Source organism: Monodelphis domestica, chromosome 4, assembly GCF_027887165.1.
Source record: "Monodelphis domestica isolate mMonDom1 chromosome 4, mMonDom1.pri, whole genome shotgun sequence".
Classification (NCBI taxonomy): domain Eukaryota; kingdom Metazoa; phylum Chordata; class Mammalia; order Didelphimorphia; family Didelphidae; genus Monodelphis; species Monodelphis domestica.
Genome location: NC_077230.1, coordinates 168,597,037 through 168,724,434, shown reverse-complemented (window position 1 = coordinate 168,724,434; position 127,398 = coordinate 168,597,037). Strand labels below are relative to the sequence as shown.

General features: G+C 35.3%; 1 protein-coding gene across 1 annotated transcript; it reads left to right on the top strand.

Moving 5' to 3' along the window:
* The first annotated feature begins 23,090 nt into the window (after positions 1 to 23,090).
* FAP (fibroblast activation protein alpha) lies at positions 23,091 to 113,840 on the top strand. The gene is made up of 26 exons (XM_007494270.3): positions 23,091 to 23,761; positions 24,081 to 24,165; positions 42,784 to 42,879; positions 44,619 to 44,713; positions 44,840 to 44,914; positions 46,902 to 46,954; positions 54,959 to 55,031; positions 55,816 to 55,936; positions 57,661 to 57,815; positions 61,589 to 61,692; positions 64,633 to 64,768; positions 66,281 to 66,325; positions 74,588 to 74,692; positions 74,791 to 74,861; positions 77,784 to 77,837; positions 80,649 to 80,773; positions 84,239 to 84,286; positions 89,472 to 89,570; positions 90,236 to 90,305; positions 91,667 to 91,861; positions 101,476 to 101,530; positions 107,840 to 107,939; positions 109,054 to 109,118; positions 110,414 to 110,486; positions 110,756 to 110,829; positions 113,405 to 113,840. The coding sequence occupies exons 1-26, from the start codon at positions 23,756 to 23,758 to the stop codon at positions 113,504 to 113,506; spliced, it is 2,280 nt and encodes a 759-aa protein (XP_007494332.1). The 5' UTR covers positions 23,091 to 23,755; the 3' UTR covers positions 113,507 to 113,840.
* The last annotated feature ends 13,558 nt before the right edge of the window (positions 113,841 to 127,398 follow it).

Below are 127,398 nucleotides of genomic sequence, written 5' to 3'. Positions count from 1 at the left end.
TCACTTCTCTACTCAAAAATCTTGCTTTTCCATGAGAGGGTGTCCCTCAATTGGGGAATGGCTGAACAAATTGTGGTATCTGTTGGTGATGGAATACTATTGTGCTGTAAGGAGTAATGAACTGGAGGAATTCCATTTGAATTGGAAGGACCTCTTAGTGAAATGAGCAGAACCAAGAGAACATTATTTTTTTTCAGTTCTCTTTTTTTTTTTTACATTTTATTTGGTCAATTTCAAACATTATTCTGTGGTTACAAAAATCATATTCTATTCCTCCCTCCCCTCCCCTCGCCCTTCCCGTTGCCAATGCACAATTACCCTGGGTATTACATGTGTCCTTGATCAGAACCTATTTCCATGCTGTTGATGTTTGCACTAGGATGTTCCTTTAGGGTCTATATCCCCAATCATATACCCCTTGACCCATGTACTCAGAGAACATTATACACAGACTGATACATTGTGGGATGATGAAATGTGATGGACTTTGCTACTAGTATCAATCAAAGATCCAGGACAATTCTGAGGGACTTAAGAGAAAGAACACTATCCACATTTATAGAAAGAACTATAGGAATAGGAATCCAGAAGGAAACATGTAATTCATCACTTGTTTATATAGGTATGTGATTTGAGGATTTGGTTTTAAATAATTGCTCTTTTACAAAAATGAATAATGTGGAAATAAGTTTGAGTGTATATGCATATAGTACTTTTTTCTTTTAAAGCAATTTAATTCTATCTACTAAAAATAAATAATCTGCATTATTAGAAAGAATTCCCTAGCTGGAAAAAATGATGGACACAAATACTATTGGTAAAGCAGGCTTATTTTTCAAAGATTTTCATTCATAATTATTTTGACACTTGCCAAGGAAGCCCTGAACTCATTCATTAACAAGGTTACATAAGTCATTTGGGAGATATAAACTTCCCCAAATGAACATTCTTTGAAAGCATTCATCTCTTTAGAAAACCAGTGTTCTGTCTTCCTTTGTACTTACTTTCCGCTTTTTGTCCCATCTGCCTTTGACTATGTATACATGAAAGAAACAGATCACTGAATTGTTATTCTACACATTTTGACCATCTTAATAAAAAAAGGCAAATTATTACATGATATATTTAGTTTCAAGCACTGAAACATATTGAAGATGGTTGAAATGAATGGATTAGTCACATCACTGTCTGCTTTTTTTCTGAAGTGGATTGATGCAGCTTTATTTTCATCACTATTATTCAATAATCAGAACTACCTATTCTGCCCATCATCTGAAGTCTTCTTTTATGATATCAGAGCTGGATCATGCAGCCAGCCCTGCATTTCTGAAATTAATTGACTATGTTTAGTTTTATAAAATTATAGGTTGTTACTATTATTCTAAAAAGTGTACATCTTTTTCTAAAAATGCAGTCTGATCCATTCTTCAAATCACTTATTAATTTTATTACATAAAGCCAGACTGAGAAAAAAGTGTTTTCTTCTGAGTAAGAAAATCCACAAGAGGAAGACCCCAAATAAACAAAAAATGGGTGAAAATTTTTAAAAATTATTGTTTTATTTTTACTTCTATATAGATTTCTTTTGTCATAAGGTTTTTTGTTTTAGCTTAGTGTTAGAGCCAGAAGACTCATTTTATGAATGAAGAAACTGAGTCTCAGGAAGTTAAGTGACTTGTTCTTTTTGTATTATGGTTGCTGGTGGTTGTGTTTCATTCAATAAATACCACAAATAATAAAAGTTAAACCTTTTGTCTTCATATTTACCTACTCTAGAAATCAGCTAATTAGTTCTTGACTTTCCCATGCAGGACAGGAAAGAAGGCTACCCTGCATTTTGAATCCATCTTCATGGTTTTTGTGCACATATTCATAGAAAATCAGTTAGAAAGTCCCTGAAAAAATGATAGAGCTGCAAACCTAAAATTATAAGCTTGGATATATTTCTACACTATAGGAATTGGTTTCAATGAAAAGACCCAGAAACTTTTCCACCTAATTCCTAAGAGATATAAAAGCCCTTCTCCTGGGTATACCACAGTTTAGGTTTAGAGACATGCATGATAGTCTGGAGAGCCAGAGGGCATTCCCAGTGATTTTAGATGAGGAGTCCACCATGCCTCCAAAATAGGAATCTGGCATCTGGGATGATATACAGCTTCTTGGACCTACTCTAAATTATACTTACTGCAGATGGAGCTGCTGGTTAAAACCTGTTTTGTTTATCATTATAATAAATCTAGATTATCTCCATAAATGTAAGTGCTTTTCTGCAGCTCTTAATTCAAACTTGATCCTTGATTAATATATCCATTGAGTTAAAATATAGGGCTATTAAGAAAGAAAGACTATAGGGTTTTTTTTCAAAATAATTGTATTCTTTGATTCAATAACTCCATTATTGCAATCAGAGCCTGCAAATACTTTTTAACTCATTGTCCAAAAATTTTCAGAAAAACATCATATATGATTACAACAATCTGGAAGCAATCTAATGTCCAACAATAAAAGAATGGTTAACTATATTATAGTTGCAGTGCTATAATTCCATCAAAACTGTTAAATAGAAAGAATACGAAAAAATCCAAGAATACAAAATAAATAAAATAAAATAAAATGTGGAATCTGGAGAATCAAATACATGAGAATTATGGTCCTATAAACTATAAAGCTATTAAAAATAAAAGATACAGAATCTTAACAGTAATTTAGTTCATTGTTTTGTTTTTTGCTAGTAAGTTTTTAAATAAAACAACTTTAAAATGAAAAAAAGCATTGAAGAGAAAATAATAGCACAAAAATAAAGACTAACTTCATGAGAATTCACAATTTTCAAATCTTCATCTATCTCAATGTATAAACTCTGTACTCCACATAGGAAATGACTCAGAGGCATATGACCAATTCACTAACAATATGATAATTTGGAAACAGGATACAAAACCACAAAACCCTTAAAAATGTATTTTGATAGCCAGATCATTTCATGGTCTGCATCCAGACAGCCAGCAAAACTTATAATAGAAAAATTTATAAATTTTGCAAACCAAAAAGCTGAATCCTCTGCCTAAATTATTTTCTCTCACCATTGCCTGTTAATCAGTCTTATTATTAATGTATTCAAAACAGAAAATACTAATGTTAAATATATATATGTGCTATAATAATAGTTACTGGCATTATACAATGCTTTAAATTTTATAAAGTGCTTTATAAAACAACACTGAGAAAGTAGGAGCTATTATTATTCCTAATTTACAGACAGGCTAGATAACCAAGGAACATACCCAGAGTCACTTAAGTAAGTGTTTGAGGCTATACTTGAACTTAAGTCTTCCCAATTCCAGGTCCAGCATTCTATCCACTGTCCTACTTAGCTACCATCTCATGGAATATCTAAATTTCAAAATATAAAGAATTCATGTGCTTTCTAAGAAGTATCAAAAAAGATATATAAGGAACAGCAAGTTAAATGGACCCACTAGTCTCACAGAGATAGTGTCTTTCAAAGAGTCAACTGACCTGAACACCAGAGCAACTCATTCATCAATGATACCACGTCCTTCAGAGATGAAGACTCTCCAGAAAAGACTTCAGTTTAATGAGTCAGTTCACTTGAGTATCATAGCAACTCATCCATTGTTGATACCATGCCCTCAATGAAATGTCTAAAGACCCTCCATAAAAACCTGCCATTCTAGAATTGTGAGTTATCAATACTTGTCACTTGCCTCCTTGTCACTTATACCTTAAGAAGGTCCTTTCTTCCTCTCTTCTGGACTCCATGTATTTGTGGGAGATTGTGCCACTGGTTTAAGGGGAAGTGCTTTGTACCTGCAAGATCTTTCCAGTCATTTCCAGAAATTCTTTTACTAAAAAACTGAGTCTACTGGATTTGGGAATGAGATTCTAAAGGGGAAATTCATCAGAGGTGGGCTTGTGGGCTACTGTTTAGGAAAATAAGACATTTATGTAGGTGAATCCTAAAATAAATACAAAAACTATGAGCAGCTATTCCTCTGGGGCCCAGGGAATGTTTATCTAGATAGATATAAATATATATATATATATATACATATATATATATATCTCAAGCATTTAAAGTTCTTTATATATATTTAAAGCTACATATTATATATATGAAATTCTTTATAAATATTTATATGTATATGTTGAGTGTTTAAAGTTCTGTAAAGTGTTATTATTCAACAGGATTGTTCTCTGGTTATTTTGTGCTTCTTTCCTTCCTTCAGATGCCTTGTTGAGAAAGAATGGTAGATAATCTTAAATAGATAAAGACCAGATGGGAAGCCTAAATGGCATACTAGAAAGTTTAGAGAATATCTGACAGTTAATAAGAAGCCTTGTAGGTTCTGAGGAAAAGAGCTATATGAGGAAAGAAATATTCACAAGAGAATAATTTGGCAGGAGTTTACAGGATGGATTAAAGGGAGGGAGAAATTGAAGAAACTGTCCTAATGGAGGCCATTGTGGTAATTTACAAATGGGCTAGCCTAGAAGGGCAGAAGGGAACATGTATCAAAGACACAAAAAATGAAAGATGAGTGTGACAATAAAAAGAGATGGGAAATAAAACTCCACTGTGTAAAGTTGGTGACTATAAAGAACACAAATATAGCATGATTAGAAGTGGGAAAAAGTAGTTTTGTGCTAAATATTATTAATAATTCAATATAATTATGTTTTAGCTATCTAGTATGAACTATTATTAAAGGCACCTGGTGGTATAATGGATAGAGAGCTGGGCCTGAAGTCAGGGAAGTCATGACTTCATATCTAGCCTTCAGACATTTATCAGCTGTGTGACACTGGGTAAGTCACTTAACCTCACTTTGCCTCAGTTTTTTCAACTATAAAATGAAGATAAAAGAAATGTTTATAAAAAGCACTTAGGACATTACTTGGCACATAGTTGGTTCTATATGAATGCTTATTTTCTCCCCTGTTTTCCTTTAGCAATCAGCTATTTTTTTTTCATTTTCCATACATTGATGAATTATACCTAGCATTCTCTTACCCCCATGATTCAGGTTAGAGTAGATCAGAATCCCTTTTGATTTGTGGAGTTTTATAAAGCAAAACTTGTTGCCCTCCAGGTGGATTTACATCTCTCCCTAATTCCCAAAAGCAATTACTAGAATACACTGTGGATACTTCCTCCATCCTTCCCTACCAGCCCTCAGTCAAGAGGGTTCAACTAACTATATGAGTGAGCTAACTGGTATTTTCCTAACTCAGGAACAAACCAAGAGATATGCTTGTTTCTGTTCTAGAGAGGTCAGGAAATACACTACACATGGAATAATGGGATTTCAAAGGTTTCAGATCACAAAACTCCCTTATTCTGGGGCCCTTTCAATTTCTTCCCTGTGACAGAGGTTGGCACTAGAGAAAAAGGGCCAGGCTGAAGAGTGTGTGAAATTGATCACCTCAATGGGAGGGGCCCCAGGAGTTTGGAATCTGGAGGAGGAGAAGACTCTGACTGGAGGAGAGAGCAGTGAGGCCCTCAGTCAGGAGAGGTGGATAAAGACTTTCTCCTGAGGGTAACCCACTTTTCCTGCTGGTGACTGGAAATCTTCCCCCCCCCCCCCAACACTTCCTAACTGAAGGGACTTTTTGAAGAGAAACCTGAACAGACTTTACCTCAGCTCCTGTTGCCCAGGGGTGAGTCAACCTGACTTTCTCTCAGGGGGCTCAGGATGCCAAGGCCTAACTTCCCCCCAGACTCGAGGAGGGAGGGGAAAAGGTTTAGATAGAGACAGGGACCCCTTTCCCCACTTTCCTTTTCCCATTTCTTCCCTGCCCGTTATTCCTTTTGTATTACCTGATTGAGTTAACATTAAACATTATCTGTTCCCCAAGCTGAGTGTGAGTGAACAGATCAAGGGGAGACCCTTTGCTCTCAAGTAGTGGAGGGGGGACAAGAGAGACAAGAGTGAATTGGGGAGAGCAGCTTTAGCTAAGGAGGGAAGGCAGAAGGGGGAAAATCTTCCAACCCCCTCTCCTCTCTCTGAACCAATCCTAAACATCAGCTGTCTCCCCTGAACCCCAATTTGAGATGGGGGTCTCCTCTCTTTGACCTTCTCAATATTGAAAGTCTTAATATTTTTTAATGCAGACCTGCCTTTAGTTTGTGGTATGAGGTAATAGTACCTTTGTCAGACTGTAAGATTATCCAACCCATTTCATCTTTCAGTACGGACATAGAGAAAATTCAATCCAAGAACCAGTTCCAATTTTCCAACTCTGAGTTAATTGACTAACTATAAATGACAAATCTCCCTTAATCTTTTGGCCATGCTTACATCTATGTCTGATACAAAGATTAGTGCTTGGATTTTAAAGTACCTATTTCCCAGCCAAAGCAACTCTATAAGCAGTGTTAGAAGTAGGAAATGGAGAGCAAAAAATGTTGTGCACTGTTTCTTTAAAGTTACAATACTTTTAAAATAAGAATTTGTTTCCCATAAACTACTGAAAAATTCTTTCTCCCTTTTCCCCTTCTTATTTTATTTTTTGCTCAATTACAAGGAGAAAAATTTAACAATAATTTTAAAAAATAAAATTCTCTCCCTCCCTTCCTGCCTCTTTGAGAAGGAAAATAATTTGACATAGATTATATATGTGCAGTCATGCAAAACACATTTCCATATTAGCCTTGTTGCGAAAGAAAATACATATCAAAAAAACAAAGACTAATAAAAAAGTGAAAAGAATATGCTTCAATCTGTATTCAGACTCCATCAGTTCTTTCTCTGGAAGTGGATAGTATTTTTCCTCATAAGTACTTCACAATTTTTCTAGATCATAATGTTGCTGAGAATAATTATATCTTTCACAGCTGATCATCCTTACAATATTGCTGTTACTGTGTTACAATGTTCACCTGGTTCTGCTCATTTTAATTAGAATTAGTTCATATAAGTCTTTCCTCTATAAGTTTTTTTCTGAAACCATCCTGTTTGTCATTTCTTATAACACAATAGTATTCCATCACAATCACATACCACAACATGCTAAGACATTATTCAATTGATGGACGTCCCTTCAATTTCAAATTCTTTGCCACCACAAAAAGAACTGCTATAATACTTTTGTACATATTGATCGTTTTTTCCTTTTCTGTGATTTCTTTGGGATATAGATCTATGGACCTAGTTATAGTATTGCTGAGTCAAAGGGTATACACTTTTTAATAATTTTATATGTGTACATATATATATATATATACACATATGTATATATATAGTTTTATAGCTCTTTGTGCATAGTTGCAAATTGATCTCCAGAATATTTGGATCAGTTCACAGCTTCATCAGCAGTGAATTAGTGTCCTAATTTTTCCATGTCCCCATCCAACATTTGTCATTTCTCTTTTTTATCAATTTAATAGATATGAAGTGGTACCTCAGAGTTGTTTTAATTTGCATTTCTCTAATCATAGTGATTTAAAGTATTTTTTATATGACTATAGATAGCTTTGATTTTTTTGGTTCTAAAAACTGCCTCTTCATATCCTTTAACCATTTATCATTTGGGAAGTGACTCATATTCTTAAATTTGACTCAGTTCTTTGAGAAATGATGCTTTCAACAGAGAAACTTGTTGCAATCCCTGCCCCCCTGCCCATCTTTCCTGCTTTCTTGCTTGGCTGCATTGATTTTGTTTGTGTAAAACTTTTTAAGTTTAATATAATCAAAATTATCCAGTTTCTATCAAATAATGCTTTCTAGCAATTGATTAGTCATAAATTCTTTCCTTATCCATAGATGTGACAGGTAAAATTTTCCATGTTCTTAAAATTTGCTTGAGCATATCAACCTTTATGTCTAAATCATGTACCCATGTACCCATTTTGACCCTATCTTAGCATATGGTGTAAAATGCTGGTCTACACCTCATTTCTGCCAAACTGCTGAGGTAGAGGCATGGAAAGAGGGGAACTTGTAATCCAAGATGCAAGAAACAAGCTGGGGACCTGACCTGCCTGTCAATCAAGGAGAAGGTTCCAAAAGGAATGTTTCCAGGAGGAGAAGGCAGTTGATACTGGCTGGGCTTTGGGGCTCTCTGACCAAGGGAGAAACCTCTGATCTCTCTGAGATTTAACTGACAAAGAGTTGGAGGAAAGCCAGGCTGAAGGAGAGACTTTTCTTGGTGGCTGACTGAGGGAGAAGAAGCCCTGAACTAATTTGTTAGTCATGTCCCAGGTTGAAGGACCCTTGGGGAGGGGGGGCTTCTGGAGTTAAGTTGAAAGACCTTGGTGGCTTTGTGAAGAAGAAAGAAGATTTTAACTGTTGTCCTCCATCTCTGACTGTCACTCTGTCACAGTTGTGACTTGCCAAGACCTCATAATCTTCATTTTAGATTAGGGACACCCTCATTCCTCTTACCTCAGTTTCCCATCCTGTTTCCCAATAAACCCCCTGACTTGAAAAGGAAAAGAAAAGAATAACTTTATAGTTCACTCATCAGGGAGGGAAGAAGCCAAAAGCTTCAAGAAGAACTGGGAGGTGAGGGAGACAGGGAAAGGGTTGGAGAAGGGAGGGAGTGAAGGGAGGAGGAGGTTAGGAAATATATTGATCGTCATCAGTAGGGATCAGTAGGCAAACCCCAGAGCATGCCCCAGTATCTATCTAGAGCAATCCCCGGTGGCAGTATTCCCATGTGGCAGTCTCTCTCTCTATCTCTGTAGCAAGTATCCCATACCAGAAGCTGCTCTCTAGTCACAAGCCAGAGCATCCAGTCACTGCAACAACAAGTAATAGTGTCACACAGATTTACCTTTCTATTTCACTGCTTTCCAGTTTTCTTTGCAATTTTTGCCAAATAGTGAGTTCTTCCAAAAGCTTTAATCTTTGGGTTTATCAAACACTAGATTATTATAGTCATTTACTACTGTGTTTTATATACTAAATCCATTCAACTAGCCTACCCCTCTGTTTCTTAGCCAGTACTATATTTTTTGATGATTACGACTTTATAAGACAGTTTGAGATCTTGTACTGGTAGGCTGCCTTTCTTCACATTTTTTCCCTTTGATTCCCTTGATATTCTTGAACTCCTGTTTTTCCAAATGAATTTTGTATTTTTTCTTTAACTCTGGAAATAACATTTTAGGAGTTGATTGCTATGGCAATGAATAAGTAAATTAATTTAGGTAGAATTGTCATTTTTATTATATTTGACTTGGGCTAACCATGAACAATTAATTAACATTGTTCCCATTGTTTAGATCTGATTTTATTTGTGTGAAAAGTGTTTTGAATTGTATTTATATAGTTTCTGGATTTTTCTTGGCAGGTAAACTCAAACGTAAATTGTCTGTAGTTATTTTAAATGGAATTTCTCTTTCTACCTCTTCTTGTTGGACTTTGTATATATAGAAATACTGATATGTGGGTTTATTTTTATATCCTGAAACTTTACTTGACATTGCTAATTATTTCAACTAGATTTTTAGCTGATTCTCTAAGAACATCATTACATTGTCTTCAAAGAACAATAGTTTTGTTTCCTTATTGCCTATTTTATCCCTTTCATTTTTTTCTCCAATTGATATATCTAGCATTTTAGTACAATATTGAATAATAGTGGTGTTAGTGGGAATCCTTGCTTCACCCCCTGATCTTATTGGGAAGGCTTCTAGATTATCTCTGATATGGATAATTCTTTTTTTTTAATTTATTTATTTAATTAATTCATTTAGAATATTTTTCCATGGTTATATGATTCATGTTCTTCCCCTCCTCTTTTCCTTTCCCCCTCCCATAGCCAACAAGCATTCCACTGGGTTTTACATGTGATACAGATAATTCTTGCTGATGATTTTATATAGATACTACTTATCATTTTAAGGAAAACTCTATTTACATCAATGCTATCTAGTGTTCTTAATAGGAACAAGTGTATTTTGTAAAAAATCTTTTTCTGTATCTATTGAAATAATCATATGATTTTATTGTTTTTGTTATTGATATGGTCAGTCATGATTATAGTTTTCCCAATACTGAACCAGACCTGAATTCTTGGAATAATTCTCATCTGGTAAAAATGAATGATTTTGTGATTTATTTCTATAATCTCCTTGCAAGTATTTTACTTAAAAATTTTACATCAATATTCATTAGGGAAATTCCTGGTTGAGGCATCAGAACCATATTTTTGTCATGAAAGGAATTTGGTAGATCTCCTTCTTTGCTTATTTTTCCAAATTCTACATATAGAATTTGAATTAATTGTTCTTTAAATGTTTCTTAGAATTTACTTGTGAATCCATCTGGTACTGGCGATTTTTCTTAGGGAGCTCATTTATAGCTCATTCAATTTTTTTTTCTAAGATAGATTTGTTTAAGTTTTCTATTTCCTCTTCTGTTAATCTAGGCAATTTTTATTTTTCCAAATATTCATCTATTTCACTTAGATTGTTAGATTCATTGGCATAAAACTGGGAAAAAGAGATAACTGCTTTAATTTCATCTTAATTTCCATTTTTGATACTGGTATTTTGGTTTTCTTCTTTTCTTAAACTAAATAAATGATTTATCTATTTCATTTTTTAAAATATTTTATTTATTAGTTCAATAATTCTTTTACTTTCAGTTTTATTAACTTCTCCTTTGATTTTCAAGATTTCCTAATTGGTGTTTAATTGGGAATTTTGAATTTGTTATTCTAGTTTTATAGTTACATACCTAATTCAATGACCTGTTCTTCCTCTATTTTATTGATGTAAACATTTAGATACATACATTTCTCCAGAACTATTTCTGTGACTGCATCCTGTAAATTTTGGTTTGTTGTATCTGTTGTCACTCTTTAATGAAAATTTTTATTGCTTCTATGATTTGTTCTTTGATCACTCATTCTTTAGGATCAGATTATTTAGTTTCCAATTAAATGTTTTGAAAATCCTTACCTCCTGTCTTAGAATCAATACTGTGTATTGGTTCCAAGGTAGAAGAGTGGTAAGGGATAAGCAATGGGGGTTAAGTGGCTTGCCCATGGTCACATGGTTAGGATATGTCTAATGTCAAATTTGAACCCAGGACCTTCCATTTCTAGGCCTTGCTCTCAATCCATTGAGTCACCTAGTCACTCCCTCCAAATGATTTTTAATCTATGTTCCCACTTCTCTCTCTTGAATGTAATTTTTACTACATTATGGTCTGAAAGGATGCAGTTAATATTTCTGCTTTTCTGCACTTGGTTGTAGATTTTTATGCCCTAATACATGGTCACTTTTGTGAAAGTACCATGTACATCTTAGAAGAAGATATACTCTTCTATTTCCATTCAATTTTCTCCAGAAATCTATCATATCTAACTTTTCTAAAAATATAATCATTTCCTTAACTTCTTTCTTGCTCATTTTAAATATCCAAGGCCCAATCACCACCCTGGTATGATAGACCTTTTCTGTTCACCTCCTAAATTGTCTTTGGGATAGAAACCTATTTTACCCCAACTTTTTGCTGTTTATATTACTCCAGAATTCAACTTGAGGCATTATTTCTGAATTGTTTGGAGATTAATTTGGGAGAAGTCAGGTGAGTTCTTGCCTCTTCTCCACCAGTTTAGCTCTGCCCTTGCACTAATTCTTTTTCAGAGAAATACGTCTGAGAAATGCCCAAGCACTCTTTCAAGCCTTCACTTCCTACTCCACACTGTCCTTCTTTTCTTTTTTTCCCCCCAGCCTTTCACACAATATCATCCATTGCTTATTCCTGTAGGAAACATTGAATCTCTGTCTGAGAATGCTTCTTATTTAAGTTTGGTAAGCCTATCTTTATATCTCAAATGTCATGCTTTTATAGTTTTACCTTTCAGACAATGTTCTAATGGGTATGAAATATTTTTTCTTTTAGAAAATCTCTGGCATATAAATATAAATGAGTGGACTGGAGAACATCACAATATGACTTTTTTCCTTCATAAATGTGTCTTGGCATCTACCTCTTTGGACCAGACATTTCCAGAACCCAGTAAAAGATAGGTGGGAAAAATACCAATTTAGGTTCTTTATATTTTAACTCAGAAGAAAGTATTATGGAAAATAAATATTTACCTACAATAATAAATTAGAAAGCATGATTATGACACTTTTGAATGAGTAGTTTTATATCTATTGATATAGATGGAACCATTGAAAATTTTCAGAAGCCTGTGCTACTGGGTAGGCTTGTATCAAATTAAACAGAGTAAAGTCATCAGAACAAGGAAAATAATGGAAATTATAACTACAACAATGTAAAGTATTTACAATACGCCTCGAATCAGCAAACACTATACTTAACTCTGTAGCAGGGGTCCCCAAACTTTTTACACAGGGGGCCAGTTCACTGTCCCTCAGACCCTTGGAGGGCCAGACTATAAAAACCTAACCCTAATCCAAACCCTAACCCTCACTGGGCAGCAGTATACACAGTGTGGAATCCCCTCCCCCAGAACGCAGCTCACCATGCTGACGTCTTCCATTGTGCAGCCACATAATTCTTTGCAAGGCCCTTGTTCTAAGATGCCATTTAAAGGATTATGTCACCGGAAGTAGTACTGTATGTGAGCGATGAGGGGCTTTGCAGCGCTGCCACATAACAGTGTTCCTCTCACTGATCCACCAATGAAGAGGTGCCCCTTCCAGAACTGCAATGGGGGCCTGATACATGGCCTCAGGGGACCACATGTGGCCCATGGACCGTAATTTGGGGACCCTGCTCTAGAGACACAAAACGAAAGCAAGGATGGTCCCTGACCTCAAGAAACATATTCTAATGGGGAAATCTGATGCATAAAGGAATGGTAGTCAAGGTGAGGCACTCTGATAGGAAGTTACAAAGGAGAGTGAGAGACAGTGGATTAACATGCTCCATCCAGCAACAGTGGTGGAAGTGACTTGATCAAGGTTCATGGGCTGTGGTTCCATGAACAATCTTGACCCCAGAGAAGAGCTGAGGAAATGTGCTGTCCTGTTTTCTCTTGCATGGTGTGCATATTGGGTGAGATGCATTACATGCATCTGAGAAATCATGAATATAGAATGTGCCTACTGTCAGATTTGGTCAACCATGTTTTTTGGATATTTCTAAGTATTTTTATATGTTGCTTGGCAAATATAAGTACCTCATAAATACTTATTGACTGATTATTAAAATGAAAGACTCACATTGGGGTTAGAGGAGATGGAAATGATATGGCAGTATTGCTGTTATTAATGTACCTGAAAATGATAGAATATAAAAACAAGACATTAATAAAATCTTTAAAAAGAGAAAAGATTTTGTTGCTAAGTAAACAAAAGAATAATAGTTACAGCAATGTAATGTATTAGTACAGATGTTTGAGTGCTATTCAGAAAAAGAGCCTTCTATATTCCATAGAGGCCCAATGTAAGGATTAAAGAGCAGAGAAGTTAGCATAAAAACAAATATTTCAAGTGGGAGCACAGTAGGCATTGTCTGATGTCACAATTAAATTGTGTAATTTTATTCATTGCCATTTGAAAGTCAATTCCTAAAATAGATGCATAACATCTATAAGAAAATCCTAACCCAACCATTTTAGTCCAAATAGTTTTGACACAACAATTCCATAAAAAGACAGAAGCTAGAGCAGCTATATAAAACAGTGGTTAGAGTGCCAGGCTCAGAATTGGGAGGACCTGGGTTCAAACTTGACATGAGATCCTTCCTAACTTTTTTATCCTGGGCAAGTCACTTAACCCCAATTGTGGAGGCCTTGCCTCTCTTCTGTATTAGAATTTATACAAAGACAGAAGATAAGGGTTTAAAAAAAAAGCAGGGATAGCAAATATTCCTTGTGATTTCTAGGATCTACTATATGATTACTTTGGTAAATCGAAACAAAGCTTTTATATTATTTTATGAAGAGAGGACTGGGAACTCTGAACATTCTGTTATTATTTTAAAACCCTTACCTACTGTCTTGGAACCAATACTGTGTATTTGTTCCGAGGCAGAAGAGTGGTAAGGGCTAGGCAATGGGGGTTAAGTGACTTGCCCAGGGTCACACAGCTGGGAAATGTCTGAGGCCAGATTTGAACCTAGGACCTCCCATCTCTAGGCCTGGCTCTCAATCCATTGAGCTACTCAGTTGCCCCCTGAATTAATTATTAATCTAATTAATATTGAATGAATGGTGTTATAATTACAATTAAAAGCTCATGAAATATAACATCGAGAGGAAATAGATATAAGGTAAAGCTAATCCTTGCTTTATTAATCCATAAAACTGATACTTCTCATAATATACCTGGTAAAATTAATTCTTAGGGGGAAATGAATAGTTGTAGTTAGGTTTCATTATTAATTCTTAAGTTAAAAAATAAACTACAGCATAATTTGAAAGATGTTCTCAACGATTAGCACAGGAATTAAATTAGAATTATTAGAGAATGATTTAATTTTGGTTTTAATGTAAGTATCCCTCAGCACAGGAAACCTTCCTTAAGGACTTTCCATCTTGGGCAAATAATGGACATCTTGCAGGGTCTGCATCCTGCATGATTCTCCCTCCAATTGTTTTTTGTGTAATATCAGTACTTCATTTCCCTGACCTTTTGTCCATAAATAAAGCATTCCAAATTTCTTTTCTCCCATTTTTTTCTATCTGCAAAATTATAGATCCCCAAAGTATTCTATGAGAAAGATCAAACTACCCAAAGTATGCTAGCAAATTTCTTCCCAATTCTTCTTTGTCTCACACTTAATAAAATAACGGAGGGTCATATAAAGTGTTTTCCATCGTAGTTGCATTCATGTGTCACTCTGATGGCTCTTCTTGGCTTATAGGTCACTACAGATTCACCACGTCTGTACTAGCACAACACGAATTCTTAGGAGGCCTAAAAGATGAAATCTGTCAGACTTGATACTAGGAAATTATTTGTCTGATGACTTCCCAAGATAGATATGTAATTATTATTTCCTTTGACCACAGCAACTCATTAGAATTATCTAAGAGGGCATGGAGAGGTTTTGATCTGTGCTAATGGAGGGAGCATACAGGCTGATGAAATGGATCTTTTGACATATCCAATGCATGTCCCATTTCCTCAGCTTTTTTATTGCTCATGACCTGTTCCTCCATCACAACTACACACAGAAATGGCATGCCCTTGATCTTGCTATCACCCACAAGTGCTCCACAATCATGTTCATGAACTTAGAAATCCCTCTATCTGATCACAATCTGTCATTCTATTTCTTCCTCTGCCTTGTACTGAGGTTCTTCATCTTCATATGACCTCCAATCCCTCTATTGCTCATTTCTTTTCCAGGCTATCACCCCCACACTGGCTACTGTGCTTGCTTCCCTTAACCTGACATCTTAGTGAGCTAGTTCAACTCTCCACTGTCCTCTCAAATCTCACAGTCTGATTGAAGATCCTGCTCTTCTAAAACCCATGTTTGAATTAGCCTCACAAGATTGCTGAATGAAGCTGAAAAAGAATCACAAAACCATGTCGACTGGATGCCAGGCTTGAAACTTTGGATGTTATTTATGATTCTTCCCTCACTCTCATCCCCTACCCCATATTTCCCAATCATTTGTCAAGTCCTGTCATTTCTATCTTTGTAACATCTTTCTTCCTCTGACATCGCCACCACCCTGGTAAACATATGCCTGGATTACTACAGTTGTTTGTTGGTTGGTCTCTGTGCCTCAATTCTCTTTCCACTCCAATCCATCCTCGACTCAACTAGCCATCTCACCCTCCCTCCATTCAAAAAGCTCCAATGGCTCCCTGTAACCTCCAAAATCAAATATAACAATTCTCTGTTTGGTTTTTAAAGCCCTAGATAATCAGAAGCCTTTACAATATTAAATATTACTCCCATCCTCATACTCTGTTTTCCACTGATAGTGATCTTATTCTTTTCCCTCACCCATGAAAATCTGTCTGTCTTCACAAAGCATTTCTCCAGCCTGCCCCCCATGCCTAGAAAGCTCTCCCTCCTGGCTTCTCTAGCTTCCTAAAGATCTCAACTGGAGTCTCAATTTCTACAAAAGACCTTTCCTCAGTCTTCTTCATCTTAAGGCTTTCTCTCTGAGCCCATTACCATTTTATATATCTTACATTTATTAATTAGATATATATATATATCGATTGTATATACTTGTTTACATGTTATTTTCACCACATTAGTAGACTTGCAAGCTTCTTGAGATAAGGAACTGTTTTTTGCCTTTCTTTGTTTATCCAGCACTTAATGCAGAGCCTGGCACATAGTAGGCCCTTAATAAATGTTAATAGACTGGACTGACTGACCTCATGAAATGGTAGCAGTCAGGGGCCCTTAATAATGAATAATTCTGTATTTTGGATGATTGAAGGAATCTTAGAAATCATTTAGGCAGTGTGGGAGAGATTAGGTTTGGATCAACACCTCACACCCTACACCAAGATAAATTCAAAATGGGTGAATGACTTGAACATAGAGAAGGAAACTATAAGTAAATTAGGCGAACACAGAATAGTAATACATGTCAGACCTTTGGGAAGGGAAAGACTTTAAAACCAAGCAAGACTTAGAAAGAGTCACAAAATGTAAAATAAATAATTTCGACTACATCAAATTAAAAAGCTTTTGTACAAACAAAACCAATGTAATTAAAATCAGAAGGGAAACAACAAATTGGGAAGCAATCTTCATAAAAACCTCTGACGAAGGTTTAATTACTCAAATTTACAAAGAGCTAAATCAATTGTACAAAAAATCAAGCCAATCTCCAATTGATAAATGGGCAAGGGACATGGATAGGCAGTTTTCAGATAAAGAAATCAAAACTATTAATAAGGACATGAAATGTGTTCTAAATCTGTTATAATCAGAGAGATGCAAATAAAAACAACTCTGAGGTATCACCTCACACCTAGCAGATTGGCTAGCATGATAGCAAAGGAAAGTAATGAATGCTGGAGGGGATGTGGCAAAGTGGGGACACTAATGCATTGCTGGTGGAATTGTGAACTGATCCAACCATTCTGGAGGGCAATTTGGAACTATGCCCAAAGGGTGCTAAAAGACTGTCTGCCCTTTGGTCCAGCCATAGCACTGCTGGGTTTGTACCCCAAAGAAATAATAAGGAAAAAGACTTGTACAAGAATATTCATAGCAGCACTCTGTGGTGGCCAAAAATTGGAAAATGAGGGGATGCCCTTCAAATGGGGAATGGCTGAACAAATTGTGGTATATGTTGGTGATGGAATACTATTGTGCTAAAAGGAATAATAAAATAGAGGAATTCCATGGAGAGTGGAATAACCTCCAAGAAGTGATGCAGAGCGAGAGGAGCAGAACCAGGAAAACATTGTACACAGAGACTGATACACTGTGGTACAATTGAATGTAATGGACTTCTCCATTAGTGGCAATGCAATGACCCTGGACAATCTGCAGGGATCTAAAAAACACTATCCACAAGCAGAGGATAAACTGTGGGAGTAAAAACACCAAAGATAAGAAACTGCTTGACTACAGGGGTTGAGGGGACATGACAGAGGAGAGACTCTAAACGAACACTCTAATGCAAATACCAACAACATGGAAATGGGTTCGAATGAAGAACACATGTGAAACCCAGTAGAATCGCGCATCAGCTATGGGTGGGAGGTGGGGAGGAAAAGAAAATGATCTTTGTCTCCAATTAATAATGTTTTGAAATGACCAAATAAAATATTGTTTAAAAAAAAGAAATCATTTAGGTCAATCCTATTATTATAATTAAAGTTTCTATAGTCAGACCACATTATCTCTAATCCCAGTTTGCTAGTGAAATTCATATTCATCTTAAAGAACTTTATCAAGGTAGAAAATATAGATAATAAGTCTGAAAACAAATACAATTTAAGCACTTTTACTCCAGCTCACTAGTATTTAGTCATGCCAAGCAGCTTTTATTCTTAAGTTTTACTATATGGGATATACAATATATTTAATATATGAACTATATAATATATGAAAAGTCACTACATTTCATGAGCTTTTCAGGATGCAACACTAGAGAGAATCACATTATTCTATTAATGTTTCTTCCTTAATCTACTTTGCTAATGAAATAAGTTCCTGGGCCTGTATGAGTCATAAGAAAGTAGAAAATAATTTTCACTGCAATAAAACATCATAAATTTAATTATGCAGTTTATTAGAAGACTAGGTATTAATTATAAATCAGGAGGGTTTTATTGCATATTTTTCTTTCATATGTTCTACTTGTCAAATTCAGAATCAAATCAGATTGAGTCATAAAATGGTAGAGATCAATATGAATTCAACCATTTTCATATATCTCTGGTAGCCCCTCTGTCCATGATTATATATGAATGACACATGTCATTGCCTTCCACTCTCTGGTTACCTGGGATCTACTCTAAAAGCAGCTAGGTCATATAGTGGATAGAGTACCTGGAGTTTGGAAGTCCTGAGTTCAAATCTGGACTGAAAGACTAATTGTATAACCCTGAGCAAGTCACATAACTTCTGTTTGACTCATTTTCCTCAACTGTAAAATAAGGATAATAATGATATTTACCTTACAAGGTTGTTGTGAGAATTGAGTACACTAAAATTTGTAAAGCACTTGGTACAATATCTGGTACAGTCAATAAATGTTTGTTCCTCTCTCTCTCTCTCTCTCTCTCTCTCTCTCTCTCTCTCTCTCTCTCTCTCTCTCTCTCTCTCTCTCTCTCTCTCTCTCCTTCTCCCTCTCTTCTCCCTCTGTCTTTCTATCTCTTTCTGTCTCTCTCTGTCTCTCTTCTCTCTGTCTCAGAGTTTCTCTCTTTCTTTCTTCGCTCTCTCTCTCTCCCTCCTTCTCCCTCTGTCTTTCTCTCTGTCTCTGTCTCTTTTTCTGTCTTTCTCTCTGTCTCTCTTCTCTCTCTGTCCTTCTGTCTCAGACTCTCTCTCTCTCTCTCTCTCTCTCTCTTTTTCTCTCTCCATATATATATATATGCAATTTATTTGCACATATTACATACATATGTGTATGTATATATAAGCAGATTGTATCCTCCATTAAAATGTAAGTTCCTTGAGCACAGAGACTATTTTTTTCTTTTTCTTTGTAACTTCAACACATATCACAATGCCTGGAATATAATAGGTATTTAATAAATGTTTATCAACTTATTGTTGATTGATTGGAGAAGTGGTAAATTGAGTGAGGTGATAAAGGAGAGTAAGTGCACAGGAGTATAATGCTTCTTTTTAAAATGAGGTACATGGGCCATAGGAAGAGCGATGTATCTCCTCTGTGTCTACATAAAGACAGGCTTACTTGGGGATTTAGTTCTAATGTGGTTTTTGCTTTAAATGCACTCTGAGAGGCCACCTGACATGAGACTTCTCTTTCCTTTGCTAATGACATAAGTTCCTGGGCCTAACTTGTCAGTGTTGGCTTCCACCCTAGAAACACCCAAGGGATGACTGACTCCAACCACTGCTTCAGAACAAAATAATGAAGTAATGGTCTGGCTTTGACTAATCACCGGGATTGAACTACTATTGTTAGACAATGATAGATCATTTTAGTCATAATTTAACATATTCACAAATGTTTCTTTCTGCGTGGTACAGGGAGTGTTTAATTAGAACTTTCCACTTTGGACACATGATGAATGACCAATCAGTCTTGGCCCCTCCATGATCCTCCCCTTCTCTTGGATATGCTCGCCTGCTTTGGCATCTAGAACTCTATTCTTTCTATTGCCTTTGCAAGATCATCATCTATCTTTTTCTTCTCTAAACACAGGTGATTCCAAAGCTCTGACTTGGAGCCTTGCTTCTCTGCATATTCCACTCCTTGGCAATCTCACTTGGTCATAGTCCTGTCTATTAAGTAACCAAACCTAATCTCTTTTGGACCCCAATCCCGTGTCTCCATCTGCCTGTTGAACACCTCCACCTGGATGTCCTGTTAGCATCTCAAATTCAAAATGTCTAAAATGGAACTTATCATGTTCCCACTAAACATGTAGCTTCTCCAAACTTCCCTATTTCTGTTGAAAGCATTAACACCCTCCCAGTCATCCACATTTTTGGTTGCCAAGTTATACTTGATTCCCTCACTTCCTTATCAGTTGCCAAGTCAAGCTGGTTCTACCTCCACAAATCTCTTGTATTTTTCCCTTTCTCTCTACTTATATCACACTACCCTAGTTTAGGTCCCCATTATCTCTTGCCTGGATATATTACAAATTTCCCAAGTGGTATCCTTGCTTTCAGCCTTTCTTCCCTACCATCCATCTTTCTAAGGCACAGATCTGACCTCTTTGAAAAATAATCAATGGCTCCCCTTTGTACAAGGAGAAAACATAAACATTTCAATTCAGCACTCAAAGCAGTACTTCACAACCTGCCTCTAAATACATTTCTAATCCTATTACAAATTCTTCCTTTTCATGCCTTCTGTGTTCCAAATGCACCGGCCTACTAGCTGCTTCCTAAACCTGACATGCCATTCTGGGTTTCAATGTGGTCATGAAACCATCCCAAAGCTCAGAATTCAGCTTGTCTTCCCCAGGCTCCTCACCTTATCTATGACTTTCAGAATCCTTATTTTATTCAAGGCCCAATTTGGGTGTTAGACCTTGGTGTTCCTTTTTCCTTATCATTCTGGCCCAAGGTTGTCAGTATCCTCTCCCTGTCCCAATCATCTTGTATTAATTTATCTGTGTATTTGTTGTAATAACAATAGCAAAATATTATATAGAGCTTTTAGTTTTGAAGAAAAGCACTTCCCATATATATATATATATATATATATATTATTTGATCATATTGTAGACAACTCTGTGAAGTAGGTGCTTATAATTGTACCCATTTTACAGTTGAAAAAACTAAATCTGGAGGGAGTTAAGTGACTTGCCCAAAATCACCTAGCTTTCTGACATTGGATTTAAACTCAAATCTTCCTGAATACAGGTCTAGTTTGCTATCTCCTATGTTATGTTCCCTTATTAGAATGTAAGCTCTTTGAGAGTGGGACCTGCATAGCTTTTGTCTATGTAGCTTCAGTGTCTCACACACGATAAGTGCTTGTTTACTTGAACTGATAATAAAGAATGAAGGATTTTGACTTTGATTTTCATTTGGAACTTGGATCCCATAAGTCTAAAGAATACATAACCTGCTAATGAAGGTTATGTATTCATTAAACTCGTTTTTAAATAGTCTTGTAGGCTTCTATGATAACCATTGTTTGGGCATATTTAATAATTATCACTAAAGTGAATCCCTCTGCTAAAGTTCTCTATTGTCACTTCATCAGTGTTGAGGCAACCCTGGGTTCTTGAAAGTTAAGCCAGCCCCGCACAAGCTCTGCCAGGTCCCACTAAGCTGCAAAGGCTACTTTAGGTCTGGCAACACCCAGTATATTTGATGTCTGAAGAACAGGCTAACTACATTCAGGCAGGCTCAACACTGGGTTAATAACAAGATGACAGATTTTTTTCAGCAATCATAATGTTGAAAACCTAGTCTAAGTCCCACAATTGTTAGGGTCTGTCTGGAATGTATGTATTTTGGATTTTATTTTCCTTGTATATATTGTTTCCTCACTCCCTAGAAGGCAAGTGCTGTTTTACTTTTTCTTCAGATCTCTAACATGTGGTACATAGTAGGCACTTAAATGTTTGGTAAATGAAGGAATGACCTACCTGTTAAATTGTGAAGAAATTGAAATCCGCTTCCGTGAAGGGAGTATACATACTAACAAAAGCACACTTTTAACTTACTGGAATAGGAGTAAAATGTACAGATTTTTCTAGAATATACGAAAATATAAAGCAGGCTTAATGTCAGTTTTATTTTTATCAAAACTTACTGGTTTTCCTTTAAACAGATTTAACAAGGAGGTATATGTAGAAGTCACCATTTGAATCATATAAATGGCTCTACATTTTAGCCAGTCTAAGCTATCAAGTTAAACAGACACACACACACACACACACACACACACACACACACACACACACACACACCCCTCAAAATTCTCACCTTCATAGTTTTCCTCTATGCTACTGGTATGGACTTAAATTAGTTTGTACTTCATCCCAGAACACTGTCTTTCTCGTGAGAGAGCCTGACACCTGAAGTTTTTTGTTGTTGTCACCCACTTGGCACTGTAGCAAAATTCATCTGTAACCCAGACCAGTCACCGGCCAATGAAATTTCTCATTCCCAAAGCTAATAATATTCCTTTTAATTACCCTCTAATTGTTTATTAAAGAGGAGCTGTTCTGCAGAGATTTTCTCTCCAAAGCACAAAACCGTGTTAAGCTTGTTGCATGCAGCTCACTAGAGTGGAATTGCTGGTTTGAACGGGCAGAAGAATGAACAGAACTGCCCAGAACATTATCTCTGAACAAGTCCCAAACTAAGAGGAATTATCCCAAGCAGAACCACAAGTGAACAGTTTGCCTGAAGGTCAAGGACAGGTTAGTAGCTTTTGCCTTAAGATGTCAAAAATGGAGGATGCCCCTTGGGTAACTGGGAGGGTCTATCTGGTCAACAATAGGACCCTTATTGATTTCTCTGGGGCCAGAAAGGTTGATCTCATTTACTGGCCATCTGCAAATGGAATGGAGATGTCTTCCAGAATCCTGTGGTGGTTATGTCTTTGTGCTAGTAAGTGCCTAATGACTCATTTTCCTCAGCAGCAGTTTTCATAATACTGGAATTCAGTGAGGTGTGTCTGGGGAAAGTCTGAGTGTGAACGCTCTCATGTCAGTTTCCCAGTCCCTGCTGGAGGAAAATCCAGCTGGTACCCAGACCAGTAGGCTAAAATAAATAGCAAACAATAACACTGACTGGCCCACTTTAACATACTGTCCATATTCTTGAGTTCCTCATTCCAGAACCAACTAGAAAGTCCATTTTATTTCAGGAGGAAAATTTTGCATTACTGTTACATTTGTAACAGTCATTCCCACTGTGCTCATGGGTATTTGGTGAATTATTTATGTGTCTTAGTTTTTACAATATGTTCATACATATCTAACTCATAAGCATATCAGTCTTTATTCTTTAACTTAATTCAGACATTTGATTTTTAAAGAACTTCTATATTTAACAAAATTGCATGTGAAGTTATATGGACAAAAGAATTACACCCAGAGAAATAGTTATTTTTCTAAGGATTTCTTAAGCTCCCCAGAGAGTCGGAACAGACGAGGAAAATTTTATTTCTTATTTAGTCCTATATACCTTCACTGTTGATCTGTTGTTAAAAACTGGGCAGTTAGTACATATTTGGAGAAAACGATGATTTACTTTTAATCCTTCATTTAGTTTCAAATAAAGTTATTCTAAACCCAGTGGTTTTCCAAAGCTTACTGCAAGTGATTTCCAGAGGGAAATGAAACATAAAACTGGACATGTATTTAAAAAAAAACAAAACAAAAAAACAAAACTATATGTCAACGTAAGCAGATGTTGGTGTACAATTTATAAGGATGGGGAAGCTATAAAGCCTCCCTGGAGCCACCCACAGGTCATTTTAAGGCCAAGAATGCCCCCAAAATCTGTTTCTAATTTTACAGAAATCCTTTGAAATTTGGCACAGCATTCAAAAGTACGCGGAAAAAAAAAGAAAAAAATCCCTGGTCTTGGGTTTGGCCTCCAACTGCGAAAACAGACTGCTTCTTTTTAACTGCTCTCATAGATCCAGTGACCCACACTCCGAAGAGAGGATTTTCTTTCTTTCAGAAACATCTGGAAAAATGAAGGTTAGTATATGGAAAGTAAATGTCTTTTAGAGAAAAAGTGTTGGATCTATTGTTAGGAAATTTTTCTGTTTAGAAGGTGAGACTCTTGTTCATTAGTATTTACTTCCTGGAGGGGGCTGGGGATAGGAAATTGTACTAAATATAATGCAGAAACATAGTTTCAGAGTTGGAGAGGTTCCAGCAATTACAGTCAGATCCGTGAAAGAAGACAATCAAATGCTTTGTGGGGTGGGAACAGGAGGATTTAGGTGCAAATACAATTTTGCCGTTTCAACATTTGAGTAGACCCTGAGAATATAACTAACTTTCTTTTATGTAGCTCTGGCTCAAAATTGTCCTTGGAGTCGTCACTTGTGTTCTACTTGCCCTGCTTGTGGTCTGTATTGTTTTACGTCCACCAAGAGGTAAGATCTTCCCATGGGTTACTCTGTCTGTCTTGCCAGAATGTCCAGAAACTTGTAATGTTGACACCCATGTTTCCAAATGGTTTAAACATTGCCTGAAGCTTAATTTGTCAAAGGTAGCTATTAGTATTCCTATGGCTTTAAAAAAATCATAAAATGGCATTAGTATTCCAGATTAGAGACTTATTAAACCAATGAAAATCCCCATTTGGAGATTCAAGGTGAAATTTTAACACCCTCAGCCCCACCAAATCTCTCACTATCACTCATCCCTTGTGCATATACTTTGGCTATTCTAAATGACATGGATTGAATAGATTCACAGATAATTTCTATACTTTCTCAGCCTTCTTGTCAGGCTTACTTTGAAAACAAAAAGTTATGGGACTGAAAATCTCAGGAAAAACTGTGTATAGTATAGAGAAAATCAAAGTATTCATTTAAAGAGTTAGAAGAATTGATTGAATAGCCCAGGAATACCTAAGTATTGGCGTTCTCACTGAAAGGTATAAACTTGGACCCAGATCAGAGAAAGAGTCGGTTCTTACATTCAGATTTAGACAACAGAATACTAGAATCTAAAATTGAGTGTGTATACAGTAACAAGCAATCACAGTGGGCAGGCAGAAAAGAAAAGTGTCACCAGAATAGCTTAGATTCAAATTTCATTTAGTTTTTCACTAGAAAACAAATATTTTCCCCTTATCCTATGGGGTGGCTTGAATTTTAAATTAAATGTCCAGATAAGAATAACCTATGAATTTGGTGGCATAGTTTCTTGATGTGAATCTTTTTGAAAAGAAAGCCTTGCCTTCTAAGCAACAGGAAAAAATAATACTAAAACGCCCCAGACTCCGATGTTTGGAAAATATGTGGATAATGCATTGTATTGGCAAAGAGATCCCTTCAGCTGGAAGTAAATTGATAGCCATAGGGACATCAAATGGAAACAGTATGATTCTTCAAGTTAAGAAAACACACAGCCTGAATGCTTCAAGAATTTCAAGGACTACAATGAAAATGGGCCTCAGAAAATACATTCCTTGCAAATATGCAAAACTTCCCCAGAATTTTCACAGATTTAGAAAGGGGATAGGATTTAACAGAGGGTGAAAGCAGTATTCAGAATGTCGTTATTAAAAATAGTTTCTTGCCTTCGATGCTTTTCATCACTTCTTGCTGCTATCTGGTCTCAAAGGAATGCTCACAGGCTGTTGAGGGGTCCCGTTGGCACTGAGTTACACAGGGAAAATAAAACGGATCAGGATTTCACCTGAATGGTTTTGTGGCCACATTACAAGTGCCCCTGCAGTGGTCAGTGGTAGCTCAGAACTGGTTTTTACCCCTCTGAGGGAAAATCTGGTTAGAATTAGCACCTGATTTTGAGTCACTCAAGAGGACATGAAAATGACCACTTCCACTTTTTCCCGCATAACAAATGAATATTGGGGGGCAAAGAAGAGCACATCTTGTTCTAACTCCATTCCAGGCATGTACATTTATACCTACATGCCTGCAGACCTACAACTCACGCCTACAAAAGAGAATTTAACCACCAATTTTTTTTAACCAAACTCGTGACTTTATTAGAAGAGGGAGCTCCCAATGAAGAAACATCCGCAGCAGAAGCAGATGGGAGCCTTCTTTGAAACTTAGTCTTAGAAAGTTGCCCAGAGCCCTAAGAAATTATGTGAATTGCCTAACGTCACCCAAGCCAATGAGTCAGAAGCAAGACTTGGTGGTCTCTGATCCTCCTCACTGAAGCTATTCTTGTTCCTATGCTATTTGAAATTTGCTATTATCAGAGGTGGCTAGTGGCTCAGTGAAGACAGCAGTGGGCCTGTGAATCAAGAAGACCTAAGTTCAAATAGGACTTCAGATACTAGCTGTATGACCAAGAGTAAGTCATTTAACCGTAGTTTTTTCAGATATAAAAAATGGATAATAATAGCATCTATATCTGGGATTACTGTGAGGATTAAATGAGGGAAGATTTATAAAAGCACTGAGCACAATGCCTGGCACAGTGATTGCACAGCCATTTATGATGTATCCCATTTGGTATTTTCTTGGCAAAGCTACTGGAGTGGTTTGTCATTTTCTTCTCTAGCTCATTTCACAGATGAGGAAACTGAGGCAAAAAGGATTAGGGAGGGGGGGCAGCTGCATAGTTCAGTAGATGGAGAGCCAGGCCTAGAGATTGGGGTTCCTAGGTTCAAATCTGATCTCAGACACTTCCCAGCTGTGTGACCCTGGGCAAGTCACTTAACCCCCATTGCCTAGCCCTTATCTCTCTTGTCCCTTGGAGCCAATACACAGTATTGACCAAGATGGAAGGTAAAGATTTTAAAAAAAAAGGATTAGGTGACTTATCTAGGATAATATAGCTAGTAAGTGTCTGAGGCTGCATTTGAACTCAGGTCTTCCTGACTTCAGGCCTGGTGCTCTATCTAGCACACCACTTAGCTATGTACCTGGCACACAGTAGGTGCTCTATAAATGCCTTTTCTCTTTCCTACTGTCAAGCACTATAGACATGCATAATAATTCTAGTTCAAGACTGTTCATCTACTCTTAGTGTTTGAGAAAGATGAGGCTCACCCTAAATGGAAGAAATTTTCCCCGGCTCTGGTATTTCTGTATTTTAGTCAGCTCTTAGCCTATTCATATTTCAGATTGCATTTGAACCCAGAAAGAAACTTAACAAAGAATAAAGTCGTTAGCAGTCAAAGACAGAAGCTGGTGTGTTTGTTCAGATCACCACTCAGTGTATAGCATCCAGCTAAGCCTGGCATCCTAATACTGAAGCACACTTGGCCAGGTTTTTCTCTTCCATCCTGAAAGTTCAGTATGTATGGTTTGTTACTGACAAATCAGAGATCAATACAACCAAATTAAAAAGTTCACTTAAACCCTAGGGGAAATGATTATCCTTTAAGAGAGACTAAAAGTCAAATCTCAGTATAAAAGTGTTCTACTTTTGGATTTAGGTCTGTAGACGACAACCCATGGTTAATCTTAGTAGCCCAGAGGACACAGGTCAAAAGCTGAAAGGGAAATTCATTGGCAGGCTAGTCCAATGGCTAATGCTCCTTTTAAAGATGGGGAAACTGAGTCTCAAGAAAATCATTAAGTGGGATCCGATAAGTAGTAAGTACCAGAGTTCTACACACTCCACAATTCTTCTTGCCATTACATACCCATAACACTGCATTTCTCTGACTTTGGCCATCTTGCCTAAAATGTTCTGCCTGTTCTGCTTAGAACACAACCAAGGAGGGAGGCTGGGATTTGGTTTAGCTTGTTTGAATGGAATAGCCCCTTACTGTTGTTCAGTCACCCTACTCTTTGTGATCCCATTTGGGGTTTTTGTGGCAAAGATACTGGAGGGGTTTGCCATTTCCTTTTCCATATGGGGAAACTGAGGAAAACAGGGTTAAGTGATTTGCCCAGGGTCTCAGAGAAGTCATGTCTGAAGCCAGATTAGAACTCATGAAGATAAATCTTCCTGATTCCCAACCCAGTGCCCTATCTATTGCATCACTTAGCTGCCCCCACAGTACTAACTCCACCAATAGAAGCCCCCATTGTCATTAAATTCATGTTTCCTGTTATTTCAAGATGGTTTTTTGTTTTGTTTTGTTTTTCACTCTTATGAAATTGTTCCCACCATATTACGTTGGAGCTTAAAATATGCCCTCAAATATCCTTAAAGGAAACAATATTTTTGCATGCATACAATTTAACTAGAAAATAACTGTTATAAAAATTCTACATTTGTTGTTATTTCTTCATCTAATTATGCATCTCTTGTTATTCTACAATGTTCTGGGATAATTCTGAAGGATTTCTGACAAAGAATGCCTTTCACCTCCAGAGAAAGAACTGTTGGAGTCAGATGCAGATCAAAACATAATCTCTTTCACATTAGTTTATTTATGGTTTTCTTTTGGGGTTTTGGCTTTATATGAGTGTTCTCTTACAACAATGACCAATGTGGAAGTATGTTTTGCATGATACTGTAACCCAGATCAAATTGCTTACCATCTCCAAAAAGATAGAGGGAAGGGAGGAAAACAATTTGGATCTTATAATTTCAGAAAAACAAATGGTAAAAATTGTTTTTACATGTAACTGGGGAAAAGGTATCTTTGAATAAAAATTTTTATTAAATAAAATCAATGGATCATAGATTTAGAGCTAGAAGAAATGATGAAAGAAGCCAGGGAATCCAATGTTCTTTTTTGATGAGGAAACTAACATATAGAAAAAGAAATTCATTTGCCCAAAATTACACAAGTAGCAGAGTGAAGATTCAAACCTTGATATCCCGAAATACTAATCCAGGGCTGATAATACAGACAACTTCTTAAATTGTTAGGCAGTTAATAGATCTTAACTCATAGGTAATCTGCATTCAAAGCAGGTAGTCAAAAGGAGTTCAGTAATACTCAAAGTGAAGAATTGATTCAGAGGAAATTGTAAACACTTTATGAAGTCCAGGGAAGGAGATCTAAGTTGTTTAAAATTTTTAAGTTTGGAAAAATTAAAAGGAGTGTGACATAATCAGTTAATTACTTTTCCAAATTATCTTTAAAGAAAATGTTTGGCTGACTAAATGTAATTTCATATAAATGAATTTTGTCTAGGAACTGATTAGCAGAGGTTGCTCTTCGTTTTCAAAAAGAACCAATGACATCATGGGGTGATGACTTGTGTGTGAATTAAATTTAAGAGAGGACAATAAGTATGGCAGTACTTGGGAAAATGTAAATAAAGAGCTGTAGAGACAGCAAAAAGTAAGGAGTAAAACATGATAAAAGCAGTGAGTCTTTTGGGATTATATTTCTTAAAGCTGTGCTTCCTTGGGAGATTTATTCAAAGAGTGCAAGAACTAAGCATTTATTACCTCCTTTACAATAAACCCGGAGACTCTGAAATAGGACCACATCTTAGGCAATAAAGTATGATGGAAAGAACAAAGAGTTCAAATCTCCCCACTCTGATACTTACTCCTGCAATACCCTAGGCAAATCATATAACATCTCTAGGTCTCAGTTTCCTCTTCTGTAAAATGAAAAAGTTGGAGTAGATGACCTCTCTGAGGTCCCTTCTGTTGCTATAATTCCTTTTCTAGAATCACAGAAGTGCTAACTTTGTAAATGACTACACGTCAGGATGGGGTCAACATGCACAAACAGATGTTTTGTTACTTTTATGGAGGCAACAGATATGTGCCATTTATGTGCCCTATTCTGTGTCACTTTGTAAACAAGATAAGGATTTTCATTTCTGGGCAGTTATGTAGGCAGAGGGACAGAGAGAAGTGATGAATCAGATATTATGGGCTCACCTAACTATATTGCCCCATGTTGTTGACAAATACATTTAAAAGGACAGCAGATGCATTATAACATCATATCCTTTTAACATTTTGCCCTCAACTGTTGGGTCCAGATTAATATAATAAGATCAATAGAATTCCAAATAAGTATGATCACAAAGTTTTAAAAAGGGGTTGAAAATAGGAAGATGAAAGCATCATTAACTTGCTTGTGAATCATTTTTGTGAATTGTAATTTCTTGGATTCATAATTGAAACAATTTTCTGCTTTGCACTCACATAAAAGTCAGAAAATTGCAAATAATTAAAATACAGTTAATTAGTGTTTAAGTGGCTTATGAGTAACTACACCAAATATGGGCCAACAAATTGAGTATAAGGACACTGTCAGGAATTAAGTGTTAATCAAGTAAGTGCTAGATATATTTAGAAGAAGGATATGTTTTTAAAATTCATTTCAACTTCTGCTCAACTATTGGAGATCACAAAGGATGGCTGCCAAAAGTATGGTTTTAGCAAAAGATTACATTTTAATATTGAAATATTAGGAAAGAAGTAAAAATTCATTCATATTTATTGAACGCCTACTACGTACTTTGATATTATTAATGACTATAAAAGAAACATAAGACAGTCTTCCCAATAAATGTATTTACACTATTATTAGGAGACAGTTCTTATATAGGTGAAAAAATTAGGGAACATGAAATATGGATACTTTGGGAGAAAACAACGTTCTCAGTTGTTTTCCTTGCTATGAGTTTTCACTTAAATCTACACCGATACTTAACCAATTTCTTTCCATAACTCTACACTCCAACCTTTGAGATATGTAGCAGAAAGCATGCTGAACTTGAGAGTCAGGAGAGACCTGAGTTCTGACATTTATTAGCAACATGACCACAAACTAGTTATTTAACATCTCTAAACTTCAGTCTCTTCACATATAAAATGGAGATATTACTTGTCCTTTACAAATCATATCCTGGCCAGAATTAATGTATTTTTCTCAGATAGTAGCTGCAAATAAAAACAGTGGCAATGGGTTTGGGGAGGATTAGGAGGGAAAGTAAATCAAATTCAATCAACCAAATATTAACTTTGAAATTTAATTTTGAAAAGTTATCAGTTATCTTATCTCAAAGGATGTTTTGAGGAACAAATGAGTTAATGTATGTGTAAGTGCTTTGCAAGTCTTAAAGTGTTACATGTCAGCTATTATTACTCAGAGGAATTATGCCTGAGGACTACTGCTCTACTAACTCATAATCCCAGAAAGCCAGGGTCTGAACAAGATAATTAGTTTCCATGTTGCATAAGGGATGTGATTGGCAGGAGTCCAAACTGCCATTCCTGGACCAAACACCTGACAACATTCCACATTCCACAGCATTTGAAAGTATCGATCTAACCAGAATTGTGCAGCTTGTTTTGTAACCCAGTAAATGTAGCATTCGCTTTTTCAATTAGTCCCTTAAATTTTAAGAAGAGAAATTACTTCCAAATCCTAAACTATGATACTTCTGGCGGTAAAACCCACGCTTCACTTCCCCCCAGGCCCTTTGCCTTGAGCTGACTTTATTCCCCATCAGTCTCTCTAAAGCTCCTTCTCTATCACACCAACAAACCAAGGAATTAGCTTGCAAAGATCTTAATCTAGCTGCCATTACCTCTCTTTTAAAAAACTTTTAAAATCTTTTTTTTTCAGTTTCCAATTTTCTCCCCCCCTCACCCACATAGAAAGCAAGAAAAACAAAGCCATTGCTATCCAAAACAGATCTCTTAGTCATATTCAAAAAAGAAAAAAAAGAAAAAATATTTGCTTCAATCTGCACTGAGGCTATTGCTTCTCTGTCTGGTGATGGATAGCATGTTTCATAATGAGACCTTTGGAATTGTGGTAGGTCAACATTTTGATCAGTTACTAAGTCTTTCCAAGTTGATTAGCTTTATTATTTTATTGTTACTATGAAGATTATTTTTTCCTTCAGAAACTGTCCCCTTCATCATTTCTTATATAGCATATTAAAATTTCCATCACGTTCACATACCATCACTTATTTAGCCATCCCTTAATTGATAATCATCCCTTCAATTTCCTATTCTTTTCCATTACAAAAAGAGTTGCTATTAATATTTTTGTCTTTATTGATCCTTTCCCTTTTCCTTTGATGTCTTTGGGGTACAGACTTCTGCCAGTATCTTCTATTTATACTCAGTTTACTCAGACCACTTTATATCCTCTATACCACTCCTATATAGCCCCTAAAATAATAATATAACCTTTGGTACAGTGGAGAAATCCTTGGAAGAATTTGAGAATCTGGGTTCAAATCTACCTCTACCTCTTATGATTACATGACACCTTGGGAAAAGTGACTTCTGTCCTAGAAAGTTATCTCCCCTCTACAGTAGTTTAGTTTTCTCACCAATAAAAAGGGGAGTTTGAACTATATGATTTCAAACTATAGGATATTGAACTAGGGATTTCATGATCCTAAGTAATAAGATCTAGTTACTATGTTGTAGAAACTTTTCCAGTTAATCTCATCCTTCACTACATGCGCTGTGGTGGTGATACTATGGCATGTATGCCAGAGGGGGCACTCAGAGACCTTTCTGTGAGCATTGTAATAGTTAAAGTAATTGTAAAGGATTGAAGAGATACAGGGAATAAGGAAGTTTTGTAACAGGAACTGGAGGAGTTACAGGAACAGAGGGAATATGGATGCTGGTGAGGTAAAAGGAGAAAGATACCCCCCCTGCTGAGAGGAAATCTTTGAAAAATGGGGTTCCCGAGAAATGGGCCAACTATGATAGCCTGAGGGCATGTCTTCTTTATTGATTGATACTGAAGATACGCCAGAGCAGGTAAGCAGGGACCCCACTGAGGGACAAGCCTCCCCCCCACCTTCTGACCAAGGTTGCCCAGCAGGGATCCAATAAGGACTGTTAATAGTTGAATAGTTGTTCTTGGGTTCTGCTCCCTCTATTTCCACCTGAAATGATAGTCCTCTTATCTGACTGCAGTTTTATTAAATAAAGATGAAATTTAATAACAAGTTTGGATTGGAAAGATATCAGGGAAGAGGGAATCGGGATTTCCCTAGATTGAGTTTAAGTCTCTCTCAGCTTTTGAGCTGAGGTCAGGCCTCAGGCTGGTGGAGGGTTTCTTTTATTCCTGTCTAAGCTAATCTGTACTAGCTTTCTTAAACTCAAAGTCTTTAGCAGTAGAGCAGCAAGAGGAAGAAAAGGTTCTGATTTTCAGAGCTGATTGGGCCTGTCTCTTTGGACTGATGCCCCTAAAGACCAGACTTACTTACTTACAAACTGCTCCCCTTAAATCCTTTTGCTCTATGACAATGATCATAGGAATCATGGTAGAGCACACAATTGGGAAAATCAGGAATAGAGGTACTTCTTTCCCGAGACAGGGAGAGAGCACTCCTTCCAGTCCAAAGGCCAGGAAAGAGAGTCCTCGAGACCACCTGTCACTCTCCAAGTTCCCCTCTCCCCACCAACTGTCATTCTTGTCAATATCTTCTCTCTAGCATTCCAACTGCTGTTTGTTCCACCTGAGTGGCAGAAAGTCCAAACTTGCTTCAGTTTTCCTTTCCACAGCATGTGCACCATTGCCCCAGCACAGAGTTTGCCAGGGTTCATTACTAGAAAGCCAGAGGGATGTAGGGCCAGGATGCAACCTTTACCATTTCCACACATGCCTGAGGACATCACCCACCCCTCTAAAAGGTTCATCATCACTGCTAGGGGAATGATAGCCTTTCCTTTCTGGATAATTCCCTTTGTTTTCTCAATACTTGTTCCACAGTCAAAATGTTACCTCAGCCTGAACTCAATTAATTTGACTCATCAAAGCATAGGATTGAGAGCTTGAAAAAATATCTAGAAATAATCTAAGTCAAACTCCTCTTTTTGAAGTTGGGGAAAATGAGGCTCAGAGAGGTGGTTATAGGAGAAGAGCTGGTATTCTGTACAAACTATCTATTTCCAAACCTGGTGCTCTTTTCCATCCTCTACATCATTCTCAGTGGCTGCCATCTTCAAGGGAGATCATAGCTTGGTTAACCTCAGACACCATTTGCAGCCTCCTTCAGTCAGCTAGCTATTCAACAGTTAAAATATCTTATTGTTTTTCTCTGTATCAAAGCCAAAAATTAAAAACTGACTCTGCCTCTGCTCATCTTCAAAAATCTCATTTGCTTTTCATAGTCACATATTTAATACTTTCTCTATTTTCTCCATCTCCCTAGTAATTCCCCAAGCCAATCAATGGATACCATAGGGATCCATGCCTCACAGGCACTGGAGTTCTTATTCTCCTAATGATCATTTGTGTCATAGGCCCATTCATCCATGGAAATGTATTACGACCTTAGCTTAGCCTTAAAAAAGATGTTCTACCTTACTGTTCTCAAATGACCTAGTTTATTTTACTCTAGAATAGTTATTTGAGTTCTCCCTTGATCAAATATATTGGTCTAAGCTTCCATCTCCCTGTTATTCATCCTTCTTCCAGCATGGGGGCTCCTCCTGAGTTACCTTTTTCACCTTTAAGACTATGCCCCATTTTCCATTCCTCCCACCAGATTTCACATTTCTGGTTTTCCTGCAGACTGAATGATATCCCTTGAACTTAATGATGAAGAGGTTCCCCCGCCTTTTGTTCTTCTATGACCATCTCTTCATTATTGTTCTAGCTATATATTTACAAGGAGACAACTAGCTGGCTCAGTGGAGAGAGAGCTAGGACTAGAGTCAGGAAGTCCAGAGTTCAAATTTTGCCTTAAATACTTACTACCTATATGATCCTGGGAAAGTTACTTAACCTCTGTTTGCTGTAATCTACTGTAGAAGGAAATGACAAACCATTCCAGCATTTTTGCCAAGAAAACTGCTTGCACAATATGGCCCATGCAGTCATGAAGAGTTGGAAACAACTGAAAACCAACATATATTGATAACCTCTGGTGATCTATTCTCTCCAGGTTTAGTATTTTTTAAAAATTTGACAGTACCAATGAAAAGAACATCTACACCATGTTCTAATCCTCAGCATGGATTAGCAGAGAGGATGATATCAAATCTATTCTCAACTGAGGTATCTAGGAGGTGTAATGGTTATGGTGATAAACTTTTGAGGTAGGAAAAATTGAATTTAATTGTGGCTCATACTTTCTGGCTATGTAGCCCTAGGCAAATCAAACTTCTCTTTTGTAAAATAAAATGGTTGGGCTTGATGGTCCCTAAGATCTCACCTAGCTTCAACTCTATGGTCATTTCTTTTTTTTTTTTATAAAAACCCTTACCTTCCGTCTTGGAGTCAATACTGTGTATTGGCTCCAAGGCAGAAGAGTGGTAAGGGCTAGGCAATGGGGGTCAAGTGACTTGCCCAGGGTCACACAGCTAGGAAGTGGCTGAGGTCAGATTTGAACCTAGGACCTCCCATCTCTAGGCCTGGCTCTCAATCCACTGAGCTACCCAGCTGCCCCCTCTATGGTCATTTCTTTTGCCTCCTCAGGACCAAAATTTAACCACCAAATTCTAGATCAAAAGACAACAAAAGAAAGCACAGAAAGCACCAAAGTTTTACTTTTTTTGTGAAAACAGTAATATTCTCTGTGGGATGAAACACATTTTTCATCTGATCCCATAGTCTTTTATTTTTCTTATGTAAATTGTCACATTCTAATTTTTTATATTAATCTGTTTAAGTATTTTTATCATTCTGACAGATTTTAAGGTCCATACAAAAAGAGATCATGTTTAATTTAGTTTTCTATCAAGTCTAGTACCTATTAATGTATGCTTTGTGTTTAATAATTATTTCTAGATATTTAATAAATAGTTATTTTTGAATAAAAGCATTCAGGTGATTTTCATAAAAGGATAATAGTTTTAAAACTAGAAGAGACATCGAAGATCACTTAGTCCAACTTTTCTGATGAGGCAACTGAAGCCTAAAGAGATTAATTTAACTTGCCTAAGCAACTTGGGTTGGAAGGGACAGAGTCAACATTTAAATAACAAATCTCTGACCCAAATCCAGCACTTTTATCACTGTTCCACCCCATTGCCTATCAAACATTTCCATTAGCCTTGAGGAAGCATTTATTAAAGCCTAATCATACACAAACTCTACTAATTATACAAAGTTCCACAGTCACTACTTTTGCTCCTGAAAATTGGTAATCTGAGAGTCTAAACTGATATACCACACATTTAAAAAACATAGTTACATAAAAACACTAAGAGGCATGGAAAAACACTTAGATAAATTTAACAATATATCAATTAAGAATCAGTGCAGAGAGCAAGAACAAATATGGAAGGAAAAAATGGAAGAAAGCAGAACATTTTTCTCCTCAGAATCCTTTATTTACTCTAGACTACACATGTCAAGTTGGTTGTTGATACCATTTCTTTGACCGCATTAATGCAGAAAAAGCTGTCAAGTTCAATAAAAATAAATGCTAATTCAAAGGTGAAAATTTGTGTCAAGGTAAATATTGGATATGCCTCTATGGGATATTTTCATAAAGATTTTTATGAAAGTCGATTCTGCTTGTCGGGTGACATTTTAGAAAACTATTAACCATATAAAGGAGGGAAAGAAGAGCTTTAAATATATTAAGCATTTTATTTTCCCTCAAGAGAATGTGAACTCCTTGAGAGGAGGGACAGTTTATTTTAGTTCTTCATTCCCTGCCTTACAAAGGTGATTTTACACATAGCAGGCCCTGAATAAATATTTACTGAATTGGATTCAGTTAAACTAAGAGGAATTCTAAGTTTGTCACAAAAAAAATTCCTTGGGAAAAAAAACCCACAACAAAACACATTCATAAACCTTTGCCAAAGATACAGTGGAAAAAGCCTTGATACTGAATCAGAGGACATTCTGTCAAATCTTTCCTCTGATTCGTTCCTTAATTTCTCTAGGCCTTATCTATAATAAAAGCAGCCGTTGGGATTTAAGATACCTTCTAGGTCTATTATCCTAAAAGATAATCAGTTCTAGATCTATTATTCCAAAAGAAAATAGGTTAAATAATCGCTACATGGATCTTCCTTTCTATACCTGTATATTTCTCTACTCAAATCCAAAGGTAGGCCTAATACACATATTATACCCTTCTATTCTCATTCTTTTAACCTTTACACATCTCCTATACATCAATGGCAAACTGAGACAGCTAGGTTGGCCAGTGTACTGAACTTGGGGGAAACTGAGTTAAAATTCTTTCTAATATACTGAATAGCTGTATGACCCTGGTTGAGTGAGTTAACCTCTCAGCTTCATTTTCCTTGTAAACTATGGATAATAATAATAATATCTGTTCCATAACATTTATAAAGCACATTGCAAATCTTCTAGCCCTATATACATTTCAGCTAGTATTAACAAATTGCAATATTAAGAATTTGACTTGCATGTCAAGTATAAAGTGTCAAACTAAAATTCTTTCCCTTCAAGGAAGATTGATTATATTGTGGTCCCTTTGGCTCCACCTCCTTCCTCATGCCTCTGTGGGTACTGTAAACCATTGTATACCAATATAGCACCATGCTATAGGGTCTGGAGGAGACACTCACCAAGTCATGTCAATTTAACAAGCATTTACTGAGAGCTTTAGTATATACTAAGCATTGTATTAAGTGCTGCAAATACACATATAAGCAAGAAAAAAGTCATTACCTCCCAGGAACTTAAATTCTAATGGGGGAAAACAAAAGGGAACTTAAAAGGATGAGGAGGATGGTAAATCTTCCCAAGCAGAAGCTAATAGTAAAGAAAATCTAATGGAGAAGAGCCAGTGGTACAATGAGAAGAATGAAGACATGGTGGACCTGGGACTCCTTAAATTGGAGTTTCTGGGAGAAATCAATCATTCAGGGCAGAGAACTTCCAATGTGGGTAGTCTAGTGTAAGAGGGAGCTTTCAGGGTGACGCATTATTTATGACATGAGAGAGAAAGTTCCATGGAGATGAGTTAGCAGTGCATTTTTTAGAGGAATGATGACAGTCCATCTCTTCTACTATCCCTTCTCTCCCACCTACTAACACTGGTATGAAAAGTTCTTAGCACATGTTTTCTATGAAACCACTAAGAGGATTAATAAGACTATTAATTGCTTTACAGATATTTTCTGAGTCATAATAAAATATATGCTAAATATTCCATGAAGATCAATAACAATTGCAACTTCTATGTACCCATAAAAATAAATTACTAGTAGAACATACACTCATGTATTATTGTCCTGGGCATGTAAGAGAAAGGCTAGCTTCTAATTTAGAGCTTTAGAAAAACTTCTAAGAAAAATTATACTTTGGGACCGTGAGATCCTCAAAAGAATTATTTGTTTATTATTAATGAGATGATAGAGAAAATCTAGAAAGATTATTTACGACACTATGTTAAAATAAATATTTGAAAAGTTTTTGTACATATAAAACTAATGTAGCCAAGATTAGACAGAAAGTAATATTGGGAAAAATTTCTAGAGACAGTTTCTCAGATAGAGGTCCCATATCTAAAATATGTAGAGAACTTTATCAAATATATAAGAATATGAGCCACTCCTCAACTGATAAATGGTCAAAAGATATGAACAGACAGTTTTTGGATAAAGAATTCAAATCTCTACATAGCCATTTAAAATGCTCTGCATCATTATTGATTAGAGAAATACAAATCAAAACAATCCTGAGGTATTATCTCACACCTGACAAAATGACTGACAAATGATAAAGGGGCAAAATGACAAGGGTTGGAAGAGATGTGGAAAAATGGGGATACTAATACACTGTTGGTAGAACTGCAAATGGAACCAACCATTTTAGAGAACAATAAGCAATCATGCCAAAAGTTATAAAACCGTGTATACTTTTTGACCCAGCAATGCCACTATTAGGTTTTTTTCTTAAGTTGACAAGGAAAAAAGAAAAGAATCTATATATTCCAAAATATTTATAACAACTCTCTTTGTGGAAATGGAAACTGAAGGGATGACTATTAGCCATATGATTGTGATGGAATACTACCATCTGTAAGAAATGACAAATAGGTTAATTTTAGTAAAACATGGAAAAATCTTCATGAAATTATGAAGAGTGAAACAAGTAAAACCAAGAGAACAGCAACAGAAATATCATTTGAAGAATGAATTGTGTATGTCCACTCCAGAGAAAGAACTGATAAATAGAAATAAGTAAGATGATTTGCATATACATATATATATATATCTTTTTGTCAAATAATGCCTTCCCTAATGGGGGAGGGGAGAGAGGAAGTTAACTGGGTACTTAAATGTAATAAACAAATGATTTTTTAAAAATAATGGGTGATATTTAGCATTAATACTAATTGTGATTGTGCTAATAGTTTTAATACTTCAGTTATAAAGATGGATTGGTAACTCACATTCCAAATAAAAAGTTTTCTTCTGCCTCAATATCTGAATACTTCAATGATTTATGGATTTATTTGTGTAGGTTCACCTTCTGTGTGAAAGTGAACCATTGTGCAGCATAATAGGTAGAGTTATTTTCAAGAAAACCCTTACTTTTTGTCTTAGAATTGATACCAATTGTGGGTTCCAAGGCTGAAGAGTGCTAGGCAATTGGGATTCAGTGATTTGCTCAGAGCCATGTAGCTAGAACATCTCCAAGGCCACATTTGAACCCAGGACCTCACATCTCCAGACCTGGCTCTCTATCCATTGAGCCACCTAACTGGCCCAAAAAGAGATTTTATTTCCTGATGGTCAACTGGCAGATGACAAAGCTCTGCAAACCTAGGCAACTAGGTGGCTGCGCTTAAGAGTGACCCTTAACCAGATTTGCAAATTCTAACTCTTCTTTCCTAGACTTGTTACGAGGACCAACGAATGTTTAGGAAAACCTACCTAGCCCCTCTGGTGAGAGGGCTTGTTGTGCCTTTTTAGGACTGTTCACCCACCTTTGGTGTCCACCTGTCACTCAATGCTCCCCTGTGGCTCCAAGAAGCTGTAGCTATGAAACCCTCTTGGCAGCTGGTCTAAACCAGGCTGAGGGTAACTGACAGGCTTCAAAGTCCTCAGTGACATAGGGGGATGTCTACCTCAAGCATATGAAGACTTTCCCCAGCAAAATGGGCAGATGTGAACAATTTGTTTTCATGGCTATGAAGGTGGCAGAAGAAGGCTCTGTGGATCACTTCGAGCTTGGTCAGACATCAAAGAGGCCAATGTCATCCACTGCATCCTGGGTCATCACCAGTTTCTTGACTTTTGCCATTGGAATTTGAAGACCCTGGAAGAAAAAACATGGCAAACAACTTTGTGCAATTCTGCCTCATTTAAAACCAACCCATATTTGTTGTCTTCTAAACAAAGGGATGAACAGCATCTTGTGCACAACATGTGCCTCCGTATTGCCCTTTGATCACCTGTAACTGACTTTTTGAAAGATATGATACTCCAAGATTTTCAGTCAGACAGTTTTATCATACGAATACTTGATTTAAAAGGATGGGGGGTCTGATTCTGAGGAGGTTGCCTTAGTGACATTAAAGCATTGAACAATTTATGATATACAATCTTGGACACAATCCATTCTGTAATTAAAATATGATCAATGTAAACCTTTTTTTTTGGTTTTGGTTAACTTGCTAATTTATATGAAATATCTTGATATTATCTATAGTATGGTGAAGGATTAAAATTAATTTTTACAAATTGCTTTGAAAAGTGAGATTACAAGTAAGTAAAATAAGTTGTAAATATATTTATGAAGATATAAAGCTCATTATATAAGATTATAGCTATAAACCCAGGAATAGATTTAGATCTACAAAAGAAGTTAGGTCTAAAATAAAGCTCTAAGACTATCTTTACATGATGGATGAAAATTTAGAAGAAAAATGAAATTTTTAGTTGATCATTTATACACATACACACACACACATATCCATACTTCCACGCATCAAAATGATTTGACTGAATTTTTCTACTTTCATCCATATGTTTCAGCATTTCAGCATTGAGTAGACATAGCTCAAGTGTATTTCAAGAAGAAAATAATTTTGACTGCAAATTGTGTTGTGCTTTTTCCTCACTCATTACATTAAGAGCAGATTGCTATTTGTTTGTGGAATTTCTAAGAAAAATTGGATGAGGCAAATATGGAAAGTTTTTCCTAATGCTATTGTTTTCAGTAAAATGGTTTACTGTCACTTGAATAGGGTTTATAAAACAAATGGTATGGGTACCATCTATAACAGTTCAATTAACAGAGAAGCTTTTGCAGTATGTGATCATGAAATAAATTCAATCTTAATTAGAATGGAGAGGACATGTGACAAAGCAAATTATAGGAAATTTTTCTAAGAGGAAAAAAATGTAATGTTATTGAGGATCCACTTCCTGATTGTAAAAAGAGCTAACAACCCTTATCTCATTCTAGCGTGATATCACTTTCTTAGCATAACATTAATAGCTGCACAGATTAATGGAACAAAAATACTTTGGTGTTAACTGGTTAAATGGTTGAAGTAATCAACAGTGTATCACTATCCAACCAGTAATTTTGTCCTGATAAGGACACAAACCCTTGTAAAATGAGGAAAATTGATGCTATGGCTACCAAGGTTCATTTTAACCCTAAAGCTATGGTTCTATCACTCCATAGGCTCTTTGATACAGAGATTCTAATTAAGAGTCAGAATTCTCATGTGTTAGAACTGAAAGGAGCCTTAGAGATCATTTAATTCAAGAAGATCATTTCATTAATGAAACCACTGAGGACCAAAGAGGCAGTTGACTTTTTAGTTAAAACAACACTTAGCTAATTAGCAACAAAGCCATCAATAAGCTGAGAATATATAAAGTTTCCTTTACTCTGGTCAATATTATGTAAACTATATGTAAAAGATATATATGCATATATATGTCATATGAAACAAAATAAATACATATACCATTATATAACAATGTCATATAATTCATTAAATATAAGTAAAATAAATATCATATAATATATAATAAAATAAGTCATACATGCAAAGACATTTGAATGCAAAGTTAGAAGACTTCATATCCCCATTTCACTCTCCACTTGCATATTTTAGAACTGCGATTTGTGTGAGATGGGGAGAGAATAAAAACAAAAGGAAAGAGGAAAGGGAAAAATCCAGCTCTTTGGGGTAAGATTAGTAGTTACACTTCTAGAATGCCTTTCTTTTTCAGAACTCAAAAAGTGCTGTGGAATCTAGCTGTGTTCAAATCCCACTTCTTCCACTTACTCCTTGCCTGACCTTGGAGAGTCAGAAACTCTCTGGTCCTTAGTTTCCTCAAATACAAAAATTTGGTTGGATTCTATGATTTCTGTGGTCCCTTCCAAATCTAAATCTAAGAATTTATGCACCTATAAAGATGTACTATTTCTATTACTATTGCTAAAAATTATAACATTATTTTTAAAAATAAAAATGTGATTTAAGAGAATTCAGGCTTGGAATTAAATATAATTTTATAATCTGATCAACATAATGAATAACCATAATTCTAAAAGATAAATGATGGAAAAGGTTTCTCATCTCCTGCAACAGAGATGGTGGACCTATATGAAATAATAAAGCATGTTTTGGGGAGATAGCCACTATGGGAATTTGTTTTGCATGACTGTCTATATTTGTTATGATATTTTTGTTTTTCTTTTATTTCTTTCAATGGAGGAAGGGGAGGTGGCATTCAGATAAAATATTTTTTTGCTTATTGAAAAAAATTAATTTAAAAAAGAAATATATTCCTGCATGGTTATAGTTTAACCTTGAGCTGGCATGTGAGTTTCTTAGAGTAAAATCTTCTCTATTTTGAAAAATATGGGTAATCCATATCTATTTAAAAAGGTAAAATACTGTTCTTTGTGGTTTATCATTCTCTTGCTTTCTCTTTTTTTTGAGGAGGAGGATCTCTTCTACTTATAGAGGTATGCATATGATATACACATATGTATATATATGCCATACAAACACAAATATGAATATATATTTATTTATCTAGTCCAACATTCCTTTGAGGAGGGAGAATCTCATTGATTTGGCCAGTTGACATATTACAAGTGCATCTTATTTCCATTAACTTATGGAAGAATACCGAGAAAATGTTGGAGAAAGAACAAGATAAATGGAGATGATGATAGTTTCTTTATTGGTGTTTATTGATCTGTTCATTAATACCATATTCATTTTCATGTTTTTTTTTTTCTAAAGTCCACCACTCAGAAGGAAGTACAAGAGCTCTCACATTAAAGGATGTTTTGAATGGAACTTTTCATTACAAAACATTTTTTCCAAATTGGATTTCAGGCAAGTTGATTGTCTTCTTTGTATTTCTGTTCTTAACAGGTATTCCATACCTAAGTTCTCCAGGTACCAAAACATCTTTAAATGTCTAAGGTCATATCATAGTGAAAACAAAGGCAATTTGTCTTTTTATCCCTTAGACTTCACATAGTAACCTGTTTGACACATTTCTAATAAAAATTTTCAATTAATATTTATTAAGCACCTATTCTCTGTAAGATGCTGGGAAACAGATGTAAAATTTGAAGAAGCCTTAGAAGTCATATTATTTTGTATTATAACTATCCTTGCATGACTCACATCCTTGTAAGAGTCATTGTTAGCTCCATGAGTGCAGAGAAAATTTGTTATATTTTAAAAGTGCTTTTAGAGTGCTTTGTGTATAATGGGTGCTTAATAATGTTTATCGTATTAAATTGAATTACATTCTAAATTTAAAAAACTGAATACTTTTTCTCAAAACATGAAAATCCAATAAAAACATAAGTATAGATGTGAGTGAGGTTTATACAACCCAATCAGAGTCTGAAACAAATTTCCATAAAGATGTCTAGAATTTGGCCATACATGATAAAATAATGAGAATATAACATTAGAATTAATTTTGAGAATGACTGATATGACCTGCTTTTCTAGTCCAGAATTCTGGTAATCTGGGTTTCCAGAGAGGGGTAGAGGTAGAACATGAGGAGGAGAACAGAATGCCATTAGATGGTTTTGATTCTAGAAGAGTTAAGTGTTTTTGTTAATAAGCTTACTTACGCATGTGTGTGTATGTGTGTGTGTTGAGAAGAGTTGGTGGGCAGAACACAACAGAACCAACAATAAACTAAATACTTATAATATTAGACATTTTCAATATGTTAGTTTTGCTATAAGTCGGTTTACAAACTTTGAAAAGGTCAGAAAATCAGCAGCACTGAGTGATTTTTTAGACCAATCATAATTTATTTTTCCATCTGAATGCCACAAAGAATAGAGATGTAGAGTTGGCATAGTCAAAGAAGTGCCCAGTATCCACTGAAGGAAAATGTTTTGTGCTATCCTAAGTACTTTCACCACTTAAAGAAATACAATAGTGAAAGTTAATGAGGATCTACTTTAATTAATAATGGAAATAAAGTGAATGGATGACAGTCTTTCAGTCACTAAATAGTGTGGAAATGGAATGAGTAATATAACTTGAGTCCAAAGTTAAAAGGATTGCCATTGCATTTATTTTCAGAAATGTAGGGTTGCCCTTAAAGTAAATTGTTAAGAACCACATTTACCAATATCCTTCTGATATATGTGCTTTGGGATTAAGGTTGGTCATTGCAATTTCAAAACATTCATTTTGGATTATTTTGTTTTGTTTCTTTCCTAAAAATGAATTTTTTAATGCTAAGTTGAATTAAGCAATGTACCTATGTATCTAATGCTGCTAAGATTCCTAATCTCTGTTGCATAAGGATATCTTGTTAATACTTTGACATTTCAAAAATAAAAAGCTCTAACTGAAGCAGTTTGGTACTAATTATAATGTGCATACTTGTATCCTAATAGAAGGTTAGAGCTAGAAGGACATATAATCCAACTCTTCCACTTTTACAGATGAGAAAACTGAGAGCCAAACACTTGTGTAAGATCCTAACATGAGTTAGTCCTGGAACCTCAGCAATTTGATTCCCCATGAAATTTTCATTTTCTTAAAAGTAAGGTAATTGTAGTATTACATCATCCTTCTCCCTTCTTGTTTAAAGGACATGAATACCTCCGAAAATCTTCAGATGATAACATTATATTGTATAACATTGAAACGGGAGAAACATCTATCATCTTGAGTAATACCACCATGGTAAAGTAGCACATACATATATACTTTTCAATAATATTATTTAATGGTGTTCAAATTATTCAAATGCAAAGTAATTAATCTTGGCTTATTTTTATTATTTTCTAATCAACACCTTCAAAACTTCAGAAGAGTGTGAATGCTTCAAATTATGGGTTATCATCTGATCGGCAGTTTGCATATCTAGAAAGTGATTATTCAAAGGTAATCTCTTATTATATCTGTCTACTTTGGCTGCCTCTCTCAAACTCATTATTTGACAAACTCTAGAAACAATACTGTCCAATCACTAGGTGTGTACAAGCAAGGAGAAAAGACTGGGGAAACCATTCTACATGAAATTAGTCTTCCTGAGTTTCTCTTCACCTTCATATTTCCCAGTACCTCATTAGGGACTCTTTAGGAAAGGAAGAGAAGACATAATTGAGTTTTCCAGGTCATTTTTGACTTCTCATCATATCTCAGTTCATTGAAATCAGGTAGCTTCTTAGAAATACAAGTGGTATTCAATTCTCTCTAGGCAAAGGCATTTTTAATCGATGGGGAGAATTAGGTAAAATCAAATTTGACACTTGAATACGACATTATAAATTCTAATTTATTTCAAAGGAAAAACATTCACCCAACCATATAAGTACTTTAGATAATCCCTGAATCCTGAAAAATATGTAAACTATCATTTAGAACTCTAATGTTTGTTATTTTTGTAATATCAGACAAGTCACTTCACCTAGATCTTAGTATCTTCATCTATAAAATGAAGGTGTTGAATCAGATGACTTCTGCAGTCCCTTCCAGTACAAGACTTATCACCCTATAACTAGTAAAATTTGAATCTCGCCCTCCACTGTATCATGAACTTAAGGAAGAAAATTTATGCAGAGATGGAAAATCTTAAAAGAGAAATTGACTTGTCCAATTTCACATAGTCACTATTCCAGCCAGAACTAAATCTCAGTTCTTTCAAACTTTCAATTCAGAATTCTATTCAGAACTAGATTCCATCAGCTCTTTTTTTTCCTGAAATGAGATGGAAAATAGCCCATCATTATTCCTTTTATACTATAACACGGAATTTGGAGAAAAGATCATAGTAACTCATTGTCAAACTAGGTTTTTGATTTGTAGCACTTAGGTTAAAGTATCTTTGGTCTCTAGAATCAATTTTTCCTTTACTCTCAGAGATTCAGAATCCTATTGTCAATCCTACTTTATCATGTCCATTTAATATAAAGAGTGAAAAGTCATTCTTGCCCATCCTCATTATCCAGCCAGTTATTAATCTCCTAGATAGATGCTGAGTGACTGTTTTTTGGTAAAAAAAAAATTTTTTGAGAATCTCTTGAAAAGAATAACACCCTTCATTTCTACCTAGTACACATGCTATTGAAACATAGGAAACAAAACACACACAGATATGTTATTTCCCATGAGAGTTGTTTGCTAAACATATTTAAGTATTACTCTGAAAAAATTTGTGTACAAGCCAATATCTCATAAAATAACCACATATATTGGACGAAATGTAACTCTGAATCTTTATTTCAAATTTCTTCTCCCTTTTCTTCATAGTATTATACTTCTGAGTATAATCTCAGTGATCTCAGGTTTGTTTGAGGGTGGGCCCAGGCACACAGTCTCTGACAAGGAGATTTGTATTTTAACTGATTCACATAATATATTTTTTACTTCCAGGTATGGATTATAATGTTATGTATAAATATTATACTGAAGTTCAATTATGTTTTAATCTAATGAATACAAATAATGTAACTTAGGACAGCTTATTCAATAAATACTTATTTTTAAAAAATAAATGAATAAAACTCCCTCAGTCTATTCCTTAATGAAATGGACAGCTCAATACTGAGGTGGGAAATGTTATGGAACTTTTGACTTCATCAAAATTGAGTAGGAAAGTCCAAGCTAGTGTCAGGTAAAAACATAACTCCACATTTTGAGTACTTTTTATGGGATTAGGACTTTGGAGGGTGCCAAGAATCACAAAAGTCTAGGAATAAAAAAGGGGGGGAATGTAAAGATCATTAGTGCTGTGTTATTATTGTGCTCAATCCTGTACTTTCTACATGAAAATGTTACTTTCATAATCCTAAATTTTACAAGGTTCATTGGGGTTCGCATAATAATTATTTTCATTCTAATTTTTTTGCCTCTTTATTCAATCTGACAGCTTTGGAGATACTCCTACACAGCAACATATCATATTTTTGACCTTATAAATGGGTAAGACTTGTTGTTTATTTATACCCACATATAACATTGAAATATGACATGATATGATAGAATATAACATAATAAAATATAATAAAGTATAATTCAATGTATTAGAGTGGAACGAGACAGAGTAAGTTTACTAATGAGAGCTAACTTGTAGAGACTTCTATTGGAAATTCTAATTTTAAAATAGAACTTCCTTATTTTGTTGTTTTTCTTAGAGGCAGATCAATGTTAATTTTCATTAAGAAAGAAAAGAAAATAGATCCATTTTGTCATATTTGTCAGTTTTCCACTATTCATGCTAATCAAATATTGTGAAGCCTGAATATCAAGATGTTGGACTTCCATCTTGTATTTAAATTTCCCCTAACATTAAACAAGCCCCTTAACTTTCTTGGCTATTTCTCAAGTTTCTCCTCTATGAAGTGAGCTTTGGGAGAACATTCATCTCCATTCCAGCCCTAAAATTTTGTGGAGTTGGATTCTATAATTTCTGCCCATTTTAACACCTTCATGATCTTCTAATCTCATGTTTTAAATTTTTTTTTCTCTTCTCTTTGTCTTCAGTCTTCTCATTTTCATTGTTCTTTGATTTAATTTCAAATTTAACTCTTGTGAAGGATAAATCACAATGTACAAGACATTATCAGCAGCTGGAGAATGAATGAGTTTACAGTATCAATTATTCATTCAGTAAAATTCATTAAGTGACATATCCATCTCATATTGGAAGCCGACCAACATAAAATACATTCTTATCACTAAGCAATGTAGAAACAGAATAAGAGTAATATAAACTAGAGTTTAAAGTTTAAAGGATTTCATTGCTTTATAAAGCAATTTGAGAGATTTGAAGGAGAAATTCAGCCTGAAGTTACAAAGAGAAATTCAGACAGATACTTGGAGGCTACCTGGAGGAGCACCGAAATTGGGTCTTCATTAATAATTTTTTTCAATTCAAACAAACTATTCTAAAACTGGACTGTATTTAGGAGAACCATTGGTATTTAACTGGAAAATTCCAATTCAAAATACATCTTCTAATAAGAAATGATTTACTGATTATTATTCAAGAATAAAATCATTCAAGAATAAAGTCATTCTAGGGAAAAAGATATGCCTCCACAGTTTCATAATAAATCTGACTATTTTTAAATTTATTTAAATTTATTTTTTTAAACCCTTACCTTCCATCTTGGAGTCAATACTGTGTATTGGCTCCAGGGCAGAAGAGTGGTGAGGGCTAGGCAATGGGGGTCAAGTGATTTGCTCAGGGTCACACAGCTGGAAAGTGTCTGAGGACAGATTTGAACCTAGGACCTCCTATCTCTAGAACTGGCTCTCAACATGATATGTTTCCCTGCTTTTAAGACATTGAAAATCACAGAGTTAGAAGAGACCTTCTTATAACTAGCTGCCTATAGGAAGCAGGATAAAGCAGAGTGGACATATCAGTGAGCTAGTTTGGAGTCCAAAGACCTGGGTAAAAGACCCAGGTTGATTACTTTACCAACTAGCCATGTGTCTTTAGGCAAAGCACTTTTAAATCTCTCAATTTTAGTTTCCTCATCTATAAAATGGGAATAATATGTATACTACCTGATAGATATGTCCTGAAATTCAATAAAATGAGATTATTCATAAAAATTGTTTCATAATAAGAAACCAATATGTTCATCTGTGCTATTAATAAAAGCACAAAACCAATCTTTAAGTTTTATTGATTTTTTTATCATTTACCTTTCCCATTATATCTTTCAATCTATTTTCCATTGAGTCACCCTCTTTAATAAATACAAAATAAGATAAAATAAACCAGTTCAGCAAACTAAAACCATCAAGTCCAACATCATATGTATTATTCCATAACCATAGTCCTTTATCTCACTCAGGAAGTTGTGGTATGTTCTTGGCCAGGCTTGCATTATAATTCCATGATATTCAATTTCAATTGTTTTACTATATTGTTGTTTTCATCATTGTAGCTGTTGCATATATATAAGGCAGGGGAGTCCACTCTCACCCCAATTAATTGCAGAAAGCCCAGATATCAGACTTTAATCAATAGAAACTAAAACATGTGTAAATAAGTTGAGTAAAGACTGATGACAACTTGGAGGAAATACCTTGCAATTTCAAGAGGAAGATTAAGTGATATTTCTGGGACTACATAAAAACAAGAAGAGACTACAAATTCAGAAACTGAAAAGTCCAAACTCCTGAAAGGGAATCACTCTTGGGGCTCTCCTACCCCCTTCCCATTTACTATTTCCACCAATGAATTAACCTATGAGGTCCCACTGTATCCAGCTCAAACTGGAGAAGCACATGTTGTTGGCAAATGGAAGATCTTCCGAGAAAAGTCAACTGAAAATCTAGAGGCAGAATTAAATAGATTCTGACCTTATAAATTTTTAAAGGTTGGAAGACTTGGAAGTCTGGTCAGCTTTGGTAGCCTGACGACCAGGAACAATTCTTTGAGGAGTTCTCCTGTCTAGAATCCCTCCTAGGTGAATTCCCACTAACTTTCCATGATGTAATGAATTGGACCCAACAAATCCTTGTATAATTCTTGTAGCAGACATTCAAAGCCTTCATTAACTAGGTCCTGTGCATAGATGAGGAGCCTCAAGATGCTAAAAGGGCACTTACTCTCAAAGTCCAGCTAAGTGCTCCTTTTATGGGGTATAGGACTTGACAAGGACTCCAGGAAAGGAGAAAAGATGTCAGTTACCCCTCTGGCAAAAATTCCCAATATTTGCAGCTCACTACCCTTTTAGTAGAAGGGATTTGCTGTTCAAGGGGAGAATCAACTTCCAGTGTAGAGTATTTTCCTTAGACCCACATAGTAAGTACTCTAGCTTTACTAAGATACACATAGTTAGTAAATAACCTTTCTAAAATCTAATTAAATGAAGATAATGATCATTGGGAAGAACAGATAAGAAGAGTTTGTGAGCAACAGGATGAGATATGCTGATCCCTCAGGGTTATGCTTAGAAAACTGAGGGGAGAAGTTGTCAGTCAGCTCGGAGGACCCAGTTCCCCAAATTAAGTGGGAGTCTGAATTTTCCCTAGTTTTGATTGTTTTTGCATCAGTTCATTAAAAAGTTTTCCTATATTTCTCTGCATGCATTAAATTAAATGTTTCTTATAGCAAAGAGATATTCTATTTCATTTCTTTTTTTCCCATAACCTGTTTATTCATTACAATCAATTACACATCTAAATTGAAAAACTTTTTTTAAAACTTCAGTATTTTCCTGATGGTGCTACATGACTATGATTCATGGAACATCACAAGAAATAGAAATAGTCAGAACTGCAGAGATCTATGGTAGACATAAATAGAATTCAAAGGATCCTATCAAAATGACTTAATAGTTGACACGTGGCATAAATGGTATCATCCAGTAAATCCATGATCTTCTGAAGAAGGTCAGTTGTAGGAGGCAGCTGGGTGGCTCAGTGGATTGAGATCCAGACCTAGAGACAGGAGGTCCTGGATTCAAATCTGCCCTCAGAAACTTCCCAGCTGTGTGACTGGGCAAGACACTTTTAATCCCCATTGCCTAACCCTTACCACTCAATATTAATTTTAAGACAGAATCTAAAAGTTAAAAAAAAATTTTAAGACCAGTTGTATGAAAAGAGAAGGAAAAGAGATACCTTAAGTATTGTAATGGTATATACACAGTAGGATAAGGAAAGTTACTTGATCTTTGATTTCATTAGAATAGTGAACTCCTACATAAGGAAACTCTTCTATTATAAATCAGTACCCTTTTGCAATGTGTATTCCTAGGCATTTGTCCCCAAATATAAAGTTAAATAACATTGATGACGGTCTCCAGTATAATGAGTGGATACTTAATGGGAAGACATAGCTAAGAATCTCGTGTGAAGAACAGGGAGGTAAGGGTTGCTATCAACCTCATTAGAGGGAGTACCCATAGCTGTGAAATATTGATCCATTTAAGTATTGCAATAGTATTGTTCACCTATTTTTAGAGATCCTGAAAATAATCACAATGATCTAATGCCTTAACGATGAGGATTTATTTTTACCACATAATCTAAATCTCATTGGCTATTATTTACTCATTTTATCTCTTTGTATGTGTATAGTCATTTATATAATATGTATATTTGAAGACTCATTAAGCTGCTCTGAAATCTCCTTATCTTAGCAATAAATAAATCAATACATTCTATGTAGGAAATCCTATGATAAGAACTGGAAGGGGGGAACAAATAACATCTGAGAATTTACAATATGTCACATGACAAAAAATAAACAGCCTCTCTCAAAGAGGTCTTTTCAAACTTTGAGTCATTCTCACTGTTGCCTCTGTATCATATCTAAATTTTCCACATTGTGCTTTACTAATAGAATTAAAAATTAAATTCATATTTCAAGTAAATAGAAGGAAGATTGGTCCATGGTTCCGGCACGCCATAAATCTCAGTATCATGCTTAATTTTTAACTACTTAATAGTAAATTCAGTCAAAATTATTTCTCCTCAAAACCAAATTAATGGATCATCTTGACATCTTTAATTAAAATCTAATTAATATGTGAGTGACTCAAATAATCCTGGAAAAACAAAGATGACTCAATTCATCTAACATAGGAAAGGAATCATGAAATGATGTCCATTATCCTAAAATAATACAAATAAAAGACATCATAAATGAATCTTTACTGAGCTCAAAAGATGTCATCCCCAATTGGAAGAGACCTGAGAGTTTAAATATCAACATTTTCAAAAAGGTCTATGTGTATAATTGTATAGACTACCCTTCAATGTTTGGAAAAATAAGGAAGTGCCATAAAATTTCATAAAAGACTAATGAGCAGGCCCTTAAAAGATGTGGAAAGTGAGCAAAGTCTGTCTTCAGGACCCAATTGTCTGCCTTATTATACACAGTACTCCTAGTCAACATTCTCCTCTCATAAATATCCATGATACTCATGTTGAACTTTCCATCTTATGGAAAGGCTTTAGCCTTTCCTAATGCATTGTTGATGGAGATATGAGGTTGTTTAACTGTTCTGAAAAGTAATTTGGAATTATGTGAAGAAGGTGGCTAAAATGTCATGTTTTTATATTCTCACTTTAATATTTATTTTTTCCTCAATTACATAAAAAATGTTTAACCTTTATTTTTGGAAAATTTCAACCAAATTCTCACCATCCTTCCCTGCCTCTCTCTTTCCTCTGGGTGGCAAGCATTCTGATGTAGATTTTACATGTGCAATAGTGTAAAATGTCTTTCCATATTACTCCTTTTGTGAAAGAGGACTCAAATAAAATAAGAAATTTATTTTGAAGAAATAAAGTGAAATACAGTATGTTTCAGTCTGCATTCCGACTCCATCAGTTCTTCCTCTGAGGCAGATGGCATTTTTCATCATGAGTCCTTGAGGATTTTCTTGGATCATTGTTTTGCTAGGAATAGCTAAGTCATTCATAAATATTCATCATATAATATTTCTGTTACTGTGTACAATGTTCTCCTGGTTCTGCTCACTTCACTTTGCATCAATTAATTTGGTCTTTCCAGGCTTTTCTGAAGTCATGCTTCTCATAATTTCTTATAGCACACTGGTATTCCATTACAATCATATACCACAACTTTTTCAGTCATTCCCAAATTGATGGACATCTCCTCAGTTTCCAATTCTTTGCCACCGCAAAAAGAGCAACTATAAATAAAACACTCATAATTTTTTTTACCTAGAGGTTCCACTGCTAGGCATATAATCCTAAAGAATTCAATGAGAAATCATATACCATGATATTTATAACAGGACCTTATATGTACCAAAGATGTAGAAACAAAGTCTGTGTTCATTAGTTATCGGTCATGAATGTAATGGAATCCTAATAGAAATTACAAATTCTGAGAAGTAAGGGAAAATTTACATGAATTGATATAAAGTGATGCAAGACTGGGAAACTAATAAACATGACTACAAATAATGTAAATGAGACGATCAACAATAAAACAATTGAAATAGAACATAGTCAAATTGTAATAACCATGAGAAATAGGAGAAGGCACCTCCCCTATTTTGCAGAAGTGGAAGGGACTATTTGGTATGGAATACTGCATATAATCTAAAATTTTTGATAGATTGGTTAGTTTTTCTGATTATTGTTCTTTCATTCTGAAAAAGTTTTTCATTATAAGGAAATTCTAGAAAATGTAGGTGATATTCAAACTCCCTACAATGCACAATAAGTGCAATGTCACCACAAATACCAGCTTTCCTTCAATGCTCCTTGGATCCCTGCTCCCAGGTCACTCTCTCAACATACCAATGGACCAAGATTTCCCCATATTCACATAAGCCTGGTAAATGATACCTGTCTACCTCCTGAGTTTCTGGGACACAACTATATCATTCCTTTAACCTTCTCCCTAAAGAAGCAAAAAAATCATACTTTGTGAAAAACAAAAAGTATCAAAAATTGAGGGTGGTTCAGTGGAGAGAGAGCCAGGCCTAGAGAAGAGAAGTTCTGGGTTCAAGCCTGACTTGAAACACTTTCTAGCTATATGACCCTGAACAAGTCACTTAACCAACTTTGCCTAGCCTCCCTGTTCAGTCTCAGAACCAATACATGGTATTGATTCTAAGATAGAAGGTAAAAGATTTTTTTAAGTCAGATTTTATTTTTTTTAAGTATTTTCTCCATTCCTAAGGAAGCCCAAGTTTTATACAAATTAATCTAATAAACAAATTCAACCTATGGTGTTAATGACAGCTAGTGGATTGCTCTTTTTTAGATAATATTTTCATTTTTTAATTAATATTTGCATTTTCATTAAGTTTTTCAGATTCTTAATTCAAAGGGAATGAGCTAATTGAGATCTTCAGGTACAATAATAGGATTAGTTTGGTGAGGAGAGTAGAGGTTGAAGTAGAGGTTGACATGACGGGCCATGTTATTGGTGAAGGGAAATCACAGTGAGGATGCTCCTTCTACTGGACAAATGAACACCAGTTATGCAATCAATTGTCCTAGAGACTTTCCTGGAACTCAGATAGGCTATATAAATTGGCCAAAGTCACACAGCTAGCATATAGCAGAAGAGGAACTTTTAGATTCTTCATAAGGATAGTTTTCTATCCATTACTTGACTCTGCCTCTGAGCCTGGCAAAATTCTACTTTGGCTCCCCATCAGACTAGCCCAAATGCACCCATTGCTACTATATTCATGAATGATAAATGGAAAGAATTATGATAACCAGCAGACATCTCCCTGTTTTCTCACTCATTAAGTGAACTTTTCTTTTGAGAAGCAAAGCTTCTCTGGAGAAGTTCCAATAAAAACCAGTGAACTTGTATTCCCCAAATAGCATCATGACTTCAATCCTGAAATTGAGTTTTTTTGGTTCATAAAATGAAAGTTTCCCTTGGGTGGAGGCCTTTGTAATATGAAGGCACTTTGCCAAAAATGAAAACTGGTTTTCAATTTAGCCAGAAATCAACTGTTCTTTTTTTTATTGATTTAAGGCAAACTCTTGCACACATTTTCAAATAGCACGTATGTTTTTTTAACAATGTGAATTGCATCTTAGCTCAAAGAAATTAGAATCATGAAGAGGAATTTTTGTTCCATTATTATTTTACAAATCTTAGTCACGTACAGACATACATCACCCCTGAAATTATTTCCAAATGTCTTTTGTTAAATGTCCTTTATTTCTGTCTGAAAAAGTGGTTTACACTATTTTATAGAAAGTCAGAACCTTAAAAGGACCTTATAAGCCATCAAGTCCAGTCACCATATTTTATAGGTGGTATTGCTGAGGTCCCAAAATGTAAAAAGATATGCTCAAAATCACCTAGCTAATTAGAGTCAAAGCAAGAACTTTGGTCCAGAACTTGTGACTTCATCAAGTTTACATTTAGTTTTTTTCTCATTTTGGTTTGCTCTATTTTTATAAATAAATATATTATTCATTGGCTAATAAATGTGTTTATTTTCTCTCTAGAGATTTTACAAGAGAAAATGAACTTCCTCATCCAATTCAGTATTTATGTTGGTCACCTGTTGGAAGTAAATTGGTTAGTAATTGCCGATTATACAAAATAATTTTTACTGTTTGATCCAGTAAAAATATATAGCTTAAGTTGGTATTTATTTAATTTACTCCCCAGGGAAAAAATACATTTCAGCATTTACTGGATACCTACTATGTGCAAGATACACTATTGGACACTAAGTAAAAAGACAAAAAAATCAATAGGCTCTAACCTCAAGAAAGATATTATGTTCTCTCAGATAATATTAATTTATAATTTCTTTTGTTTTTTAAGAACAGTTTTTTCAAGATATTTTTCAAGATAAATTAAAGTTCACCTGAAATGTTAATAAAACCTCAGGCTCATGATTACACATTCAAAAACTTCATCTTTTGAAAAATGAGTTTTTAAAAGATATATCAATAAAAGTTTTTCATCACTTTCTTACATTAAATGCAGAAATCAGTAGACCCAACCATGTCGAGAATGTTTAATCAGACATTTTGTAGATTATTCATGCATAGATATCTTTATATCATACTTTAATAGGAAAAAAGTATTTTTACAATTCTCAGAATTGTTAGCTAATGAGAGAACATAATATAATATTAAGGGTTTGAAATAAACTTTTTCCACAAAAAATTATAGTTTAACCCATTGGGAAATACCTTAGGGAGGGTCTACATTAAGTTAATATTTCCTATGTGAATTCCTTTGCATATAAACCAATAGGAACAGTTTAAGAAATTATACATTTTAGGGAAAAAAAGCCAATTTCATTTTTTCTTGCAGTTATACTTAATAATAAACTCATATTCTTCTCTAGGCATATGTCTACCAAAACAATATCTATTTGAAACAAACCCCAAGAGACCCACCTATTCAAATAACATCTACTGGGAAAGAAAACCAGATTTTTAATGGAATTCCTGATTGGGTCTATGAAGGTAAGCTAGTGTAAATATTGTGGTGGTTTTTGTTTTACCTCTTATTTTAAAATAAATATTTTATTTTAAATTTTAAAATAAGGTCAGTAGGACTGGGTTGGTTCTTGACTAAGTTGGCATCAGGTAATATACGGAATCAGAGGTAATTAGTTTACACGTGGTAAGAGAGGCAATCTGGCATGATGACTTAGAGGGCAACGTTGGAATGATCTGAGGTTCAAGTCCCTCTGCTGACTTGGAAGACATTTGACCTGTCTTTGGCTCCAAGCAATTCTCTAAAACTATAAATTGCAAAGAAGTTGCTGATCCACAAGGAAGAGAGGATTTCCTCATTGGGAGTTTCCTACACCAATGTAATCAAAGGTCCAGGTCAAAACTCAGACTTTTAGATCTTTGAGCCTATGCTAGATTTCCTACTCTTAACATCAAAGCAGAAAGTCACTTTTATTACTATCATCAACATAGGAGGAGATTATTTACATTACAAAGTGAATTTGGTTTATACATTTTTCAAGTGTTTATATTGAGAAAACATTTCCTGTTTCCTCCAAAAATGGAAAGGAGCAAACCTCTTTTTGCATCAGTTTTCTCATGTATAAAATAGCCATAATAACATCAACAGTACTTACTTTCCAAAGAGGTCATGAGGATCTTGCAAAAGCATAAGAAGCATTTTGCAATTCTTAAAAGTACTGTGTGAATGACAACTACTTCTATAACTGAAATATTATCATTATTATTATCTGTCTAGATCAATCAAGCAACCAATCAATAAACATTTATTAAGTGCCTACTATGTGGCAGGGATTGTGTTAAGTACTGCATCCTTAAGTGGAAATCTGTACTTGGTCCTCATACGTTCTGCCCTCACTTCCAGGATAAATGCTTCCAAAAGAGGCATTTACATCAAGAAAATTGTCATGAAATCTGAGTTTCGAATCATAGAATTAGAGTATCTCAAGTTTGAAAGAGTCTTGTAGAAATATAATGAAGACCAGCTCTTTCCTGTGTAAGAAATCCATCTAAAACTATTGCTGTTGAAAGAAAGCTTACAAAGCAATTCCACAACCTCCATTGGGAGCCCATTCTTACCACTTTCACTGAGGCCTCACATTCCAGTGTAAGCCTGTTTCCCTCCGTTCTGGCTTCAGGAGAACTGTTAAAACTAGGAACTGTGCCCACGGAGATGTCATTGCTGCTGAAGTTGATTTGCTATTAATAAAGAGAAAGTTTCTGGTTTTGGTATGGCATAATAGAGTAGCATCTCTGACATTTATTAGCCAAGTGACTTTGGATAAGATAACAAGCTCTCTGAGCCCCTGCCATCTCATATTTTTAAATGAGCATAAATAATACCTATAGTAGCTACTTCATAGTGTGGTTGTGAGGCTCAAACCAGATAATGAAAGCAAGGCATTTTGGAACCTTTAAAGCACTATATAATAGTCATCTAAAATAATCAATATTATTATCTGATTATTAATTATTTTATAGATTATTAATTGATACTTATTGACCATAATTGGATTAAAGTTTCGACACGGAATGCAAGAATAAAATATTCTAGTTTGCCACAAGTATTTTTGAAATTACTGAACCTGTTTTATGTAGTATGTCATTCTGATAAGAGAATCTTTTAGTCAACAAAGAACTTTGAAATTGTCTGTGATTATTTTGAAAAGTAAATTATAATGGTAATTAATATAGAGGTACTTATTTTTCAGAGGAAATGCTTGCTATAAAATATGCTCTCTGGTGGTCTCCAAATGGAAGGTTTTTAGCATATGCAGAATTTAATGATACAGATATACCAGTTATTGCATATTCTTATTATGGTGATGAACAGTATCCTAGAACAATAAATATTCCTTATCCAAAGGTATGTGGAATGCTTTTCTTCCTTTGGTGTAAACATGAACAATAATAACCATGAAACAGAGGTGGGATCAACACGTTTGGAAAACCGTTTGTCCTTATATGCTATAAAAGCAATGGTGTGTTCTTTGTTTAAACGTCTATTATTTTGGACATCTGGGTGTGCTACATGAGGTTGTCTTTACAACATGCATCTTGGGAAAGCATATGGTCTAAGTTATTGAGGGGAAACAGCTATATTTCATTTTGGTCCTTTTCAACTCTCAAGCTCATAATGCAAAGTCCCATTTTTTTTCACCTCTTCTTCAAGTGTCTTACAAATGTGAATTGGAGAGGGAAGCATAACTGCTGAGCTTCATTGATTCTTCTCAGGCAGGCACTAGCTAAACTCTCTAGCTAGAGGGACATATGTGCTGCCTGATACAGTGCTACAGACCCTAGGAGCATCAGTTTCTTCATCTTTGAAGTGTGTGTTGGGGATTGGAGAAAGTAGAGAGAGCTAAATAATCTCAGAGTTTTTCCATCTTAAAACTTCTCTGATTCAATTATTCTTGTTTTGATGGCCCATATCCCTATCCTCTGAGAAGAATATTCAGTAGAGAGTCTAATAGACCCATATATAACTGGGAATTTTTGAGCTCAGGACAACCACTATTAACCAAACCTAAGGAAAGAGCCATGAAAGACACCTTCAGTTGAGGGGGCACATATCACAGGGTAAGAATTCAGAGACACTGGGACACTGGTGGGAGATAAGTGGATTGAGAGAAAGGGAAGTAATTTTTCTTAAAGATAATTTTTAAATTTAAATTTGAAATTTAAAAATTAAAAGTAAAAAAAGTAAATTTCCTTAAAGGGTAGCTGGGTGGTGCAGTGCAGACATCTTCCTGAATTCAAATCTGGCCTCAGATACTTACTAGCTGTGTGATCCCAGGCAAATAAATTAATCTTGTTTGCCTCAATTTCCTCATTTATAAAATGAGCTGGAGAAGGAAATGCCAAACCACACCAGTATCTTTGCCAAAGAAAACCTCAAATGAGGACATGAAGATGACTGAACAAGAAAAATTTCCTTGACTGCAGATCTGACCACATGACTCCCCTAGTTATTAACTCTGATGCCTCCACGAAACCTGTAGGATCAAATAGAAACTCCTTCATTTAGCTTTTTATGACTTATACCACCTAAACTAACATGCTCTTTCCAGGTTCTTTGACCATTTCTCCCCTTTATTTACTGTCTGTTCCAGTCAAAGTGGTCTTATCTCTGTTCCTCATGCTCAACTTTCCAGTTCTTATCTGGGTGCCTTTGCAGCGTCTGTCCTCCATGTCTGGAATATTCTCCCATCTGACTTCTGACTTATACAATCTCTCATCTTCTGGATTAATCCTTTTCCAATTCCCTAATGCCTAGTGCCCAGCTTCCCAAAGTACCTTGTATTTAATAGCTTTGGATTTATTAACTTTGTTTTTATATGTGTACTTGTTGTCTCTTCCATTAGAAAGTAAACTCAGTGTCAATATGGATGACACCTAGCTTAGTGCTAATCACAGTCTCATCCCATCTTGTTTGCTAATTTTTATTATAGATCTAGAACTGAAAAGGATTGTAGAGGTCAGGTGGTCTGATTCTCCTCATTTGATACATGAGCAAACTAAAGGCCATAAAGTTTAAGTGAATTGCCCAAGATCACACAGGTGGTAAGTGGAAGAGCTTTGATCTGAATTCAAGTCCAGTGATGCCAGTTTGGGCACTGTTCCAGACACTGTGCTATGCTGTTTTCCTATGGGTTGATTGTTTCTACACTACTGAAGTACTACAAATGCTGACAATGGCCTTTAAATTTGGCAGCCTGGACAAAGCCCTCGGTACACTACCTTCATGCTGAAGACCTGAGCTCCTCAGAGACTTCATATTTTTCTTTTACAAGGAATCTAAAAAAGGGAATTCAAAATGCAATTTCTCATTGGACATAAAGCTTAACTATGTACTTGAGCGAGTGGCACTTACTACATAAGACTACATGAAAACACCGCCACCATGGGGTCAAATGCCCTACTCTGGACTGTCCTGGATTTAAAAATATTTTTAATTAAAAAATTTAGGCTACAATGTACCTGAGTGAAAACAGTAGCAAAAATAATTTTTAGAAAATCTTTTCTCCCTGAATCTTATGTGGATTTGTTCTGAGCAAGTAATTGAAACATAATGAAGTTGAAGAGGTGCTAATAGTTTTGTGAAATGATGTCAGCTAGGAACTGTGTGCCTAGATTGGGGAGTGTCTGAGAGTAGGTGTAGAGATCCAGGATGGGAGGCTGGAAACTAATGGTGCCTTCAGGGGATGGAATATGGAAGCACATGTGGCTTCGGGTGACATCAGGAAGGGTTGAAAAAGCTGAGACAGCAGGAGCAGATCAGGGAAGCTGAGTTCTGCCAAGAAAAAAGGAGGGACTGAAGTCGAAGAAAAAATTGGGACTCAAATAAGGACCTGGTTTCCCTGTGGGTGAAGAGTTCTGAGAGAAGTTCAAATTCAGAAGTGAAGCAGGGGAAAGGGTGGACTTGTAAAAAAGGTTGACTTGATCCAAAGGATTGAGGGGTGGAAAGATTTAGCCGACCTGGTCCTGAATCCTAAATCCTGAAACAGGCTGAGCAATGTTTGAAACCAATTCAAGCCAAATTGTATAATGTGAGACTTTATATTTGAAGTTTATTGGATTCAAATATGTTTTTTCCCTCCAAGATTCCCTCTAACTATGGTAGAATAATTTGAAGACTTGAAAAAATGTCTGTGTATGAAGAGTAGTGGGCACTGTTAGGGAAGGACACAGCAGGAGGGGTAAAAGGAAAAATTTGTGTATCCTGGGGCTATCCCATTTTCTTTTGCTGAAATTATTATACTTTGAATTTTATTTAGGAGGAGTTCACACTTCTTTTTTGGGAAGCTGGAGCCTAGGCTCTGTAAGCCTGTGCTAACATATTAAAAGTAGAAGACAATCAAATTACCATTACCACAATTTTCTTTTCAATCTACCAACATTTATTAAGCATTTACCATGTGCCAGGCACTAGACTAGACACTAAGGATACCAAGACAAAGCAGTTCCTATCCTCAATGAGTTTACCTTCTCTTGAAGAAAAGCATCTATATGTAAGCATATGCCTCTCAAAAGCACATACGAAATAAAATCTTCCTGAATATTTTGTTTGGAGGCAAATCTCCCCAACTCCAAAGAACTGTAGCAACAGTGGAACCAACCAGATAGTCTTCTGTCTGATAACTGGCCTGAGCTGAATTTCATCACACAAACTGTGTCCTTATTCCTGTCTCTCCCGTACAAAACTTCCATCTTTCTCCTCAGTCCTTGAGGATAAATACTCTCTTTTACAAGTAAATATAAATAATAATAGTCAGTGTGAAATAGAATCTCTGGTAGGAAGCGATCTTCTATAGCAATACACAAAGAGAATCTTCCTTCCTTATTTTCCCCCAAAATGGAGTTTAAGCATGAAAGTATCCAAAAACCAAAGTTAAGCACCCCAAGTGTCATCTCTGTATACACTTTTTGGATTATAACATTCCTCATAGGCCTACAAATAAAATGTAAATGAAGTGTGTTGGGCAGGGGGTTTGGGAGTGGGGTAAGAAGGTAGAGTTATAATGATGATATTCTAACAATGGCATGTTTCACTTTTGCTATTCTATTGTAACATTCCTGGTATCCTTAAACACTAGTGAAAACTATAATTTTATAAACTGTAATTTGTTGTCTTGGCAGGCTGGAGCTAAAAATCCTCTTGTTAGGATATTTATTATTGATACCACTTACCCTGGATATGTAGGTCCCAGAGAAGTACCAGTTCCAGCTATGATTTCATCGAGGTACTGTATTCTTGGATTCCTCTTACTTTTATTGAAATTATCGAACTTTGCATTTTGTTGAGAGTTTCATTCCTCATTTTTGAAAGTCATAATCTATGGTTTGTCATCTATTTTAATGCATGTAGGAGATAACCAAATCTCTATAACCATAAGCATCTTTTCAAACAATCAGTCAATGATGTTTATTTAACGCTTATGATGTACTAGGAACTGTCCCATGCCTAACACAGTTTCAATTCTACAAGTAGAGGATACAACACAAACATATATATGTGTGTATATATATATATATGTATATGCGTGTGTGTATAATTATACTTTTTATTTTATTTAGGATACATAGTATATGCATACACACATATTATACAAAAGAAGTTACAAAATGTTCCCATGGCACAACTCTGAATTAATCCCCTTTCCCCAAACTTATACTTGTTGGTTGGGTTAGGGAGGAAGAACAATTCCAAGTTCATGGGTTTCCCTTCAAAAACTATAGTTCAGGAGCCCCTAATGGTATGTTTATTATTAGTAGTCAGTCATAGGACAGCTAAAATGTAAACATTTGCTTATTGACATTCCACGAACAGTAGTAACAAAACATTCTATCCCCAAACTTAAGAGTTTGTTCGTCCACAGCTACACACAGCATTAGTGGGAAGAGTGTACACATACAAAATTATACTGGCTTAGAGTTTCAGACATGAGGAAAACACAAGACCTCAGCCACTGATACCTTTGATACTGCAGAGCCCCTATATTTTTATTTTCTTTTGGTTCTCTTCATACAATTCCCCTTTGAGTAAAAAATTTCTAATGAATGGGATACTCATTTAGGCTCCTTTGGTCTGCTCCTTACTCTGGACACAGTGTCTCCTGTTGGGTGAGTAGGTTCTTCTCAAGATAGAGGGGGACCCGTCCCCCATCCCACTCTGAACAGCTGAATTCTTCTTTCATAAATGGCAATCTCTCTTTACTTTTTTTAACCTTTACTTTCTGTCTTAGAATCAATATCCAGCATTGGTTCCAAGACTGAAGAACAATAAGGACTAGGCAATGGGGGTTGACTTGCCCAGGATCCTATAGCCAAGAAGTATCTGAGAACATATTTGAACCCAGGACCTTGTGTCTCCAGGCTTGGGTCTCTATCCACTGAGTCCCCTAACTGCCCCAGCTGGCTCTTTTCTTGAAGACAAGGGCTCACAGTTCTCATATCTGTCTTTTGCTTGAACTGACTGCTGCTAGATTTCCTGGAGAGCAGATTTTGCTTTTTTAAAGGGTTACAAGAGCTGTGGCTGAATCTTTAGCCACCCAATGTGCTCTATTTGAATCATTTGAAGAGCTAATATCTTTATTTAAGACCTTACTACCTAAATTATCTCTGATTATGTGCTCCTAAAAACTAGCAAGGGCTTAGGGGAAATAAAATTCATCAGCGGTTATCAGATCCACTTTCCTCTCAATCCCTATCATTCCACACTACATAAATATTTTGTGAGAGACAGTATAAAATAGTGGGTAGAAGGTTGGTATTGGAATCAAGAGATCATGTTCAAACTTTACCTCAGACCCATACTAATTAGATGGCAGTCAGGAGGTTCATAGATAGAGTGCTGGACCTTGAATCAGAAAGAACTGAGTTTAAAACTTTCAAGATACTAATTGGATAAAATAAGATAATATTTGTAAATTGCTTTGCAAGCCTAAAAGTATTATATATGTTAGAAATTATTATTTATTATGTGACCATAGGCAAATCCCTTAACTTCTAATTGCTACAAGCAACTATCCAAAAATATAACTTTCAGAAAACTTGATAATCTATGTCAGTGGGCATAATTTTTATCCCAGGAATTCTCCACAGGCAGGAAATTACAGGTCTAAATAAAAAGAAATAAATAAAAAGACTGTGTACTTATATGATGATGCCATATAAAATAGTCCTTAATTGCTAATTATTTATTAATTAGCCACAGGTCATCAAACATAACCATCTTATAGAACAAATCAAAAGATCACTAAATTAAGAGATAAGATACCAGGATTCCAGGCCTGGTTCTGCCACAAACCAGTTACATGATCTTGAGCAAATCAAAAATTCTGTTAGCCTCAGTTTATTCATCTATAAAATAACAATTATACTAGATGATTTCTATGATCCTTCTGTTTCCATTATTTTATGATTCTTCATATTAGTTTTCTCTATCATTATATCTAAACACAATGCAGTTGTAGTATAGTTATTCAACTCAAAACAATTGAAAAGTAAAATTTGAAAATTTCAAATTGAAACATTTGAAAAAACTCAAAAGATGAGAAAACTGAAAAGATCTATAACTGAAAGAGAAGTTAGAGGTCATTGGTATAATCTTCTTCTTTTACAGGTGAGTTGAAAAAAAGGACTTTAAGGGAAAACTGACTTTCCCAAACTACATAAGCAGTAAATTGTGTGTGGAAAGAGTCAGTCATTTTTCAGTTGAGCCTGAATTTTTGTGACCCTATTTGAAGCCTTCTTGGCAATGGTTTGTTATTTCTTCCTTCAGCTCATTTTACAGATGAGGAAACTGAGGCAAACAGAGTAAAGTGATTTGCTCAGGGTCACACAGCTATTAATTGTCTGAGGCCAAATTTGAACTCAGTAAGATGCATCTAACTTCAAGCTTCAACCCAGGTGATCATGTAGTAAATGCCAAGTAAGAATTTGATTTCAAGTCCTCTTACTGGAGAGCTATTTCTCTTTCTAATTTCCCATAATAACTCTAAGATTCCTTTTATCTTTAAGTTTATGATCCTTTGATCTCCTTATGTCCAATAAATATTCCTTAACATTGTCTTTTTCAAATAGCTATACCAAAAATAATTATTATATCATCCAACGATTATAACTGTGGTATCATAGTCTGTACCAATTAAGGGTAACTATCCATTTTGTTTTATTTACAGTGACTATTATTTTAGTTGGATCACATGGGTAACAGATGAACGTGTATGTTTGCAATGGCTAAAACGGGTACAGAATGTTTCTGTGTTGTCTATATGTGACTTCGGAGAATATACACAAAATTGGGACTGTCCAAAGGTATCAGAATTATTGTTGTATTTTCTTCAAATGGATATGCAAAACCAGAGATTTCTATAGCTAATGTTTATTATAAGATTAATTTTAATGCTATGATTACTTGACTGTAAAAAACTCTTGGTTTATAGATTCACTGTTTTCTGAAATAATATATAACACAAGTACATAGCTATACCTATTTTAACTTCTATATATTAAGCTAAAATTGAATGTATATACATATATAAATAGAATTTAGAAAGGTAATGAATGAAAGCACAATATATATTTGGACAATAAGGAATCTGAAACTGAATTAGGGATGTGAATGAAATTTTAGACAAGAAGATTGGAAGAATAAAAGACAAAGTAAATTAGGGTTAGGTAAGAAAGATGCAGAGAATCCTCTTTGACAAATACATGACAATGAAAAAGAAGATTGGAGAGGAGATGACATGAAATGGTTTATAAGTTTGAAGAGAAATAACTTACAAAATAACAAAGTAAAAATGATCAATAAACTGAATTATTTTATCAGAAGACATTAAATTACAGGTAAATTTCAGCCAGTTGACAAAAAATCTTAAACATTAATTTACTTTTCCATTTTATATTCTTTCTATTACTAAAGTATATTTACTATATGACATTATTTCACTAGAATGAAAGCCTTAAGCCTATGTACCAATACCTAGTGTTGTGTGTGCCTCCTGATCTATGTAGAAATGCTCTACTTTTACCATCCTACCCCGTAGAATCTATAGTCTTTGAGTGTTTCCTGAATCAAGACTTTCTGTGACTTTTGCCTATCATATGGCTGTTATGTGCCACAAGCAGAAACTGAACTCATCTTCTGATTCCAGTGCTAGTCCTCTTGCCCTTTGTCCTTATTCCTTCTTGTCCTTTATCCACTGCACCATATTGCCTCTTTCAAACACATGTACTAAAAATGTAAAAACATAAGATATAGTCTTTAAATAGAAATTTTGATGTATATAGTTCAAGGAATCTTTCATTTGAAGAAATGTTTCATTAGGCCAAGTGGAATCAACTTTTACAAAATAAGAAAAAAAGTCAACTTTTGAATCAAAGTAAATAATGTAATTTCAGATAGAAAACAGTGCATATTTGTCCTGGGAAAAGTTATCAAAAACAATGTAAAATATTTTCAGTTCCTCCAAAAGTCAAAATAACTCAAGTAAAAAAATAATCATTTATTTTGTCTGCAAGATACTTTAATATTTTTCCCTTAAGTTTTCTAGAAGCTTTTTTAACTTACTCTTAAGTGAGATGCAAAATAGAAAGACATAACATTTAGTTAAGTAAGACCTAACATTTCAAATCTAAGTGTGCCCCAAAAGATTATTTTTAATTGTTCAATTGGACCATCCCCAAATTCTTATTGGAAGTAAGTTGCCCAGTACAGTGCCTTACACATGGTCAATGAAACTGATTTACTTTCCTTTTTTAAGAATGTTCAATCTGGTGATCTTCCTCATAATGAAATCTTTTATGTCTTCTTTTATTATTCAGATCCGGCAGCACATAGAAGAAAGCAGAACCGGATGGGCTGGTGGAGTATGGTTTTGCTCTTTACCTTAATATTTTCATGAAATTTGACAGATACTCAGCTATCAAAGGAATTTTTGAAATGTATCCAAACTGGCACTACTTGTTGTCATAGACACATTTAAAGGTAAAAAGCACAAAGGAAGTGATTCCTTAAGTAATTTTGTGCCAGATAATTTGAAAAGTACATTTTTAGGGTCTATATTTTGGGGACTGTATTAAAAATAACAAAGCTACCTCATGCCCTAAGCTTAATTCCTTCACCTGGACATGCAATTCTAAACTCTTCTTCCTGGACCCACCTAAATTTTTTTTTAAACAGATAGAAATCAACAGAAATGAAACATTGTGAAATCCCTGGTATTCATCAGACATCTGAGATGTTTTTTTTAAAAAATAGTTTTGAGTTAACAATAAGATATAAATGAGCAAATAGGATTTTTATGTATGTGGTTGGATAGGCTTTATAGATCATAATTCTTTATTGAGAAAGTCTTTAAAATAGTTCTTTCTGTATTAAATTCCTTGTAACCTGGATTGAAAATGATTTTTGTAATGAAGCCCACAAGGAAGGTAGGCATTCTAATATTCATGACTGCTGAAAATTACCTTTTGTATTTATTGTGATCTTTTTAGTCTAGATTCTTTGGGTAGTTTTAGCCCTGTATCTAAGCAGATCCTGGGGAGGAAATTCTATTAGGATCGTCTCAATTGAATCCCATTGGAACTCACCTATACTTGATAAGCAGTACAAGATAGGTTTGGAGATCCCTAAAAAGCAGGACAAAGATGCTATTTGTCCCCACTGAAGTAGGCTTATATTTGTATAATATCTGCATGGGAAGGCTCCTTATCTACCATGTGCACATGTTATGCTCAAATAAAGGAAACTCAACACCCTTATCAGATTAACCGGAGATACATAGATAATGAAGAATTCTACAAATCATTCATAGGTTAAAATGCTTTGTGCAAATGGAAATTTATAATAGACTTAAATTAGAAACAGAGATCTTCCAAAATTAATTGAAAAGTCATTTTCCTAAACATTCAGATTCAAATTTTCCTGTTATTTTACTATTATAAAAGAGTACATCCATATTTATTTGTTCAATTTGTTTATATATTATAAATGATATTTACTAAATTTACACTGCCTGGCAATGAATCCATAGCAAAGTTATTCAGAAAAAAGGAGATTCCATGGGGTTAGCTAGACGGCTCAGTGAATTGAGAGCCAGGTCTAGAGATGAGAGCCCTGGGTTCAAATTCTGACTTCAAACACTTCCAAGCTATGAGACACTGGTCAAATTATTTAACCCTTCTTCCTTGAAGCCAAAATACAGTATTGACTCTAAGACAGAAGGTAAAGCTGTAAAACAAAAAAGAAAAAGGAGATAGCTTTTTGGAATTCATACTTGGATACATTATTACACAAACTCTTGGCTTTAGTCAGAGGATCTGCCTTCAAATCCTGTCTCTGATGTTTACTATTTGTGTGAGATAACACAAGTCACTTATCCTGCCTGGGTTTCAGTTTCCTTATCTGTAAAATGAGTCAGATGGACTAGCTGGACTTTGGATCCCCTCTCTTTTGTTCCTAATGTAACTTTAGGGTGACTTCTGTCTTTGAACCCACAGTGCCAAGCACAATGTTTCACATACTCTTGTGCTTGTCAAATAAAATAGAAAGCACTCAGTATGAGTGACCTTCTCTAAGAGCCTTTAAATACTTGATCAGTCTCAAATGGACTTCCTAAATTTAACAAATGTAAAAAATATACTTCTTAAGTAATCCTGTCAGAAACTCAGAATAAAAGAGTGTCATTCTATTAAAGAGAACAGAGAATAGTGCTATTTTGTATAACATTCTCATTTTTAAAATCTGTCATATGAAGAATGAGTGAAGAAAGAGTTGTCCTGATTGTTGGTTTACTATACACTTGAAATTTTCTTTTCATTTTATTACTTCTATGATTAAGTATATGAATTGTGCCTGTGGATTAGAATAATGAGGTCACAGTATTTAGAGTTGGGGGGGGGGGGACTCTTAAAAATAATCTAGCTCAATCCTCTCATTTTACAGATAATGTGACCTTTTAAAAAAATTGTAGTTTATACATATAAATGAGTGCTGTCCCCTTCAAAGCTTAAAAGGCTGGGAATTCTTGTTACAATTGTATTTGTTGCTAAAAATATTTTGGAACCCCCCTTCTAGAATGTTCTATGTTACATGCATCCAAATTTAAAGTAAGAGTATATCTTGTGTATTTACATCCGGACAATACCTTGCATAATATTGTAGTGCCTTGGACATATTAATTTTATTGAAAGAATGATTAAATTACTAATTTGCCATCAGATATGAAAAGGCAGTGGGATTAATGGAAAGAGGATTGGATTTGGAATTAAGAAAGACTTGAGTTTAAGCTTCCAGGGTAAACCACTTACTTTATTTCAATATCAATTTCTTCTTTTATAAAATGGAGATACTCATCTCAGTAGATCAACCCCCAAAGCATTATCACAAGACTTAACTGAGATAAAGTATGTAAAGGGCTGTTTAGATGGCTACTATTCTTCTTCTGAATATCTTCAGTGGTAACAAATTTCATTCTTTGAGTATGAATTTAATTCTTGGAAACAGCCCTAAGTCATTCTGAGTCAAATCTGGGAAAGATGGTAAATTAAATTAATGCTGAGTAATATAGTATTTTGCCTCCACTCCCAGCCCTGAACCTAATAGTCTGAAAATAAAACAGCCAGCTTGAGGATGATCTACTGACCAGTAGAAATAGTAGGTCAGTCTTTCTAAGAGTGGAAATTATTGCAGAAAATTATTGCAGAAAGTTCATGTGTGCCAGATCCTGTGTCTTACAAAAGCAAGTCCCTAGTTTCTTCCATGTGGGTACCTCCATTTTAAGTGATCTGGAAATGTACCAAACCCTTGTTATACCAAAAATATCTTGAAAAATGGCAAGATTGTTCAAATATGTGTATCCCAAGAAGTCTACTCCAAAGGAGAGATGATTCATTTGAATATACAATTCTTTAGTTTTTCTAAGTTCCCTTTTATGTCATTAGCTCATATTTGTCCCTATTCATAGATCAAAAGGAAGAAAACTAGTGATTACTTATATAAGAAAATTTGAAATATCTTTTTAAGTTTTTGATAATGTTTTTCTTTTTTATATATTTCATTTTTCCAATTACATGTAAAAACAATTTTTAACATTCCTTTATTATAACTTTGTATTCCAAATTCTGTCTCTTCCTTTCTCCCTTCTCCCCTAATTGAGAAGGCAAACAATTTGATACAGGTTATATATGTGTAGTCATGAGCGAAACACATTTCCACATTGGTCATGCTGTAAAAGAAAACAAAGACAAAAATGAAAAATTAAGTAAAAAATAATATGCTTCATAGATCAACAATTTAAGACCATTTATATTTTTAATTCCAAATTCTCATCTTCTTTACCCACTAAGAAGGTAAGAAATGTGATACTTATTATATATACATATGAAATTGTGAAAGCATATTTCTGCATTATCTATTTTCTGAGAGGAAAACAAAGAAAAATAAAGAGGGAAAAAGTGCTTCAACATATCATCTGAATCAGTTCTCTGTCTGGAGGTAGACAGCACTTTTTTTCCTGAATCTTTTCGAGGTATAGTGGCTCACTATATTGATCACAGTTATTAAATCTTTCACAATTGATTATATTTACAATCTTGCTATTATGGTATATGTTGTTCTCCTGGTTCTGCTCACTTCATTTTGGTTTAGTTTACATATATATAAGTAGGTTTTAAATTGGAATTAAGGAACTTTTATAGATTTCAGAAACTTATATTTATTGTTTTAAATAAACATGCAAAGGATCATAGATTTAGACCTGGAGGATCCCTTATAAGTTACCTAGTCTCATACTTTCATTTTATTGAAAACTGAGTTCTAGAAAGAACTTGTCTAGAGAAACATAGAGAATCAGAATAAGCATTCTGACTCAAAATCTAGTATTGATTTTTCTTCCATTATATTGAAAAAGGTACATATATGTCTGTATATGTGTATATTATACTTTCCATATTGCAACTTTCCCCATCACACTTTTGATATATGATGGACACTATAGGCACAAGGAATTAAATGGTAATTATTTGGTAGTTTTGCAGAAACCACAGATAACACATGAAGCCCAGCTGATGACACAGAAGAAGTTTAGAAGTTCATATTTAATCCATAATTTATAATAAGCTACTCTAAACATGCAATAAAAGAAAATTTAAAAAGTCAGATTTCTTTTCTGGTATGAAGGGACAGCCAAAAACCTTTATGCGTGTTTTCCAAACCATAAGGGTACTGAGCCCCTAACCACCACAATGAAGAAGGGATAGCGGTACTATATTTCATAACAATAATCTATTTTCTATTAAATATTTTAATGATCTTAGCTGATATGTCTTTAGGATGCAGCATAAAATTTTAGCATTGGAATGAATTTTAGAGGTGATTGAATATAAAGCCATCATTTTACATGTTATTTTACATTTGAGAGGTGAGAAAATGCCTCAGAGATATTCTTATAGATATATGGTCAGATAGCTATCATAAAATTAAAAACTGAAACTATCTCTTGGTTCTTCTTGAAGGAGCTTTCCACTAATAATAATGATGATGATAATGATAATGATAGCTAGCATTTATGTGGCACTTTAAGGTTGGCAAAGCATTTTTCGAATATTACCTAGTTTTATCTTTACAACTGCTCTAAGACATAGGTACTATTATATTTTACAGAGTAGGAAACTGAGAGAAATAAAGGTTAATGGATTTTCCCAGGTCACACAACTATATTAAGGGTCTGAGTTTGCATTTGAACTCAGATCCTTGGCTCCACTCTGCCATAGAACACTATGTTGTTCAAGATCCCTACTGGTTATTAAAATACCAGTTAATTCAGAGTAGAAGTATCAAACTTATCAACTTATCAAATAAAAGTCTTCTTAGTGTTGTGCTGGAAGCACAAACTCTAACAGCAAAAAACTATTTTATTGCTTTTTTCAATTTTTCAATAGGTTGTTTTATTGTTAGGAGGCAACAGCCTAAAAAAGAGTAGGAGGCTAGGAAAGTTATCTAGAACGGCAACCCTCAACTTTAGAGATGAGTAAGGACTTAAAACATAATGTTTAGATCAGTGAATTATTTTAGGTAATTTAAGCAAAATGCTACCCATCTTATACTTCCAGGAAAGCCTCAAGGTTCAAGCAAAGTTTGTTTCCAAGCTCCTAGATTTGAATGGGCATAGACTGAGGTTAGTCATTAATTAGGTTGAAAGCATCAAGATTTTTATATCTCCTGTTTCTTTCTTTCATTTCTGTCACCTGTAATGCCATGTGTAAGCACTCCTGCTTAGCAAGTAATAAATAAAGGGTCATAAACTTTTACATCCAGATGCACAAGTTATCAAGAAATTTGACCATGACAAATGACTCCATTGAAGGGGGCTGTGTCATCATTTGCTTTGTGTAAGATCTTGATCTGGGTGCTTATCTAGGACACAGGTGTGACTCACTGGGTAGCCACCTTTAATGCAAAACGCATTATGGGCTCCTGCTCTCCAAATGTGAACTCGGAAATATTTCACACTCTCTTTACTGCACCTGAGTTACCTGCTTGGCTAAAATATTGTTTACATAGATGTGTGCACTGGAAAGAGTGAAGAAGATAACACAATCTTTGCTTAACATAAATGCTTTTCTTGTTTTCCTGATTCTTAATTCTTGGCACCAAGCTTTAGGTCATTTTGCATCTGTAGCATTACAAAGTTAGAACAGTACTTATTTTTTGTACCTCCTCAGAGAAATAACTAACTACAAAAAGAACTTTTTCATCATTTTTACCTTCAAAAATCCTGAAATATTTTGAGACCATTTAATATTCAAGTCAAGGGTTTTTTCCTCATTGCTCTCTTTTTCTTTCTTTTTTTTAAGTTTTTGGTCACTCTCTGGAAATAAAAGAGAGGGGTTATATTTGGAAATAAGGGTAATGTAAAAAAGATAGCAATGAATTTTTTAAAAGATTTAGAAGTAAACCATTGGTCTTGATTTTGAAGATGGGGCCAATTTGGAAAGAACCTCTGTTCTTGAAATTGGGGAGTTTCTGTTAGTGGTTACTGATTATAATAAAGTCATAAATAATTTCCTTGATTTGTCTCAGTAGGGAATACATACTGCAAATGAAGAATGACTGTATTAAACAACCTCAATCACATAATGATATGCACAAAACTTCAATACCAGACATTTCTCAGAATATTAAGTAATCTGAACATCATAGGATCCTAGATTTACAGATGGAAAAGGTCTTAAAAGTCACTTCCTTCAACTTTCTAGATGAGCATACTTGAGATTCAGAAAGGTTAAGTGATCTGCCCAAAGCCCCACAGGAAGAAAGGAAATGAGCACTGAGTCCTAGTATGTGCCAGCCCCCATTCTAGTATTACAAATACTATCTCATTTGAGCCTCAGAACAATTCTGTGAAGTAGGTACTATTATTATTTCCATTTTACAGTTGAAGAGACTTGAATCAGACAGAAGTTCAGTGACTTGCTCAGGGTCACAGCAGGTAAATGTCTGAGGCTAGGTTTGAATTCAGCTCTTTCCAATTCCAGATGTTTCGCTCTTTACACTATGGCACCACTTAACTATCTCCCAGCCACTACTGCACAGGTAGAAAATGGCAAATTGATTGCTCTTAGCCTCTTAGCTCTGCATTTACTAAGTAGGTGTAGTCTTAGTATACAAATTGCTATCTACGTACCATTTTGCTAGTTGGAGACATTGCATTAAAAACTAACCAGAGAAGATTTTTTAAAAGTCAGTTTAAAGGTAGCTAATTTTTAAAAAATCGCATCTAGCTATTAGTCAGGGGACAAATCTTTGTGTGTGCATATAACACATATATACATCACATTTATATGTATACATATATGTAGATAATATACACATATATGTGTGCAAATATATTTATAGTACATACAATTTAATTTTTAAAATTAAGAGATATAAGTTGATATGCTTTAAGCATTTAGTATAAAATTTTGGCATTGGAATGGCTCTTAGACATGGCCTAATATGTGGCACAACTTATAGTTTACATTAACATTTTACAGATGAGAAAAGTCCAGAAATATCAAAAATTTGCTATGGAATTTGGTTACCTTGGCTTTCCATGTCCTCCATTACTGGAAAGGCAAGGAGGACTATTTTGCAATTTATAACTAAGGTGAACTATAAACTGAGGATTCCTGTGAAAGGTGACATATCTGTTACAAAAAAATCCCCAATGTATCCTGAAATCCAACAATTTTCAGGAACCCTTAGGTCTCCCTATATCTTGTAGGGGTGGGTGATGGGACCCAAAATTCCCAAGAGCCGCAAGGTATAAAGTAAGAGGCACCCCAGACAGAACAGAGCAGAAAATGCCAGTCTACCAGAGAGTATCCAAAGCCTGTTGTCTTCAGTGGTTGCACATTATATTATTTGCTTCGTTTTGTTTGAGACCTAGCTCTATCTCATTAAGGCTGGAAGTATAGCAGCTATTCATGGGCCTAATCCTAAAAAAAGGAAGTTTTAACCTTCTCTGCTTTTCTGACCTGGCTGGTTATCTTCTCCTAGGCAGCCTTGGTAGCCCTCAGGGACTCACCATCTTGGTTGTGGATTTAGTGCAGAAAGGCCTTTTGACTTTAGCCCTATTGTAGGTCAAAACTCTTAAACTGGTGATTTACCAGTCTCAGCTTTCCTAAATAGCACAGACTACCATATCCAGTCTTGTCATAATGTTTCCAATCTGTTTTCGTGATGCTATTGGCCTAGGCTTGTGACCAGCCAATCAAATGACCCTGTAAGCTCTTAATGAAGCTGAATGAGTACCATATTTGTTAGAGAAATAAATTTGAATTCTAAATTAACATTCCAAACGACCAAAAACAGAGGTAACAGCAAAATAAAATAAATAAAGTGTCCCAAACAGAGGTGTTTAATAAATAGCAAATAAGAGTGAGTTAGTTGTCATGTGTTGCTGACTGCTGCAAAAGCATTAGAAAAAATTCTCTTTATGTGAAAACAGAATCTCTGATGTATACCATGGAAAATCAGGGAAGGCGATGGATTCTAATGATTGCAAACCTAAGTGGCTGTTAATGAAATGGTCTTTATTCCTGCCTCTTTCTGATTTCACCACCATCTCTGTTTATATCTTTCAGTTCTTTGTCTCAGCACCTGTTTTTACTCATGACGACATTTCATACTACAAAATATTTAGCGATAAGGACGGTTACAAACACATTCACTACATCAATGACACTGTGGTACGTTCCTTCCAAGAACTAGCTCCTCAAAGAGCATTCATTTGAGGCTGCTCAAATAACACTGAGATTTACAGAACATAATGTTTGTCTTTTTATAGGAAAATGCGATACAAATTACAAGTGGCAAATGGGAGGCCATAAACATATTCAAAGTAACACAGGATTCACTGTGAGTATTCTGTATAGCACAATGTGTGGCTTGTGTTTTTCTTGGTGTTAAGACTGAGCTAAAAATGCTACTGCCTGGTTTTCTTTTGGTCTATACCCTTCGAGATTGATTTGTTCTTTGTCACATGGTTCTGCATACAAATCTAAAAATCTTTGAGCTGAAAGGAACCTAGAGGCCATTGAGACAAAGCTCCTCTACCAGTACATGAATTCTCAGCAGCATCTCAGAGAACTGGTCATGTAATCTCCTCTTGAATATTTTCAGTGACAGGGAACTTATTACCTCAAATGGCAGCTCATTCTATTTTGGTACAGTCTAACTGTTTGGTCCAGAATTTGATTCCCAATAATTTTAATCAATAAGACTTTGTTATCTATCAAGATTTCACACATTGATCTAGTCCTTCTCTTTTGAAGTCACTTAGAAAAAGTTGTAATTTCATGAAGACAGTTTTAATTGGAATCTATTAGGTGGAATAGTGGATAGAGCATTTGACCTAGAATCTGGAATACCCGAGTTCAAATCCAAGTTCTGATATTTATGTGACCATAGGCAAGTCACTTAATCTTTGTCTGCCTACATTTCCTCTTCAGTAAAATGTAGTTAAATCACAAAGTGCAGTAAAATCAGACCTTCCTCTTAAGGTAATTGTAAGGATAAAATAAGATTTTTTAAAAGAGCTTTGCAAGCCTTAAAGTGCTATATAAATGTTAGCACTTATTATTTTGTTTATTTTGGACCTTGATCTATGATTTTAATGTTATGGACCCTCCTACTTCCTGGCTTGGACATACTTCACCAATGCAGATTAAGAATTCATTTGTGATTTAAAGTCTTAGAAAATTACCATGGGCATTGAGTGACTTACCCATGCATATACAGTTCACTTGGGATAGAGACAGAACTTGAACCAAGGTCTTCTTGGCATCAAGGCTGGTCCTCTATCCATTTGCTCAGGCTTCAACTCTAAATGGGAATATAGGTAAAAAATAAATAAATACACAAGATTAGAAAACAGAATCCTACTACATGTTGTTTACAAGAAACACATTTGAGGCAGGGTGCCACACACAGATTAAAGGCAAAAGGCTGGAACATAATTGATTACACAACATCTAAAGTAAAAAAAGCAAGAGTAGGAATCACAATATCAGACAAAACTAAAGTAAAAATCAATTGGCTTAAAAGAGATAAGGAAGGAAATTACATATTGCTAAAAGGTTCTATAAACAATGAAGTAATATTATTACTAAACATCATTCACCAAATGGTTTGGCATCCAAATTTATAAAGAAGAAACTAAAGGAAATAAAGGACAAAATAGATAGTAAAACCATACTCAATCTTCCCCTATCAGAACTAGATAAATTGAATGAAAAATAAATACACAAACATTATTCTTTTTCAAAATAAATATTTGGCAGGTAGCATTTCCCCTTCTGATACTTTATAATCTGGGCTAGTGAATCACTATTTCTAGTAACTAATAGTAATAGGGAGCTTCAATCATGGGCTGTTAGAGACTGATAGAAGAAAATACATTCATATGATAATTCCTTAAAAATGCTAGTTTCTACATGGTTACTCTGTGATTCCAGTTTTCCCTCTATTTCAAGAATTCATGGGAAAACATTTCATTAGCTATTTTAAGAATGGGTTGTAATTCAGAATATTCATTCAGTTTTCATTGCATTGCCACCTACTTTATTTAAGCCCTTATTATTTCATGTGGAGATTATTACTACAACAGTTTCCTAATTGGTTCTCTTGTCTATTTCTTCAGTATACCATCAACCATCTTAAGATGTTATTTTGTGGAATTTTCATCAAAAATCTATTATTACTCCTCTATCTATCAAATCAAGTCCATACTTATAAGTTTGGCATTTGAGTCCCTCCACAAACTGTCCCTACCTTACCTATTCAAATATCTCTCATTACATATATATATATGTAATATATAAGCAGTGACAGGACTGGACTGCAGTAGAAGGTAATATGTGTATGTATACACATTTTGGTAAAATGTTATTTTATATTACCTTCTTTTTTTTTTACATTTTACATATTACAATTACATATTACCTTCTACTGCAGTCCAGTCCTGTCACTGCTTATATATACTGTGCCCTGTGCTTTCGCTCGGGCTGTTTCCTGCATCTGAAATACTCTTGCTTTTCCTCCCCACATATCCAAATCCTATTAATTGTTTTAATCCAAGCTCAAGTATCACTTCCTCCATCAAGCCTTTCTCCAAGATTCTAATTCACATAGAGCTCTTCTTTCTTCAAACTCCTATTGTGTTTATTATCTGCCCCCTGAATCTTAGTGCAAGAGCCACTTGGGACACTGTAAATGTCATCAACATAAAATAGTGAAACATTTAAAACAAATTTATCTGAAGTCAAATATTCAAAAAAGTGCTAACCAAAGATATGATGTGATTTACTCCTTATATAAAAGTAACAATTAACAGTAGCTAACATTTTTATATTAGCTACTATTTATCAGGCACTGTGCTAAGCATTTCACAAATACTTTGTTTCATCCTCACAATAAGAGTGCTATCATTGTCCCCATTTTACAGATGATGAAATAAAGGCAAAGTTCAAATAACTTACCTAGGATCACACAGCTAGTAGGCATCTCAGGCAGGATTTAAACTCGGATCTTTCTGACTCTAGATCTAGCACAATGCCACCTAATACTCTGATGGCTCAACAAGGACTTTAGAACCTTTAAGGGTTTCAGCACATCATTATGATCTCAATATAGTCATTACCTTGTCCCATATAAGAACAGAGTCTAAAGTAGAGTTTGGCTAATAGAAAGCCAGATAAAAATCAACTTGTACTATGTTATCACTAACATTACTTTTGTATTATTAAATCAGTGCATATTTAATGACAAATATATTTACAGGTTCTATTCTAGTAATGAATTTGAAGACTATCCTGGGAGGAGAAATATTTACAGGTGAAATTTTATTGATTTTTAAAAAATGCTTACATTTATATATGTTTCAATAAATCTATGCCAGAATATCAAGTCAATAAATAATAAATTGGGAGGGGGGGGAAATAGGTACCTCAATGGTAAGAAATCCAGTCCTGGAATCTGGGTTCAAATGTGACCCTGGGCAAGTCATTTAACCCCAATTGCCTAGCCCTTACTGGTCTCCTGTCTTGGAACCAATAATTGTATCAATTCTAACATAGAAGGTAAGGCTTTACAAAAAATTAAATAAAGAACAATAGGACAAAAAATTACAGAGAAGTAATAAGAAAAAATAAACAAGCAGAAGAGTTATGGGCCATATGATTATGGGGAGGCAAAGCCATAAAAATAATTCAGCTCCAACTGTTGTATTTTAAAAAACAATCTTCAATCAACAAACATATTAAGTGTCAAAATGGGCCAAGCACTGTGCTCAGCATAACAGAAACATAGGGGAAAGGGTCCCTGTTTTCTAATAGTCCCTCTTTCTAATGTAAGAGATGATAATTCTGTATGTAATTTTATGCAGATAACTACATATGTAAATATATAAAGAATCATGGCTCTTGCCTCATCACTGATCCTGTCCCCTCTCTTGGTCCTGCAGCAGTCAACGTATGCTTAGAGCGTCCGCAGACAGGGATGTCTGAGTGTGAAGGGGGGGGGGGGGGGTAGGTGGGAAAGAGCAGGCAATATGTTTTTGCAGGGTCCCTATCCATATATAAATTTGATTTTAAAATGTATTACAAAATTCTTGGACCTGTTTTTGTTGTTCTGTTGTTCAGCCATGCCCAACTTTTGATGACCGCATAGACCATAGCTATCCATGTGGTTTTATTACAAGCATACTGGAATGGTTTGCCATTTCCTTCCACTTTCCACATGCGGTATACTGACTTATCGATAAAGATTTATGATGTCTTTTTGTTTTTGTTTCTTGTCCAGTCAGTGCACATTTATAAGCTTCTTTCAAGTGTCCAGGTGAGATGGACAGGGATTTAAGGTACTCTGAGGGGGAACAGCTTAGAACTGACTATTCTCTGATCTCAGATCTGTGTCCATGGGTGGATAGGGCTTCCTCTTTCAAGAGTAGATCCCAGGGTTAGTATTTCAGGGATGCAGCTCTAGGCAAGCTGCACGGACCGCTCCAACTATCTACTTATACTCCTTCAGGAAGGAGCGGAGATGGGTCTCCCATGTGGAGGGCCTCTTCTCTTTTTCAAGGCATCGGCAAAGTCAGAGGTCCCCAAACTACAGCCTGTGAGCCACATGTGCCCCCCCACCGCACTGCTGGAAGGGGCACCTCTTTCATTAGTGATCAGTGAGAGCACAGGATGCTCCTGGAGTACTGTATATGGTGGTGCCACAAGTGCAGTGTTGCTCACATATAGTAATACTTACAGTGACATAATCCTTTGCATGGCACCTTGTTCTGTGAGTAACTGAATGCTAACGAGGCACTGCACAAAGGATTATGTGGCTGCACAATGGAAAACACCAGCATGATGAGCAGCGATCTGGGGGAGGGGATTCTGCACTGTGTATACTGCTGCCCTGTATAGTGGTGGCAGTGATGGGCCTGTGCAAGGTGTAACAGGCCCATCATAGCTAGCGCTGCAGCCTCCAATATCCCAAGCCGTGGTATATGGTTGGGTTTTTTTTCATAGTCCGGCCCTCCAATAGTCTGAGGGACAGGAAAATGGCCCCCTATGTAAAAAGTTTGGGGACCTGTGGGCAAGGTAATAGAAGTCAGTGTCCTGGTGACAGCTATTGCAGTCATCCTTCAGAGACCAAGCCAAAAGCTCCATAAGTGGATAGATATCCAGAGGCACCAGTGGCTTCAGGTACATGCTGAGTTTGGGGGTATAGCCAATTCTAAAATCAGGTGTTAGTAGTGATTTCTTTGTCTCAGTTTGGAAAGGACTCTGAATAATTGTAGGCCAGACATTGGGTCTTAGAGAAGCTGCTGCTATTGTTCCCCAAAGCACACTGGAATAGGAACCTTTCTTGCCAGAGTAAAGATATTATTGCCCACTGCCCAGGTCTAAAAATGAAGGAAGAGTAAGGAGAAAAGTAGGGAAGATACATTATAGAGAAGTCATTGTATGAGCCAAGCTACCCCCAAAATAAGTGACAGAAAACAGAGGAAGAGAGCAAAGTTAGCATTTTCTGATAATTTTCTAATTTTACATGCTGCTTAGTGATCATCTCATTCCACTACTAGCTAATTTTTTTGGAGGTTTCTATGCACAAATATAGAAAAGCAGGAATAAACTATCTTGAGAAAAAGAGATCATGATCCTTAACTCTTAACTGGTCAGTATTTTGCACATTAAAAAGAGTCTAAGATCATGGGGAGATTCACCTTCTTCCCATAAAAGGTATTCGAACATTCTCACCGTAATGTAAATTGACAAAAGACTTCATATTACCCAATTTAAAATCTTACTTTTGATGCTTACCTTTATGACCATAGATAAATCACTTAACTTTATAGAACCTCAGACCTTTCATTTAAGGGGAAAGAGTTGTACTAGAGAGCTTAAGAATTCCCTTCTATCTTGAAATCTATAATCTCATGATCATTAAGTTTTCTACTGACCCAGATATAAATCAGGCTATCAGAAGAAAAAATAATATGATTTAGAAATCACAAAAGTCCTATTGGCAATAGAAAATGGAGTGGGTTTGGTGTCTTGATATTTAAATTAGGTCCTTTACATGATGCAATACATTTGGATGAAAACAATTGAAAAACTTTAGTTTCATGTTATTTTAATTTCCTCCTAGAATTAGCATTGGAAGCTATCCTCCAAGGAAACAGTGCATCACTTGTGTTCTAAGGAAAGAAAGATGCCAATACTATTCAGCAAGTTTCAGCAACTTCGCTAAGTACTATTCACTTATGTGCTATGGTATGTAAAGTAACTGGCAAAGTCAATGGGATTGACCCTATGGAAAAAGTTTCCTTATGGAAACTGTGGCTACTGAGTTTTGGTTAGCCAGGGAAAGTCTTTAAAAGTTATTTTCTTACAAACCTGAAGACTGGAGTTCTTAACCTAATTTAAAATATTTTGATGGCTATATTTCAATATAATTTGCTTCCTTTGTAATCTTCTCTATTTTATTTTGTGCATTTAAAATTTTAATTCAAATAAAAGGTCCTGAGGCTTCATAAGAATACCACAGGGGACCATTACCCAGAAAAGATTAAAAACAAAGAACTCTTGCTCTAGAATTAACATCTTTCCTAGATTCTTTTGGTACCAGATTGTCCAAATGCAGAAGAAAGAACTGTGGCCTTGGAAGTTCTGAGATACCTTCTAGTCCTATATGCATGTGCCTTTGGCACAGTGGGTCAGCTAGATGGTTCAGTGGATAGAATGTTGGACCTGGAATCCAGAAGACTAATCTTCCTGAGTTTAAATCTGGTCTCTGTTTGACTCAGTTTCTTTTAGTGTAAAATGAGAATAACAAGAGCACCTATCTCCCAGGGTTATTGTAAGGATCGAATTAGATGATATTTGTAAAGTACTTACTAAATTGCCTGGCATAAAGCAGGCACTATATAAATGCTGACTCCCTTCCCCTTTGTCCCTTAATAAGGAAACCAGTGGGCAGAGGCAAGGAGTTTCCCTTGGAGGTCTCAAAATGGAACCGTAGAATTGATTGAGAATCTTGCTTTTACTCCAGGAACCAATGGGTTTGCTTTAGTTCCCCAAGGTCAACCAATCAAAGAATATTTGTTAAGTGCCTACTATGTGTCAGATAAAGTGCTAGGAGCTTGGGACAGAGGGGGGTAATTGTAAAGAATAAAACTTCCCTAATAATAGGAAGACAAGTACATATAAAAGTATATGTCACATAAATATCAAGGGAATACATACAAACATACAAAGTAGCTAAATATAAGGGAGTTAGGGAAGGAGGACACTAGCAGGTAAGGAAATCAAGAACACCTTTATAAAAAAGATACTGCTTGAGCTCGGTCTTAATGGAAGACAGGTATGAGAGATGGTCAGTGCAAAGACAGAGACACAAGATTGAAGGTCATATATGAAAAGCAGAGAAATTGGTCCATGTAAGAGTATGTAATGAAGATACTAATAATGTATAACGTATCTCCTACCTATTTATACAGCTAAGTTAGAGAAGAGTTTCATACTGGAAATTTAAAAACCATTTTGACTACATGGGAATAAGTAAAAATTCTGCCACAAAATATTTCCTTCAGTATGACAGAATATGCCATTTTGTATGAGACATTTTCATAAAACACTTCCTTTTAAAAAAATGTTCTGGATAATAGATCCAGTTATTTAAACCCATGTCTGATGTGTTATGATCTCTCAAGGCATTCATTATTTGTCTATCCTATTTTATGTCTTATGTTCTGAAAGGCTAGACAGTCATTTAGAATATACCAAAGTAGTGCCCCTTTTTGTGGAATTTAGTTAGAGAGAACAATATGGCATAGTGACTAGGGCCCAGGCTAATAGGATTGCAGAACAAGTCACCCTTAGCTCATTGAGCCTCAGTTCCTTCATCTATAAGATTTTTAGAAAAATTAAACAAGATATAAATAAGTGCTCTACAAACTATAAGCTCTTTCCATGTTAGCTATTATAACACAGACTCATAGAATTTTAGAGCTACATGAGAACTCAAGATGTCATCTAGTCCCATTTCCTCATTTAGAAATAAGAGAAATTAGTGAACTGGCTCAAATAGTTAGTGACAGTACAGGATTTGAATCCTGGTCTCTTGATTCCTGGAATAATTACTTTTCTATTTTTAACCATGTTTAGAAAGCATAATAAAATGGAACATCTAGATATATCTACAAATACACAACACATTTTTATATTCCTCTTTTAAAAATTCATCTCCTTATTTTTTATTTCTTATTTTCATTTTCTATCATTAGAACACCCCTGTGAAGTAAGGCAAGTATCATTAATTACTTTTTTTACTTTTCTATAGCTAAAAAAAACTTGAGCACAAGACCATGTAGCAAGTTAGTAACAAAGCCAGGACTAGAACCTAGCGGTCCTAGCTCAGTGCTCTTACCACTACCCACGCTTCCTGTTCAGTATGGTAATTTTATATTTGGCAAAAAAAATGAACCATGTGGAAAGCACCACCTCATCTGGTGTTTTTGCAAATACAGTAAAGTGAATCACTGTGCCAGTGTAGGAAAAACCCATGTAGGACTGGAAGAAGATCTAAGAATCACTAAACCTGTAACTTTTACCTATTCACAAGGATCAGTGAAAGAAATCCAAGTCAAAGGATCTGGAAGTTTGGCAAATCACATTAATAATTAGTTCTATTGATTAGGGCATATTGGCAGCACAGCGCATACTGCTCTGGACCGAGAGTCAGAATTAATTCAAATCTAGCCTTAGATCCTTACTAGTTATATGACCCTAGATAAGTCACTTAGCCTCCTTCAGCCTCAGTTTCCTTATCTGTAAAATGGAATGAGGAATTCATGCTTGTTTTTCCCTACTCTATGGCCCAATTGACAAGAAAAAAAATCTATTTTAGTTTCTCACATTTAAGATGAAGAAGACATTAAATACACTAAGAAAATCTTATCTAGTTTGTCCCAAATAGACTTTTACTGGCATTTAACTTATGCCCCTCTGAAAATATTTATCCAGTTAACCTTATAATCACATAATAATCTGTTGTACAATAAATGAAGGTAGTATATCTTTAATCTAACATTTATGTAGCGATAATGAATTGCTAAAAATTTGGTACACAGTTAACTATGTTTAAACTCATAATCTAGTGTAGAGATTTCAACCTCATTGTCAGAAGTGGATATATTTAAGTAGACATTTATATTATTTTTTGAATTTTATCTTTACATTAAAGAAAAAAAGATGATAAGCTGGACTCACAGATATTAACCAACTAGGCAGAGAAGCAAGTGTTCCAGAATGAAAACCTATCCCAAGCACTGTTGCGAGGATTATTTGATGTTAGTGTCACCACACAAAAACCATTCATCTTAACCAATGTGATATGACACCTTCCCAGAAGCCCATTTGACATTTTTTACCTCTGGGGTCGCTTTATGTAACTGCACCTTAACTCTTAAGGAATAGTCTTGAAAAGTACACAAAAAACCACTTTTTTCTCAATCTTATTCTGTGATAGGGTTCTGATCTCATGTGTGGCTTAAATGTATTTTTAAAGGTGATGCTTACCTCTCTACAGGAAAAAAAAATAACTACAAAATGAAAAGATGCGTGATGCATGCAACTCTCAGACCATCCAAAGTTCTCTCCAAATCCCATTTTTTTTTTGTTTAAAATTGAGCAATGTTTTAAATATAAATCATGTCTTTGTTTCATTTCTGCATTTAGGACCTGGTGTTCCTATTTCCACTCTGTATGATGGCCACAGTGATGAAGGTACTCTATTTGTTATTTCATTTTGAGCTGATAGTAGACATATCCTGTTGTAAAAGGGTATAGTCCAACTCTTTTTTAAATTAAGTCCCACTCTGTGCCAAACCCTGTGCTATGGTCTGGGAAAGAGTCGAAGTTTAGATCCAGTATAATTAGTGGCTTCCTAAATGTTACCACTTGGTTAAAGGATAAAATACAAACATTAGCTATAGTATTCAGTGATACTTGATCAGTGAAATACAGAATTGCAAGTTCCTATGAAAAGCTCAAAAGGATAGGATGCCACTGATGGGAGAATCAAAAAAAGGGAAAAGGCAGCTTTTGAGATGCACTTTAAAGGCTGAGTAGGAATTCATTTAGCAACAAAAAAGACAGAGTCAACATTTGGGGAATAAGTTGCTTGAACAAATAGAGAAAGGCAGAATAATTTAGGATGTGTTCAGGGGGCAAGACGTTGTCTAGATAGGCTAGATTATAAAATGGCATGGGGAGAAATAATCTGAAATAATGCTTGAAAATTAGGAGGATGGTAGAGGATTAGGTGCTTTATGTTTCACCCAAAGGAGTTTGAAAACTGAAAAAATGAAAATAGGTTACCTTCAAAGATTTTTGAGAAGGTGAGTGATGTGACCAGATTGATTCGTGAAGATTAGCCTGGCAGTGCTATGGAGGATGGATAGAAGCAGAGGAGGAAAACAAGAAAAGGAATATTTGTTAGAAAGTTACTGCACTAGTGCACATATAAGGTAAATCAGAGACCATGTGGCACAATGGAGAAAAAATAATATTAGATTTAGATTTAAGACCTGGGTTCAAATTCTACTCTTCTATTGCTATCTTTGTCAACTTGCAAATCACACACACATGCACACACACACACACACACACACACACACATTTTAATAAGGGGTTGTAATTGATAGTGTCTACAGTCCCTATGATCCTATGAAAATAAGATATATCCATATGGTGACTGGGAAAGAAGAAGGAAGAGGGGCATGAGAGATAGTGAAGTGCAGTCAATAGGATTTTGTGATTGATGAGATATAAAATGTGAGGGAGAGAAAAGTCAAAGACAACTCTGAGTTTAGAGCTCGAGAGTTTCTAGGCAAAAGCTAGAGCTACAGAGAGAAATAGCAAAGTCAGGAAGAGAAGCAAGTTCAGGGGAAAGAATGAGAGAAACAGGAGTATGCAAATACTGACTATGTGCCAAGTACTGTGCCAAGCTCTGAGGATACAGATACAAAAACCCCAAAGTCCCTGCCCTCACAGACCTTCTATTGTAATAGGGAGAAACAACACATATATGGCAGCAGGGTCTAAGGAGGATAAGAAAAATGTGGTTCCAAGGTTCTAAGGATGAAGCTGATTGATATATCAGTCATTCTATCAATAAGCATTTGTTTATTAAGCACTTAGTACTGTCAGATACCATGTACCTCTTGGACTCCCATCATGGTGTCTGGAGAGCAAAAGAACATTCTGGTAACTATAGAAAGAAGATGTCTTGAAGGTGGCAAGAATTCTGGAACTCAGAAAAGAAGCCAATACAGGACATTTTAATATCAAATTTTAATATTGAAGACAAAACTGCACTAAAGGAACCCATCATACAACTTCAGGACATCTTTGCCTAGAAGTAGTACTTGGAGATATAAGAATAAATGACTGAATAATGTTGATGAGGGAAAAAGTATAGAAAGTAAAGAGAAGAGGTCCCAGGACACCCTGAGGTGAATACTCACCTAAAGTGAGGAGACAAAAAAGAAAAAGAAAATAGAAAAGAATAAAAATAGTATGTTTTCTTGAGATTCAAGGGAAAAGCAAATTATCTAATGAGAGTGCCATTAAGGAGGTAACAGTTTCAGATCTACAAAGAAGACAAAGACACTGAGCAAAAGGTTTTTAGATCAAGTCCAATACAGAGAGGAAAGCCTGGATTCAAATCTTGACCCTGACACTAGCTTGTTTAACCTTAGGCAAATGACTTCATTTCTTTGGGCTGTAGTGTGCTCATTGCAAAATTAGATGGGAATTTATTGCTTCAAAGGTGCCTTTTAGCTCTCAATTTATAATTCTATGATCTGGTGATTAAGTACCTGTGAGGGAGTAGCTTTAAGAGAGTAGTGCATGTAAAATCCAAATTTCAGAAGGATGGGGTGAGAGGGTCAAGAAATAGCAGCATCAGGTACAATTTAGTTCCTACCATAGTGCATAGCAAATGATAGTATTTTCCTAAATGTTTATTAAATTAAATCAAGTGCCAAGTAATCCCATTTGTCAAGATTTATCAGGCTAAAATATAATCTATTTTATTACATAGCTCATTATAACACACATTTTGAAATACTATAATCCAAATCATTTTCTCTGAAATGCAGTAACTACATATAATAAGGGCATACTATAATAAAGTTAGATAATGTGACCAGTCAGTCAATAAACATTTATTAACTGCCCAATATGGTCCAAATACTGCATTAAATGTTGTGCTAATCCCCAACGTGTGGTTCCCAGTCCTAGCATCAATCATATAAAGAAGTTCCATTGTATGCTGCTTAAAGTTGTTCATAGCCAGCATAGTTGTTCTTATTTCCCACAAAAAAAAAGCCTCATTTTCCTGTTTGGCATCCACACAGACCCCATTCTAGATCACAGAAATTAAAAAATAAAATTGTAATTGAATGGAACATGAAATTCAGTCAACAGTAAGTAGGGTATCTAGTAGAGGCATTTGTGTTCATTTACTTTTTATTTGAATGTACACATACACGATGCACACACACATATGTATACACATACTTGTTATAGACTGTTGTCTTCTCAATTTGAATGTAAACTCCCTTGGAGAAAGGATTATTTCATTATTTGTCTTTGTATTCCCAGTGGCTAGCACAATACCTTACAGATACTTTTTGATTGATTTTTGATAAAGAAATCAAAGGTATAGTTTCCCAGGGCACATGCTCTCTGGCAATTACCTATAAAAGTATGTGCCAGAAAAAAGGGGAGAAAGACAGAGGAAGATTTATGAACATTCTCATCTTCGGCATTTTGTAGTATTAGGCTTAGATAAGAGATAGAAAGAGATTGAAAGGGAATTGAGCTCCAGTGTTCTTCTCTGGCAGAAAACAAAGAGACACAAGCCATGTTCACTTTACCTTTTCCATTTTATTAAATGCAAGAATGAACTTCAAAGCTGGCTTGAAGTATTTACTTTAAACTATAAATATTCCATAATGCCTCAGTTATAATTTTTGTGGCATCATTTACTAAGCTGTACTGAATAAACCAAAGAGTTTAGGACTTATTTTGAAGTCTAACCAGTGATTCAAAATTTCACATATGTGCAGTGTGGGTTAGAGCATAAATATAGGTGTCTGCGTATAATTTTCTTGTTTGTTTTTGAGGCCAAAGTTGTAGAGATTATCATTCTTTTCAACATCCCATATGCCTTCTGTACCAGTATGCCTTTTGAGCCAATGGCAACTCCATGTACAGAAGTCATGTTAAGGGGAATGAAAATTTAGAACTTGTGTGTTAAAATTGTGAATTCACACTCCTTTCTAGGTTATATAGCCCATTCTCAAATAATAACTTTTGGAATCACACTGATGTCATTTTCTTGGTTGGTTTAACTAACTCTGAAGTTTAAAATCCAGAAGTTTAATTATTTTTAAATTACCCACAATTCTACCATCAAATCCTGAGTTTATTTCAAATATCTCAATGGATTTTTGTGCAAACCACCCCTACAATATTCACATTTGGGATAAGATTACGTATTGCATGCTTAAGCCAAAGAAGGCTATTTTATCAGAATGTTTGAAGTATAAGAAAACTGGGGGCTATAATGGAAGCCTTGGCAAACTTAGATGTAGTTGCAAATACTCCTCCAGTTCCTAATCCTCAGAGGGAATTTTAAAAAAAGAAACAGCACAAAAACAAAAGCCTACAGGATGTTCTTCTCTTGTGTCAATTGCCATTTTCCATGAGTCATCCAGACCCCCATTTAGAAAATGTGGCTAACTCTGCATAAACAGCTTCCCTAGAAAGCCTATGGTGGCTGTGATAGTTCAGAAGGGGCCATCTATTGCTGGGCACTTATATATATGTACTCCAACAACTTCGTAGGCCTACAATAGGTCAATGGTTTTATTCTTTTTCAAAGGGCAAAAAAAGTGTAAAACATAAATGATCTCTAGAGAAACAAGTGCCTCTGTTTTAGATTCTTTAAGATCAAAGACAGAAAGGAAGTCTGTAGCTATTTTTGCCAAGAAATAGAACTTGTAAGAAAGATGTCTTTTAAAGAAACATCTTGCAAATAGAAATTAGCTCCAATTAAATATTTTAACAACAATTTTTCAAGATTCTGTGATATCACCAATGCAGATATTTCTTCTATTGGGTCAGATCAAACCTCTCTGGGCCTTAGTAGACAGCTTCAAGAATTGCTATGCCTGGAAAAATTTATCCCCTAGTCAACCACCCTAAACCAGAGATGCCTCTTTGATACTTAGAAAGGTTGGCCCTTGAAGGTTAGACAACCACATCTGGTGCTTGGCTTATACTTGAAGCCTTTCCTGCTCAGTAGGACTTGCCAGAATCTGCAGTCATCTTGGATGACTTTTGGAGAGGAGAGCCTAAAGACTGAGTAAAGCACAAAATCCAAAAAAGGAATAGTATGATAGCAATCACTTAATAAATGTTTCTTGAATGACTGACTCAATAAATAATTGTTGACTTATCTAACAATTATCACAGAATGGATTTTTGTAAGTGTCTGAAATTTAACATCCAGAAGAATTTGATTTCTAGTACATTTCTTTTTTGGTGGACAGAAGGAGAAAATTCAATCAGTTCATGTCAGGATGTTAGGATGCCAAACAAACAGGTGGAAATCTGCACTCCCCACCCCCAAACAAAAAAAGAAAAAGTCCAAGAAGCACTACAGTTGGTCCTTCCCCACCTGAAATGTACATAAATGAATAAAAGTCTATTTTAGAATAGTTGGGCAGGTGCAGAGATTTGAGTTCTTTAGCATTGTCTTGTCATCATGCAAGTCCTTAACCACTTTCAGACCCTAGCATACTGTAAATCCAAAGAGTGGGCCTGAATTCAAGGAAAGGAAATTGTTTTCTTCAAGGATAAAGTTAGTCATAATTAACATTTTTATTTTTTCCCAAAGAAATTAAAATACTTGAAGAAAATAAAGATTTAGAGACGGCTCTGCAAGATATTCAAATGCCTAAAGAGGAAATTAAGAAACTTGAAGTGGATGGGATTAGTAAGACCTTTTAAAATATTAATGCACGTATTCACCTATATTGTTTGCATGGTCATTGCTTGCTTTTTTAAAAAACTACAATAGAAAAGATGCACAATTTGGAATGCAGAATGCACTCTAAGGAATCTCTGTGATGACACCCTTTATAGATTGACTAATCATCTCCAAGTATTAAGGAATTGAATTGAATGGAATTCCACATTTAAGTTAAAAATTGATAGTACATTCTTTGATGGGCTTAAAATGTTGTTACTACCTTTTTCTTATGATTATCTTATTTTAACAAAAGTTTCCCTAATTTTAATTTTGTTTTAATGCCATTTGAGTAGTTATTAATTCCAGTGACTAGAATTAGGGAGCTAGATGGTACAATTGATAGAGTGATGCTGAACTTACAGGGAGTAAGACCTGAGTTCAAATCCCTCTTCCAACATTCAACTAGATATGTGACTAGACCAGTTGTTTAATCTGTCTGACTCAGTTATTTTATCTGTAAAATGAGGATAATAATAGCATCTACTTCCCAAAGTTTTTGTAAAGTTAAAATGAGATAATGCATAGCACTTTGCAAACCATAGAGCACTATATAAATGCTGGCTATTATTATAATTCATTACCATAAAAATGTTAAGTAATTTGTAAAGGCTTTTTTTTTCCTTTTTCAGCTTTGTGGTACAAGATGCTTCTTCCTCCTCAATTTGACAGGTCAAAGAAATATCCTCTACTAATTCAGGTGTATGTAGCATTTTATTTTGTTTCACAAATTTCACTACTGAAAATCTTTTGGCCAAAGGCTTTCCTTTGATGGAAAAACGAGAAAATTCCCTCTGTTAGTTGTGTTTGTCTCATTTTCAGAGATTTATCTTGATTCTTCCACTAATCAGAGCAATTTAAGTTTAGGAGTTAGGGACTAGATGGGCGATTTTATTGGTATAGAGAAATCCTAAGTGAGGAAACATCCTCAGTAGGTCTGCACTTTTCCTGCAATTTTTAGATTTTTAGTGCTTTCTAGAACACTTAGAGGGTAAGAAACTTTTCCAAGGTTATATATAGCTAACTAGGATGTGTCAGAAGTAGAACTTGAACCAAGATCTGACTGGCTTTCCATCCACTACCCTATACTGCTCCTACAAATAAAGCATATTCATTAAAAATGCAGGGGGGCAGCTAGGTAGCATAGTGGAGAGAGAATACCAGGTCTGGAATCAAGAGAACCAGAGTTCAAATCGAGTCTTAATCTAGTTGCTTGATGCTGTGCAAGACACTTAAACCTGATTTCCTAGCCATTGCCGCTCTTCTGTCTTAGAATTGCTACTAAGACAGATGTTAAAGTTTTTAGGGGAAAAAATGGATGGGGTAGGGTTTGTTATTTTTAGATTGACTTTTTTCTGTTTCTGCTGTTGGAACATCCTAATAATACAACCTGGAGGGTAGCTCACACTACTTTTACTATGAAAAGTTTCCATTGAAAATACTGAAGTCATTATATCAGACTTTTGAACTGTTTAGTTTGAGAAGCAGTGTTTTCTAATGCAAAGAGTACAGGGTCTGAAATGAGAAGGGTTCCAATCCTGATTCTGCCCATTACCACCTGTGTGACACTAGCCAATTATTTCTTTAAATTCTCAAATTTGTTCAAATGAAGGTACTGGTTTAGATAGTCTCTTGAGTGCCTTTCAGATATATCTTTTGAAATTATGAAACTATGAAGATTAGAAATGAAGGACCTCCAACAGCATTCTCAAAATCACTGTTGACCTATACACAGTGTTCTTAAAATACCAGATTTTTAAGAAAATGTGTGTTTTAGAAAGAGATAGATGGAAGAAAGTCTTTCTTTTGACATGCTAAACCCTTAGGCTTCTCCATTCTTTTTCGAGAGGGTTTTGTGTTCAAAAGGCTTCCATTTCCCTTAGCAAAAGCTTGGTCTTCATTTTAACAATTTCATTTCTAATATAATTTTACTGTTAATCATTACTAAGTGTTATAATTTTTACTATAAATAATACATACTGTATAATAAAGATTGTAGGATATAAATTTCAGTGATAGAAAGCAAAGTCAGTGTAAAAAATTCATCTTACCTTTCTCTTTAGGTATGGTGGTCCTTGTAGTCAGAGTGTGAGACCTTTATTTGCAGTTAGCTGGATAACATACCTTGCAAGTAAAGAAGGCATCGTTGTTGCCTTGGTTGATGGCCGAGGAACAGCTTTTCAAGGTGACAAACTATTGTATGCTGTGTATCGGAAGCTGGGAGTTTATGAAGTTGAGGACCAAATATCTGCTGTAAAGTGAGTGATTTGTCATCTGCGCATTAGTAGATATCTACTGAGACTTATTTGCTGATTATCATGGTCTCTTTTTGGCCTTCCTGGCATCCATTTTTCTAACAGCCTCAAAGTGCCACTTACTTTAGAGATGATGAGAATTTCTTGCCCAGGATTAGAAAAAAGCATTGATGTTCATTTCATTTTGGTAGAAGGACAAAGACTATATCCATCTTACTGTGATAGAAGTAATTATCCAGATTTCCCAATAGTTTGTTAAGTTGATCTCATGAATGACAGAACTGTCATCATTCTGGGACCATTTATAAAGATGAAGCCACAGGAAACCAGAACATGAGATTTCTTTTCAGTCATTTCCAATTCCATGACAGATAGCTAGATGAAAAGGCTTGGGTTCAGAGTTCTATCTTCCCAAAGACTTTTAAAATGGCTTGTTGTTATTGTTGTTATTCTTAAACCAGTTGCTTCTAGATTATACCATGGTCCAGAAAGTGTTTTCTGACCCTGTCTCTTTGTCTCCCTTTGTTTTCAGAAAGCATATTTATGAAAACATTATTAAAGTATGAATCTTGAAAAGATAGATGATGTTTTTAAAATATACTTCAGAATCTAGTATCTTCACCCAGATTCATTTCCAAATATAATTTTGGCTCCTTTATTCTTTTCAGAAATATTAAGAAAATTTCATCATTAGAAATTTTATTTAGAAGCACCAGGATAAATATATATTGGTATTTATATGTCATTTTGAGGCCATATGAATGTTTCATGAATGAGTAAATAGTATTGGAAAAAATCTATTTTTGTAGCCTTTACAATATCTAACATAGAACCTTTTATATAGTGTGCTCAAGGGATATTTGTTGAAAAAAAAAACCCAAGTAATTGTGAACCACAAAGCTTAAGAGAAACTTAAGTTACTTTCAATTTTGTTCACATAAATCACACAAAGGCAACACACCAGAAGACTAATAGCAATTGTATACCAAGGAAGACCAATTAAATTGTCTCAAGTGAGATAAACTATGTACCTCGCAAACCTTGAAAATGCTTTATAAATGTCAACTATTGTATTACTATTATTATTATTACTATTATTATTATTATCACAGGTAATGTGTCATAATGGATAGAAAGTTGATCTCAAAAATAGGAAGACCTGTGTTCTAATCTCAGCTCTAACACACATGGCTGTGGGACCTTAGGCAAATCATTTAATTTTTAAGAGTTCTAGGCAACTTTCTAAGACTATGATATGCAGAAAAGGTTCTTACCTCCATTGGAAGAGGTGTTTAATCAACCAAGAGTTAGATATAAACAATAAAATCACATGTCCAGTTCCTATCCTTATTATTATAAATATTTTGTTATATTACTCTGCTCTGTTAAGAATTCTGTTGCCAGCAAAGGAAATCTATATATAATACATATACATATATTCACACAAATTGCATTTGATATGAATAATCTGGAATTAGATAGCATCATATCCATGACTAAAATATATTTAAACAGAAAAAGATTAACCTTAATAATAAAAAAGGTTCAAGATTCTGATTCATTAATTTGCATTTGTTTGCCCTGTTGTAGACATGCACTGTCACAAATACTTATATTCACCTAAATCATGTGTCTCAAATAATAATTATGTACTTGAACGATAAATGGAAATAGGTAGATAAGTCATTAGATAACTAGTAAAAGCAATGGCCAGGTAAAATACTGAATTGCATTAGGTTTACCTAGACTTCACTATTCCAGATTCTTTATGCAATATAAACTTGCATAACATTAATTTCCAGCTTTAAAGGCCTGTCTTTAATAAGAATATTAGCAATAGGGTAGTCTTTATTGCATGGTGCATTGTGTACTTTTTTTTCACTTTGGTTCACATTTTTGTATTCTGTCAAGCAATGGAAACCAACTCCTGGTTTACAAATTCCAAATGTCTTGTAATCCTGAGGATTACATTAAAATACAAGGATGAACATTATGTCTCATTTGTAATTCAATAGGATCTTTCCCAAGGTTGGTAGAGCTAAAAACTTACTTGTTTTGGCAGTGGTCCTAGTATTTAAAATAAAGAGAGAGAGAAAGAAACACACCCTATCACACGAACAAAATAAGCCACATACAAAAACTTCTATGAACCATAGGTCATTCCAAATTTTTCTTTATATATATTTACTGGCTACTGCAAGTGCAACATGTAAATTTAAGGAGAAAGATTGCTCAGGAACCTGCTCAAGGAATACTTAGCATCTTCTTGTGTTCTTCATTAGAGTGGCATTAAAAGTGAACTCCACGGACAGGTCTTGGTGGAATGTAGTATATCTAATTTAGGGAGTTTCAATCATAGGAATATATTCCCAGATCTGATATGCACCTTAGAGACTATATACTCCAAGCTCCTTCACTTTATCCCCACAAAACAGCATAAATCTCATTGGTTACCATAACAACACCAATTAAATAACAGGATTCACATACAGATCAGCATAAGATGGACTTGGTTATTGGATATTCTTTCTTTTCTCAGTCTTATTGATCTAGAGTCTACAGAAAGACTAAATATAACATGTTCAATCCATCCTTTATTCAATCACTCAATAAATCAACACATTTTGATTAAGTTCTTACTATATGCCAAGCACTGTGGAAAGCACCACTGACAAAGAAAAGGCAAAAATAAGGATCCAAGAGTAGAAGAGAGTGTAGAGTTGAAAGGGTTTACCAAGGGGTTCAGATTTAAGAAGGGAGGAACATGTTGCCAGAGCAAAAGTGATGGCCTGGGACAGTTTTGAGGGAGGTCAGAGAGAAGATAAAGAGTAAGTATGGGAGGAATAAGCCATAGAAGAAGTGGAAAGAGATAAGATTATGATTGAGTAAAGGAAATTCAGAGATCTTAAATGTGAAAGTGGAACACTTATGGGTAATGGACAGGAAAAGAGTATTACTGTCCTATGAGTAGCTGAGGTAGAATGGAAGAAAGGGTCATGGTAGTTGAATAGCTTGAGGAACTACATTTGAGGGACCATCAACCTATATGTTGAATTCCTTTAGAATAATGATAGGAGGAGTTAGTTTTCATTTGTTCATTCAGCAAATATTTATTGAATACTATCATGTATAAAAAACACTGTGCCAAGAAAGAAAAGAGTCCTTGCCCTCAGAGAGTTTACAATTTTCAGATCTGCACTGTGACTAAATCCAGGAATTGGTTCTCAGGAGCTATCAGGGGATGACTTCTTTTCCTCAGCACTTAAAGAACTCCAGAATTCGAGGAACTTTAGTAACTACTATCAACATATATGCAACAGTAGAGACTGCAGGGTGGCCATGTGCTAGCTTTGCTGGAAAGCTCTTGTCTTACAAAGGTGAAAGGTAAGCCAGGGAACAAGATGCTTTCAGAAGCCAAGAAAAATAAAAAGAATAGAATTATAATGATAATCCTGGGAAGGATTCAAACCACTGTGTCTCTCAGAGGAGTGTTTGGAAATCAGATACCAAGTGACTGGTAGTTTGCCAGGGACTAAAATCCCTCTATTGTCTCCCCATAATTCCTCCAAAGAATGCAATCTGCCCTAGTGAATTTTGTGCAAAATGAAATCTGAACCAGAAATCCTCACTATTCTAATAGAAGAAAAAAATTAGCTCAAGCAATAATAATCCTTTGCACACACACACACACACACACACACACACACACACACACACACACACAAATCCTTCAACAAAGCAGGGTGGGAGGTGGTTGTCAGGAATAGTCTAATGGAATTAACACCCATCTGCTTCAGGGCTTTTATCAGAATACATAGATTTGAAATTGGTCTGGCCCTAAGGGGGATATATGTTTTAAAATCTTCAAGTTAGCAGAACATTGCAGTGGGTATGGCTTCTTTGGCTTCCAATACTCCAATATAATCCATAAACAAATAATCCTGTTCCCAGAAGTTATGTGTCAGTGATAATGGGGTCAGGTGGAATAGGTTAGTGAGGTGACTGGGGGAGGGGGGGGGAAGAGAGAGATAGGGAGTGCCTGAATATGAAATTTGAGTCCAATGCTCCCTAAATGATAAATTCTAGAGGTCAGATTGCTAATAGATTCATTAAAAGAGATTCCATATTCTTTTTGGATGTTTTCCTTAATATGCCAGTGAAGAGATTTTCCCCTATGAGGATAGCATATTAATTCATTACCTGAATCGTTCTCTGTTTTAATCTTAATACAAATCAACATACAGCTTATTGTGATGAGACAAAGATTTAGATAAGGCATGATTTCTGCCATCACAGTGCTTTGTAGTCAGATTCATTTAACACGTCATTCAGCACATATTCCTCAAAATGAACCATTTCTCGTCCTTTAGCAGCATAACATTCTACTAGGGTTAAAGGAGAATAGAATAAAACATGAACACAGGTGAGTAAAAACAAAAGAAACTCAGAGGTTAAATTTTTGTTGTGGCCAACCCTTCATGTCCTCCAATAAGGTTTTCTTGGTAAAAATACTGGAGTGGTTTGCCATTTCTTTCTCTGAGGCAAAGAACTTTAAGTGACTTGTCCAGGGCCATATAGCTAGAGTCATCTGAGGTCAGATTTAAATCTAGAAGATGAATTCTGCCTAGATCGGGCACTTTATCCACTATGCCCCCTTCAGAGGTTAGGAGAGAGGGCTAAAAACTGGGGGAATCCGGATATGCATTATGGATGAGGATGAACCTTGAAAAGAATTAGGAATGTGAAGAGATCAAAAGAGAGACCATTCCATGCCCAGCAGAGAGTTTGTGAAAAAGTGAGAGTCAGAATGCTATCTATAAATGGAGAATGGCAAGTAGGTCAGAACAGTTCTGCACAATCCATCACTTGTACACATATACTTAAATCATATATGATAAAGGTGTCTAAGAGATAGAAACAAAGCACAGTGTGAAAAGGTCTAGATTCACTATAAAGGATGTGGTTAGTAGAAATAAATATAAAATAAAGATTATAAAGCAAAATCTGGAAAGGACCTCAGAAATCATGTAGTCCAAGCCTCTTCATTTTACATGAGAAACTGAGTCCCCAAAACATTATGTGACTTGCCCAGCATCACACTGGTAAGGCCAGGTCCTCTGAGTCCAGTTAGAGTTTTTCCTACTATCACATGTTGCCACCCTATTCTGGAAAGGTAAGGTACCACTCATTTATAAATATTCTTAATTTTGAGGTAGCAACATTATATTATAGAAAGTAGGGAGCCACTGAAGATTATTGAGCAAGACAGTAATATAACCAGATGAATGCCTAAAGAAGATTAGTCCAACAATGACATAAAGGATGTATTGGAGAGGAGAGAAAGTGAAGTTGTGCAGATCCATCCAATGGATTGTAATGATGGCCTGAACCAGATTCTTAAATTAGCAACAAAAAAAGAAGGGGAAGAGGACAGAAGAGATATTAGAAGGACTAGCTAGAACCTGGTGACTAAGAAGCTATTCAAAAAGGAAAAAAAAAATAAAAGATTACTCAAAGACTTCAAACATAGGAAACTAGATGAATATAGGTTCATCATCAGAATTAATAAAGTCAGAAGAAATATTAATATTAAATACTAATAACTTGCAATTATATAATAACACTTTCAAATTCACAAAGTACTTTTCTAGCATTATCTTATTTTATCCTCACAGCAATCCTGGGGGGGGGGGGAAGTATTATATTTCCATTTTAATATGAAGAAATCAAGACAGGCAAATTTAAGTGATTTGCCCGAGATCACACAGCTAATAAGTAAGGCTGAATTTGAACTCAGGTCTTCCTGACTCCAGGTCCAACAATCTATCCACTGTGGCACATATCTGCTCTTAAGAGTTTAGGTTCCTATATATTGCTTATTTTAGTTGATTTTAAAACTCTTTCCTTCTGTCTTAAAATCAGTATTAAGTAGTGGTTCTAAGGAAGAAGAATAGTAAGTTAGACCACTGGGGTTATGTGCCTAGCCCAGGTTCACACAGCTATGATGTATCTGAGGCCAAATTTGAACTCAGGACCTCCTGACTCTAAGCCTGCTCTCTATCCCCTAAGCTAATTATCTGTCCTATATTGTCTATTTTAAAAGTTAAATCCAGTGCTAGCCAAGAACTAGATAAAACATATCTTTTTAAAATAACCTGTGACCTTCACTAAGATAAACATTAATATTTCAAGTATCCCTATGAAGTCCTTATCTACAATTTATCCTCTATACATCTAGTTTATACATAGTTATTTCATGGTATCTTCCCCATAAAACTTCTGAGTTCTCTGAGATCAGAGACTGGCTTTAGAGTTTCTTTTTATCATCAGTGCTTAGTATACAAACTAGTGTCTGGCTCACAGTAGGCATTAATTAATAAGTGTTTGTTTAATAATTTAAGAACAGGATAGTATTTCTACTTCGTTCATCTCCACACATAAGCACTTTGCACAAAATGAAGATATAATAAATATAAGAAGTTTAAATCAATGTGTATCCTAAAGTTCTTTAGATTCAGGGGTCAGGGAGAAGAGCCAAAACATTAGAGAAAAGTCAGCATTTGGACAAAAAAATCAGATTGGACAGAAGCCCAAAAAGAATTTACAGAAGAGCTAAGAAAGGAAATTTTGAAAAAGGGCTAAACATGATTTTAAAAATCAAATAAGAAAGAGCATTAAAGGAAAAATTGGGAAAAGAAATGAGACTAATGGAAGAAAATGTGAAAAGGGAATTAATGGATTAGTAAAAGAGGCACAAGGAAAAAATGAATAAAATAACTCCTTAAAAATCAGAATTAGCCAAATAGGGGAAAAGTGCAAAAGCTCCCTGAAGAAAATAATTTCTTAAATATTAAAATTAGGCAAATGGAAGCTGTTGCCTTCATGAGACATCAAGGAACAATAAAGCAAGAGCAACGGATAAGAAGAAAATGTGAAATATCTCATAGGAAAAACAATTGATCTGGAATTGTTTTGGATTGATCTGGAAAATAGATTAAAGAGAAATAATTTAAGAATCATTGGACTACCTGAAAATCATGATCGAAAAAAAGAACCTAGGCATTATATTTCAAGAAATTATAAGAGAAAATTGCCCAGATAGCTCAGAACCATAGGAGTTTTTTCCCCTGCCTGTCTTCCAATCTGCCTCTTTATCTGCCAATCACCCCTTTAAAAAGATCTCAAAATGAATATTCTCAGGAATATTATAGCCAAATTCCAGAGCTCCCAGGTCAAAGAGAAAATATTTAAAGCAGCCAGAAAGAAAACATTTAACTATGGAACTACAGTCAAGATCACACAATATTTAGCATTTACAACTATAAAATAAGAAGAGCTTAGAATATGATATTCTAGAAGGCAAAGAAGCTAGGATTACAACCAAGAATAATCTACCCAACCAAACTGAGTATAATCCTATGAGGGAGGGGTGGAATTTTAATGAAATAGAGGAATTCTAAGTATGGCTGATAAAAAAAGAACAAAGATTACTAGAAAATTTGACATTCAAATACCAAATTCAAGAGAAGCATAAAAAGGGATATGATTTTTCCCCTGAGGATTATTTCTGTTACATCCCAGAAATTTTGTATTACATTCATGACTTCTCACCTGGATTATTGCAATAGCTTGCTAATAATCCTTGTGAAGATGCGTCTTTTGGTAGGCCTTAGGTGACAAAGGTTATTCAATGTTTGGCCACTGATTGACCCACCTATGCAATGAAAAGTTACCATTCACTCAAAAACTGGGTTGTCAACTTCATTTGGGCAGGTTCTACAAGGCTCTCCTAAGCATAATAAATTTATCAAATTTCTCTAATCAAAGTGCCCTTGTCTTTGTGGTTAGTAAAAGGGGAAAGAGTACCATGGTCTGCCCACTCACTGATTGACTGGCCCAAAGCTTCATCTCCCACCTGGTCCCAAAGAATCTTCCTAATGACAGAAGTCAGATATAAAATCAACATCCAGAGTTCTGGTATCTTGACTAATGAACATCTTCTACCATACATACATACCAAGACAAGCAAGTCCATGCTTGCTCATAGATTTGAAGGACTGGAGAGTGAAATGCTTCCATGGCTAATAAATAATCTGATGTGATCCTTGAGCAATTGTATTCTTTCTTAGTATCTGACCCATATCTCCTCACAACCCCCTGCCTCAAGTTTCTACATATGTATGTCCTTCTCCATAGGGATGTCAAAGTCATTTTCCTAAATTGTTGGTTTAACCATGTCATCCTCACCTACCTCCCATTTTGTTTACCAGTAAAAAAAGAATTCAGGAGTGCATTTTATTGAGCTTAATGCTTTTAGATTATATTACCCTTTGACTTTTTTTTACTACAATATGTGTTCTAGTTTAATTTCCTTGTTAACTATTACATGATTGTTTCCTGTCCAAGTCATCCTTTTAAGGATAAAAAAGGAAGAGGGCCATTAAGAATCTCCTGTTCCCAGGTGGCATCTGTTATTTGCTTTTCCTCCTCCATCCCAGGCACTATCATTGCTAGCTTCTGGATGATCATAAAGCCATAAATGGCATTTTATAGTTCAGAAATGACCATCAAGCATCAGAGGCAAAGAAAAAAAATTTAAGTTGCCAAATTTCACCCCCTTCATAAAGGGCATCTAATATCTTCCTCCTTAATATGGAATCTGTCCCAGCCTATGGAGGAATGGATGAAATAAGTCCTGCCTAAGTGCCTTGTTTTCACTACTTTCTTGGCAACATCATTTGCATGGACACTACTACTTTACTTCTTCCCAAATCTTTAGTTGCACCTAGAGCTGCAGGTGACAGCTGGGGCTTACAGTACCTCATCCTGTTTGCTTATGCATACAGAGATTATGGCAGCTTTGCTTAGATAACTTTGCCAATCATAGACACCTTTGGAACCTATACAATGTGAGCATTAGAGTCAAGGGAGAATGTGTCTGAAATCCTTTTAAGAAACTTTGGGAGTCAACAAATCACAATTACTCACCCCTATTCCCAGATGGCAGTGAGAAAAGGCATGAACAAAACCTGAACGGCATGAATAAAGAACATTTTATGGCTCCATCTACATTACCTCTGTCTTTTTGCCTATTTCTGTTGGAATATGGACACCGTGCCATTGCTTTTCTGCAGGTTCATTCTGGTACTGCGTCTGTTTCTTGGGAATTTTCTCAAGTTTCTTCCTAACCAGCACTGAATTAAACCACAGTTGCTGTAGACCACATGCCATCACTAGGTACTTGGCAATTCTGCAATGAGGTCCTTTTAAATAAAGCCCCAGAGCCACTTCTTTCAGGTTTGTTTCTCGATATTGACCTACACATTCTATCAGAATAATGTTTTTAAATGCATAAAACAAAATATGTAAGATTACAAAGGAAACCATAATGCTGAATTAGAAATTATATGGAAATACAGTTCCTAAGGGACCTAAAATTCTTTTGCCTTTTGTAGAAAGTGAAGCTAATGTCCCTGCCATCATATGTAAACTCACCATTACAGTCGATAAGTTTAAAAAAAAGAAAAAGTCGCCTTTAAAAATTATTTTTCTCTTGAATAAATGATTCATAAAAATGTAGTGTGTATATATTTTAACATTTATTTCCTTTGCTTTAGAAAATTCATAAAAATGGGTTTCATTGATGAAAAGAGAATAGCCATATGGGGCTGGGTAAGTTGTTTTGTATATTTTTATGCCTGATATTCAATGCAGCTATATTTATTTTCTAGTATGTTCTGTATGATTACCTCAGAATGAAGTGAAAATTTAGCAATATTATTTATTTGGTCAATCTACCAATAAGTGTTTATCAAGTGTTTGTGTATCAGGCATTGTCCCAGCTGCTAGAAATCAAATACCATAGTGAAACCGTCCTTAAGGATTTTATATGGTATCAGGAGATATTATTAGTATTAAATATATATTAGTATATATAAAATTTTCAAAAGGTAGATATAACATAAATAGAATTTGGTAGTTCACACAGCTTAATGCAAAATGGAGCCTTTGAGTCTAATATAGAAAGAAACTAAGAATTGCAAGAGTCAGAAGTGAAGGAGAATACATTCCAGGCACAGAGGGCACATCATGGAGATGAATAATGGAGGCTCTTTGTTGAGGAACAAGAAGATCAAATTGACTAGATGGTAGATGCAAGAAGTGGATTGATATGTTAAAAAGCTGGAAAGGAGATATGTTAAGGACAGGCTATGAAGGTCTTTGAAATGCTAAACAGAGGAGATATTTGCTCTTTGAGACAATAGGGAGTCACTGGAATTTATTGAAGAAGAGATTGACCTAGTAAGAACTGTTTTTTAGGAAAATCACATTGACAGCTCTATAGCGAATGGACTGGCTTGGGGGCAGTCATTTTAAGTCATTTAGACCCTTCACTGTTTATTTATTTATTTGCTCATTTGCTCATTTATTTATTTATTGTTCTCTTTTATTTCTAATAAATTTCTAATGAATTATTTCTCTCCACTTAAATTCATTAATTAAATTAATTAAAAATTCCACTATTCAAATTAACTGATGAATGCCAGTTCTCTATGATATTTTAGAGAAGATTGGATAAAATTATAAAAATTATGAAGACTTGTGAATTTTTCCTTAGTGCAAGCAATATATGTCTTCCTTTCACATCATGAAAAACAGGAAAATGCATATTGTATGATAATACATGTATAACCTATATAATATTACCTCCTTGGGGAGGATAGAGGGGAGGGAAGAAGAGGAAAAGGATAAGAGGGAAGGAATAAAAAATGAGATAGATTTCTAGACATAGCTAATGTGAGAATTTGTTTTTCTTGGGTAAGTATATTTATTAAAATGTATTACATATTTATAAGGAAGCAAATATATTATTATTATGTTATATATGTTACATGTGAAAAATAAATTAAAGTGTCTTATAAAGTAAAAAAGAGACTAGGAAGATTAAGGTTTCTTTACTTTTTTAATTTTAGACATCTTTTTTTTGATGTGTCCATCTTTTTTCACTATTCACTCATGCTTCACTAACCCTCTGGTATTTTGGCATGTGAACTTTGAAAATTGAAACTCCTTAATTAAAAAAACCAATCCAGTCACATCCTGGCTAGCTCATATTTTCTTTGGCAAGCAAATTCTTTCACCAGACTTAATTTCCATTTATGTGAAAAAGAGAGGAGTAAGTAGCTTTCCATTTCCTATTTGTAGGTCATAGAGATAGTTTCTTACATTTGAAGAGCAGTTTTGAGTATGAAAAAATGCACACTAATTGAAGTCGTGGCATCCTGTGTTAGACACAGCTGGTGAGGTAATGAGAATTGATGGAATAAAATACTGGCATATCCTATGATTTTCTGATTATAAATTATCCTAACTGCACAAGAGATTTTCCAATTTTCTTCCCCTTTCAGCTGGACATGTACTCTGACCAGCTAATGGTTGTTACTTTACAGTCATTTGCTCTGCTTGCTTTTCTTGGCTGTCTTTTCTGTAAAGGGCTCCCGTGATGTGGAGTGAGTGAAACCAAGCCTGAAGCAGAGTTTGTAGGATTCATCTCCACCCTTAACAGAGTGATCAAACCACTCACATTGTGAATGAAGGGAAAGCTATCTCCTGAAATTGGCTATTTGGTCCTTCTTAAAATAGACAAGTGTTAAACATCTAGACGGAGAGGAATGTGGCAATAAATGAACTGTCACATTGAAGTATTTCAGAAATGAGTTTCCTAATTGCATATCCATGTTGAAATCCCCAAAGTAAATGATCTAAACAACCAAATATTAGGTGTAACAATTAGATGAAATCATGATCATTTTCCTTTGGTTGAGTTTTTAATCCAGGTTTAAAAATAATAATAATAATAGCAAACATTTATAAAAAATTAGTAGCTCAATTTCCTCATTACCTTGTCTTTCTCAAGGGACATGTAGGTAGAGAGGGCACTAGGAGAGTGGCTTTGATTTAGGGTTCACTCTTCCGCATCTAGTACCTCATCATCAACTGCTTAATAGACATTCACAATTAGATATCCCTTCGGCCTCTCAAACCCACCATGGCCAAAGCAGAAGTGATTATTTTTCTCCCAGAGTGCATCCCTCTTCAGAACTTTCTGTCAAGGGAACTGCCATCCTTCTAGTTATCCAGACTTCCAGGCTCAATTCCTCTCCCCACATATTCAGAGAGTTGCCAAGTCTTTTCGATTCACCTCCCACAACATCTCTCACATCTGTCTCCTTCTTTCCACTCCTACAATCACCACCTTTCTCTTACCACCACTGACTCTTCCTACTTCAAGTCTTCCCCAGCTCCAATTTATCCTCCAAACAGCTACCAAAGAGATATTCTGAAAGCGTGACTCTGTGTCTTATTGTTCAGGCATTTCAGCCCCATCTGATTCTTCATGATTCCATTTGAGGTTTTCTTAGCAAAGACACTGTAGTGGTTTGCCATATCATTCTCCATCTCATTTTACAAATGAGGAACTGAGGCAAATAAGGTGAAGTGACTTGTCCCAGGTCACATTGCTAGTAAGTGTCCAAGGTCAGATTTGAACTCAAGAAGATGAATCTTCCTAATGTCAATCCCAGCACTTTATCAGCCACATCAGCTATACAGAGCCATAAATAGTACTGGACACATTCATTTTTGCCTCAGGGTGTTAAACATTAGGTAAAGGAGGTCTTGTGCTGTCTCCCTGACACCACCACAAGCACCACAAGTCCTTATACACCCCTAGAAACATAGGTTACAAGATGCCCTGACATCATCTCCCGGTGAGTCCTGTTGCTATGGCACTTCTCTCCTGGAGCTGTAACCCATATGGTCTCTCTGGTCAAATGATTGGCCCTTCCTGGGCCACTGTCCTATCCTTCCCTCATTTGGGGAGTCAGGTTACTCTCTGAACTGTCACCCAGCCTCTTCCCCAACCAACTGAATTTTACCCCACTGTTCACATAAAACATTTTGAAAATCTCAACATTATTTCCTATGTAAATGAAAGCATATTTTAAATTATACTTTAAACAAAATGGCAAGATGTCTCTAAGTGCAAAGGACAGCATTCTAGAATTCTCATTTCAGCTCTGCTAAATGGGATCTTTCTCACCTCTAGCACCCACTCTGCCTGGGAGGCACACCCACATGTCAGAGCATAAAAAGTCATCTCTACTTGCAGAATTACTTTTCCAAATTGGGCGAGATTTCAAATGTGCATCCATGGTCATTCTGTCTCTCTGGGAATTTGACTTTTCTTTCTATAGACTCAACTTATTTAATTCACCTTAGATTGAATCTGGAAATTTCTTCTAAAAATCAGTGCAATCAATTCACATAGAGAGGGCTAATAAATTTTCCCAGAAGATTCTGAATTGAAAGGATGAAATAAATGTTGTGACATGAGTATTACTGCATTGATTTGCAATCGCTGGTCAGTTCACAGACGCAGAAATGAAGTGAGGAGAAGGTGGCACATTTCTCTTTGTGAAGTATGAGCTATTTCAATAAAATGAAGAGTAATAATATGGTTTCTGGAGGTCCCCAGCTTTGTACAAAAGAACCCCAGCTCATTCTACAGTCATTAGAAGCTAAAATTAAGAGTGAAATAGCTTCAGTTCCCAAAATAGTTGTTGTTAGTCTACTAATCAGAACAAATTATTTTTACATTTCAAATGAAAGCTTGAAATAGGTATAATATTGTCACTTACCAAAATGATTTCTAAATTATTTCTTTCATTCTATCTTAAAAACATACACATAGACAAAAAATACATTTTTCTCTAAAAAGGCTTAGAGTTTTAAAGAGTTTCTTGTTTTTTTGGTCTGGGACTGACTATGCTATAGCCTAGATGAGTTCTTTTTATTTTGGAGGGTTTTGCAAATGAGCACTGAATGCATTTTCAGGAGCTAAAAATGAAGTAAATGTCTTAATGATATTTATTCCATTCATTTGCAGTCTCTGGTCTATTTCCAGATTATTTTTGAGGAGCTAAAAATATGGACTGGCCAAAAGGTGCCTCAGTCATCATTGAGTTTACTAAGACTCTCGAATTTGTCCTTTTGCATTCAGAAATGTATTTGATGGGGGACATAATGAAGAAAGACATTTTCATATCCTCCTTTTCTTTTGATCAGGCTTGCTAACTGGAGAAGATCAAAACAAAGGAAGGACTAAATTGTGGTCTTCTTGGGCTAAATTTCCAGCAATAGGCAGGCATCATTCCCCACCCTCCAATTATAACAGGCATATCCCTACTGCTTGAAAGCTTTACCTTCTCTCTGTGTGATATGAAGAGCTCCCTTGGACAATCTGTATGAATTGATATAGAGTGAAGTGATCAGAATCAGGAGAAAAATGTATACCATAACAACAATATTTAATCCAGTTCAATTCAATAAACATTAACTAAGCACCTACTATGTGCCAGGCACTGTGATCATTTCTAAGGATACAAAAGAAACAACTTTGAATGACTTGGAAATTCCATTCAGCACAATGATCAACCACTGTTCTAGAGAACTTGGGATAAATATGCTCCCCACTTCCTGACTGAGAAATGATGAACTCAAGTCGCAGATGGAGACTTCTTTTTCTTAGATATGATCAATATGGGAATTTCTTTGCTTAACTATTGCATGTAACCAGGGATTTGTTTTTCTTGCTTCTGAAATTAGGGAGGAAAGAGGATACAGATGCAGGAAAAAATAAAACTTAGCAAAAAAAAGTAAGAACGTCTTTAAATAGTTGAGGAGATTCTTGAGGAAGAGCCCTGATAAATCTCATATAACTATAAATCTAGAGCTAAAAGGAAATCAAAGCTCCTCTCATTCAATTCTCTTATCATATGTTAAGTGACTTGCCCAAGATCCTACAGGCAGTAAGCCTTAGAGGTAAGATTTAAATGTAGGCTTCAGACTCAGATTTGATGCTCTTTTCATCATTTCAAGCTACTCCTTATGACTTTAATAGGTTCTCTTGGTCAAGCTACAGTTCTCTGGAGCCAGGTTCTGAACATAGAAGACTGAATATATACATTGCTGAGCTTAAGCTTAGTGAAAGGATTAAGCTATATGAGTGTGTGTGAGAGCTTGTTCTTCCCACATATCACTCTGGAGAGTATTTCTGCAAATTGGATCTCCCCCACCCCAAAAATCAAAATCTTAAAAATACATCAGTTTCAAGTTTTCCAATTAGAAAATATTTAAGTACTTATCTATTTGCATTCTCATATTTACACTGTAGTGTTTGAGGATCCTGTATTGGTAATTTGGAGAAAGAAATAATGCCTAATAGACCTAGTAATTTACTGGAATATTTAACTCCACCACTTCATGTACTTTCCTGTTCTCCTACCCATTAATGAGGAGGATAATATATGGAATTTTGGGGAAAAATAAATATATGTATTTCCCCCCACTAGTTAGGCTGAAGATTTGATCGAAATCTTCAAGGTGGAGTTTTTAGCTTGTTATGATAACACATTTTGCTAATGCTGAAGCATTTTTTTCTTTCTGAACCTATACTAATTATTCTTCGTGCTCTTTCAGTGAGGATTTCTATATCTATGGTTATTTATATATTCTTATTATATACATATATCCCCACTACAGAACTGGAAGGGTGAATAACACATACACATGCACAAGTATGACCTCCATGGTGTTTGTAAACAATGGATTTGTATTTGCATTTTTCGTTAGGAGAATGACTTCATTACTTTTTGTAATTTCTTCCAGTAAGGTGATTTTTTTTTGTAATGGGGTCATAGTACAGATAGAGATGGAAATGAAACAATTCAGAAGAAAAAAGAAAACTTTTCCCATTACCACTACTTACAGCTCTTTAACTGTTCCTACCATGTTTTAAGAGGCTCTATTTGAATAGACCCACATCTACCATTTAAATTTTTCTCCCTTTAGCCTTAAAATACTTGTAGAAAAGGTCAAAACAAGTAAATATACTGCTAACATGAGTTAATTTCTTTCTAGTCCTATGGTGGATATGTGTCTTCACTGGCCCTTGGATCTGGAACTGGTGTATTCAAATGTGGAATAGCAGTAGCTCCAGTCTCCAGCTGGGAGTATTATGGTATGGAAACATCTTGTAAATGCTAAGTTGGAAATCATTTAGCACAAAATCATCCAATACATGAAGCTGCTAAAAAAATAAAAGCAAGATACATGGCCAAGTTTCCTCCCATCATCAGTAGAAAATAAGAATCCACAAATGGATGTGTTTACCTAAATCATTACAATTGAATTACAACAATGGAAATATTTTGTCTTATGAGTGAATTTTCATTCATATATTCATAATTCTTATTTTCTCTGAAATGCCTTGTACTACCTTTGAACCTAATTTTTAAAAACGGAATCAAGTCCATAACTTTGCATGCTACCACATTGCAATCATAACAGACTTCCAAGCTCATCCCAGTGTAAATGAAGCCCTGGGGCTGAGATGTCACTGAATCTACCCTACACAATTTGAAGGTGTCAACTCAATAGCTCCAGGAGTTAAAGACATTGATTTTACTTGGGAGTTGCACCTTCTACATACAGCTTTTTAAATGTCAAAATTCATGTAGGATGGATTAAGTGATTTGAATTAATTCCAGTAATTGATCAAATGAATTTTCACCAGTCAATCTTGTGTTCCCTTGGGGTGGGAGGTTGGGGGGGGGGGGAGGGTGAAGAAGGGGAGGAGCTGAAGTATTGACTAGAAGCAGAGGAAGAAAAGGAAAGATTGCTCTGCGATTTCCAGGGGTTCTTTCAACAACAACAATAACAAACTCTCCCTTTGGACATATTTCTAGAAAACATCATCTTAGAGATGTCAATTTTCTCTCTGGCAATCCATTTCTTTTCAATAAGGCTCTAGGTGAGAATAGAGAGGCTGGAACTTGAAGTCCACCAATTTCCACAGCAATAAAAAGCTCCCAAGATGTTGTATACGTTGCTTTCTTCCATCACCTTCTTTCCTATTTGTGATCAAGTCACTGAGCAAGTGATTGCTTACTTTGATTTAGTAGGGGAAGCACCCTTCCCAAACCTCTAATAAATAATTGATTATTGTAGCATGGTTATGAAAAAGTCATCAATTTCAAACAAACTAATCTGATGGGAAGTGGAAAGCATTGATGTGGGCTTGCTGGAAAATAGCGGGACATGTGGATGTACAAACTTCACAAAATGTATTTCAGCCTCTATCTATACTGAGCGCTTCATGGGACTTCCCACCAAGTCAGATAATCTTGAACACTATAAGGTAAGAATTTTATATTCTGTCATTTTATTTTTACTATAGAAAAGAATTGAAATTGAAAAAGTCATTTAGGGTTACATGTTTTGAACTTAGAAAACCTAATCATAGTTTCTGACCATTTGGCACTTGTAAACCATAATATTGCCAGAGAAGACAACATTCTTTGTCTATAATAGATGCTTAATGTCAATGTTTGTTGAATTAAAAGGACTTTAGCTATTGTTCTTTCATTTTGTGGTACCTCTCACCTCTACTTCAGATGTAGATCATCAAGGTATTGTTTAGGTCTATAGTGAACATTCAATCAACAAACATTTATTAATCATCTCTTATGTTTGGGTGGTTTCCTGACTGGGCAAGAAAGGAAATACACAGAGAGGCAACCCAGTCTCTACACATATGGAACTTAGAGTCCAGTAAGAGTAGAAGACAAGAACAAATAGTTATACTATGGGATATTACATAAAATGTACTAGTAAATTATAAGTCAAAGTATTATATAAGGTGCAAAGGGAACGAGAGGGGAAATAATTAACAAAAAAAGATGATCAAGAAGCCCTTCATGACACTGTAAAGGATATGTAGGAATTCAATAGGCAAAGGGGAGGAAATGACATTCTAGTCAAAGAAATATGACTAGAGTGTGAGGAAAGGCACGGATGTGGGAATATTCAGGGGAGAAAATATATGAAAGTTAGCCTGGACCATAATAGTCAAAGAAGGAACTAATATGAGATAATATTGGCAAAATTATGAGGTGCCAGATTCTGGAGGATCTTGAATACAAAACAACAGAATTTGAATTTACTCATGGACAATTGGGAGGCACTGAATATTTTTGAGAAGAGGTAACATTTGATCAGATATTTGGTTTTGGCACTAGTTACTGATTTCATTCTCACAGTATTTTTTACAAACATTTTTTCTCCCTTTCTCCTCCCAAGCCCTCTAAACAACAATAAAAAAGGAAAAATAAGACATTCATAACAAATACATATACTCAAGCAGCAGATTCCTGAATTGGCCACGTCCAAAATTGATTTTTATTCTCTCCTTGCCTACTCTTGTAGTTTTACAAACTAAGAATCTTTTAGGCTTACATTACTGTATTTTAATTGAAGTAATATAAGAGGTGATGAAAATGTGATACTTTAATTCCTAAACATTTTTTCAGCCAATGTAATAAATAATTCCAATAGTAGTGCCTGGTCCTCTGGCTGCTAATTTAGATGGTTTTCTATGGGCACAATGTGTTAGAACTTGCAGCTACTGAGCTGATAATATTCTTTCTTTTTCAGAATTCAACAGTGATGGCAAGGGCAGAATATTTCAAAAATGTCGACTATCTTCTCATCCACGGAACAGCAGATGGTGAGGTTTTAAGAAAGACTCTTACACATAAAAATACTGAGCCAGCATCACTTTGTTTGAGCAACATTAAGCATCCTCCTATGCCTATGCTCAGGGTCAGTACAGAGGTGTCAAGGACATTTCCATATAGAAGTTCGCTTACTCACTGCTGACGGTGTCATCTCTATGACTAGATAATTGTGGGTGTTCATTTCCAGTCAGTGTATTGTCACTTCATGCTTTCTGATATTTACCAGGTTTTAATAGCACTTCAAATCCCTCTCTTGCAGATAATGTACACTTTCAGAACTCGGCACAGATTGCTAAAGCTCTGGTGAATGCACAAGTGGATTTCCAAGCAATGGTACATAATTTCTTGTTATTTGTTCTCAGGATTGTGAGAGCCCTGGGCAAAAACCAGAGCATTTGGTGAAAACTGATTAGAAAAAAGAAAGAATTTGGGATCAAGAGACAAGGTTCCAGTCTCCATTTTTTTTTACTAAATTTTTGATAAACTATTTGAAGGACTTGATAAAGTTCATTTTTTTTTGCCTGGGCTATAGTTTCTTAATCTGTAAACATGAAGCCTAGATAATATTAATTTGAAGACTTATTATAACTTCCATTAGTTTTATACAATATTTTTATGTTTAGCCATTATTTCTGACTGGTAAAACGACTTACCCAGAATCATAAAACAAGTTAGTTACTGAAATAGACCACAGATCTCTTAACATTTAGTACTGTGTATTTTGAACCAGACTATGCTATCAGCCCTACATTATTAATCCTTTCTCTCAATAAGTATGCAATCTTACTGGGAAACTAAACATTATACTTAAGAAAATACAAGATATTCTATTATTTGGTACCACAGCATATGTTACAGCTAGGAAGTGTGGTCTGAATTGAGAGGAAGGCTTCATGGAGCATCCCAGACCAGCATTTCCATGTCTTAAGAACCATTCTGCCTCTACTTCACTTGGAAAACCATTGTATATCATCTGTATCACCATATTATCCATATCATCACTTAACAGTTTACACTGTATTGTTATCTTGGTAACATAATTGACCTTTATAAGGATGATATCAGTTGGGTAGAACCGGAATTAGTACCAGTATTTTACAGATGATAAAGCTAAGCTTATTTATGTAAAATGACCAATCCTATGATCTTCTAACTCCTCCTCTCTTGTCTAACCATGATCCAAATTTAGCAATAGAGAGATTCAAGCAAACAACCTTTTTTATTGAACTCTGTTCTTTCTGGTTATAAATTCAGGGTTGAAAGAAAATATAAGAAAGAATTGAATAATAATAAAAATAGATTCTAGGATAGGGTCCTTTTTAATATCCTAAAGAGCCATATATAAGAATTCTTTCATGCGAATTAAAATAGATAGCGTAGTCGACTAGGGGACATTCCCATTACAGATGCAGCTATGCTGGGAGAGGAGAAGGATCATCCTCTAGAGAGCTCAACTCAAATCCCCAAAGGGGTTGGTTAAGAAAGGCAGGTTCCATCAAAGGACTTATATGACACTCAGAGTGGAAACCTGGGGCCAAGTGACAAAGGGTGCCCTATGGTCCAGGTCAGCAAAGGATCACAAAGTACAAGGTGTAGAGCCATGTTTTCAGACTCTTGTATCACCTGAGAACTCTCCCTCAAGAGAACTGATATCTGGTTTAAAGCCTTAGTCCCCCTACACCTATCTGAAGGCTAAATACTCACTTGACTTTGGGCTGCATGAGAAAATGGACAGGGAAGTAGAGAATCAGAGCAACAGGTGAAGAGAACTTTTGGTTTCCTTTTTTCACTCTCCATAGTCCCTATTTTCCCTATGTCAAAGGAGTCCCCACAAAAAAAAAGTATACTCTATTTTGTAGACCTGCTAAATATATAATTAGCAAATGATGAAGAGGGTCCTTTCTGAAATCTTTGTTTTGATTTGAAGAAACCAAGTCACCAAAGTCCTAAGTAGCAACTTTTGGTTCTCAAGGCAAGCAGTTCAGGGAAAGCGAAATAAAAACTTTGTAATTCATTTTGTGAAAATAATATAAGAGGGGGTTGCTAGGTTGCTCGGTGAATGGGAGGTCTTGGGTTCAAATTTGATGTCACTTCCTAGCTTTATGTCCCATGGCAAGTCACAACACCCATTGCCTAGTTCTTACCTTCTGCCTTGGAACACAGTATTAATTCTAAGACAGAAGGCAAGGTTTATAGTTTTTAAAAAATATGAAAATAATACAAGAAGTAATCAAGGCAAATTTAGTTTCAGGGGATGTGGGGGGGAGAATAGATTGTTAAAATGTTAGTTCCTATAATGGCTTCTAGATGCCCAAGGAGAATGTGCATGGAATTTTTGTACCCTGTAAGTTTTGTGTAATGAGGCAAAGTGCCAGTGACTTTACCCTTGTTATAGCTTCAAATAATATATGCATGGCACAGATTTCTAAAAAAAAGGTCTCTACTCATTTGAAACACAGATATAATGTAATTTCATCAACATTAAAGTTTTAAATTGTCAAGTTCCCCTCTGATACTATTTCTTTAAGTATCATAAATTTCTAGGGTGATTGACATTTGTATTGGATTTGCATTTCCTCCAACTGGGAAAAATCTAATATATTATAGATCCAAAACAGCTATATAAAGAATATGAAAGTAATTTATTATGGTTTTAAAAGCTACTGAAAAGCTTTCTAATCTAAATGATTTACTTCTAAATAATTTAACATTTTCTTTTCTTTAAGAAAGCACTTAAAAAACTAAAGAACAACATAAATATGGGACATTATTAACATTATTTTATTATGAAACTATATTGTCAAAGGTTACCAAAATAACAAAAATGCTTCTTTTTCCCATAAGAAGTAAAAAAATCAAAGTCAATTTTTTTCTGGAAATAAATGACTTTCTTTCCTTTCTATTTCAGTGGTATTCGGATCAGAACCATGGCTTGTCGGGCCTGTCAACTAATCATCTCTATATTCACATGACCCATTTTCTAAAGCAATGTTTTTATTTGTCAGATTAATGGGAGGGGGAGAAAAGAATAAAACTCATGTCAGTGTCTTCAAAATCTTAATGCAAACTTCTTAACCCCTTTATTTGTTTCTGTAAGGATATTGAGGGTGTACTTTTGTAGTCACTTCAATGAATTATATTCTAAAGGCTGGTTACTGATTAGGGGCCTGAGATGTTTAAATTAAATTTTGTTTACATATATCTTTTGATACTGTATGAGAGGATGATGCCACAAGTTTTGCTTCAGAATGATGCAGGATTTTCATAACCTGCTTCACTAGGCTTTAAATACATGTTCTCTAGCAGAATGAATAAATCTTTGTTGAATTGAATTTAAGTTAAAATGATATCCTTGTGTCTTCTTCTGTGAAATTTACGTCCCAGATTCTGTGTCAGAAAGAAGTCCTTTACTTGAGAAGATGAACGAAATCTCCCTGGCTAAAAATATGGAAAGATTGAGATAACTGACCTTTGTGTCTCATTAAAGCTCCAAAGAGCGGGGAAAAGCACAATGGACATTTGCACTATTCTAGAAAAAAAAAATTCTGGACCTTGTTTCTTTGGTGTGTAGAATTTCTTTGTATGTTACCTCTTTCCAATGGCACATTGCTCATTCTCTGTAATTTATCATTCCGGACAATTACTAGAGCATTAAGAATATTTTGCCACACAGTCCTACAGCTATTTAAGAGGAATGGCTTAAACCTAAGTTTTCCTGACTCCAAAACCAGCCTTCTATTCAAGACCAGGCCAAATTTAAAGCTCAATTCAGTAGGCATCATGAAGTTTGAATTATCTGAGGTATCTGATATTTTCTATTTAGAGAATATAATTTTTACAAAAGGAGTTCCCTTAGCATGGTTATAATCATCATCATCACTACAACTGATTTTTAATATTTTCCCAACTACATATAAAATAATTTTAACATTCATTGTTTTAAAGTTTGAGTTTTAAATTCTCTTCCCCCTTGCTCTTCTCCTTCCTCCATGAGACAATAAGAAATTGAATATAGGTTATACATATGCAGTCATACAAAATATTTTCCATATTAGTCACATTGTAGAAGAAGACAGCCAAAAAAGGACAAAAAACAAAGTAAGTGAAAAATAGTATGCTTTTATCTTCATTCATATTTTATCAATTCTTTTTCTGAAGGTAGTTAGCATTTTTTCATCATGAATCCTTTGGAATTGTCTTAGATTGTTGTATTGCTAAGAATAGCTCAATGCTTTACAGTTGTTCATTGTACAGTATTATTATTACTGTGTACAATGTTTTCCTGGTTCTGCTCACTTCACTCTGCATCACTTCATGTGTTTCCAGGTTTTTCTAAAATGGTCTTGTTCATCATTTTTTTTCACAATAGCATTCCATTACAATCGCATCCCACAATTTGTTCATCCATTCCCCAACTGATGGATTTCAAGAATTTAAATAGTGCTTTAAGGTTTTCAAAAGGTTTTGCATATGTTACCTTATTTTATCTTTACCACAACAATGAGTGATGGGTACTATCATTATCCCCATTTCATTGAGGAGGAAACTGAAGCACAGGTTGACACTTTCTCCTGTCACATGGCTAGTGCATGACCTAGTTGCCTCTAGAATATTATTTACCTATTATATGTAGCTATGTACACCCACCCAGATGCCTCAATAACATTATATATTTATAATATATTTTATGTTAAAATTATTGAGTAATGATTAGATATGAATTTCACACTTGGGCTTATTTAAGAAATGATTCCTGGCTTTTTTCCTCCCATTGATAGTCTTGTTTAGCATTACTGTGATTACAATTTAGATTTCTATATCTAAGAAAAGAGTGATCAAACCCCAGGAGTAGAGGAAGATTCCATTGGACTATATGATTGTGCCAAGAGTTTGAGTTCTGTTGAATGGAGTAAATTTTAAAAGTTAATATAATGACCATGATCTCTAAGTTAGTGTTATTGCCAATAGCTGACACCATGAATTGGAACCATATGGGTTGTCTGTTTTCTCTGATTTTCAAGGAACTGAAGAATTTACTCAAGACTATGAAGGTAATTTCCCATAAACCATTAGACCACCCTTGTGAGGACTCATCATTGACACGGTTGCCTTGGCCACAGATTTGGCCTGGGAGTTTTACTATAATCTGATTAATTTTTTTTTCTTTTGGTACTTAGAAGACAGAGACAATAATACTCATTCCCAGATACAAAGATAAGACTTATTTGTCCCCTTATGAGATATTGTGACCAAAATAAATGGCTGAAATCTGGCCTATCCCACAAATCCACCCTCACCCCCACATATTTGGGGCAGCTTTCACCTATAAATAAGTAAAAATTTCTCATGAAGTCAGGGAAGTTGTACAGGTCATTCCAAAGAAGCAAGAATGAGTAACTGATTTCCCTTTTAATTCTGAATATGGGCCACATCTAGACAGATTTACAGTGGGAAAATGTAATGATGGAAATCGTAGCTCTGATGCTCATTAACTACATAACCTTGGATTAATCACTTAGCCTTGGTTGGGTCTCAGAGTCCTCACCTGTAAAATGGGGTGGGGAGGGCAGTGTTACCACAAGGTCTCCAAGGTCCCTTCCAACTCTAGATTAATGATACTATAAGGTCTATAAGGATATTATAAAGGTGGAGTAACATAGGGGACAACATGGTGGAAATAGTCTCTCTATCTATCTAAACTGTCCCAGAAAGGACAAGAATTTATCTTTATAATATTATCACAAACCCATATTTCCCTCGAACAGAAGCTCTAGTCGTGTTCAGAAACAGGGTTAAATAACAGATTTTCTAGAAGAAATAACTAGGAAGTATCTCAAATAGAGACTTACAAGAAAGGTTGCACTAATTTTTCTCACATAGCAGAGGTTGAATTGACCTGTAGGAATCATTCCAGGGAGTTCGTCACCTCTGATACAGGCCAAATTCAAGGAGATTCAAACCAGAGTTCTCCTGGGAAATTCCAAGAACTCTAGGGACAAAGTGAACTTTTTTGGTACATCAGAGATGACAAATTCCCACTTTATAAACTAGTTCAACCTTCTTTTCACTCAAGATAAGAAAAAAATTTTTAAAAACCCAACCAAACAAGCTATTGAATTGATTCAATTTTTTTCTCCCTGAGAAAATTACAAATTAGTACCTAATAAAATATGTAGCAGCTATAATATTTTGGTTGTTACCAATATGTAATTAATTCTTATGTATTCTATTATTCTGCTTTTAGAAACATTCCAGAATGCCCAATATATAAAGAATTAGGCATAGGATAGACTGATGATGAGGTTTTCAGATTTTAGAAAAACATACTACAAGGGAAAAGAGATTGAATATATTATATTCATAACTAAGATACAGTAAATTGGTTAACAAGTTTAGTGGGGGGGGGGGGGACCTTGGTGCAGTTAGCTTTATTGGATTCTCCTTCTGGGTTGGAATCCACAGCTAAAGTGCAAACAAACTGGAACAATATCAAAGGAAAAATGTGCCAAATGATAATAAGGGAGGGTTAAAAGGATCACACATTTTCTATTTTCAGGAAAGATAGATATCATGCAAGCTAAGTGATAAGAATAATTCTCCATCATTACATTTCCTTTTAGGTTTTTTGTGGGCTGTTTTTGGAGTAGGGAGAAGGGAGGGAAAGATCAAAGCTCCAATTAATGCTTTTGGAAATACTATCCTTTGAATATAATACAAATGTTACTCCATTCATTCATTCATTCAACATTTATTAAGCCTCTTCTGTGGGCAACAGACTAGGATACAGAGATACATGAAAAAAATTGGGGAGTGGGCCTGGAATCTGTCCTTGAACAGCTTAGAGTCTAGTAAGAGAGGTAAGACACCTGCAATGCAAGGCAGAACAATGAGAGTCATGAATATACTGAATGAGATAAGGGGAAAAGATCCTACCATGCCCAAAGACTCACTGTGGTGGAGTCCTTTGAGAAAGGTTTCAGGTGTCAACATTGCAGTTATCCAAATCTACCCGGGCTTGTGGAGGACCTTTGATCCAATATTTTAAAATACTGAATGAGAAGGAAAGAACTGGCACAGCCAGGCAGGAGCATAGTGAGGGAAGCCCCTCTTGGAGCTCTTTGAATAGAAAGCTCTTCAAACACGAGAGCTCAGGTTAATTATGGCTATAAAAGGATTGCAAAGTGTAAACCCCATGATATGTAACATCTCTCCCTCCCACCCCCACCCTTCTAGTCTGTTTCATTAAAAGAGACGTGTGAGTAACGAATCTGATTTTCCCAACATTTGAGCATTTTTCAGAGACTGACAGATCTTTATGCAAATGTTGTTGCCAAGCTGTTTGTAATGGTTAAATTATACTTTGACAGGAACTCTTTAAAATATATTAAACTCAGCTAAGGTTTTTTTGGAAATGTTGCCAATTAAGTGACTTTAATGAGCTTCTTGATGGTAATGTAATTAAAATTCAGATGTTCTAATTGTAAAAAAAAAATTACAGTTCTGGGAAAGTTAACAGTAAAATAAGCAAATGTAAAATGAATTAGGGCTAATTAAAATGGTGATTATGTGGCCTTCTGAGAGGATTCAATGAAGAACAATACTTTCAATTAGATTGTAATTTTGCAAACTGAAGAGAGACTCTTTATTTTACCAAGTAGAAGAGAAGCTGTCGTCAGATATCCCGAGCATGGCCAATAAAACTCTGGAAAAGTGAAGCTGAGTGAGTCACTCTCCAACGAACTGTGGGAGATGTGCTGCCAAAACAGCCCTTGCTTGGCATGATGGGTAGCATGCTCCTGGGCAACTAGAAATGGACTAACTAACAGTCTAATTTAGGGAGATATAAGCAATGGACTTTATCAGAGCATTCCTAGTTTAAAAGAAAAAAATATGGTCTTCAGAAAAAAAGTCAACGGTTTTTCAAATATATTTAGGGCACCTCCACATGGATTCATAACATCCTAAATTTAGTCTCAGAAGGAAACTCACATTTTATTTTACAGATGAGGAAGCTAAGGTTTCCTAGGCGACTTGACAGAGGTAAAATTTGAACTAAGGTACCCAGACTCCAAATCCAAGACTTTATTTCCCAATTCTGTTTTACTTCTTTTGACTTTCTTTTCCACAACTATAAAATGAGTGAGTTGGATTAATCATATTTTAACTATATTTTAAACTATTTTTAATATGTTGCTAATAACAGCTTCTACTTTAATAATTGAAATTTTCATGGCATTAAACCTTTAATTTGTTACATATTTTTCTTCAAGTTAATTCTTTATAAATGTGCATATCAATAAAATAAATTATTTTATAATAAATATGTTTATAATAAATACAATAAAATATATTTTAAAATTAAAATTTTTTTCTATATTACTTCATATGATCTGTAAAGCCACTTGTGTGGTAAGTGCTTTGGGACTCAGTCCTAGGTCATCTTGGTTTTTAGGTTCAGCATTCTCTCCACTATGTCCCCTCACCACCTTTTAACTTACTCTGGCTTTAAATGTATCTGATATATGCTGCTAGGCAGATTTGCAAGCTTAGCTAAATTTCATGCCAGAGCTTGGACACTATAAATGAAAAAAAAAATTAATCAACTGGAAGCAACCTCAGAGGTTATCTAATTCAAACCATGCCTAAAGAAGACTCCTTACCTTCTACCAAAAATCCAGCCAATAGATAGCTAGTCTTTGCTCAAGGATCTTGAGTTAGCAGGAATCCACTCTCTCAAGCTACCCATTCCATTTTTCAAAGCTCTGGTCATTGTGAAGATTTGTTATCACAATTTTTCATTCACCCTCATTTCTTTAATTGAGTTTCATATATCATTATCTTAAGGCTGAATATCATCCTTGTGGCCAGTCCCTGTATAGTCTGCAACTTACTAATTGTGGAACTTACTGTCCTAAAAATAGTGCTCAATCTGGCAGAATATAGAAAAGATTCATCTTTCTAGGCTTGGACACCATGTGTCCATTGGCATGCAGGAAACATGTATAGGTGTATATGTGATACACGTATGTATATGTGTGTATAAATGTGTATAAATCATATGTAGTGACTTACAAGATGACTAAATTATTTACTTTTCCCCAATTTTACTCTTTTCTCTCCCGCTCAGATTCAGAACTAGGAATTCACTTAATAAAAGTGCTGTAATCTAAGTTATAACTGCTCCCATGGATGGATGTTATAGGTTGGGGACAGACCCTCCTGGGAGCTAAGGAATTTGAAGCCTTAGCATGTTCATAGTGAGTAGGATTTAGAAACAGAAAAGGAGACCATTACCCAGATACCAATTTTGTTGTGGAGGAAGGAAAGTGACCTAGAATCATACATGGACGTCAGCAGCAAGGACCTGGATGGGTTGGAGGCAACTTTAAATGAGCTTAGATGGTTACTGGGTGATGGTAGTGGATGACTCTAAAAGTGGAAACATGAGAGAAAATGGGGTGTCATTTCTTCTCAGTCCAGTGTTTCAGAGCATATAGAGAAGAACCAGGCAGTCTTGGAGAAGCTGCCAAAAGATGTGGTATCTGTAGGAGAAAAGTAGGTTTCAGAAAAGACCAGAATGTGGAAGAAAAATGAAGAAATCTAGGGTGAATGGGGGAGTTAATGAATAATCAAAGAAGGTTTCAAAGAACACAATCAAAAGGTATTGCAGAAGTTAGGGACTGGTGCAGGGTACTAGGAGTAATTTTACTATGGAGGGGAGGGGGAGAGAAGTTAGCTATGCTATTGAACATGTGCCACCCCTATGGCCATGAGCACCACTGCCAGTGATCTCACACAGTGATTTCCTGTATTCTGCATAGAATCCTGGGAGATAGAAGACTAGGGAAATCCAGTGAGGAAGAAGACATATTGAGTAATCAGAGGACACCAGAGAAAACATACTTTTGGGCTAAGAAAAGTTCATCCCTTCCCCATCAGCTGCCAATACCTTGTTTATTCCATACTAGTTCTGCATTTGATACCTTCTCTATGTACTTTGTATAGGTTAGAATATGTCTTTGGGATGGTTTTCCTTCTAACCCTACCCTACCCATTCTTTCCTTCAAGACCTTGTTCAGATGTCTTATCCATGAAATCTTCCCTGATCCTTAAGAAAAAAAAAAGTCATATTGGTGGCTAAGTGGATAGATATCTAAGCTTAGAGAAGAGAAGTCCTGGATTCAAATCTGGCCTCAAATACTTCCTAGCTGTGTGACCCTATGTAAGTCACTGAACCCCAATTGCCTACTCCTTACCTCTCTTCTTCCCTAAAACCAGTACATAGCATTGATTCTAAGAAGGATGGTAAAATTATAAAAAAAAAAGTCATATGTTCCTATTACTTTTCCTCATGCAACTCTCTTTAAAATCTCTTATACAGTTATTGCATTCTTATTTATATTAAGGGAGGTTGCATAATGTGTTGAATAGAGAAATAGAAGTTGAGACTTGAAAACAATTCTTGCCTCTAAAACATATGACGACGGGGAAGGTGTTTAGGTTCTGGAGGTCCCAGCTAATTCCCTAATGCACTAACTGATGCAGAAGAGCAACCTTTCTATAAATTATTGCCTTAGAAATTTTCTGGGTGAGGGAAATTGAGAGGTTAGCTAAGGTCCCTAATTTGTCTAGGGTCATGGGACTAGTATGTATCAGAGGCAAAATCTGAACTCATATCTTCCTGACTCAACAGCCAGCCTTCTCCCAGTTGTGCTCTGCTGCCTCTTAGATTGTTTATAATTGGCAATGGATAAATATTTGCTAAATTGAATTGAAAAGCTGTTGCCAAGATAAGTCTTCTATTATCTCAGTGCTGCCCATTATATATTAAATTTGTAGGAAATTCCTGGTATCATTATTCTGTTTTTAATTGATGGTTTCAGTTCATGCATCATAATAATACTTCATATATCTGCCTCCCCCTCCCTAAGAATCATTCCATATCACAAATAATATTTTATGAGATTTAAAAAAGTAAGCACAACTAATGGATACATTGAGAAAGTCCAAAAACATGTGCAGTGTGTGACACCTATAAACTTCCCATTGCCAGAAAGGGGTAGGTTAGAGGTGTCTTCTCATATCTCTTCATCTGAGTCCCATTTATTATTAAAAATTTGTTATATTTACTTTTCATTATTTAGCATGTAATTATTTCCATTTAAATTGTTGTAGCTACCATGTTTCTTGGCTCTGCTTATTTCACTTTCCGTCAGTTCATATAGATCTTTCCATATTTCTCTGTATTCATCACACAGATTTCTTATAGCACATTAATTAATATTCCATTATATCCCTATACCACAATTTGTTTGGCCATTCCCCAACTGACAGGCATCAACTTTGTTTTCACTTTTTAGTTTTCCCAAAAGTGCTGTTATATTTTGAAGTATATGGAAACTTCCCTGAGATATATCTAGTAAGGGAGGCTCTAGTTCATAGATTATAGATTATAGAATATAGATTATAGATGTTTTACTTGCATAATTCAAAATTGCTTTCCAAAATGGTTGTACCATTTCACAGCTCCACCAAAAATGTATTAGTGTGCCTTTCTTCTTATACATCTCCAGTATTGACTATTATCATTTTTTGGTCATTTTTACTAATTTTCAGGGTTATGAGGTAAAGCCTCAGAATTGTTTTGATTTACATTTATCTTATTAAAAGTGAAGTGGAACATTTTTGCATGTGGGTATGAATATTTTGCAGTTATTTTGAGAATTATTTGTTCGTATTCTTATCCATTGATCCATATACAAAACAGTATCTATATATACATATATACATATTGCTTTTATAAATTATTTATATATCATATTTCAACCCTTTATCAGATAAATTTGATACAAAGAATTTTCCCCCTTCAACCACTTCCTTTCTTATCTTAGATGTGTTAATGTTGTCTGTGAATAAACTTTATAGTTTCAAGTACTCAAATTGATCAATTTTGTCTTTTATACCTACATCAATCTCTTATTTAATTATGAATGCATCTCTTACTTATAGCTATGAGAAGTATAATATTTTTTCTTTTCTAATTTTTTTATAGTATGATACATTAAGTTCATGTGATGCAGTGGATAGTGCTGAGCCTAAAGTCAGGAAGACTTATATTTTTGAGTTGAACTGTGGCCTTAGATACCTACCAGTTATTTGACCTTGGAGAAGTCACTTAACCATATTTGCCACAGTTTCCTCATTTTTTAAATGAGCTGGAGAAGAAAATGGCAAACTATTCCAGTGTCTTTGCCAAGAAAACCCCAAATGGGGTCATGAAGAGTTGTACACAACTGAAACAATCGAACAACAATCCCTTTAGAATTATTATGGAATGTGGTATAATGTATCAGTCTAAGCTTAATTTCTACCAGACTGCTTTCTCAGTTTCCCTAGTGTTTTTTAAAATTCAATAATGGAGTTTTTCCCTAGGTAACTTATATTTTATACTTTATCAAATATTGGATTATTGAGTCCCATTGTTTCTGAATCTCCCTTGTCTAATCTGTGCCATTGCTATATCTCTCCACACTTTAAACAATACCAGATGATTTTGATGACTACTGCTTTAAAATATCCTTTCTTGGATTACTGCCTTGGCCTGGCAGAGGTAATTGTATAGCTATGCTGTGCAGGATTACCCAAGAGGGACAAGTCATAATACATAATTCTGACAAACAAGTAAACTAGAACAACAAAGAGGCAGGAACTGATGGAAAGCTAAGTCTAGAAGCTGGAAAGTTGGTCGGAGGGCTCAACTGGTAAGTCACCACTCCTCTCAGGGAAGGTCATATAACTCCTCCAGGAATTTGTCACTCCAAAGTTCCAATGCCAACAGGAACTCTCCCAGCTCCAGGCTGCTATAAAAATGATGAACGGGGTGATTTCAGAATGGCTGGAAAGATCTACATGAACTTATGCAGAGCGAAATAAGGAGAACCAAAAGAACTTTGTACGCAGTAACAGCAATATTGTATGAAGATCAACTGTGAAAGTTTTCGCTACTATCAATAATACTATAATCCAGGACAATTCTGAAGGACTTGTGACAAAAAAAATCCGACTACCTCCAGAGAAAGAAATGTTGGAGTTGGAACGCAGATCAAAGCATATGATTTTTCAGTTGAGTTTATTTGGGAATTTTGGTTTTATAAGTATTCTTTTTCAAAAATGAACTATATGGGAATATGTTTTGCATGATAATACATGTATAATCCAGATCAAATTGCTTACCATCTCTGGGAAAGGGGAAGGAAAAGAGAGGGGAAGACAATTTGGGTCTTATCACTTCAAAAAACATGTGTGGAAAATGTACATGTAATTAGTAAGATGAAATGTTTTGAAAAAATCCCTCTCTGCTTATACCATGTAGAATTTTATGTAATTAAGCTTTTGCTCCCCAGGGATTCTCTTTCTCAGCATCACAGTTACATATCTATGTAACATACTAAGGTAGAGAAGATATAAGTTTTGTGTAGCTCCGCCCCTTCTCTTCCCCTGAAACATGGCTCTGGCGGTTAGGTGAGAACCAGGCAGGCGAATTTTTCTCACATGGCTTTACTCAGGCTTTTACTTTTGTTCTTGTATTTCTTCTACTTCAAGTGATTAATAATAAATGTTATAATATAAAATACTTGAAGTTATTAGATATTAATTTAAAGTTTACATTGTTAGCGACTAGAAGTCTTAAGTTTAGGACCCTTGCTCCTCTTTAAGTTGATAGAGCAATTTTACTTAATAGAAAAAAAGACCAATTAGTTTTAAAAGCCTCTGCCACCCTCACTGCTCCTCCTCTTCCTGCTGCAGTTTCTGCTATCTTCAAACTACTGCAGTTCACACTGTCACTCCCCTCGCTCCCACTGTGACCTCCCTACCACTGCTCTTTGCCCAAAGGTCTGAGAGCTGTTTGGAAGAACCTTCTTTTTCTTGCCAGAAGGGTGAGATACAAATCCCCTTAGGCTACCCCTCCCTACAACAATGTGGATCTCAAGCCTGTGCTAGCTGCTTTTCATCAGGGGAACCCAGTGTGGAGCAGCCTTTCCACACTATCTACCCCAACCCCAGTCTGGCTAACACAGGAGGGGCTTGCATGTTCCTGGGTATGGGAGTAGGGACTAAGGTGTCATGGAGCCACTGGTTTTTTCCCATAGGGAGAGGGGGAAGGAAGGTTACTTTTCCAAACCTCTTAGCTTTACTCTTAGCCACTACATACTAGGGTAGCTTCACTTCTGAACAGGAAGTAGAATTGCAAGCATGGCCCAGTTTCCTGCTTATCTCACACAGCTCCTGTTCCTAAAGAGCATTACTGATCTCTCACAGCTCAAAGTTTTAGGGTGTCTTTTCTTCCTACCATTCCTGGGTCACTTGTCATTGCTGTTAGCTTGAGTAATCTCAAGATTCAGAAGGGAGATTCAATAGCCTTACTATCTAAGTATGTCCAGCCTCTACAACACATCCAATATGGGGTTTGTCCACACTATGCTCAGTGCAGAAAAACACCCCTGTATGGGGAACCCCAGAAGTATGACTAAAGGAATCTAGATGGATAATGATACTCTGGAGGGGAAAGAAAGTTAGAGTCTGGAGGTGAATTTTAAGCCTTTTCAGACTTCATTGCCTTATTGATGTTAACTGTTTCAATTTGTTCCCATCTAAATAGTGAAGAATCTCTGTAACACAGTTATCAAAATTGGAGAAAAGGACTCTTGAATTCATTGCTTACATCCTGTCACATATATTGTATTTGCTGTTTGCTTTAAAATTCAATTTTGTATTTTAAGTTCACATACTAATCTAATATAATATGTTCCATTACACTATGTCATTTTCAGCTAGTGTGTTTTGGCCATTAGCAATAGGTTCTATTTCATTTTCTTTATTTGTACTGTTCCCCTCTGATTGGACTAAAGAAAATACCATCATAAAAGTCCATAAACAATTTGGACAAACCCTTTTCCATGGCAAAACCACAGGTCCTTATGGATGCTGGATTTGTCAACAGATCCATCAAGGTCACATGTTACTTTAAAGGTCTTTTGTTCCTTTTTGTTAATTGTCACATAGATGATGATGGATGGACTCCATCAAACTGGTTACAACCTGTATACAACCTTTGGAGAATTTAATGAACTAAAAATTTTGATTGACTTTAAGGGGTCTACAGAAGTGATTAGATGTCTAGTAGTACCACTAACTCTGATCATTTGCCTACCTTTGAGTTGTTTGTAACAAGAGGTAAAGGTCCATTTAGTAGTTGATGTGAAGAGTAATAGCACTTTTGTATTCCCCACCTCTGCATTTATAAAAATGTAATGGATGAGACATCAGAAGTGATTTTCACTAGTTTAGTATTTACCTCCAAACTGCAATGGATGGGACATATAAAGACATGCCTTTTATGGCTGTCACAGTCTCATACCATAAGAGAGAGGTTTCCCAAGGGGCTTGGTTAACCCGGGATGGGTTATAATCTCATCTGGGAGTGGGGGGGGGGGGGCTTTGTAACCCCTGGATGGCTCCCAGAGGGAAAATTTTCCCATGGAGCCTAGTGGATCCTGGATATTTTTTATATTTGTAACTCTTCAGCTTAGTCTACTCTTCCAACAGAATGACCTAGATTCTTGGTGACATTTTAGACCCAAAAATTTTCATTAGCAGTAGAGGGGTGTTTTTTTTTCTGTTTTCTCCTGCCACATTTTGGAATTATGGCAGTAAAAGACTTTGTTAGAAAAATCTTTGCCAAGATTAAAAGATTGGCTAGATCTAGAGAACTTGTGACAAGTATCTATGAGCTTCAAAAGTTTAAAAATGTCTCACAGCAAGTGGCTATAAAGACTCATGTGAAGCTTAATGATAGTGGGTTTGTTTGTTATTGTCATTAACTGGGCTCTTGTGATTTTGGTCTTTGAATATGCATTAGCTCCTGTACTGTTGTTTTAAAAAGCTGTTACTTGGTGAAAATCATGTACACTCACACTGTGCATCATGATAAAGTTAAGAAGGAAATAGATATAATTTTTGAGTGAGAAACCTTTGTTTTGTGCCTCTGCTTGGCTAACACTGTGTTACATGGAATGTGAAATATATGTTTTTTATTTTTTTTAATTTGTTATTATTATTTTTCCTTGTATATGCAATAGAGTATTTGAGTTTTATTTTTTCTTTCATTTTTTGTACTTTAAGCATATCACCAGTATTAATGATTTTATTTTATTTTGCACTAGGATAAGTTTAGAATGCTTATTAGCCCTAATGTCAATACATACCCCAAAGCTTTAGACTATGGAAACCTGCCATTGATTGTTAAATATTATGGGACTTTGATTAATGATTGTGTCTGATTACAAGAGAAAGGATCACAAAAGAGCAACTGCATAGTGCTAAGGAGCACAAAGTTAACCTGTACAGTGCCTAGGAGCACAAGGTCAAGGAAACCAACCAATCCCAGTGGGACTGATGAGATTCTGAGCCAAAACAGGGAACTTGAATTTTTTTGGGATTCAAGGAAGCAGCTGCTTGACACCCTCAGACCCAGGATTTCCCTATTCCCAATCCAGACTTCTACCAAGTACCTCAGTTTGGCTGCCATTTTGGATCCCCTATCTGTGAGAGCAAAGATAAAATCAGACCAGGGAATGCTATTTCCCTTCTGATTCAAAATCTAATCCCTTTTCTCTTTTTCATAGTGTGTCAATTTTCTATAGTCCTGGCTGCTGATTGGTTGAATGCATGATTGCTACTGGGACATAAATCACTTTAATATGGCCCTGATTCAAGTACTTGTTATGGGCTTATTCTTCCTTACTTAGAATTTTTATACATGAGAGTTTGATATTTTATGTTTAATCTAGAAGTAGCTTTTTTCTCTTTTATTTGTTTTTTTTATTTTCTTTTAACAATTGA

What these genes read in the sequence shown, in the direction of transcription:
- FAP (XM_007494270.3), top strand. An exon ending in TTTTCCAAATTGGATTTCAG is followed by an intron (nt 42,880 to 44,618) that starts GCAAGTTGATTG and finishes TCTTGTTTAAAG; the next exon opens with GACATGAATACCTCCGAAAA. An exon ending in TAAATATTCCTTATCCAAAG is followed by an intron (nt 57,816 to 61,588) that starts GTATGTGGAATG and finishes TTGTCTTGGCAG; the next exon opens with GCTGGAGCTAAAAATCCTCT.